Source organism: Mytilus californianus, unplaced genomic scaffold (genome assembly GCF_021869535.1).
Source record: "Mytilus californianus isolate M0D057914Y unplaced genomic scaffold, xbMytCali1.0.p SCAF_6, whole genome shotgun sequence".
NCBI lineage: Eukaryota > Metazoa > Mollusca > Bivalvia > Mytilida > Mytilidae > Mytilus > Mytilus californianus.
In genome coordinates this window covers 60,350,040-60,494,218 of record NW_026262712.1, presented here as the reverse complement: position 1 = coordinate 60,494,218, position 144,179 = coordinate 60,350,040, and the positions used below count along the sequence as shown (strand labels likewise).

The 144,179-nt window shown below is 32.7% G+C and overlaps 1 protein-coding gene across 1 annotated transcript; it reads right to left on the bottom strand.

The window, feature by feature from the left end:
• Nucleotides 1-84,122: 84,122 nt before the first annotated feature.
• LOC127705969 (fibrinogen-like protein A) lies at nucleotides 84,123-143,066 on the bottom strand. Its single transcript, XM_052210351.1, has 6 exons — nucleotides 142,829-143,066; nucleotides 110,692-110,788; nucleotides 104,493-104,623; nucleotides 99,238-99,334; nucleotides 91,025-91,189; nucleotides 84,123-85,939 (listed from the first exon to the last, which is right to left on the bottom strand). Exons 1-6 carry the CDS (start codon nucleotides 143,060-143,062, stop codon nucleotides 85,716-85,718), a joined length of 948 nt encoding a protein of 315 aa, XP_052066311.1. The 5' UTR covers nucleotides 143,063-143,066; the 3' UTR covers nucleotides 84,123-85,715.
• Nucleotides 143,067-144,179: the final 1,113 nt, after the last annotated feature.

Below are 144,179 nucleotides of genomic sequence, written 5' to 3'. Positions count from 1 at the left end.
TTTATTTCATTCATAATAACAAGTGTAAACACCACCTGTTGGTGCATTAATACTTGACAAGGTCATTTATGTGAAAAACGGAATAATATAAAAGGAAGAAATTCAAATGTGAATACACAATTTATTAACACTCATCTCAAACAAAAAGAATATCATGATTAACAATAACTACCTTTCTAGCATCAGAATCCTCCAAATTTAAAAGGTACGTAAATTTCCTCTTCTAAGTTAAAATTGCCGCCAACTTAGACTACTGTAATACGTATTGCCGACAAACAATATTCATACGATTGTTGCCATTTGGGAAATGTAAACGACTTGTCTTTAGAGATTTTCTGCGATTAAATATTTCATACAATTGTTCTTTGAAATCGTAGCCAAAAGTACAGGGGAAAATAAACTAAATAAGGATTTCTATTGAGCACTACTTCCTATGTGCAACTTCAAAACTTTTGGGTTGTTCGACGATCCTTTAAGGTTTTTCTGGTCATATTTTTTGTATTCCAGAATTGATAGTATGAAAAAAGTGCCCAATTTGTTATTAATAACATATTAGCCAGTTGGATAATAACAACAGCACTTTTTTCACCATTCAGTGGGAAGAACACAAATCTAGGGTGGTAGCATAAAGCAGCTTAACTGCCTAAAAACCCTACTTGCACCACTAGACTTGTTAGTCTAACATATTGTGGAACCCTACGTTAATCTGCCAAGAGGTTTTGGAGAACGGTTGAGGACAAGTTCAAATTTAAAACTCAAAATAATCACCAAACTCCAAAATTTAATTTTTACACCTTTTTTCGGTTTCCATGGTGATGGCAGCCATTTTTTAGTTCCAAAGTTGCACTGCAACTCTAAAGTCAGGGTTCCTTGTTATAGTGAACTATCATTTATTTTGGTTCCTTTGGCTCTGAGAAACTACCGGACAAAATTAGGTGGAAGAAAAATAATAATGATAATAATAATAATAATGATAATAATAATTATAATAATAATAGGGAAAAAGAAACAAAGGAAAAGCAATATGTCACCCAACATTGTCGATCGGGTGACATAATAACTAGAATTGCTATTGCAAGCAATAGCGGATGTCACCCACCCCTATTGCCACGGTTACGGCAGCTATTTTGAAAATTCCAAGGTCGAAAGCTAGATATATGTATGCCAGTTAACATTTCTGTAAAGTTTCAGTAAGTTTGGAGCATTTTGAAATTTTTCACTCTTTTGTAGTTACCATGGCAACGATGACCAATTTGGAAATCCCAAAGTCAAAAGTCTCATTTACACTTGCCAGTTAACATTTATCTCAAGTTTTAAAAGATTGGAGCATTTTGAAATTTTTGACAATTTTATTGGTTTCCATGGTAACAGAGACCATTCTAAAAATTTTAAGAACAGATGCCACATTGGTACATTGGAGAGGAGATACCATCAAAGTTTCTATGGATTTGACCTACCATTTTAAGAGAGGAAATGCAACTTTAAAGTTTTTGCAGCATTTTGACCTTTTTTGCATTGTTTCCATGGTAACAGCAGCCATTTTGGAGATTCCAAAGCCAAATGCCACATCTACACATGCCAGTCAATATTTCTGTAAAGTTTCACCGAGTTTGGAGCATTTTGATATTTTTGAAATTTTTGCTGCAGTATCCATGGCAACATAGTAGTTCCAATGATTGTCAAAATCATCCAAAACCTGTATATAATGGACACCTACATTGTATAAAAATTTAATGATTTTAACTTTAGGCATTCTCAAATAATTCACCAAACTCCAAAATTTTATTTGTTTCACATTTTTTCGGTTTCCATGGTGATGGCAGCCATTTTTTAGTTCCAAAGTTGCACTGCAACTCTAAAGTCAGGGTTTCTTGTTATAGTGAACAATCATTTAGATTGGTTCCTTTGGCTCTGAAAAACTCCCGGACAAAATTAGGTTGAAGAAAAATAATAATGAAAACAATAATAATAATTATAATAATAATAGGGAAAAAGAAACAGAGGAAAAGCAATATGTCACCCGACATTGTCGATCGGGTGACATAATAACTAGAATTGCTATTGTAAGCAATAGCGGATGGCACCCTTCCCCTATTGCCACTAGATTGCAGCCAGTTTAAAAAAAATTAACATTGACTGCACATATATACTGATGTCTATACGTCTTTCTGTTATTTTTTAATACATTTAGCGGATTAACAAATTTTACGCATAATTTTTCCTTTTTTTTGCCTTGTTTCCATGGTAACGGCAGCCATTTTGGAAATTCCAACGCTAATTGCCGTTTTCACACATGACAGTCAACATTATTAAGAAGTTTTATTTTGAAGCATTCTGAAAATTTTGAATTTTTTTCTCCTGTATCCATGGTAACATAGTAGTTCCAATGAATCATTCAAAATCATTCAAAACCTGAATATAATGGACAACTATATTGTATAAAAATTTGATGATTTTAAGTTAAAGCATACCGAAATTATTCACCAAACCCTGAAGTTTTGGAGCATTTTGACCTTTTTGCATGATTTCCATGGTAACAACAGCCATCTTGGAAATTCCAACTCCAAATGCCACATCTTCCAATTTTGCTTATCGTTACTGTGAAGTTTCATTAAGTTTGGAACATTTTGATATTTTTGAAATTTTGGTGTAGTTTCCATGGCAAAATAGTAGTTCCAATGAATGCCAAAATCATACTACACCAGTATATACTTGGCACCTACATTGTATTAAAATATAATGATTCTGAGTGCAAGCATATCCAAACAGTTCACCAAAACCAAAAACTGGATTTTTTCACATTTGTTCCGTTCCCATGGATACGGCGGCCATCTTGAACCATTCCATGCTTCGTGCACAATTTCACATGGGGGTTCTCAATATAATAGAGTTCCATCAACATTGGTCCATTGGATTTCGAAAAATCGCGCGAACAAAATGTGTGGAAGAAAAATAATAATAACAAGTAATCCTGTGAGGAGGATGCTAACACAAAAGTCGCCAAAACGGCCCCCAACCATTGTTCTGCTGTTTCCATGGTAACGGCAGCCATTTTGAAATTTAAAAGTCGGATATCACATCTACACGTGACAGGTCACATTACTTACAAGTTTCATAAAAATTGGACCAATTTTCAAATTTAGGCATTCGTGTTTCCATGGTTACGGTGGCCATTTTGGAAATTCCAAAGTCAAATGCCACATCTACTTAAGACAGTCAACATTTGTGTAAAGTTTCATTAAGTTTGAAGCATTTTGAATTTTTTGACATTTTTGCAGTTTCCATGGTAACGGCAGCCATTTTGAAAATTCCAAAGTCGGATGGCACATCTACACATATGACAGGTCAAATTACTGTCAAGTTTCATAAAGATTGCACCAAATCTAGATTTTTCGCATTTTTGTTGTTTCCATGGCAACGGCGGCCATTTTGGAAATTCCAAAGTCAAATTCCAAATCTACATACACTCGTTAACATCTCTGAAAAATTTCATTAAATTTGAAGCATTTTAAAAAAAATTCACATTTTTTCAGTTTCCATGGTAACGGCGGCCATTTTGAAAATTCCAAAGTCAAATTACAGCTACATATGGTGCTACCTGTAATAATCTATCATTTTATAACATAAAAAGTACATAGGAATAATTCAACACTATCACATGACTAATCACATGACTATTGTTCTAGAATGTTCCATGAAAATTGACCCCCTAAAATAATGCCAAGATGACCCCGGGCTGAAATAAAAAATGTGGAATGGACACCTGGACATTGGTCTCTTGTATTACACAAAACTTAAAGGTTCTACCAGTAGCGAATCAATAGTCGAAAAATGACCCCACCCATGTTCCGGCCCTCAAATAGTGCCAAGTTGACCCCCATTTGAAATAAAAAATAGTGAATGCACCCCTAGGGATACTACCCCATCATCATACCAAATATAAAGTTTCCATCATTTAAGGCTTGGAAGAAAATGGTCGGACAAATTAGGGTTAAGAATAATAATAATAATAATTAAAAACCAATTGTTCAAAGAACAATTGAAGGTCTTTCCACATCAATTTTCTAAATTATTGAATGAAGCTACTTCTGGTTTACTCAAAGTTATTAATAGCGTCAAAGTATAGATTTCTTCATTCTGATTCAATAAATAAATGGTTTCTATATACTTTTGCCTGAAATAAGGGAGGTAATTGCCAACTTCCGGTTTAGAAAATGTCACTTCCAGTCTCATATGATAGCTTTATTCACACTGATTCCAAAAATATATAGTTTGTATATATTTATGCCTGTAATAAGGAAGATAATATGCTACTTCCGGTTTATAAAATGTCACTTCCGGTCTCAAAAGATAGGTTAACCTATGATCATTCCAAAAAATTATGGTTTCTAGGTACTTTTCCACGAAATAAGTGCAAAAAATACTACTTCCGGTTCACTCAAGGTCATTTCAGGTTGACATTTTTCAAGGTCATATGTCAACCAACAGTTTGCAAAAGACCTTATGGCTTTATAATGTACCAAGTTGGAGTAATAATCAATTAACCTTGAATTGAATCATTTCAGGGACAATAACTCCTATAAGATATCATTGGATTGTTCAGACCAAATGTATCATATCTTAATCACAATTAAGCAAACATTTTGCACTAGTTCTTTAATTTGTAATTTTAAAAGTGACAGAGGAGATCAAATAACAAGGAAAAGTCAAAATTTAGAATATGACCTTGACCTTTGACCTTGGCCTCAATTTCATTTAAATGAACCAAGGAACTCAAATCAATATACCTTAGGTCTCTATCACTTACCATTCATGCTATACATTTATATATCCCTTATGTCAAATACATATGGAATTTACGTATCGCTTCGGTCAAAATTGGACAAAACATCCTGAGGATATAACGAGCAATTTTGGTAAAATAAATGTGTCGCTTTCTTTTACGGTTACGGAGGAGATGCATGCACAAGGAAAACAGTGTTCGGGGAGATAACTCCTACAAAGAAAAGTATTCGGTTAAGCAGGGTCAATTTCAAAGGCGCATAAACTGTTCGATATCATTATACGAAACATCTAAGCGACATCTTGCGAAACAAAAATTTATCGCAAGAACAAAATTTGGCGGAAGAAAAAAAAAAAAAATAATCAGAAGAAAACCAATAGGTCTTTCCACAGAAAAGTGGAAAGACCTAATAATAATAATAAGAAGAAGAAGAAGAAGAAGAAGAAACGGGACAAAAACATAAAGTCCCCAAAATTCCGTTTTGGCAACTAATAAGAAACGGGACGAAAACATAAAGTTCCCAAAACTCCGTTTTGGCGACTTAACTAGATTTGTCATTGCAAGCAATAGCGGATGGCACCCTTCCCCCATTGCCAGGCGAGCGGCATCCATTTAGAAAATTCCAAAGTCAAAAAGTGCATCTACACATGCAAATTATCATTTTTGTAAAGTTTCATTAAGTTTGGAGCATTTTGAAATTTTGGATATTTTTGCTGTTTCCATTGTTACAACGGCCATTTTGAAAATGCCAACCTCAAAATGCAACTCTGCCCATGCCAGTTACCATTTCTGTAAAGTGTCATTCAGTTTGCAGCATGATATTTTTTTTGGAAATTTTTGATATTTTTGCTGTTTCCATGGTTACTGTGGATAATTCCAAAATTCTAGAAGCAGACATCTCATTGCCACACGTCGTGTTATAAATCAATAGTTTCATTGACTTTTGTGAAATACTCTTTAAAAAATGCTGATGTTATGCATTTTCCCTTAGGGTCAATGTAAAACTTGCCCCCAGTTTCCATGACAACGGCGGCCATTTTGGACTATCCAAATATTGTCTTGACATCTTAGCATACTGGGTAACATTTTCATAAAGTTTCATCCAGTTGGGTCTTATAAAGAAAGAGTTAGAATTTTTGATATTTTAGCTGATTCCATGGTAACGGCAGCCATTTTGAAAATTCCGAAGTCAAACTGCAAATCAGCACATGCCAGTTACCATTCCTGTGAAGTTTCTACCAGTTTGGAACACTTTGATTTTTTTCGCATTTTTGCTGTTTCCATGGAAACGGCGGCCATTTTTTACCATTCCATAGCAAGGTGCACAACTTTACATGGGGGTCCTCATTATAGTAGAGTTCCATCAACATTGTTTAATTGGATTCCAAGAACTCGCGCGGACAAAATGTGTGGAAGAAAAATAACAAGAGTGCACACGCTGAAATGTCTCGCCTTCTTTACTAACCTTTGAATTTATGTTGAAAGTCCTAAATACAAAGCTTTACTACAAGTAACACACATAAAGTTAACATGGTCCAAGAAAATGAGGTCAAGTTCAGATAAACCAAACGAGAAATACATGTACACCTCACAATCATTCAATAAACCAAACATAGTTGACCTATTGCTTATTATTTCTAAGAAACAGTCTTAAACAAGAAAACTTAACATTGACCAATGAACCATGAAAATGAGGTCAAGGTCAGATGAACCATGCCAGACAGACATGTACACCTTACAATCAATTTAGGCATTAAATATAGTTGACATATTGCTAATAGTATCTAAGAAACGGATTAAACATGAAAACTTAACATTGACCAATGAACCATGAAAATGAGGTCAAGGTCAGATGATACCTGCCAGACAGACATATACACCTTACAATCCTTCCATACATCAAATATAGTTGATCTATTGCTTATAGTTGAAGAAAAACAGACCAAAACACAAAAACATAACACTGAGAAATGAACCGTGAAAATGAGGTCAAATAAAACCTGTGAGACTATGTACATCATAAAATATTTCAATACACCATTTATAGTTGACCAATATATAGTATTAGAAAAAAAGACCAAGACTCAAAATCTTAACTTTGACCACTGAACCATGAAAATGAGGTCAAGGTCAGATGACACCTACCAGTTGGACATGTACACCTTACAATCATTCCATATACCAAATATAGTAGACCTACTGCTTATAGTATCTGATATATGGACTTGACCACGAAAACTTAACCTTGTTCACTGATCCATGAAAGGAGGTCGAGGTCAAATAAAAATTATCTGACGGGCATGAGGACCTTGCAAGGTACGCACATACTAAATATAGTTATCCAATTACTCAAAATAAGAAAGAAATTAACATTACAAAAAATGTTGACTTTTTTCAAGTAGTCACCAAACCATGAAAATGAGGTCAAGGACAATGGACATATGACAGACGGAAACTTCGTAACATAAGGCATCTATATACAAAGTATGAAGCATCCAGGTCTTCTAGCTTTTAAAATATAAAGCTTTTAAGAAGTTAGTTAACGCCGCCGCCGCCGGATCACTATCCCTATGTCGAGCTTTCTGCGACAAAAGTCGAAGGCTCGACAATAAAAACTAGATTTGCCATTGCAAGCAATAGCGGATGGCACCCTTACCACATTGACACTAAACTGCAGCCATTTTTAAATTTAAAACAGTCAATTGACATAAATATATCACAACACATTTCTCTGTTAATTTCTGCATTTTTGCAGTTTCCATGGCAACGGCGGCCATTTTGGATATTCCAAAGTCAAAAGTCTTATCTTAACGTACCAGTCAACATTGATATAAAGTTTCTTTAAGTTTGGAGCATTTTGAAATTGTTGAACATTTCTGCTGTTTCCATTGTAACGGTGGCCATTTTCAAAATTCCAATGACACCTGCAACATTAGCACATGATATGGATATTACCATTAAATATCCACTGAGTTTGACCTACTATAGTAAGCATGTTAAAGCTACTTTAAGGTTTTCCCATAGGGATTAACGCTAAACATATTCAGTTGCCATGTCAATATAGAAGTTCCAAAGATTCTCAAAATCATCCAAAACCTGTATATAGTGGACAGCATTAATGTATAAAAATTTGATGATTCTAAGTTCAGGCATACTCAAATTATTGACAAAAAAACAAAAATTTAATTATTCTCATTTATTCTGTTTCCATGGTAACGGTGGCCATTTTGAAAATGCCAAACCCCGATTGCACAACTTCACATAGTGGTCCACATTATGGGAAAGTTCCATCAACATTGGTCTACTCAATTCCGAGAAATAGCATGGACAAAAAGTGTGGAAGAATAAATATAACTAGATTTGCCATTGCAAGCAATATCGGATGTCACCCTTCCCCCCTTGCCACTAAGCGGCAGCCATTTCAAAAATTTCAAACAGTGAATGCACATATATGCTTGACTATAAATCTTTCTGTAAATTTTCAGAACATTTGGAGCATTTTGAAATTTTACACATATTTGCTGTTTCCATGGCAACGGCGGCCATTTTGGAAATTCCAAAGTCAAAAGTCTCATCTACACTTGCCAGTCAACATACATAATAAATTTCGGTAACTTTGGAGTATTTTGAAATTTTGGACATTTTTCCTGTTTCCATGGTAACGGTGACCAATTCCAAAATTTTTATGACAGGTACCCCATTGGTACATGAGAGGGAACATACCATTTAAGTTTCACTGGGTTTGACCTACCATATTAAGAGAGGAAATGCTACTTAAAGGTTATTAGGTTTTTAGAGCATGTTGACCTTTTTGCATTGTTTCCATGGTAACGGCAGCCATTTTTAAAATTCCAACGTCAAATACAACATCGACAAATGTTGCTCATCATTACTGTGAAGTTTCATCAAGTTTGAAGCAATTTGTAATTTTTGAAATTTTTGCTGCAGTTTCCATGGCAACATAGTAGTTCTGATCATTGTCAAAATCATTCAAAACCTGTATATAGTGCACAACTACATTGTATTAAAATTTGATGATTTTAAGTTTAAGCATACCCAAATAATTCACTAAATCCTAAAATTTTATTTTTTCTCCTTTTTTCGGTTTCCATGGTAACGACAGCCATCTTTTAGTTCCAAAGTTGCACTGCAACTCTAAAGTTGGTGTTCCTTGTTATAGTGAACAATCATTTAGATTGGTTCCATTGACTCTGAGAAAACTACCCGGACAAAAAAGGTGGAAGAATAATAATAATAACTAGATTTGCAATTGCAAGCAATAGCGGATGGCACCCTTCCCCCGTTGCCAGGTGAGTGGCAGCCATTTAGAAAATTCCAAAGTCAAAGAGTGCAGTTACACATGCAAATTATCCTTTTTGTAAAGTTACATTAAGTTTGGAGCATTTTGAAATTTTGGACATTTTTGCTGTTTCCATGGTTACGGCGGCCATTTTGAAAATTCCAACTTCAAAATGCAACTCTGCCTATGCCAGTTACCATTTCTGTAAAGTTTCATCCAGTTTGCAGCAATTTGATTTTTTTTGTAATTTTTGACATTTATGCTGCAGCCATGGTTACAGTGGATAATTCCAAAATTCTAAAAGCAGACATCTCATTGCCACATGTCATGTTATATATCAATACAGTTTCATTGACTTTGGTGAAATACTCTTTAAGAAAATGCTGATTTTATGCATTTTCCCATGGGGTCAATGTTAAACTTGCCCCCAGTTTCCATGACAACAGCAGCCATATTGGAGTATCCAAATATTGTCTTGGCATCTTGGCACACTGGGTAACATTTTCATTAAGTTTCATCCAGTTGGGTCTTATAACGGAAGAGTTAGAATTTTTGATATTTTAGCTGTTTCCTTGGTAACGGCAGCCATATTGAAAATTCCGAAGTCAAACTGCAAATCAGCACATGCCAGTTACCATTCCTGTGAAGTACTTCCAGTTTGGAACACTTTGATTTTTTGGCACTTTTGCCGTTTCCATGGAAACGGCGGCCATTTTTTACCATTCCATAGCAAGGTGCACAACTTCACATTGGGGTCCTCATTATAGTAGAGTTCCATCAACATTGGTCCATTGGATTCCAAGAACTCGCGCGGACAAAATTTGTGCAAGAAAAATAATAAGAAAACTAGAGGCTCTCAAGAGCCTGTGTCGCTCACCTGTATTTACTGATGCTTTGGAAATCATGTAAAATAAGGTTAAAATCATAATTAATAGTATTTTATATTAGATATTATAATGATATCTAAGATAATAACAAAAAACTGCAAAATTTTTGTAAAATTACTAACTCAGGGGCAGCAACCCAACAACGGGCTGTCGGATTTGTCTGAAAATTTCAGGGCAGATAAATCTAAATCTGATGAATATTTTTGCCACCTGTCAGATTTGCTCTAAATGCTTAAGTTTCAGAGATATAAACCAAAAACTGCATTTTACCCCTATGTTCTATTTTTAACCAAGTCGGCCATGATGGTTGGAAGGCGGGGTCATCGGACAAATTTTTTAAACTAGATACCCTAATAATGATTATGGCCAAGTATGGTTAAATTAATTTGTCTCAGTAGTTTCAGAGAAGAAGATTTTTGTAAAAGATTACAAAAATTTACAAAAAATTGTTAAAAATTGACTATTAAGGGCAATAACTCCTAAAGGGGTTGACTGACAATTTTGGTCATGACAACTTATTTGTAGATCTTACTTTGCTGAACATTATTGCTGTTTACAGTTTATCTCTATCTATAATAATATTCAAGATAATAACCAAAAACGGCAAAATTTCCTTAAAATTACCAATTCAGGGGCAGCAACCCAACAACAGGTTGTCAGATTTGTCTGAATATTTCAGGGCAGATAGATCTTGACCTGATAATCAGTTTTACCCTTTGTCAGATTTACTCTAAATGCTTTGGTTTCAGAGATATAAGCCAAAATCTACATTTTACCCCTATGTTCTATTTTAATGCCATGGCGGCCATCTTGCTTGGTTGGCGGGGTCATCGGACAGATTTTTTAAACTAGATACCCTAATGATGATTGTGGCCAAGTTTGGTTAAATTTGGCCCAGTGGTTTCAGAGGAGAAGATTTTTGTAAAAAGCTAACGACGACGGACGACGACGACGACGACGACGACGCCGAAGACGACGACGGACGACGGACGCCAAGTGATGAGAAAAGCTCACTTGGCCCTTATATGCAAATTATTTGTTTTGTAAAGTTTTATTAAGTTTTGAGGATTTTGAAATATTTGAAATTTTTGCTGTTTCCATGGTAATGGCGGCCATTTTGGAAATTCCCAAGTGGAACATCTTATCTACATATGCCCGTTATCGTTACTCTAAATTTTCAGAAAGTTTGGAGCATTTCAATATGCATTTTGATATTTCCATAGTAACGATAGATATTTCCAAAATTCCAAAAGCAGACGCCACATTGGCACATGTCATGTTACATATCAATACAGTTTCATTGATCTCTATGTAATATTCTTTAAGAAAATGCAGCTTCTATGTATTTTTCCATAGGCTCAATGTTAAACTTTCGCCCTGTTTCCATGACAATGGCGGCCATTTTGGAACTTCTTAATATTGCATGCACATCTAGGCATATCAGGTAACACTTCCATAAAGTTTCATCCACTTGGGTCTTATAATGAAGGATTTATAATTTTGAAAATTTTTCACATTTTTGCAGTTTCCATAGAAACGGTCGCCATCTTGAACCATTCCATGCTTCGTGCACAACTTCACATGGGGGTCCTCAATATAGTAGAGTTCCATCAACATTGGTCCATTGGATTTCGAGAAATCGCGCGGATAAAATGTGTGGAAGAAAAAAAATAAGAAAAAAAAGAAACGTAGAATAACAATACGTCACCCCAACTCCGTTGAGGGTGCCATAATAAAAAAAAAAAGAAACGGAGGAAAAGCAATATGTCACCCGACATTGTCGATCGAGTGACATAATAATAAAAAGAAAAAGAAACGTAGAATAACAATATGTTACCCCAACTCCGTAGAGGGTGCCATAATAATAAGAAAAAAAAAGAAACGTAGAATAACAATACGTCACCCCAACTCCGTTGAGGGTGCCATAATAATAACAGGGAAAAAGAAACAGAGGAAAAGCAATATGTCACCCGACATTGTCGATCGGGTGACATAATAATAGGGAAAAAGATACAGAGGAAAAGCAATATGTCACCCGACATTGTCGAAATAAAAAGAGAAAAAAAAAGAAACGTAGAATAACAAGATGACACCCAAACTCCGTTGAGGGTGCCATAATAATAATAATAACTGAGCAAAAACAATAAGTCTTCACAAACTTTGTTTGGGAGACTTAATTATACCCTATAAGACAAGTCGTATTTTTAGGGTACCAAATTGTACCATTAGACAAGTTTGTTCCTGACTAAGTGCAAATTGGTATTTCTACAAATGTGATTCAGTTGTATATATTCTCAAGTGAAAGGATTGTATAGATAAATTTTACTGTTAAAAGGGCAGTTGTACATATTTCAGTTCGATTAAAATTCATGTAAAATGCACGCGCTCTATGACTTCAGATGCAATGCATGAAATGATGTAGTCTGATTAGTTTTAAATGTGTCCTGTATTTTTTGTTTTAATTTTAACGACTGTAAACAACTGGATAACCTTTCGAAATCTGTTTTTAGCTGATAAATGTCCTTTGTATGATTTAATGGAAATAGATGCATATAATGATTTAAAATTTTCGCCTGCCATCTGAATATATGAGAAGAGGGTCATCATATATAAACAAAACTCATCATAATATGAGATGTATGTCACACACACACGCTACCCAATCTCGTGGTATATAAAGGAAGTACACCACTAATTCATGGCCCCATTGCTTTCTATGTTAAATTCCTCAATTTCAAGCAGGCACAGCTCTTTTGTTTTAAGTTCAAATAAAGTTTTAATCATTGCATATCAAAGCAACACTTTATGGTGCCTTGTACTGAAAATATCAACATACCTTTAATGGCATATAAGAAAGAACTGGTTCCCGGAACTTCGGATGTACCAAAACAGGTACTCCAGATCTGACAAACAGGCAAAATGTACCCTCTTTTTAAAATTTCATGCAATTTTTTTATTATTCAAAGTTATATGTCAAAAAGTGTTCTACAATGATCACCAATTATTCAGCTTTCATTTGATACCAAAATTACCTAAATATTCTACATATTTTGAAAGTTACACCCATGCGTAGGAACTATTTTGTGTTAAATATGTACTACTTTCTGGTATGTGCTTTTTGGCCGGGCCCGAATAAGTGGTGCTACACCAATAACAGAACCAAACTTGCTATATTGACTTCAGCATTACTTTATTTCATTCTATGATCTATTTCAAGCAATAAAAACATATGAAGCTTTAGTTCAAACACTATTTTACTGATTGTAAGCTCAAATTGGACTAGTAGTAACATATATGGGTTATGCAAAGGAAACTGCATATGGATATTACCAATGGCCAATATGATTTTTTTATTCTCAATGTCATGGTTCTATTTGTTAATTTCTACTAGGAAAGCAATGTGCTTACCAATAATCATGTTTTATCAGAGTTTGTTCATTAAATAAAAATATATTAATCCAAACCTAAAACATAATTGAGAATACTGTCCCCCCTTTTTTCTTCAAATTGGTAAAGGGACATTTTTGTTATAAACCATACTTCTGTGGTACAACATAGATTATTAAGAGCAATTTATATATCCCTCAGCTGGATAACTTGCTAGACTGGTTCAAAATTGCATGTACAATGAGATTTTTGAATTCTTTATATGAGTATATACCAATTGCCTAGATTGTAAAAGGCTACCATAAGAAAACCAATAAAACTTGAAAAATTATAGGATTATTTGACCAAGAAATATTGTTTTACCATAAACAAGTCATATTATACATGTTTTATTGATTTCAATCCAAAATAATGCAAAAATAAGAACTTGGAGTCAAGTCTTAACTGCATGCATGTTGTATGACCATAAAAGGCTAAAGTACCTTATTGTGTCAATTTAAGAGCTGAACTTTCCCATAAACAGAATTGTTCATCCAAAAAAGTTGATTAAACATGATTACTTACATCGAATATGACCAATTTTCATTAGAATAGGTACAACTTCTGAAAATTGAATTCCTGGTGATTCTCTGTAATAGGAAGTACACCACTAATTCATGGCCCCATTGCTTTCTATGTTAAATTCCTCAATTTCAAGCAGGCACAGCTGTTTTGTTTTAAGTTCAAATAAAGTTATAATCATTGCATATCAAAGCAACACTTTATGGTGCCTTGTACTGAAAATATCAACATACCTTTAATGGCATATAAGAAAGAACTGGTTCCCGGAACTTCGGATGTACCAAAACAGGTACTCCAGATCTGACAAACAGGCAAAATGTACCCTCTTTTTAAAATTTCATGCAATTTTTTTATTATTCAAAGTTATATGTCAAAAAGTGTTCTACAATGATCACCAGTCATTCAGCTTTCATTTGATACCAAAATTACCTAAATATTCTACATATTTTGAAAGTTACACCCATGCGTAGGAACTATTTTGTGTTAAATATGTACTACTTTCTGGTATGTGCTTTTTGGCCGGGCCCGAATTAGTGGTGTTACACCTATAACAGTACCAAACTTGCTATATTGACTTCAGCATTACTTTATTTCATTCTATGATCTATTTCAAGCAATAAAAACATATGAAGCTTTAGTTCAAACACTATTTTACTGATTTTAAGCTCAAATTGGACTAGTAGTAACATATATGGGTTATGCAAAGGAAACTGCATATGGATATTACCAATGGCCAATATGATTTTTTTATTCTCAATGTCATGGTTCTATTTGTTAATTTCTACTAGGAAAGCAATGTGCTTACCAATAATCATGTTTTTATCAGAGTTTGTTCATTAAATAAAAATATATTAATCCAAACCTAAAACATAATTGAGAATACTGTCCCCCCTTTTTTCTTCAAATTGGTAAAGGGACATTTTTGTTATAAACCATACTTCTGTGGTACAACATAGATTATTAAGAGCAATTTATATATCCCTCAGCTGGATAACTTACTAGACTGGTTCAAAATTGCATGTACAATGAAATTTTTGAATTCTTATATGAGTATATACCAATTGCCTAGATTGTAAAAGGCTACCATAAGAAAACCAATAAAACTTGAAAAATTATAGGATTATTTGACCAAGAGCTATTGTTTTACCATAAACAAGTCATATTATACATGTTTTATTGATTTCAATCCAAAATAATGCAAAAATAAGAACTTGGAGTCAAGTCTTAACTGCATGCATGTTGTATGACCATAAAAGGCTAAAGTACCTTATTGTGTCAATTTAAGAGCTGAACTTTCCCATAAACAGAATTGTTCATCCAAAAAAGTTGATTAAACATGATTACTTACATCAAATATGACCAATTTTCATTAGAATAGGTACAACTTCTGAAAATTGAATTCCTGGTGATTCTCTGTTATAGGAAGTACACCACTAATTCATGGCCCCATTGCTTTCTATGTTAAGTTCCTCAATTTCAAGCAGGCACAGCTGTTTTGTTTTAAGTTCAAATAAAGTTATAATCATTGCATATCAAAGCAACACTTTATGGTGCCTTGTACTGAAAATATCAACATACCTAAACCTGTGAGACTATGTACATCATAAAATATTTCAATACACCATTTATAGTTGACCAATATATGGTATTAGAAAAAAAGACCAAAACTCAAAATCTTAACTTTGACCACTGAACCATGAAAATGAGGTCAAGTTCAGATGACACCTACCAGTTGGACATGTACACCTTACAATCATTCCATATACCAAATATAGTAGACCTACTGCTTATAGTATCTGATATATGGACTTGACCACGAAAACTTAACCTTGTTCACTGATCCATGAAAGGAGGTCGAGGTCAAATAAAAATTATCTGACGGACATGAGGACCTTGCAAGGTACGCACATACTAAATATAGTTATCCAATTACTCAAAATAAGAAAGAAATTAACATTACAAAAAATGTTGACTTTTTTCAAGTAGTCACCAAACCATGAAAATGAGGTCAAGGACAATGGACATATGACAGACGGAAACTTCGTAACATAAGGCATCTATATACAAAGTATGAAGCATCCAGGTCTTCTAGCTTCTAAAATATAAAGCTTTTAAGAAGTTAGTTAACGCCGCCGCCGCCGGATCACTATCCCTATGTCGAGCTTTCTGCGACAAAAGTCGCAGGCTCGACAATAAAAACTAGATTTGCCATTGCAAGCAATAGCGGATGGCACCCTTACCACATTGACACTAAACTGCAGCCATTTTTGAATTTAAAACAGTCAATTGACATAAATATATCACAACACATTTCTCTGTTAATTTCTGCATTTTTGCAGTTTCCATGGCAACGGCGGCCATTTTGGATATTCCAAAGTCAAAAGTCTTATCTTAACGTACCAGTCAACATTGATATAAAGTTTCTTTAAGTTTGGAGCATTTTGAAATTGTTGAACATTTCTGCTGTTTCCATTGTAACGGTGGCCATTTTCAAAATTCCAATGACACCTGCAACATTAGCACATGATATGGATATTACCATTAAATATCCACTGAGTTTGACCTACTATAGTAAGCATGTAAATGCTACTTTAAGGTTTTCCCATAGGGATTACCGCTAAACATATTCAGTTGCCATGTCAATATAGAAGTTCCAAAGATTCTCAAAATCATCCAAAACCTGTATATAGTGGACAGCATTAATGTATAAAAATTTGATGATTCTAAGTTCAGGCATACTCAAATTATTGACAAAAAAACAAAAATTTAATTATTCTCATTTATTCTGTTTCCATGGTAACGGTGGCCATTTTGAAAATGCCATACCCCGATTGCACAACTTCACATAGTGGTCCACATTATGGGAAAGTTCCATCAACATTGGTCTACTCAATTCCGAGAAATAGCATGGACAAAAAGTGTAGAAGAATAAATATAACTAGATTTGCCATTGCAAGCAATATCGGATGTCACCCTTCCCCCCTTGCCACTAAGCGGCAGCCATTTCAAAAATTTCAAACAGTGAATGCACATATATGCTTTGACTATAAATCTTTCTGTAAATTTTCAGAACATTTGGAGCATTTCGAAATTTTACACATATTTGCTGTTTCCATGGCAACGGCGGCCATTTTAGAAATTCCAAAGTCAAAAGTCTCATCTACACTTGCCAGTCAACATACATAATAAATTTCGGTAACTTTGGAGCATTTTGAAATTTTGGACATTTTTCCTGTTTCCATGGTAACGGTGACCAATTCCAAAATTTTTATGACAGGTACCCCATTGGTACATGAGAGGGAACATACCATTTAAGTTTCACTTGGTTTGACCTACCATATTAAGAGAGGAAATGCTACTTAAAGGTTATTAGGTTTTTAGAGCATGTTGACCTTTTTGCATTGTTTCCATGGTAACGGCAGCCGTTTTTGAAATTCCAACGTCAAATACAACATCGACAAATGTTGCTCATCATTACTGTGAAGTTTCATCAAGTTTGAAGCAATTTGTAATTTTTAAAATTTTTGCTGCAGTTTCCATGGCAACATAGTAGTTCCGATCATTGTCAAAATCATCCAAAACCTGTATATAGTGCACAACTACATTGTATTAAAATTTGATGATTTTAAGTTTAAGCATACCCAAATAATTCACTAAACCCTAAAATTTTATTTTTTCTCCTTTTTTCGGTTTCCATGGTACGACAGCCATCTTTTAGTTCCAAAGTTGCACTGCAACTCTAAAGTTGGTGTTCCTTGTTATAGTGAACAATCATTTAGATTGGTTCCATTGACTCTGAGAAAACTACCCGGACAAAAAAGGTGGAAGAATAATAATAATAACTAGATTTGCAATTGCAAGCAATAGCGGATGGCACCCTTCCCCCGTTGCCAGGTGAGTGGCAGCCATTTAGAAAATTCCAAAGTCAAAGAGTGCAGTTACACATGCAAATTATCCTTTTTGTAAAGTTACATTAAGTTTGGAGCATTTTGAAATTTTGGACATTTTTGCTGTTTCCATGGTTACGGCGGCCATTTTGAAAATTCCAACTTCAAAATGCAATTCTGCCTATGCCAGTTACCATTTCTGTAAAGTTTCATCCAGTTTGCAGCAATTTGATTTTTTTGGTAATTTTTGACATTTATGCTGCAGCCATGGTTACAGTGGATAATTCCAAAATTCTAAAAGCAGACATCTCATTGCCACATGTCATGTTATATATCAATACAGTTTCATTGACTTTTGTGAAATACTCTTTAAGAAAATGCTGATTTTATGCATTTTCCCATGGGGTCAATGTGAAACTTGCCCCCAGTTTCCATGACAACAGCGGCCATATTGGAGTATCCAAATATTGTCTTGGCATCTTGGCACACTGGGTAACATTTTCATTAAGTTTCATCCAGTTGGGTCTTATAACGGAAGAGTTAGAATTTTTAATATTTTAGCTGTTTCCTTGGTAACGGCAGCCATATTGAAAATTCCGAAGTCAAACTGCAAATCAGCACATGCCAGTTACCATTCCTGTGAAGTTTCTTCCAGTTTGGAACACTTTGATTTTTTTGCACTTTTCATGGAAACGGCGGCCATTTTTTACCATTCCATAGCAAGGTGCACAACTTCACATTGGGGTCCTCATTATAGTAGAGTTCCATCAACATTGGTCCATTTGATTCCAAGAACTCGTGCGGACAAAATTTGTGCAAGAAAAATAATAAGAAAACTAGAGGCTCTCAAGAGCCTGTGTCGCTCACCTGTATTTACTGATGCTTTGGAAATCATGTAAAATAAGGTTAAAATCATAATTAATAGTATTTTATATTAGATATTATAATGATATCTAAGATAATAACAAAAAACTGCAAAATTTTTGTAAAATTACTAACTCAGGGGCAGCAACCCAACAACGGGCTGTCGGATTTGTCTGAAAATTTCAGGGCAGATAAATCTAAATCTGATGAATATTTTTGCCACCTGTCAGATTTGCTCTAAATGCTTAAGTTTCAGAGATATAAACCAAAAACTGCATTTTACCCCTATGTTCTATTTTTAACCAAGTCGGCCATGATGGTTGGAAGGCGGGGTCATCGGACAAATTTTTTAAACTAGATACCCTAATAATGATTATGGCCAAGTATGGTTAAATTAATTTGTCTCAGTAGTTTCAGAGAAGAAGATTTTTGTAAAAGATTACAAAAATTTACAAAAAATTGTTAAAAATTGACTATTAAGGGCAATAACTCCTAAAGGGGTCGACTGACAATTTTGGTCATAACCACTTATTTGTAGATCTTATTTTGCTGAACATTATTGCTGTTTACAGTTTATCTCTATCTATAATAATATTCAAGATAATAACAAAAAACGGCAAAATTTCCTTAAAATTACCAATTCAGGGGCAGCAACCCAACAACAGGTGGTCAGATTTGTCTGAATATTTCAGGGCAGATAGATCTTGACCTGATAATCAGTTTTACCCTTTGTCAGATTTACTCTAAATGCTTTGGTTTCAGAGATATAAGCCAAAATCTACATTTTACCCCTATGTTCTATTTTAATGCCATGGCGGCCATCTTGCTTGGTTGGCGGGGTCATCGGACACATTTTTTAAACTAGATACCCTTATGATGATTGTGGCCAAGTTTGGTTAAATTTGGCCCAGTGGTTTCAGAGGAGAAGATTTTTGTAAAAAGCTAACGACGACGGACGACGACGACGACGACGACGACGACGCCGAAGACGACGACGGACGACGGACGCCAAGTGATGAGAAAAGCTCACTTGGCCCTTATATGCAAATTATTTGTTTTGTAAAGTTTTATTAAGTTTTGAGGATTTTGAAATATTTGAAATTTTTGCTGTTTCCATGGTAATGGCGGCCATTTTGGAAATTCCCAAGTGGAACATCTTATCTACATATGCCAGTTATCGTTACTCTAAATTTTCAGAAAGTTTGGAGCATTTCAAATTTTTTGAATTTTGATATTTCCATAGTAACGATAGATATTTCCAAAATTCCAAAAGCAGACGCCACATTGGCACATGTCATGTTACATATCAATACAGTTTCATTGATCTCTATGTAATATTCTATAAGAAAATGCAGCTTCTATGTATTTTTCCATAGGCTCAATGTTAAACTTTCGCCCTGTTTCCATGACAATGGCGGCCATTTTGGAACTTCTTAATATTGCATGCACATCTAGGCATATCAGGTAACACTTCCATAAAGTTTCATCCACTTGGGTCTTATAATGAAGGATTTATAATTTTGAAAATTTTTCACATTTTTGCAGTTTCCATGGAAACGGTCGCCATCTTGAACCATTCCATGCTTCGTGCACAACTTCACATGGGGGTCCTCAATATAGTAGAGTTCCATCAACATTGGTTCATTGGATTTCGAGAAATCGCGCGGATAAAATGTGTGGAAGAAAAAAAATAAGAAAAAAAAGAAACGTAGAATAACAATACGTCACCCCAACTCCGTTGAGGGTGCCATAATAAAAAAAAGAAACGGAGGAAAAGCAATATGTCAACCGACATTGTCGATCGAGTGACATAATAATAAAAAGAAAAAGAAACGTAGAATAACAATATGTTACCCCAACTCCGTTGAGGGTGCCATAATAATAAGAAAAAAAAAAGAAACGTAGAATAACAATACGTCACCCCAACTCCGTTGAGGGTGCCATAATAATAACAGGGAAAAAGAAACAGAGGAAAAGCAATATGTCACCCGACATTGTCGATCGGGTGACATAATAATAGGGAAAAAGATACAGAGGAAAAGCAATATGTCACCCGACATTGTCGAAATAAAAAGAAAAAAGAAAAGAAACGTAGAATAACAAGATGACACCCAAACTCCGTTGAGGGTGCCATAATAATAATAATAACTGAGCAAAAACAATAAGTCTTCACAAACTTTGTTTGGGAGACTTAATTATACCCTATAAGACAAGTCGTATTTTTAGGGTACCAAATTGTACCATTAGACAAGTTTGTTCCTGACTAAGTGCAAATTGGTATTTCTACAAATGTGATTCAGTTGTATATATTTCTCAAGTGAAAGGATTGTATAGATAAATTTTACTGTTAAAAGGGCAGTTGTACATATTTCAGTTCGATTAAAATTCATGTAAAATGCACGCGCTCTATGACTTCAGATGCAATGCATGAAATGATGTAGTCTGATTAGTTTTAAATGTGTCCTGTATTTTTTGTTTTAATTTTAACGACTGTTAACAACTGGATAACCTTTCGAAATCTGTTTTTAGCTGATAAATGTCCTTTGTATGATTTAATGGAAATAGATGCATATAATGATTTAAAATTTTCGCATGCCATCTGAATATATGAGAAGAGGGTCATCATATATAAATAAAACTCATCATAATATGAGATGTATGTCACACACACACGCTAACCAATCTCGTGGTATATAAAGGAAGTACACCACTAATTCATGGCCCCATTGCTTTCTATGTTAAATTCCTCAATTTCAAGCAGGCACAGCTCTTTTGTTTTAAGTTCAAATAAAGTTTTAATCATTGCATATCAAAGCAACACTTTATGGTGCCTTGTACTGAAAATATCAACATACCTTTAATGGCATATAAGAAAGAACTGGTTCCCGGAACTTCGGATGTACCAAAACAGGTACTCCAGATCTGACAAACAGGCAAAATGTACCCTCTTTTTAAAATTTCATGCAATTTTTTTATTATTCAAAGTTATATGTCAAAAAGTGTTCTACAATGATCACCAGTCATTCAACTTTCATTTGATACCAAAATTACCTAAATATTCTACATATTTTGAAAGTTACACCCATGCGTAGGAACTATTTTGTGTTAAATATGTACTACTTTCTGGTATGTGCTTTTTGGCCGGGCCCGAATTAGTGGTGTTACACCTATAACAGAACCAAACTTGCTATATTGACTTCAGCATTACTTTATTTCATTCTATGATCTATTTCAAGCAATAAAAAACATATGAAGCTTTAGTTCAAACACTATTTTACTGATTTTAAGCTCAAATTGGACTAGTAGTAACATATATGGGTTATGCAAAGGAAACTGCATATGGATATTACCAATGGCCAATATGATTTTTTTATTCTCAATGTCATGGTTCTATTTGTTAATTTCTACTAGGAAAGCAATGTGCTTACCAATAATCATGTTTTTATCAGAGTTTGTTCATTAAATAAAAATATATTAATCCAAACCTAAAACATAATTGAGAATACTGTCCCCCCTTTTTTCTTCAAATTGGTAAAGGGACATTTTTGTTATAAACCATACTTCTGTGGTACAACATAGATTATTAAGAGCAATTTATATATCCCTCAGCTGGATAACTTGCTAGACTGGTTCAAAATTGCATGTACAATGAGATTTTTGAATTCTTATATGAGTATATACCAATTGCCTAGATTGTAAAAGGCTACCATAAGAAAACCAATAAAACTTGAAAAATTATAGGATTATTTGACCAAGAGCTATTGTTTTACCATAAACAAGTCATATTATACATGTTTTATTGATTTCAATCCAAAATAATGCAAAAATAAGAACTTGGAGTCAAGTCTTAACTGCATGCATGTTGTATGACCATAAAAGGCTAAAGTACCTTATTGTGTCAATTTAAGAGCTGAACTTTCCCATAAACAGAATTGTTCATCCAAAAAAGTTGATTAAACATGATTACTTACATCAAATATGACCAATTTTCATTAGAATAGGTACAACTTCTGAAAATTGAATTCCTGGTGATTCTCTGTAATAGGAAGTACACCACTAAGTCATGGCCCCATTGCTTTCTATGTTAAATTCCTCAATTTCAAGCAGGCAAAGCTCTTTTGTTTAAAGTTCAAATAAAATATAATCATTGCATATCAAAGCAACACTTTATGGTGCCTTGTACTGAAAATATCAACATACCTTTAATGGCATATAAGAAAGAACTGGTTCCCGGAACTTCGGATGTACCAAAACAGGTACTCCAGATCTGACAAACAGGCAAAATGTACCCTCTTTTTAAAATTTCATGCAATTTTTTTATTATTCAAAGTAATATGTCAAAAAGTGTTCTACAATGATCACCAGTCATTCATCTTTCATTTGATACCAAAATTACCTAAATATTCTACATATTTTGAAAGTTACACCCATGCGTAGGAACTATTTTGTGTTAAATATGTACTACTTTCTGGTATGTGCTTTTTGGCCGGGCCCGAATTAGTGGTGTTACACCTATAACAGAACCAAACTTGCTATATTGACTTCAGCATTACTTTATTTCATTCTATGATCTATTTCAAGCAATAAAAAACATATGAAGCTTTAGTTCAAACACTATTTTACTGATTTTAAGCTCAAATTGGACTAGTAGTAACATATATGGGTTATGCAAAGGAAACTGCATATGGATATTACCAATGGCCAATATGATTTTTTTATTCTCAATGTCATGGTTCTATTTGTTAATTTCTACTAGGAAAGCAATGTGCTTACCAATAATCATGTTTTTATCAGAGTTTGTTCATTAAATAAAAATATATTAATCCAAACCTAAAACATAATTGAGAATACTGTCCCCCATTTTTTCTTCAAATTGGTAAAGGGACATTTTTGTTATAAACCATACTTCTGTGGTACAACATAGATTATTAAGAGCAATTTATATATCCCTCAGCTGGATAACTTGCTAGACTGGTTCAAAATTGCATGTACAATGAGATTTTTGAATTCTTATATGAGTATATACCAATTGCCTAGATTGTAAAAGGCTACCATAAGAAAACCAATAAAACTTGAAAAATTATAGGATTATTTGACCTAGAGCTATTGTTTTACCATAAACAAGTCATATTATACATGTTTTATTGATTTCAATCCAAAATAATGCAAAAATAAGAACTTGGAGTCAAGTCTTAACTGCATGCATGTTGTATGACCATAAAAGGCTAAAGTACCTTATTGTGTCAATTTAAGAGCTGAACTTTCCCATAAACAGAATTGTTCATCCAAAAAAAATGATTAAACATGATTACTTACATCAAATATGACCAATTTTCATTAGAATAGGTACAACTTCTGAAAATTGAATTCCTGGTGATTCTCTGTTATAACAGAACCAAACTTGTTATATTGACTTCAGCATTACTTTATTTCATTCTATGATCTATTTCAAGCAATAAAAAACATATAAAGCTTTAGTTCAAACACTATTTTACTGATTTTAAGCTCAAATTGGACTAGTAGTAACATATATGGGTTATGCAAAGGAAACTGCATATGGATATTACCAATGGCCAATATGATTTTTTTATTCTCAATGTCATGGTTCTATTTGTTAATTTCTACTAGGAAAGCAATGTGCTTACCAATAATCATGTTTTTATCAGAGTTTGTTCATTAAATAAAAATATATTAATCCAAACCTAAAACATAATTGAGAATACTGTCCCCCATTTTTTCTTCAAATTGGTAAAGGGACATTTTTGTTATAAACCATACTTCTGTGGTACAACATAGATTATTAAGAGCAATTTATATATCCCTCAGCTGGATAACTTGCTAGACTGGTTCAAAATTGCATGTACAATGAGATTTTTGAATTCTTATATGAGTATATACCAATTGCCTAGATTGTAAAAGGCTACCATAAGAAAACCAATAAAACTTGAAAAATTATAGGATTATTTGACCAAGAGCTATTGTTTTACCATAAACAAGTCATATTATACATGTTTTATTGATTTCAATCCAAAATAATGTAAAAATAAGAACTTGGAGTCAAGTCTTAACTGCATGCATGTTGTATGTCCATAAAAGGCTAAAGTACCTTATTGTGTCAATTTAAGAGCTGAACTTTCCCATAAACAGAATTGTTCATCCAAAAAAAATGATTAAACATGATTACTTACATCAAATATGACCAATTTTCATTAGAATAGGTACAACTTCTGAAAATTGAATTCCTGGTGATTCTCTGTTATAACAGAACCAAACTTGCTATATTGACTTCAGCATTACTTTATTTCATTCTATGATCTATTTCAAGCAATAAAAAACATATAAAGCTTTAGTTCAAACACTATTTTACTGATTTTAAGCTCAAATTGGACTAGTAGTAACATATATGGGTTATGCAAAGGAAACTGCATATGGATATTACCAATGGCCAATATGATTTTTTTATTCTCAATGTCATGGTTCTATTTGTTAATTTCTACTAGGAAAGCAATATGCTTACCAATAATCATGTTTTTATCAGAGTTTGTTCATTAAATAAAAATATATTAATCCAAACCTAAGACATAATTGAGAATACTGTCCCCCCTTTTTTCTTCAAATTGGTAAAGTGACATTTTTGTTATAAACCATACTTCTGTGGTACAACATAGATTATTAAGAGCAATTTATATATCCCTCAGCTGGATAACTTGCTAGACTGGTTCAAAATTGCATGTACAATGGGATTTTTGAATTCTTATATGAGTATATACCAATTGCCTAGATTGTAAAAGGCTACCATAAGAAAACCAATAAAACTTGAAAAATTCGTAAGGGTTCCGCGGAACCCAGTGTCTCGCCTACTTTTACTGTTAATCGCAGGCTCAACAACAATGAGGAAGTAAATCAATAAAAATATTCCTCTTGATACTATCTTTTGATTGTAAGAAGCTTCTGTCCAAGTTTGGTGAAAATCCGGGATAGTTTATGAATCTATTAAATGTTTAAAAACTTTAACTGCAGACTGAATGTAATGTTAACTGGAAGAAAACAAAATTTCCTTCTAGATACTAGCATTTGATCATAAACAAGCTTCTGTCCACGTTTGGTACAAATCCAAAATAGTATAAGAAGGTTATTAAAATTTTAAAAACTTTAACCACAGAGTGAATATGTTGTTTCCTGGCAGAAAATCTACGTCCATTTACAAGTAAAATACGGAAAAAATGGATTTATTTTTTTACAAAATTTCCTTCTAGATACTATCTTTTGATCATAAACAAGCTTCTGTCCAAGTTTGGTACAAATCGGAAATAGTATAAGAAAGTTATTAAAATTTTAAAAGCTTTAACCACAGAGTGAATGTGTTGTTTCCTGGCAGAAAATCTAAGTCCATTTAAAAGAAAAATAAGGAAAAATGGATTTATTTTTTACAAAATTTCCTTCTAGATACTATCTTATGATCATAAACAAGCTTCTGTCTAAGTTTGGTACAAATCCAGGATAGTTTAAGAAAGTTATTAAAATTTTAAAAACTTTAATCACAGAGTGAATGTAATATTTCCCGGCAGAAAAACTAAGTCCATTTATAAGTAAAATACGGAAAAAATAGAATTTTATTTTTACAAAATTTACTTCTGGATACTATCTTATGATCATAAATAAGCTTCTGTCCAAGTTTGGTAGAAATCCAGGATAGTTTAAGAAAGTTATTAAAATTTCAAAAACTTTAACCACAGAGTGAATATTTGTGGACGCCGCGGACGACGACGACGACGCCGACGCCAACGGAATGTAGGATCGCTATGTCTCGCTTTTTCGACTAAAGTCGAAGGCTCGACAAAAATTATAGGATTATTTTACCAAGAGCTATTGTTTTACCATAAACAAGTCATACTATACATGTTTTATTGATTTCAATCCAAAATAATGCAAAAATAAATACTTGGAGTCAAGTCTTAACTGCATGCATGTTGTATGACCATAAAAGGCTAAAGTACCTTATTGTGTCAATTTACGAGCTGAACTTTCCCATAAACAGAATTGTTCATCCAAAAAAGTTGATTAAACATGATTACTTACATCAAATATGACCAATTTTCATTAGAATAGGTACAACTTCTGAAAATTGAATTCCTGGTGATTCTCTGTAATAGGAAGTACACCACTAATTCATGGCCCCATTGCTTTCTATGTTAAATTCCTCAATTTCAAGCAGGCACAGCTCTTTTGTTTTAAGTTCAAATAAAATATAATCATTGCATATCAAAGCAACACTTTATGGTGTCTTGTACTGAAAATATCAACATACCTTTAATGGCATATAAGAAAGAACTGGTTCCCGGAACTTCGGATGTACCAAAACAGGTACTCCAGATCTGACAAACAGGCAAAATGTACCCTCTTTTTAAAATTTCATGCAATTTTTTTATTATTCAAAGTTATATGTCAAAAAGTGTTCTACAATGATCACCAGTCATTCAGCTTTCATTTGATACCAAAATTACCTAAATATTCTACATATTTTGAAAGTTACACCCATGCGTAGGAACTATTTTGTGTTAAATATGTACTACTTTCTGGTATGTGCTTTTTGGCCAGGCCCGAATTAGTGGTGTTACACCTATAACAGAACCAAACTTGCTATATTGACTTCAGCATTACTTTATTTCATTCTATGATCTATTTCAAGCAATAAAAAACATATGAAGCTTTAGTTCAAACACTATTTTACTGATTTTAAGCTCAAATTGGACTAGTAGTAACATATATGGGTTATGCAAAGGAAACTGCATATGGATATTACCAATGGCCAATATGATTTTTTTATTCTCAATGTCATGGTTCTATTTGTTAATTTCTACTAGGAAAGCAATGTGCTTACCAATAATCATGTTTTTATCAGAGTTTGTTCATTAAATAAAAATATATTAATCCAAACCTAAAACATAATTGAGAATACTGTCCCCCCTTTTTTCTTCAAATTGGTAAAGGGACATTTTTGTTATAAACCATTCTTCTGTGGTACAACATAGATTATTATGAGCAATTTATATATCCCTCAGCTGGATAACTTGCTAGACTGGTTCAAAATTGCATGTACAATGAGATTTTTGAATTCTTATATGAGTATATACCAATTGCCTAGATTGTAAAAGGCTACCATAAGAAAACCAATAAAACTTGAAAAATTATAGGATTATTTGACCAAGAGCTATTGTTTTACCATAAACAAGTCATATTATACATGTTTTATTGATTTCAATCCAAAATAATGCAAAAATAAGAACTTGGAGTCAAGTCTTAACTGCATGCATGTTGTATGACCATAAAAGGCTAAAGTACCTTATTGTGTCAATTTAAGAGCTGAACTTTCCCATAAACAGAATTGTTCATCCAAAAAAGTTGATTAAACATGATTACTTACATCAAATATGACCAATTTTCATTCGAATAGGTACAACTTCTGAAAATTGAATTCCTGGTGATTCTCTGTAATAGGAAGTACACCACTAAGTCATGGCTCCATTGCTTTCTATGTTAAATTCCTCAATTTCAAGCAGGTAAAGCACTTTTGTTTTAAGTTCAAATAAAATATAATCATTGCATATCAAAGCAACACTTTATGGTGTCTTGTACTGAAAATATCAACATACCTTTAATGGCATATAAGAAAGAACTGGTTCCCGGAACTTCGGATGTACCAAAACAGGTACTCCAGATCTGACAAACAGGCAAAATGTACCGTCTTTTTAAAATTTCATGCAATTTTTTTATTATTCAAAGCTATATGTCAAAAAGTGTTCTACAATGATCACCAGTCATTCAGCTTTCATTTGATACCAAAATTACCTAAATATTCTACATATTTTGAAAGTTACACCCATGCGTAGGAACTATTTTGTGTTAAATATGTACTACTTTCTGGTATGTGCTTTTTGGCTGGGCCCTAATTAGTGGTGTTACACCTATAACAGAACCAAACTTGCTATATTGACTTCAGCATTACTTTATTTCATTCTATGATCTATTTCAAGCAATAAAAAACATATAAAGCTTTAGTTCAAACACTATTTTACTGATTTTAAGCTCAAATTGGACTAGTAGTACCATATATGGGTTATGCAAAGGAAACTGCATATGGATATTACTAATGGCCAATATGATTTTTTTATTCTCAATGTCATGGTTCTATTTGTTAATTTCTACTAGGAAAGCAATGTGCTTACCAATAATCATGTTTTTATCAGAGTTTGTTCATTAAATAAAAAATATATTAATCCAAACCTAAGACATAATTGAGAATACTGTCCCCCCTTTTTTCTTCAAATTGGTAAAGGGACATTTTTGTTATAAACCATACTTCTGTGGTACAACACAGATTATTAAGAGCAATTTATATATCCCTCAGCTGGATAACTTGCTAGACTGGTTCAAAATTGCATGTACAATGGGATTTTTGAATTCTTATATGAGTATATACCAATTGCCTAGATTGTAAAAGGCTACCATAAGAAAACCAATAAAACTTGAAAAATTCGTAAGGGTTCCGCGGAACCCAGTGTCTCGCCTACTTTTACTGTTAATCGCAGGCTCAACAAAAATGAGGAAGTAAATCAATAAAAATATTCCTCTTGATACTATCTTTTGATTGTAAGAAGCTTCTGTACAAGTTTGGTGAAAATCCAGGATAGTTTATGAATCTAATAAATGTTTAAAAACTTTAACTGCAGACTGAATGTAATGTTAACTTGAAGAAAACAAAATTTCCTTCTAGATACTAGCATTTGATCATAAACAAGCTTCTGTCCAAGTTTGGTACAAATCCAAAATAGTATAAGAAGGTTATTAAAATTTTAAAAACTTTAACCACAGAGTGAATATGTTGTTTCCTGGCAGAAAATCTACGTCCATTTACAAGTAAAATACGGAAAAAATGGATTTATTTTTTTACAAAATTTCCTCCTAGATACTATCTTTTGATCATAAACAAGCTTCTGTCCAAGTTTGGTACAAATCGGAAATAGTATAAGAAAGTTATTAAAATTTTAAAAGCTTTAACCACAGAGTGAATGTGTTGTTTCCTGGCAGAAAATCTAAGTCCATTTAAAAGAAAAATAAGGAAAAAATGGATTTATTTTTTTACAAAATTTCCTTCTAGATACTATCTTATGATCATAAACAAGCTTCTGTCCAAGTTTGGTACAAATCCAGGATAGTTTAAGAAAGTTATTTAAATTTTAAAAACTTTAACCACAGAGTGAATGTAATATTTCCCGGCAGAAAAAAATAAGTCCATTTATAAGTAAAATACGGAAAAAATAGAATTTTATTTTTACAAAATTTACTTCTGGATACTATCTTATGATCATAAACAAGCTTCTGTCCAAGTTTGGTAGAAATCCAGGATAGTTTAAGAAAGTTATTAAAATTTCAAAAACTTTAACCACAGAGTGAATATTTGTGGACGCCGCCGACGACGACGACGACGACGACACCGACGCCGACGGAATGTAGGATCGCTATGTCTCGCTTTTTCGACTAAAGTCGAAGGCTCGACAAAAATTATAGGATTATTTGACCAAGAGCTATTGTTTTACCATAAACAAGTCATACTATACATGTTTTATTGATTTCAATCCAAAATAATGCAAACATAAGAACTTGGAGTCAAGTCTTAACTGCATGCATGTTGTATGACCATAAAAGGCTAAAGTACCTTATTGTGTCAATTTAAGAGCTGAACTTTCCCATAAACAGAATTGTTCATCCAAAAAAGTTGATTAAACATGATTACTTACATCAAATATGACCAATTTTCATTAGAATAGGTACAACTTCTGAAAATTGAATTCCTGGTGATTCTCTGTAATAGGAAGTACACCACTAATTCATGGCCCCATTGCTTTCTATGTTAAATTCCTCAATTTCAAGCAGGCACAGCTCTTTTGTTTTAAGTTCAAATAAAGTTATAATCATTGCATATCAAAGCAACACTTTATGGTGCCTTGTACTGAAAATATCAACATACCTTTAATGGCATATAAGAAAGAACTGGTACCCGGAACTTCGGATGTACCAAAACAGGTACTCCAGATCTGACAAACAGGCAAAATGTACCCTCTTTTTAAAATTTCATGCAATTTTTTTATTATTCAAAGTTATATGTCAAAAAGTGTTCTACAATGATCACCAGTCATTCAGCTTTCATTTGATACCAAAATTACCTAAATATTCTACATATTTTGAAAGTTACACCCATGCGTAGGAACTATTTTGTGTTAAATATGTACTACTTTCTGGTATGTGCTTTTTGGCCGGGCCCTAATTAGTGGTATTACACCTATAACAGAACCAAACTTGCTATATTGACTTCAGCATTACTTTATTTCATTCTATGATCTATTTCAAGCAATAAAAAACATATAAAGCTTTAGTTCAAACACTATTTTACTGATTTTAAGCTCAAATTGGACTAGTAGTAACATATATGGGTTATGCAAAGGAAACTGCATATGGATATTACCAATGGCCAATATGATTTTTTTATTCTCAATGTCATGGTTCTATTTGTTAATTTCTACTAGGAAATCAATGTGCTTACCAATAATCATGTTTTTATCAGAGTTTGTTCATTAAATAAAAATATATTAATCCAAACCTAAGACATAATTGAGAATACTGTCCCCTCTTTTTTCTTCAAATTGGTAAAGGGACATTTTTGTTATAAACCATACTTCTGTGGTACAACATAGATTATTAAAAGCAATTTATATATCCCTCAGCTGGATAACATGCTAGACTGGTTCAAAATTGCATGTACAATGGGATTTTTGAATTCTTATATGAGTATATACCAATTGCCTAGATTGTAAAAGGCTGCCATAAGAAAACCAATAAAACTTGAAAAGTTATAGGATTATTTGACCAAGAGCTATTGTTTTACTATAAACAAGTCATATTATACATGTTTTATTGATTTCGATCCAAAATAATGCAAAAAATAAGAACTTGGAGTCAAGTCTTAACTGCATGCATGTTGTATGACCATAAAAGGCTAAAGTACCTTATTGTGTCAATTTAAGAGCTGAACTTTCCCATAAACAGAATTGTTCATCCAAAAAAGTTGATTAAACATGATTACTTACATCAAATATGACCAATTTTCATTAGAATAGGTACAACTTCTGAAAATTGAATTCCTGGTGATTCTCTGTAATAGGAAATACACCACTAATTCATGGCCCCATTGCTTTCTATGTTAAATTCCTCAATTTCAAGCAGGCACAGCTCTTTTGTTTTAAGTTCAAATAAAGTTATAATCATTGCATATCAAAGCAACACTTTATGGTGCCTTGTACTGAAAATATCAACATACCTTTAATGGCATATAAGAAAGAACTGGTTCCCGGAACTTCGGATGTACCAAAACAGGTACCCCAGATCTGACAAACAGGCAAAATGTACCCTCTTTTTAAAATTTCATGCAATTTTTTTATTATTCAAAGTAATATGTCAAAAAGTGTTCTACAATGATCACCAGTCATTCAGCTTTCATTTGATACCAAAATTACCTAAATATTCTACATATTTTGAAATTACACCCATGCGTAGGAACTATTTTGTGTTAAATATGTACTACTTTCTGGTATGTGCTTTTTGGCCGGGCCCGAATTCCCTTCCCTAGATCTTCCATCAATTTCTTCATTTTCCATCAACACTTGATGGACAATTGATGGAAAGTTGATGGTACTTGATGGAATTTCATCCTAAACCAAAAAAATCCATCAAAGGATGATGGAAATTAGGAATTTTATTTCCATCCGCATTCTTTTGATGGAAAATTTGATGGCATCTTTAACCCCTGATGGAAATTGGATGGCATTTTTACCCTCTGATGGAAAATATGATGGCATTTATTCCATCTGATGGAAAATAGGATGAAAATGAAGGAAGTTTGATGGAAATTGGACTGTAAACATTTTCTTTGATGGAAAGTGAGATGGAATTTGGACTTAGAATATTTTGTTGATGGAAAGTGTGATGGTATTTAAACTCTGTCATTTTGCTTGATGGAAAAAAACTTAGAAAATTTCAGCAAAATTGTGTCTGAAAATTTAACATCCCTTACTGAAGTAAAAAGTTTTCTATTTTATTGGAGCAAACAAATTTGTTTACAAGAAGTACTAGCAAGAAAGTTACATGTTGTTGCAGCTGTAACCTGTAACATAATCTCTCAATGTTACTGCAATAATATTTGTTCGTGAGAAGGTTGCAGTATTTTGCTGCAATATTGCAAGAAAGAGTTTGTTTCCTAGAAAGATGCAACAAACAATTTCCTAAACTGTGCAATACACTTATGATATCTTGTAACAGGAAAGGATTTCAATAATACTTTGGTTTTTATTTCAACCAGTGTAAACTTATTAAATGTGACATATTATTTTTTGTTAAAATTACTTTTTGTCACTATTTATATGACTGTTCTGTAACCAATACTTTTATTTTTAGCTCACCTGGCCCGAAGGGCCAAGTGAGCTTTTCTCATCACTTGGCGTCCGTCGTCCGTCGTCGTCGTCGTTAGCTTTTTACAAAAATCTTCTCCTCTGAAACCACTGGGCCAAATTTAACCAAACTTAGCCACAATCATCATAAGGGTATCTAGTTTAAAAAATGTGTCTGATGACCCTGCCAACCAACCAAGATGGCCGCCATGGCTAAAAATAGAACATAGGGGTAAAATGTAGATTTTGGCTTATATCTCTGAAACCAAAGCATTTAGAGTAAATCTGACAGGTTAAAACTGATAATCAGGTCAAGATCTAGCTGCCCTGAAATTTTCAGACAAATCTGACAACCTGTTGTTGGGTTGCTGACCCTGAACTGGTAATTTTAAGGAAATTTTGCAGTTTTTGGTTATTATCTTGAATATTATTATAGATAGAGATAAACTATAAACAGCAATAATGTTCAGCAAAGTAAGATCTACAAATAAGTTGGATGACCAAAATTGTCAGTCGTCCCCTTTAGGAGTTATTGCCCTTTATAGTCAATTTTTAACAATTTTTTGTAAATTTTTGTAATCTTTTACAAAAATCTTCTTCTCTGAAACTACTGAGACAAATTTAACCATACTTGGCCATAATCATTATTAGGGTATCTAGTTTAAACAATTTGTCTGATGACCCCGCTTTCCAACCATCATGGCCGACTTGGTTAAAAATAGAACATAGGGGTAAAATGTAGTTTTTGGTTTAATATCTCTGAAACTAAAGCATTTAGAGCAAATCTGACAGGTGGCAAAAATGTTCATCAGATTTAGATTTATCTGCCCTGAAATTTTCAGACAAATCCGACAACCCGTTGTTGGGTTGCTGCCCCTGAGTTAGTAATTTTACAAAAATTTTGCAGTTTTTTGTTATTATCTTAGATATCATTATAATATCTAATATCTAATACTATTAATTATGATTTTAACCATATTTTACATGATTTCCAAAGCATCAGTAAATACAGGTGAGCGACACAGGCTCTTGAGAGCCTCTAGTTACATTTTCCATCAAATGATGTATACACCCCTTGCAGAAATAAATCCTGACAACTTTTACAATAAGGATATCTCAAGATTATCCTGGGATATCCTGAAAATATCCTGTTAGGCTATAAGTCCTTTTTTAGGAAAAAACTTAATGGGAAATTTCCAGAAAATGTCAGGACTTTCAAATCAAGCAGCTTAAAACTGGGGGAATTCTCAGGATATCTCAAGACTTTCAAAAATCATATTATATAAACCAAAATATATCAGGACTTTTCAATCATCATTCATCCAACTTTCAGGACATTTACAAATTCTATCTGAATGGAAAAAAAAAACAAAAGTCCTGGATGATTCCTGGTATTGGGACTTAAGAAAAAATATAATCTGTATTCCAAATTCAACCAAATAAAAAAGAAAATCTTTGGGACTGAAATTAACTATTGTTTGTTAAATATATATATATTCACATTCACATTTACAGTGTTCTAGCCAGGATTTAAAAGGGCAGGGTGCTCTAGTCAGAAATATGACAATTTTATTCGTAAAATGTCATTGAAAAAAGGGCAATTAAACTAAAATAAAACTCAGGCACTAAGGTAAAATCAAGTTTCAGTTGAAGGGGAGTAATAAAATTCAATACTTTTGGCACAATTTTTTATGTTTAGCTTTGGAAATCTGAGGTCATTAATAGTGACTAATAACATGTTCACACTGCAGCTGAATTTAAATATTTAGTGGCTTATGAGTTTCATATAAGTTAACCTGTTAGTTACTTTTTTTTATCTTTATTACTCATCTTTAATATCTTATGCAAACTTACAATAAAACAATTTGAATTATTATTTTAATGCACTTGATAGATCAATGAATGGAGGTGAAGATGAAAAAAACAATTTTCAAAATATTTATATTTTAAGTGTTTTCAGGTTAAAAATAATAAAAAGAAATATTCTAATATGCATTTGCATTCAATTTGTTTTATATTTATTTAATTACGAAAAAAAACCACATAAATTAACGGAATATATTGTGAAAAGGTGATAAAAAAGGGGAAGTAACTCATTTTTTTTTGGCAAACATTTTTTGAAATAGACAAATTGTTTTTGACATAAAGCAAAGATCATTGGTGTTTAATTAACAATGTGTGTGACACCAAAGCTGTCAGGTGAAGCCATGCACTTAATGGGTCACTTAATTTTACAGTTTACACAGCCAGCTGAACTTCCTGTTCATGGAAGAATTACGAATTTCAGTTTGACCGTATTTCAAAGTAAGAAAAATGCCGAGATTTTCGCGATATAAACGGCAGGGAACTCGAGAAACGCCAACGACTGTTTTGCCAGACAAGCTGGGCGTTTCTGATTTTCTCTCAAGTTCACATAAGTGCGTTTCTATTAATTATTTGATCAATGATCGACATCGTGAAACAAATTCAAACATTGGTTTCTCAACTTGTGTAAAATGTAAACAAATCATGACCACGTGTTTTTTGTAATTGTACTGAACAGTTCGACCCTAGAAAATACCGTTCTAGATAATGCGGCCAATAGTTCATACGTATGCACCCTGTGCCGATTAAATTAACGTTGTTTTTTTCTTTTATTTAAAACTGGCCAGTTGTAATATTTTTATGCGACACCCTTGATCTATTTTCATAATACCGGTACGGGAACGGACCAACTTCTGGTCGATTTAATATGGGGCGAGATTGTCACTTCGACGTTAGCGCACTTGAGAAATACGTCATCAAAATGTGATTACGCTGATATGGAGATCAAACTTGAAAATCCGATGCTGGAAAGTCCGATGCAGTTGTTTTCAGATAAGTGCATTACAAATTTAATTCAACATGTGTATATTATGATTATAAATTATAATTTATTGAGGAACTATGATTTTTTTATTGTTTTTATTTGAGCAAATCAACATCAGAAAGTCTGAAATCATAAACTGAAAATTATATTTATTTTTAACATGAGTTTTTGACAACGAATAATCTTGTTGTCACATAACAGGCATAACTGGTAGACATGTAAAAAAATATTGAGTTGTGTGAATGGTTATTTGGTGAAAATAATAAGTCGCCGGTTTTTAATCTTCAGGGGATAAAAAAAGGGGGAGGGTAATTAATTTGATTCCAAATGCCTTCCAATGTACTGTATAAACATGCAATAATATTTCTATTGAATTTATTGCTTCAAAACATCTTGAACAATTGATTCCTTGTGGATTTTTTTTTTACTTTTAGGGGATTTAATGATTTAAAAATGGAGCTGCCAATTTTGATAGTAAACAGATTGCATGCAGATTCCAGTTACCTTTATTCAGCAATACTAGTTGGAAGTACAGAGACAGCAAATTTAATTACAGAAAGGAGAAGAACTTAACATGTATCCTTTATATCTGATTTTTATTTATATCATATTTGAAACTGAACAGCGAGCATCATTAAGCCATGGTGAACAATGTGTATCTAAATACAATTATTGAATTAAGACAATGAAATGTTTAAGGGTACTAGTGAACATGAGGAGGAGGGGGTGGGGGTGGGAACCATTTTGATTGGTAATTTAACAATTTAAGCAGCCATTATCAATGGCCAACAAGTTTGCTAGTAGTAAGTACTACTAGTATCTAATTTTGATGGGAGTTTAAGGATCTGACAATAAAATAAATACAAGTCAGTTTTTTTTAATGGGAACTTGACAGCCATTTAAATAAGCTATTAAACACAGTGATCGGGAAGGACGTCCGCTTTGCGCCGATTAACCTTTTGACCAGAAATGGCGCATAGAGTGACAAATGTAAGCGCCCACGTGGCACACGATATTTTTTACTCCGTTTTGAAACATTTGATATCGTAAAATGGATTTCCGATTGTGTTTCGTGTCGCCATGTGTATGTACATGATGTACAAAACTGTGTAGTGTTACCGCCAATGATAGGAGCACCACCTATATATATATTTTTGGGACGTCTCAGGTGTTTTCCTATGGTAATAACAGCAACATGCGGTATAACTGATTACCCAAAAAACGTAATTAACCATCATTCATGATATAACTTTTATAAACAACTTTAGATTTGTGAAATTTGGCAAGTACTGACGAGAATTTTGCCCTTATTATAATCGTTAAAGTAAGCTTGCTATTATTTCAATTGAAATACACAAAAGCCTTTGTATGAATGTAGTATTTGTCTCCATAAAAGGCGCTTAACTGTCCTTGTCAATTTTTTGGTCTTTGGCTCGTTTGAACATTTTGTAAACATGCCTTCTTCTGATGACATATGTCTCTTGGATTTAGGAAGATTAGTGTGTACACATTTTTGGGATTATATCTTTTGGTAAGTACAATGTATTAGAATTTCCACAATTTTGAATATATGTGCATGCTCTTTTAGTTCAAAGTAGTGACATTTTAAGTATTTAATTAACTTTTAAGAGTCAAGAAAAAAAGAAGGTCATAGATTTATAAAAAGTATTAATAAAGAAGATGTGGTATGCTTGCCAATGAGACAACTCTCCACAAGAGACCAAATGACACAAAAAATATGCATATACATATCATAAAATTGTGTAGGACATGAGTCATATTTGTATCATTTTAAAACATTATTTGTTTTATAAAAAGTAATTTTGCTATAAAATTAGAGATCTGTGGTGTGACTGACAATATGACATTTATATATCCACAAATGGTAAAACAATATATCTTTATATATACATGTATAGTATATACACTACCCACCAAAAGTATGATATAAAACATGGGCAAAACCCATTATGTTATAGTACAATGATTATGAAAAACAAATATAAAACAAAAAAGAAAGGACAACCTCTTTATTTCTAGGGACAGTCACTTATTATAATGATGATAATTTAGTACTGACATGAGGTTTAATGTATTGTACAGTTATATATCAGCTGCTGAACCAGGGTGGTGGTGGTGGCAATTAAGTCAACATTAGGAGTAAGACTTATAAAACTTCTATGCAATAAGTTATGTAGCTCTAAAGCTCAGAAAGGGGGAGCCCCTTTCCTAAATCCACCTCTGAATATTAAATTTCTAGAAGGATTTGACACTCTTAGAAATTGACCCTGCAAGTGACACATTAATACAAATCTTTTCACAAAGTGTTATTTTCATTTGATAATTTCAGAATTGACAACAAATGTAACTAACTAACTTTATATCTGTACAATGTTAACTTATTCTTTTATATGCTAGATTCTTTTACTTTTATTTTGCAGAATTTGCCATCAACAAATTCAACTTTAAGGACAGCGAGTTCAATGGGACACTGAACGAAAAGATACACACATGTAACAGGACTACCTATAGACGACAGAGAACAAATATTGTTTTATTAAATCACAGAAAATGCCATCAATGGAAAGATTTTCTAAAGACATTCTCCTTACTCATCCATCAAATTCCATCTGATGGTCAATTCTCCATCAAGTTTCCATGCATTTTATATGTAATGGAAATATTTCATTGGTTTTCCATAACATGGAAAATGTTCCATCAGTTTTCCATCTGATAGCAAATTTACCATCAGTTTTCCATGAGATGGCAAAAATACCATCAATTATCCATCAGATGGCAAAAATACCATCAATTATCCATCAGATGGAAATTATGCCATCAATTTTCCATCACCATGAACAAAAATTCCATCAAACCTTTTCCATCAACCATTTTCCACCATTGATGGAAAGTTGATGGAAAGTTGTTCCAATACTCCATCAACATGATGGAATGTGATGGCATTTTTTCCATCACAAAATTCCATCATGTTTGATGGAAAATCTAGGGAAGGGTAATAGTGGTGTTACACCTATAACAGAACCAAACTTGCTATATTGACTTCAGCATTACTTTATTTCATTCTATGATCTATTTCAAGCAATAAAAAACATATAAAGCTTTAGTTCAAACACTATTTTACTGATTTTAAGCTCAAATTGGACTAGTAGTAACATATATGGGTTATGCAAAGGAAACTGCATATGGATATTACCAATGGCCAATATGATTTTTTTATTCTCAATGTCATGGTTCTATTTGTTAATTTCTACTAGGAAAGCAATGTGCTTACCAATAATCATGTTTTTATCAGAGTTTGTTCATTAAATAAAAATATATTAATCCAAACCTAAGACATAATTGAGAATACTGTCCCCCCTTTTTTCTTCAAATTGGTAAAGGGACATTTTTGTTATAAACCATACTTCTGTGGTACAACATAGATTATTAAGAGCAATTTATATATCCCTCAGCTGGATAACTTGCTAGACTGGTTCAAAATTGCATGTACAATGGGATTTTTGAATTCTTATATGAGTATATACCAATTGCCTAGATTGTAAAAGGCTACCATAAGAAAACCAATAAAACTTGAAAAATTATAGGATTATTTGACCAAGAGCTATTGTTTTACCATAAACAAGTCATATTATATTGCGAAAATAAGAACTTGGAGTCAAGTCTTAACTGCATGCATGTTGTATGACCATAAAAGGCTAAAGTACCTTATTGTGTCAATTTAAGAGCTGAACTTTCCCATAAACAGAATTGTTCATCCAAAAAATTTGATTAAACATAATGACTTACATCAAATATGACCAATTTTCATTAGAATAGGTACAACTTCTGAAAATTGAATTCCTGGTGATTCTCTGTAATAGGAAGTACACCACTAATTCATGGCCCCATTGCTTTCTATGTTAAATTCCTCAATTTCAAGCAGGCACAGCTCTTCTGTTTTAAGTTCAAATAAAGTTATAATCATTGCATATCAAAGCAACACTTTATGGTGCCTTGTACTGAAAATATCAACATACCTTTAATGGCATATAAGAAAGAACTGGTTCCCGGAACTTCGGATGTACCAAAACAGGTACTCCAGATCTTTAGACCATGCTGAAATTTGTTCTAAATCGCTAGTAAAGACATCCTCTATTGTGTAAGGACTATAATACTTCAATCAGAAAGGGATGTTTCATCAGCACACAATTGAGTTAGACTTGTCAAATTACCAGCTATCTCATATACATAAATAAGGAATAGTAGGAACCTAATACAGAGCCTTGTGGAACTCCTGCATTAGTATTCTAAAAAGGCGAATATGAACTTGAAACAAAAACGCTTTCTTGTATATTTGAAATATAACGAATTAAGTGATTAAATACATTTTAAATACAATTTTTTCAAATACTTTTCCCACTGTTGATAATAATGAGATTGGTCTATAATTTGAAATCAGTGATTTGAAGCACAAATAAATTTACATACATTGTCAGATCAAAATGTCTTAAAAACCCCAGTCCAGAGATACCGTATATATTCGACTGAATATACCAAATCGATAATTTTACCTTCGTACTTGTTACGTAATAAGATCTGTGTCCAGGTAAAAAGAACCAGCAGGTGGTATATATTCTTAAGTGTTTATCACCTTCCATTATACATCTGACGATGACATTTAGCTTTAGGGCCATTTTGTTTTCGCAACGAAAAACAAAAAAAATAATATTTTATATAGATAACATTCTGTTGAAAAATCATTTTAAAGGTAAACTGATAAGCATAACGTCCTCGCAATTTCTTGTTCAGATCCAGGGACACAGATGTCAGAATGAATACGAAAACATTAAATTCTTAAATAATATATTGTAAAATGGACAGCAAGCACATTTTGATAGACAAGTGTACTAATAGATTTTCTTGTGTATTTTCTATGTTCTGGAAACTTCAAAATCCCATCAAAAATACTTAAATTAAAGTCTTAAGTTTTATAAATTAAATGTTTTTTTTTTTTAAATATTATTTGCAAGGCTGCATGAACATTGCACCTATCGTTTTCGTATATTTATTTTCCGCCAGGCATAAGTTTAATGTTTACTGTGACTTCTATAATGCTTAAAAAATGATGCAATTATATTTTCAATCTAAAAATATTAATCGTGAACAACAACAAAAATAAATTATATATTAAATGACTGAAGCAATTTAAAATTCTAAAGGATATTGTTACAATATTACCGAAAACTGAGACTACTATAACTGTTATAGTAGTCTCAGCCGAAAACAATACGAAATTGATAAGCAAGTATGACAAACCAACCAAAAAATTTGTTGTTTGGGATTATTCATGGTTGACTAGTTCTATATTAACCAGTGGCACGTGTCCTAATTATTAAGAAAAGGGACAGAAAAGTATTAAACAGAAATAACTGGTTTTTCAAAACCATATTTTCAAAATTCACTGCATGATTTAAACAGCTTAAAAGTGTTTCATTTATTTTATCTTTGTGAGTATATGAAAAATTGTTAGCAAGTTAAACTTCAATGTACATGACTTACGAGTATTAGATTTCTTGTGAAATTGATCGATGAGCGGCTTTTTACAAATACCGAAAAAAAAGAATACTGCGTAAACGTCAATTAATGGACAAGCAACCCAACGAGAAAAATAAAATTTAAGAGGTATCTATAACTAGTTTTGAGTTGGAGAAATCATTCAATGCCATATGATTCTATTTAGGTTTCTGCGTTTTTCGATTTACGAATAAGTCAATTAGAAAAAAAAATAAGTAATTGAAGCCAAAAAAGAAGACAAAAAAGATACATGAAATAAAGTAATAACATAAGTTTACAAATACGTACCTAGGTGCATTTAATAAAGCAACATTTGAACATATTATAGAAAAAGGAGAAATTAAATGGAAACATAATGCGCGCTGTTAAATCATACTTTGCAAGGCTGTTTACAGATGACTCGTGCACAATCATTTTGAATGGTGAATAAGATCACATACATGCATTAAGCACTCAGAAACTAGCCCGTAAATAGCAAGGAGGAGGGAATTCAGTTATTAATTAAATATCAAAACGGTGTGTAGAAATACCGCAAAGGACTTCTTAGTGTACTAAGTCCAACGTGTTTGCACTAAGGACACTAAAACGATGTTTTAAGACCACAAAGAACATGGATAAAAGAAGATATGAGTATATAACTCATAAATATAATGTTTGGTGTGAATAGATTTTATTATTTTGAAGTTAAATGACTTTGTAATCAGCGCGTGCCACTGGTACAAATCCAAATACATTTAGATATAAAACGTGTATCTCATATAAAGCCTCATTTATAGAACATTATATATAATTTATTGTTTCAAGGAAATATTTGGTGGAGGAGAGAGAGAGAAAGAGAGAGACTTATTTCGCGGCATTTCAAATTGGTCTCATGTTATTCATGTCAAAATGTGATGTAAGGAAATGTTTCCCCTTCGTTTTATATAGCAGGGTATTCTATAATGATATTAGTTGCAGATTTTTTTTTCTATCGGTAAGAAATGGTTTACAGTTCGAAATCTACGTTAAGTTATAGTACATTTAAAGTAAGTTTATTGCATAGCTAAACGTTTCTTGATCAAGATAAAACGTTTACAACCAATACTATTTTTACGACTAAATATGTTTTATGTAAATAAATAGTTCACGTTTCAATTAACTAAGGGTATTGTTTATGTTAGTTTTTTTTTTTAACATTTTATAAGATCGAATTTGAAATGATTCAAAATTACAAAAAGACATCAAGAACTACGCAATTAGTATGAAACAAAATACATAATAAATAAGATAAATTATTTGCTTTAATTAACAAGTGAAATGTTTCCAATCCAATCTTTCCAATCTAATATAGTCCAAAGGGTGACAAAAGGATATAAATATGGTCACTAAAGATTTTCTTACGGCTGGCAGTAAAAAAAACTTGCCAAAGTGGGGGCATCCGTTTGGTTGTTTGGGATATACAAGTACGCAACCAACTTTCAATCAATCCAAACTAATAATTGTTTTTTTTTTTATCCCGCATCTTTTTATTAATTTATTTTAACTCAAAATAATAATTGAAATAACTTTCTGAAATTAAAGCCTAACATATATCAGACGCTTAACAAAACGATATACCATACGATAGATGAAACGCTTAACGATATCATATACCATACGATAAACGAAACGCTAAACGCTAAACCATACCATGTACCATACGACTAATAAAACGCTTAACGATACCATGAACCATACGATACACAAAACCCTAAACGATGACATTTACCATACGATGAACGAACGCTGACCGAACGTTGTACGGACGCTATACGAATGATGTACGAACGATGACCGAACTCTATACGAACGATTCCCGAACGCTGTACGTACGATTCCCGAATGAAAAAAGTGTTAACTTTTACGTTACAGGGACTGTAATATAATTAGCCATAATAACGTCTAGGTGCAATTATAAATTACACTATCTGATTTTTGCCAGATAATTTGATACAAGTTCGGCATATAAATATTTTCATAAATGTCATCGGAAGTTCGGCAGTGTCATTAAAAGCACCGTTCAAAAGGAAACAAAATAAGCTACAGTCGATATGATTGGTCCATATAATGTATGCAGTGTTATTTACCAGGAGACAAATCAACACATTTGTTTATAACAAATAAAGATTTTTTTTCTAAATGAAATGAATGAGGTTTTTGTTATGCAATGTGCATGACTAATCACACCTGACGGAACTTGAACACGTAGTTGCAATTAAGCTATGTTTGCAAACAGGTCGATTTATTGAAAATGATTCAACTGTCGTTCATGATGAGTTCCTCAAATTTGGCGGTTTCGTTAGCATTTGTTTGTAGGAAATAAATGTTGGTCACTGAACACTGGCTAAAGACAATAATGCAGCAAAACGCAGTTGTCTTTTTGTTTTGTTGCTTGTTTTCTGTCTCGATACAATCATAATGAAGTCAGTTTAAAGTGCATTCACACATACATTCTTTTTTTAGAATTTTATTATCTTCAAAATAATCCTAAATAGACCAGGTAGCAATTTTTGTAAATTCTTCAAACTCAAATGAACAATAATTCGAACTATATGAGTAGAAGGTATCAAGATATAATTTTCATCTGGCGGTTTTAAGGTTTCCAAAGCAAATTTTGTTAGTGTAGTGACTGCAGTTTATTGTTTTTTAAATTGTCTTCACTGAGTCTTATATATATTTGATAAATTGTCTTCACTAAGTCTTATATATATTTGATTAATTGTCTTCACTAAGTCTTATATATATGTGATTAATTGTCTTCCCTAAGTCTTATATATTTGATTAATTGTCTTCACTTAGTCTTATATATATATATTTGATTAATTGTCTTCACTAAGTCTTATATATATTTGATTAATTGTATTCACTAAGTCTTATATATATTTGATTAATTGTCTTCACTAAGTCGTATATATATTTGATTAATTGTCTTCACTGAGTCTTATATATATTTGATTAATTGTCTTCACTAAGTCTTATATATATTTGATTAATTGTCTTCCCTTAGTCTTATATATATTTGATTAATTGTCTTCACTGAGTCTTATATATATTTGATTAATTGTCTTCACTAAGTCTTATATATATTTGATTAATTGTCTTCACTAAGTCTTATATATATTTGATTTTTAAAACTTTTGTTTTCGAGATTAATTTTGAGTAATATTACTATGGTAATTGTTCTCAGTCGCCAATACCCACTGTAATTAAAAGTGTTCAGAATCAGAACACTTCTTGAACGTCCTTTTTTAAATCTTCTGGAACGCGTAACAGTGTTCTAAATGTTAACATTGGTGTTCCAATTTTTAACATCATGTGTGCTTCTTTCGAACACTATGTGTGTACTTCTTGAACATATACATTATTTTTCGTTGGATACCAATTTTCGTGGTTTTCGTTGGGACAAGTTAACCACGAATTTAAATGTTCAACGAATTGCATATTTGCCATTGGTTTGTATGCAGACTTTGGAAAAACCACGAAGTTAAATATCCACGAAAGTGTAAGTTTTCCGCAATCCACGAAAATTAGTACCCACGAAAATTAATGCATGCACAGTAGTGTATACTCTTGAACGCCTAGTGTTTGATTCTTGAATATGTCCTTGTGAGCAAAATTGTACGCCGTTACGTGTTCCAAGCCTTGTAACACTTCTGAAACGCTCGGAATGTGTTCCAGAAATATGTGTTGATATCCTGAATGCATAGTGTGTACTAATGGAACACATTTTCACATGATCCAGAAAAAAAGTGTTCCTTTCTCTGAAACATTTTTTGTGGACAAGTAAACATAAGATTTGAATAATTAAAAAAATCTGTAATGGACTTAAAGAGGCAAAAAATGACAATACAATGAAAAACGTTTCAAAATTACAAGTTAGACAAGTTAGAAAGATAACATTAGAAATAATATTATAATTAAATTGTCAAAATGTGTCCAAATTTAAAATGCAGATATCTCTTCCTCACCTCGTCCATCTCTGTTGTTTTAATAATGCAAAAGTTTCGTCACATTAAAATTATGAGTATTTGCAAGAAATTCTACTGGTATAGGAAACAATAATTGGCTTTTCTTCTGTGTATACATGCATGAATTTTATCAACACAGTTTAACTCATCAAGGTGAAGTTGTTGTTATTTAGAACCAGCGTGGGTATTTTGACCAGGCATTCAGTAGGTGGATATTTTACTGTTAAAATGCTCACGCTGGTACTAAAGAACAACAACTTTACCTTTGGTGGAGATCATTATCTACAAGTTAATGGAACTGCTATGGGTACCAAAATGGCTCCATCATATGCCAACATATTTATGGGCAAATTAGAAAAACAACTCCTTGAATCTTCAATCGAAAAATCGCTTTCCTGGTTTAGATTTATAGATGATGTGGATATGAAATGGAATAAAAGTGACAAGGACTTAGATATATTCATCACGCATGCCAACAACATACATCATGTATCAAATTTACTCATGAGATCTAAATCCAAAATCACCTTCCTCGATACTTCCAGCTCCCTAACAGATGGCATTATATCCAAAGATCGATATTCTGAGCCTACTAATACTCATCAATACCTGTCCCCTAAAAGTTGCCATCCTGCTCATTGAACTAAGAGCATCCCGTACAGTCAGGCACTCACAATAACTAAACAACGACTGAGTCAACTCGAAACTCGCTTGAAGAGAAGGGGCTATAAACACAGAACTATTCAAAAAAGTTTTCAGAAAGCGGAAACTATCCCAAGGAGTAAAACGTTAGAATACAAAGATAAAAAGAAAAATGAAAGGACTCCATGTGTTCTTACTTACCACCCATCTCTTAAAAACAGATTCGGTGTCGTTCGTGAAAATTGGAAAACAGTTGAAAAGAATTCCAAACTATCAAAGATATTTCCCGAGCATCCCATGATAGCTTTTAGGCAACCCAATAGTCTGCGGAACCTGCTGGTGCGGCCTAAAGTGTCTGATCCGAGAAGTACTTCTGGAGAAGTTCGTGTGATGAAAAACTCTGCAAATGCTGCCTACAGATGCATCACTCATCAACTTTTCACAGTAAGGCAACCGAAAATAACTTTAGGATATTTTGCAATGTGACCTGCAAAAGTATTAATGTTATTTACATTCTAGAATGTTCGGTTTGTGGCCTCCAATATGTTGATGAGTCAAAGCAGCCTTTCCACAAACGCCTCAATGGCCATAGGAGTGATATCTCTAAGAAGCCACTTCTCTTAGTTTTTCAGCATTTCAGACAGTCGTGTCACACACTTGATGACCTTAACCGCATGAAAATCCTAGTGATTGAACAGAACATTCACTGGAGTGATGCCCAGCGACAGGTTCGGGAAAGCTTTTGGATAAAGGACCTAAATGTACATTACCCAAACGGCATCAATAAGAAATACTAGCAGTTTTATTTAACACTCATTTTTGAATGTATATATATTCTGTTTAGTATTAAATTTAAGAAATTAAGATCCATTAATTTCATCGCGGTGATCTGTTTATTTGGCAATCGCCAATGGCAGTCAGCAGGGTTTAAGAACATTTGTTGTTCGACCTGTTAGTCAAATGCGTTTTGTTAAAATATACTTTTTCACTTTTTTGGTCTTTTGGAAAATGTTTATTCTGCTGTATTTAGACCCCTCTAACAAGAAATTTGTTTTGCATGCACACGTATAAAAATTGCGGTTTTTATCCAACGCAATCATAGGATTGAACGTTGTTTTCAATTAAGACTTTATTATATTTTTTCGTTTGGGCTTGTATTATATTTGCCTTAGGGTTTATATGATCCGTTCATCCTATTTTGACTCCTCAAAATTCAAGAGTCTATCCTAAATTGAGGTAAATTGTTGGCTTTCCAAATACCGTTTCGATTCCTAACATCACTGAAGAGACATTATTTGTCGAAATCCGGATATGGTGTACAAAAACCTTTGCACCTTTTGGTTGCGGTATATCATCTTTTCCGAAAGTTTATTGTTTTCTGTTTAGTATTAAATTTAAGAAATTAAGATCCATTTATTACATCGGTGATCCGTTTATTTGGAAATCGCCAATGGCAGTCAGCAGGGTTGAAGAACATTTGTTGTTCGACCTGTTAGTCAAATGCGTTTTGTTAAAATATACTTTTTCACTTTTTTGGTCTTTTGGAAAATGTTGTTTGTGCTGTATTTAGACCCCTCTAACATTATGATGTTCAAAGCGGAAACTATCCCAAGGAGTAAAACGTTAGAATACAAAGATAAAAAGAAAAATGAAAGGACTCCATGTGTTCTTACTTACCACCCATCTCTTAAAAACAGATTCGGTGTCGTTCGTGAAAATTGGAAAACAGTTGAAAAGAATTCCAAACTATCAAAGATATTTCCCGAGCATCCCATGATAGCTTTTAGGCAACCCAATAGTCTGCGGAACCTGCTGGTGCGGCCTAAAGTGTCTGATCCGAGAAGTACTTCTGGAGAAGTTCGTGTGATGAAAAACTCTGCAAATGCTGCCTACAGATGCATCACTCATCAACTTTTCACAGTAAGGCAAAAAAGGTGTACAAAAACCTTTGCACCTTTTGGTTGCGGTATATCATCTTTTCCGAAAGTTTATTGTTTTCTGTTTAGTATTAAATTTAAGAAATTAAGATCCATTTATTACATCGGTGATCCGTTTATTTGGAAATCGCCAATGGCAGTCAGCAGGGTTGAAGAACATTTGTTGTTCGACCTGTTAGTCAAATGCGTTTTGTTAAAATATACTTTTTCACTTTTTTGGTCTTTTGGAAAATGTTGTTTGTGCTGTATTTAGACCCCTCTAACAAGAAATTTGTTTTGCATGCACACGTATAAAAATTGTGGGTTTTATCCAACGCAATCATAGGTTTGAATGTTGTTTTCAATTTAGACTTGTATATATATATATATATATATATATACACAGTCACGTCTATTGAGTATTGGGTTTTGTTTTATTTTATGATGTTCAAGATTTAGGATTAAATCATTAGACCAAAACTTACCTGTATTATTGAGCTATTTTACACATTGAACATGTTGAAACAATTAGTATTGTTAAAATTATTGACACTGACGAAGGCTATTTGTTAAGCCGAAATATCTGTCAATACGATTTCATAACATCATGTTCGTATATTACCATCTTGTATTAGTAGCGTTGTGCAAATTTTTAGACTTATATAATTTTTTCCTTATCTGCGCAGTATCGTCTATTCTACACATATTAAATTTGCTGGTTGGTCCTTTTTATAGACTTCTATATAAATATTTATATATATATATCGTGAAAAATGTGATTAAGAAATGCAAACAAAGGAATACGCCCTCTACATCCTCGGGATCCACCACTGTGGAACAGATAAACCAAACAAATATAACTATTCATGTCAAAGATTATACATGTATGCATCTATATCCATTACAGGTAAAAAGATGTTCAACCTTTTTTCAATTTATTGTATCTTCTGAATACATTTAAAACATACTGCATGTACAATATTTTTTTATGTTGTAGTAGCCATTATGTTGTATATATTTTGCAGATTGCAGATAGTGTCATCAAATCCAGTAGGAATAGCCATACTATTGAAAGTCAATGATATGGAAAGAGCTATTATCATGATTATATATTATGATTGGGAGCAATATCTTCAACAGTATTTAAAAAACACATTTGTATTAGCACATATCAACGTTTCATTATTGATTCAACAAAAAAGTATGTGTTATATGTTAACAATCATGTGATCCAGAGCCCATCGTCATCAATATGTGTAAAAAGAAGAACACTATTATTTCACCATCAAACATGCCAAACATCTTAACACCCAAATGATTAAATGCAGTAAGACTTGTATATCTATGAACACATCAGGGAATATTGATATAATGAAACTTATAAAGATGTTGTCTGTCTAAAGTATACCATTGCCAAAACTGAGGTTGACTTCACCAATGAAGGAATATCCAATAAAGTTAAAATATTAATGACCATTAAGAATGCAGAATCTTCTGAATTAAAATAAAAAAGTTCGTTTTTCCTTTATTCTAATTTTATAAACAATATCAAATGTTCAAGGTTATTGTCATCAACAAAGTCATTAACTTCATCAGTTGTTAAAAAATTGACCACATGGCAGACAACTGGCATATCCTGCACTTGGTACAAACATTTTCAATAACAATGCCACTAAGTTTAAGTTTTTATTTCATTAGACTTGAAACAAAAATCAGATGGAAGTTTGTGAAACAATTTTTTTTAAATTGCATATAAAAACAAAACACACGTTCGAAACATACGATAACAAAAAGCAACTCATAGAAGATCAACCAAAAAAAAATGGAGCAATCTAGAAACCACAGATTTTACATATATATATTACAAAGGAAAAAAAAAGATTTTGTCAAAAAAATAGATATTTAGATCTGGATTATTTAGAGAAAATGCAATTTGGAGGTGGAACTAATTTAAAACATTCAAATTGCCATAGAATGTAATTCGTCAGAAAGTTGTCTGAATTTCCAGATTTTTCTGTTGAAATATTTTGTACGCAAATGCATGCAGATTTAGAACATGCTTCATTTTCGACACCAGTTGAGATATCATCATAAGATTTTGTATATATGGTAAGTGCTTCAGTAGCTTTAAAAAAAAAAGGCAAACCAATGAAAAAATGTATATAGTTCATCGTTATCTATTTTTTCGGTCACGGTCACAATTTATATGCCATACTGAACGTAATCATTGTTAAAGATTATATCGAATCAAAATGATATGTGAAGTGCGGTCATCACAAAATAAGATTGTCAATGACCTTAAATAAGAAATTGTTATTTACGATTCCATTTTTCCCCCTGCATAAATATTCATATTTGGCATAGGTTTTTATGTAACCTTTTATGAATAATAATGGAAAATAGCATACATATATCAAATTGACAAATGTAACAACAAAATATTGAAATTTCAATATTTCCATACAAAAGCATATGAATTATGTATAATGTACAATTATATCACATTTTATATTATACATATCTAATCACATTTCTATATGAAATATGGCTTATTAGATTATACCTTTATACGCTTTTTTGTATAATTTTCTTATTCAAAATTGCTATTGCAGGGCAACATATTTAGAAGTGTGTTCTAACGGTTATTTTTTTAGCTCCTATAGATGCTAACATTTAATTTCAATCTGCTATTCTATTTTTAAATTCATGCATAATTTTAAAGGTTATAAACGGCACGTCGGATACCGTTGTTTTTGTGTTGAAAGTTTGACTTGGGATAACATTTTAGTCTTTGTGTAATGTCTTAACACCAAGTCAATAACTGTATTACACATGTAATAAACAATTTTAATAGTTGATGCATTATGATGTGTCTGAAATAATGAGATAATTTGCATTAAAATGCAAGGAAAGACGAATATCTCGATCAATTAACAATTTGCGATCAATATTCCTAGTTTATTCACCGGTAAATTATCCATTAAGTGTCTTCATTTGTACACGAGTTGTTTCCCATCTAAAAGACGCCAATGCCGAATGTAAACAGAACGGCAACTGCAAATTATTAGATTTTATTTAGTGTCGATGATAACCTTCAGTCACGAACTTTCCTTTTTCAGGGACATTAATATTTTGCTAAAAGATTTTACCTTGATTCGTTTTGTCGTTAAGGTTATGTAACATTGAGGTATATGAGACATGTCTTAAGCGCACTGCTACCTTGTGAACTCGCGCGTAATATAAATCTGACTCAGCGTATCTATCTAAGTACAAAGCTGATTTCATAACAATAAAACATTCTTGTCCCGATATATGTATGTGATATTTGCCACTTGACATTAAAACTTAAACCGTCATAATTTCTATGTCGAATGAATTGTATATCGATCTTTTATTCAGAATTGAAATTAGCTTAAGCAGTTGGTAAGTTTCAAGTAACTATAAAAATCCATTAAACTGTTTATTGATGTACACAATGTATTCGGCAAAAAAGTGTAAGCAGAACTATATAGGAAAATGTTAAAGGTCTAACTTTTATTTTTCAACTTCCTAAGTGAATTTCTAGTTTTGTTCCAAAGAAAGCTGACAAAAAAAAGAAGTCAATAATCCTTACACGTTAAATAAAATTGACTTTACATTTGTGTTCTTTTGGGTTGTTACTAATATGTCGAACGGTACTAAGTTCAGTAAAATACATAGACATGAATATACTTAATACAGGAACACCTGTCACTTATACTGATTTAAAAAGAATCTCAGCCCCATATAACTAAAGCTTGGTGATTAACTGTGAAAGTTTACAATGGTCCATATCTACAGAACTAGGTTACGATGAGTATTATTGAGTGTACAAATCAGTGTAATGGACAAATGGGCTGTTGTGTTGGAATATATATAACTAGGTGACAAAAGAAATAATGCACCTTAAGCTTGCAGCGCAAATCTAACAATAACGAAGAAACGACCAACTTATTTCATGCAGATAACTACTCTTCATTTCTTGTTTGACATGTTGTCAATGGCAAGAAACTTTTCAGATACGTTTCTAATCATGATATGCAGTTCAGCCAAATCCATGTACATTTGTTTCTGTTATTAAACATTCATCGTAATAGTAATTTGTTGGTGATAAACCATGTTGTTCAATATAAAAATGAGAAGATGCGGTATGATTGGCAATGAGACAACTCTCCACAAGAGACCAAATGATACAGAAATTAACAACTATAGGTCACCGTACTACGGGCTTCAACAATGAGCAAACCCCATACCGCATAGTCAGCTATAGAAGGCCCCGAAATAACAAATGTAAAACAATTCAAACGAGAAAACTAACGGCCAAATTTATGTACAAAATAATGAACGAGAAACAAATATGTTACACGCAGCAAACAATACTATATCCTGTTAAATGTTCATGTTGATATTACTGGCGCCACATGTTGACATGGAGGAGATCAACTAGGGTTTTCAGTGGGGTTTGTAGTTTTTAGTTTTCAATGTAATTCTTTATAGATTGTTGATTTTCCTTTTGTTGTTTTCGTTTTTTGCCATGATTTTATCGGTCTTTCTTTGCCTTTGAGTTTTGATTGTCCCTTCGGTATATCCGTCTCTTTTTAATCAACTAAAGCAACATTTTGCTTTTATAGAAAATAACAAACTAAGCCGAAGTGCATAAGATATGAAATAGACTCTTAGGATATTTAATGATAATATTATCTTCCAAAACAAATGCCATCGGAATTTAAAAACTTTTTTGTGCGACTAACCATGACCTCAAGATAATAATTTATCACAAAAAGTATAGTATCTTTATTTAAAAAAAATAAGATCATCGATAATTTATGTTATGGTAATGCTTTGGTAATTCTTCTCAAGCTATTACAACACCAATGGATCTTTACTCATATCGGGACCTTTATAGTGAGGGATTAGCTCATTGTTGAAGGCCGTAAGGTGACCTACAGTTCCTTACATCAAATGTCATTTGGACTCATGTTGCATGTAGTCTCATTGGCAAACATATAACATGTACAACATGTCCTTTGTTAAGATATAATATATACTAGTCAATAAAAGAAACGATACAAGGCTATGTATTTTCCACATATAATGAAATTGGATACACTGTACCAAGATAAATAATTGCCAAATTGGTCTAATATTTACAGAGTGTTATTTTCTTATCAAAACTATGATTTAAGGCAAATACGCGAATTTTTAGGTAGGGAAAAGGTGCCGCGACATCATGTTCCCTACCATTTTCATATATTTTGAATATTTAAAAAAAATACCCTATCAATTTTGTTGGCCTCAAAATATAGCTATCATGAATATGCTATTTCCTAGAGAGGTAGATTTATTTAACATACATGTATATCTGATCATGATGCATTCACACAGTGGTTTTATTCTCATCTTTGAAAAAAAAAGAAATCTGATTAGTTTCAGATAATTATAATAATATCAACAACGTAATCAAACATTTGAAATATTTACAAATTCCAGACTCCTCCGTACAAATCATTACAAATAAGACACATCCCCTCCCCAACCCCATAGAGCCTTCCACAAAGCATATGTTATAAAGTTTTCATAGTTTGCATGGTAAAGCATAGACAAAACCATTTCTACAATTGTAATTTGTCATAATTCACATATCTCCTATATGCAGCTTCCATAGAACTTCACTTATTTTTTTAATTATTAATCCTAGTGATTCCACCATTGATTACCATAATCTGTGGAGGCAGTCTCCATACATTTCGTTTCTCTTTTGTGCATATTAACAAACAAAGCTAGTCTTGCATGGATAAATGGTTGCATCTGGGTTGACAATTGTAAAGATTGCTATCATACCTCCAAAATGGTATGGGGATGTAAATAAAAATGAAAGATTTTTCTTAAACTTTGCACAGATGATCCCAACAATACGTTCATCGAAAAAATATAGAAAACAAGTTGGGGGTTACCCGTTACCGACCATTTAAAAAAATTATTAACTCAAGACAAAATCATTTTATAGCTTCTTTTGTAAAGATATAGATGGACAATTACTCCTTTTTCTCTACCAGTCATATATTTAGGAAGAGGTGAATGATAGATATTTCTCATTTATAGATATGAAGTGACACAATTTTTAGTCTTAATAAAATGCTCTGCTGAACGCAGCTTGATACGACCGCAGAGGTCGAACCCTGAACAGTTAGGGCAAGTATAAAAACTACATTCAAGCTTGATACAGCTCTGGATTTGGATTGTGATTAAATAATTGACATAGCATAGGTTTCTGACACACAATGAATTCTGTCGAAAAAAATGAAAAATTTACATTGGACTTTAAAATTTTGGAAATTGGGCCATGATAGGTAAAATTTCCTACCATTTGGCCCCTTATTATTAAACAGTTTGGACCATGACCCCCAAAAAATCAATCAAAACTTTCCTTATGAAGTATAGAACCTTGTGGTAAAATTTCATAGAGATCCATACTCTTATACACAAATCACTGTCCTTAAACATGAAAATGCCTGCTTTCGGCCTCTAATTACTAAACAGCTACAATAACCCCAAAATAAACCCCAACCTTCCTATTGTGGTATGGAACCTTGTGCTAAAATTTTATAGATATCCATGCGCTTATAGGTTGCATTTCTGTAAATATTGACAATGCAATTTCCCATAGGAACTCCTTTTACGGCTAAAACTGTACCACTTTTACTATGAATATGAAGTTTTGAAAAAAATCATATCCTAGAATGGAAAGTTCATATGCACTACAATTTTTTTCAAAGGTCAAAATATAGGGCTGTATATGCACCGAACTTCTAAGAGTTTAAACTAACACTAAATTTCTTAACTATCCCTACCTTGACTGTAGGATTACCACAGATTTCAATATAGACAATATGCATATGTATATTTACTGGTAACATTCCCAAGTTATGTCTCTATGAGATGAAACCTAGAGATCATAACTGGGAACCAGTATGTAAACAAAATTAACTATCTATGAATATTCTATATCTCCCCAAAAGAGGCGTGGTTTGAGAAACAGCTGTATTTACAAAGTGCAACCTAAACAAACATTTATTCCAATAGAAAACTCTCTAAAACACTTTTTCTCACATTAATACTTATTTATCAGAATTATAGCCTTAAAGAAATCACTGCATAAACTCTAAGTTTTCTTTTACTGCTCATTTGATACCCCCTCTCCTGTTTCAATTTTTTAAAGAATTTGAAAACAAGACTTTAATTTTTGCCAGCTTACCCTATTTGCATGTTTTCTGACATGAAATGCCTAGAACCTGTTTAAAACTGTTCTGATAACATAGTGAAAGCATTTCAGAACACTGTAAATGTTATGTTTAGCAGTCAATCATTCCAACATTCAAGATTATATAAAGTATCAAATCCTGCCTGTGTCTCCAGTCCACATTTTACTGTATGCCTATTTGTCAATGAAAGTTCACAATTTCTGGCTTAAATGGTCAGTTTAGAATTCTTGTCACAACAGTATCATCTCTAACCATATATCAGACATAATTTAGCTAATATATGAGCTAGAAGTGTTAAAACAAAGCCATATGTGCAATAGTTGTATGTATGCAGATACTAGACTGATGTATAAATTCACTTAAAATGATATAGAAATGACTGCTAACATCTAATATTTGCATAACTTCCAAGCACAGTTATTGTTTTCTATATAAAGACCTTTAAAATCATAAAATCATAGCATTTACAAGTTAAATTATTTGTTTTATGACCCAGGTGGTAGGCATTTTCTCTGTTTTTTGCCCCTGGGGCCTCAAATTTCCTTAATTCTTCTGCTGTTTCTAGCAATATGGAATATTTAGTACATATTCAGGATAGAACACACTATTGTAAGTTTTGTTGAGATATTTTTGTATTTCTAGCTTGTATTTTTTATGCCGCTGTGACAAAAAAGCAGATTTAGGCGTTACGGCTTACTTTTGGGTTATCGACAGGACAAAAACACCCCACCAATAATATTCAGGAAGGATCTATGAGTTTCAATGACTGCGAAGAGTAAATATAAGCACTTCTAAACAATTAATTTTACAAATATGCATATATTATGAATTTATTTTGCATTCAGGGCTTTAAGTAAACTATGCATACTGTAAACTGTGAATGTATGTTGAGTCATCACAGCATAAGCCCAGGATTTTCTCAATCTTCATGAAATATTAATAAAACTTCATATTTGAGTTAATTTCTTTAAAATCTGTGAGATAAACCAAATTTGGTTAAATTCTGTATGTTCTCTTTTTCCACCCAATATAGGTTGCATTTCTATAATAATTGACAATGCAATTTCCCATAGGAACTCTTTTTACGGCTACAACTGTACCACTTTTACTATGAAGTTTTGAAAAAATTCTTATCCTAGAATAGAAAGTTCATATGCACTTCAATTTTTTTCAAAGGTCAAAATATAGGGCTGTGCGGCATATTTTCAACGTTTATATGCCCCGAACTTCTATTTATTTCTATTCCGTTATATTTGGAATTTCCCTATTCTATTTCTATCTTTAGACTTGTGGTACAAGTTTGGCTAGTATGTAAATCAGAAGTGGTCTGATGTTACTGTTGTTTTCTGCACGAATATTTCGAGGGCGGTAGTACGGGTGGGGTTTTATAGGCATATATAAGTCCTGATTACGTTTGATTATTATCGATGTGCTCCAGTAACTTTGATAGACGAAGTTAACGTTAAGCTCTGCATAATATATTACAGTTATGTTTGTATTGATATGTATTTAGAGGACATTGTGAATGTATATAGATGGAATTGTGGTATATTTTTGTAATTTGTAAAATGTTTACAAGATATTAAATGTTGTTTCGCTGAGAAAATAAGAAAGTTACTGCGAGCAAACAAACCTAAATTATGACTTGTCTCTTATTTAGCCATGTATTTAGTATAGAAATGTTTTAAATTCGGACGAATTCATGAGGGAGAATTTAAAAGAGTTTAAACTAACACTAAATTTCTTAACTATCCCTACTATGACTGTAGGATTACCACAGATTTCAATATAGACAATATGCATATGTATATTTACTGGTAACATTCCCAAGTTATGTCTCTATGAGATGAAACCTAGAGATCATAACTGGGAACCAGTATGTTAACAAGAACAATTATCTATGAATATTCTATATCTCCCCAAAAGAGGCGTGGTTTGAGAAACAGCTGTACTTACAAAGTGCAACCTATACTCAAGTTATTGTCTGTGAACCAGATACATAATTGTTTTTGTTAGGCCCTTTTGGCCCCTAATTCCTAATCAGGTATGACAATAGTCCCCAAAATAATCCCAACGTTCCTATTGTGGTGTGGAACCTTGTGCTAAAATTTAATAGAGATATATACACTTATACTCAAGTTATTGTCTTAAAACCAGATAAAATATATATAGATATATATTTACGTCTTCGTAACAGACGTAACTACAATGTACTTATTCATATACATTGTAGCTGGCAGAATCTCTGAATTTCCTACAATGCTTTTTCACAACATAAACAATGTAGTACCTGGATTTTCCTAAAATTCCACAGTGAAGCTTCGCAATGAGATTTCAGGCCATTTGTTTAAAATTCCTTAAATGCCTTACATTGTGTCATACACAGGCCTCGTTTAACTGACTTTACAGTATGGACATTGCTAACTGATGAAGGCCTTAGAGTAACTTGTAGTGTATAACATCATTGTTCTTTGGTCTCTGGTGGATATATAAAGTAAAAAATAAGAAACTTTTTAACACTTTTTATATTTAAGAGGACATTGTAGATATTTAGGTCCACTCAATGAGATATTTAAGTCCAATTGTCAGATATTTCAGTCGACATGTCATATTAAGCTTTAAAACAAATGGTATCAGATACTATCTTATTTCTTTAATTGGGAGATTTGAGATACCAGTTTTTCTATTGTTTGAAATACTTTAAACATCAATCTATCAAAATAGAATGATACGTGTATGTTGTGTTCCATACTGTTTGTTTTAGCTAAATTAGTGACATAAGGATCCTACATTATGCAGATTCATAATACAAATGAGAAAAGGCCACCAATGGGTCTTCAACACAGCGATAAATTCCGCACCCGGAAGCCGGCTTCAGCTGGCCCCGTAACAAAAATGCCTGCAGATAGTATATGCATCTAAATGTAAAAATAGCACAAACTTTCACTTTTCATGAATAGGCCATGATGTATGTTTTCGATATCACAAACTAGTCAAAACATTTACTAAATGTTATCATCGGTATAAGGACATCATTCGTAAATATAGCTCAACATGCAGACTTCTTATACGTTCAGGTATTTCACATCCATTTTTTTTATGGAAATATTCTTTATAAAGCACAAAAATGTCAGTATTCACCTCTGAAGCTAACAAAACCTTTAAATAGACTTATTAAGAAGGGATATAGTTACGATACTGTTGTCAGGTCATTAAAGATTGCATATTTTGGCGTTAATATTGATTCACTTATAGGGTCTTTGCATCGGCACTAAACACATGTATTTAAAAATAAGTTGTTGGCATGACACGGGTTATGTTCTTCTCATATATGTTATGATGGTATGATACTAAACCCCTAACGGAAAGGATTGTGCCTGATATTCATATGATGAAGACATAATCTTTCAATCAGTTTAATTGAAGTCTGGAGCTGGCATGTCAGTTAACTGCTAGTAGTCTGTTGTTATTTATGTATTATTGTCATTTTGTTTATTTTCTTTGGTAACATCTTCTGACATCAGACTCGAACTTCTCTTGAACTGAATTTTAATGTGCGTATTGTTATGCGTTTACTTTTCTACATTGGCTAGAGGTATAGGGGGAGGGTTGAGATCTCATAAACATGTTTAACCCCGCCGCATTTTTGCGCCTGTCCCAAGTCAGGAGCCTCTAGCCTTTGTTAGTCTTGTATATTTTTTAATTTTATTTTCTTGTGTACAATTTGGAGTTTAGTATGGCGTTCATTATCACTGAACTAGTATATATATTTGTTTAGGGGCCAGCTGAAGGACGCCTCCGGGTGAGGGAATTTCTCGCTGCATTGAAGACCTGTTGGTGACCTTCTGCTGTTGTCTGTTCTATGGTCGGGTTGTTGTCTCTTTGACACATTCCCCATTTCCATTCTCAATTTTATTGTATATATTTTCAACATTTTTATGAATCCGGTTTAATGGCCTTTATTGACTGGTTTATCACATAATTTCTCTGTTGCTACATGCTCAAATTGGCTATTTTTTATGTTAAAAGTACAATCATTGTGTGAAGAAGAAATTTTTGTACCAAATAACATTTAGCCATTTAGCTTAAAAATAGAACTTCTATTGTATAAGAACTATTTGTCAATCTGAATTGTTTTAGCATAGCCTGATTTGAATAAATCTTCATTGTAGAGTTTTTAATTCTGTCCATGAAAAGTAAACTGTGCTAGTAAAAAAACACACTGGTACATGTATAACTTTATCAATTATAATTAATTCTGCAAAGTGAATACAATTTCAATCAAATAGAAAATTGTCTAAAATTTATTGTTTAATATGAAACGTCAATCTACATTATAATATTCTACACCGCTTGATATGTGTCTAGTTTTAACCGACTAATTATAATTAACAATTCTATACTTGTTTCCAAGGATTATAACCAAATGCTGCCAGTCAACAGCAATATCATGAAAAGAGGCCTAATAAGCTATAAAAATTAAAAAAAAAAAAACCATTATGACAAGATAGATTTTCCTGCTTGGAAGTAAAACAGTTTTGTTTTTTCCTCATGAAAATTCTGCAGGATTAAATAGGAGGGTCTGGATAGAGATTAATGCATGTAATGTGCACAATAAATAAAGAAGATAGAAAAATAGACAAAACTATAAAGAATAATGGGGTATTAAATTATAAGATATGCAGAAAAATGGGAAAAAGAAAATAAAAAATAGAGAAAAATGGTAAACAAATTAGAGAAGAAAAAAAATGAAGGACCCTCTATCTAGATCATCAGATAGGAAAGGTAGTTTGTGAAATGATTCATTTAAAAAAAAATATTATACAGCCTACATGTATATAGGGAAATATTCTAAACTTTAACAGTGTGCATGCTTAATCAAAAATGGCTGGACTAAATGGTGCTTCCATAAAATGTATTTTAACAAGTTCATGTTTTTGGCCAAATAACATATATTTTTAATTTCATTATATAAAACCTCAGTGAAATGATCCTGTAAACAGGAATTGGTGCAAAAAAACAACATTATTTGCGAAACAAATCCATGTGACGACTGGAATCTGGTGAAAATCACCTGCATTCGAATATTCCAGGTATGCAACAAGAACAAACGAAATTCTGTTTGCAAAACCTCCAACATTTCCCTATCAATAACTTATTGAAGTGCACCTCAACCCCACCCCCCCCCCCCCCCCCCTAGCTTTTCTACCATAAACCCAAATTGTTCTCCCCCTATGGAGATGTAAACACACATGAACTCTAAGGTCCACAAATTATCAAATAAATTACAAGGAGTGAAGTACCATGAGCTATAAGTTATATTATTTCCTGATATGATGGTGGAAAATGGAATTACAGATATCACATCATTTCAACTTAATGAAATTGGAACATGACTGGTTAAGTTGAATAATTTCCGGAGAATGTTCACAACGTTGAGTAACGCAAGGTTAACACTGAACAAATACAAGTTAAAGACAATCAAGTAATTAATTCCAATGATTGCACTGAAGGTTTCCAACACTAAATGCTTTCTTCATATCAACCTCTTTTAAAAAAAATACAGTTGGAAACATTTTTTTAATTTTGATGGATGGAGATAGAATTTACCTCTTTGAAAAAGTTGATGAAGTCGAAAACTATGATTGTGTATTAGAGAAAAATTCAGATGTGAATAATCTGATTTGCTACGCCCTATAAATTTGATCTGTCCTCAAAAAGCTATGATTTAAGGCTGATTCTGCTAACAAAAGGTAATTTCAGTCAATCTGACGGAACAGTTTTAAATGTGGAAATCCTAGAAAGGGTCACAATTTTGTCTATTAATTTACCATCAATTTTCTTACTTTTGATTTAAAAGAAAGAAGTCATTGAAGGAAATGAAATCATTTTTGTAAAAGATTGTTAATGCGCTTGAATTCAAATTTCTGGGGAAAAAATGACAAAAAATGGTTCAAATGTGTTCAAAAGAAATTTGGTGAAGTGATGTAAATATTACAATTATTTCTTTCAAATGGATCTAATCCTTAAATTATTTTGGCAGTATATATTTTTAGGACCTCAACTATGCCATTAGCTTTTTCCACGATAGTCCACAGAAGGTTTGGAATGGCTTATTCCACTTCCAACTAATGTGAATACATGAATTCATTTAATTCCAGTCCATTTTTAAAAAATTGCTCCACGGGATGCAGCTTGATACGACCGCAGAGGTCAAACTCAGAGATGGACAAAACTTTCAAGCTTGATACAGCTCTGAATTTGGATTGTGATTAAATATTTGACACAGCATTATGCAAAATATCATTATTTAGCACATGTTTATCTTTGTAACATTTATTTTTGTGGAACGTTGAATTGCTTGTTTTTAATTTCACAGTTAGATATATTGATGATGTTTTTCCTAAAACAAGCCAAACTTTTCTGATTGGGTTCCATTAATATATCTTCCAGAACTAGAAACTAAAGGAAAAACAGACACGGCTTCCTATGCCTCAATTTTAGACGTATATTTCGAATTAGCTATAACAAGACCACGTGCTCTATTTGCAGAAGCTGCAACTGTTTTATCAGTTACATTATAATCTAAAACTTCACTTGAAACTAGATCTAAATGAGTATAAGTAGTAGAGTATTCAAGGATAGTATTTCCATATTTAAATACAACATTTGACTTATTAAAAGAAGGTGTTCTAAAGTGCACAATACTACATTTCTTGGAATTAATAGTCATACAATTAATTCTACAACATGTATCTAATGCGTTAAACAGAGTTTGTAATTCTTTTTCATCATTTACTAGAATAACCAGATCATCAGCATAAAGTAAAATACAACCTTTTTCATCATTAATATCAATACCACACTCATATAATTTCACGGGTACTGATTTTCGTGGATAGTTGTCGACCTAAATCCTGGAAACATATTAGCTTTAGTGAAGTCTTATGAAAACCATAAAATCAAATATTTACAAAAATACTACTTTTCCACCAAAGTATGTTGCCAAGAAAATATAAGAATCCACTGTACACATAATGTCTTGAAAAAATTAAAGTTTGATGCTCCCAATGGTGGAATATGGTGCTGGTATTGGGGGGTGCAAAAACTTTCTTTTATTGATGTCATACATAATAGAGCTTGCAGATTTTTTTGAATTTTTTTTGAGTTGGTAAATGTACTCCAAATGCTGCACTCTTAGGGGATTTGGGGTGGATACCTATCTTTCAAAAACAATGGCAATGTTTAATTCGATCATGGTACCGATTGAAAAATATGAGTTCTAATCGGTTAAACAGAAAGGTTTTCATATGAGCAGATATTATGATTAGAAAACACAAGTGTATAAACAATTCGAATTTTTATGTAAGGAAAACATTTTCTGAGTACAATGTAGAATATTTGTGTAACATTACAGAATATATTGATAGTACCTCAGTTATTAATATCATTATGGTTATAATGTAAAGTAAATATGTTGATCAGTAGCAATGCAATTTACAGTCAGAGAAAGCTTTATCTGTTAAAGGTGGCAACTAACTTAAAACATATAATTTATTTAAGAACAGTTTTGAAACTGAAACATATTGTACAATTACAATGTTATTTATACAAAGGAGTTCTTTTGCTAAATTTCGATTTGGAGTGGCACCATGAAGAATCGAAACGGGGATATTTGAAAAATTACTTTCATAGGAGCGAGTATGTGATAATTGTAAAGATATTTTAGAAGATGAAGATCATGTTATTTTATCGTGTCCATTAAATGTTTATGACGATTTTTGAAAAAAAATATTTGATGAAGCAATACATTTTAATTGTGATTTTTTTGTCTTTTGATGATAAACAGAAATTAGTGTTTTTATTTACAGATATTAATATGATACGTAGCTGTGCCAAAGCCTGTTTTCTTATTTTAAATAGACGTAGAAATGTTTATACTGTAAATAATGTTCTCATAAATATGTAATAATAGAATTTTCTATAACGTTTTAATGTTATAGTCTATTATAATTCTGTACAAAACAGCTCTCGTTTTTATACCTATATATTTTTACACTCAATGTAATGTTGTATTATATATCATTGAGTGACGAGATTATGATGACATATTAAATTGAATTGAATTGGATTGAATAATAAATAATTTACCTAACTACTTTCTTCAAACCAAAGTGACTTTGTCCGTCGTTTGTTACTTATCCGAGGGTCTGGATGGGGTTTAGAGAAAAGAGAATAATGGGCTAAAGGTGCAGAATATATAAAGGGCTAAAAATCTCAAATATAAATGAAATAGGTAAAAAAAATAGAGAATAATGGGGCGTTTAAATATAAAGAATAGAGAATAATGAACAAAAAAGATAAATAAGAGAAAAATGGTCTAACAATTAAAGTATAAAGAAATAAAGGACCGCCATTCTGACCTTCGTATCAAACAATTTTTTTATTAAATTTTTAGAGAAGAGGTGTGAGTATTCTTCAGAGAAAAGTAGTTATTTTACTTACACGCGTTCAAAACGTAAATCACATTAATAATTGAGGTTTGCTATTGTTACAACATCAACTCGAACAAATTATAATTCGACAGATATGCTTCTAACGCTCTACATATAAACTTTTTTAAAGTTAAGTGAATGGAATATATGTGTGTGTCTTAATATCTGTTGACTTAATTTACGTATACGTCTATTGATTACTTTTTGAAAAAAACGACCTCACATAAAATAAAACTGAGTAAAAAGTATCTTAAAGGAGTCAAGATTTGGACTATTTATATACATGTAACTTGTCATCAAACCTCATAGTGTGTTAGGAAGCTTATTGTTAGCAAAATAACATTATTTAGCAAATTGTTATTTTTGTAAGATTTATTTTTGTGGACGTTTCGCCCCGAGGGTATCACCAGCCCAGTAGTCAGCACTTCGGTGTTGACATGAATATCAATTATATGGTCATTTTTATAAATTTCCTGTTACAAAACTTTGAAAAACTAAGGATTTTCTTATCCTAGGAATAGATTACCTAAGACGTATTTGGCACAATTTTTTGAAATTTTGGGTCCTCAATGCTCTTCAACTTTGTACTTGTTTGGCTTTATAACTATTTTGATCTGAGCGTCACTGATGAGTCTTATGTAGACGAAACGCGCGTCTGGCGTATTAAATTATAATCCTCGTACCTTTGATAACTATTTACACCACTGGGTCGATGCCACTGCTGGTGGACGTTTCGTCCCCGAGGGTATCACCAGCCAAGTAGTCAGCACTTCGGTGTTGACATGAATATCAATTATATGGTCATTTTTATAAATTTCCTGTTACAAAACTTTGAATTTTTCGAAAAACTAAGGATTTTCTTATCCCAAGAATAGATTACCTTAGACGTATTTGGCACAACTTTTTGGAATTTTGGGTCCTCAATGCTCTTCAACTTTGTACTTGTTTGGCTTTATAACTATTTTGATCAGAGCGTCACTGATGAGTCTTATGAAGACGAAACGCGCGTCTGGCGTATTAAATCATAATCTTGGTACCTATGATAACTATTTACACTACTGGGTCGATGCCACTGCTGGTGGACGTTTCGTCCCCGAGGGTATCACCAGCCCAGTAGTCAGCACTTCGGTGTTGATATGAATATCAATTATATGGTCATTTTTATAAATTTCCAGTTACAAAACTTTGAAAAACTAAGGATTTTCTTATCCCAGGAATAGATTACCTTAGACGTATTTGGCACAACTTTTTGGAATTTTGGGTCCTCAATGCTCTTCAACTTTGTACTTGGTTGGCTTTATAACTATTTTGATCAGAGCGTCACTGATGAGTCTTATGTAGACGAAACGCGCGTCTGGCGTATTAAATTATAATCCTGGTACCTTTGATAACTATTTGTGGAACGTTGAATTACTTGTCATGTGTATACCTTCGCATTTTATAAGTATACTTTTGTAGATTAAAATTGTACTTTTGCAAATTATAAGTATACTTTTGCAAATTATAAGTATACTTTTGAAAATTATAAGTATACTTTTGCAAATTATAAGTATACTTTTGCAAATTATAAGTATACTTTTGCATAGTATAAGTATAAATATAATTTTGCTCGTAATAATTATACTAAATATGCATATAATAACTAGTTCTTTGCATATGCATATCATACTTTTTTGTTTTCTGAGCAGAGTTAGAAATGTGGTTAAGCATATCGGATGACATAACATCTTATATGTTTAATAACTTATTTTAAAACGTCCACAGAGTAATTCGAATTGATATTGCAAAAGAACCGCAAACCTATAGCATAGCTATTTGTTCAAATTTATATACTAGTAAGTTGACTATTTAGAACAATCGAAAAGAATCGCACGAGTTCGACTAACAAATTGACAAAAAACTTCCTTATTCAAAAAATTTGTAAATACTACATACAACCAACACACAGTTGACGCTATGTTATTTGAATATACGTTTATCTTTAAAAACAAACTTATGTATCTCAATTATACCTATTTACGTCTAGATGAAGTTATATATTAAACTATTTTATTTTCTCGGAATAATCTGATACAAGTTTGGCAAATGAAAATTTTCATAAACGTCATCGGAAGTTCGGCAGTATCCTTGAAAGCACCGTTCAAAAGTAAACAAATAAGCTACAGTCGATATGATTGTTCCATATAATGTGCGCAGTTTTTTTTTATACCAGGAAACCATTCAATGCATTTGTTTAAAAAAAGATTTTTTTTCTGAATGAAGTCAACGAAGTTTTTGTTATGAAATACAATATACATTAATAATCACACATAAGGGACATTGAACACGTAGTTGCCATTCATCAATGTTTGCAAACAAATCAATTTATTGAAAATGATTCAAATGTCGTTCATGATGAATTGCTCAAATTAAAATTCATAAACAAAGCTTGTTATTGATAAATAATGATACAAAGAAATTCTATGGAATGAATGTTACAGTTTCCGTTTGAATTTAGCTGTTTCATGAGCATTCACAACATTTACTTGAAGGGAATGAATGTTTGTCATTGAACACTGGTTACAGACAATAATGCAGCAATTACAATTGTTTTGTTTTTGCTGTTTTGTTTTTTGTTTTTGTTTTTTTTTTTAAACTGCATTAAATAAAGGCAACAGCAGTATACCACGGTCTAGTAGTCATACATCGATTAAGCGAAAACAAATCCGGGTCACAAACTAAAACTGAGGGAAACGCATCAAATATAAGAGGAAAACAACGGAACAACAAAAACACTGAAATGCAACAAAAATAAACGCCAACATTCATAGAAATTGACTATTTGATAACAACTGCCATATTCCTGACTTAGTATAGAAGATTTTAAGAAAAAAACAAATATATCCTACTTTTTTCATTTTTTTTTTTTATCTTCAATATAATCCTAATCAGGTAGCAATTTTTGTAAAATCTTCAAATTCAATTTAAATAATAGGAGCTAAGTCAGTAGAAAATATCAAGACATACTTTTCATCAGGCAGTTTAAAGGTTTCCAAAGCGAATTTTGCTAGTGTAGTGACTACAGTTTTTTCTGCGTTTTATATATATTTGATTTTCCGAACTTCTGTTTTTGAGGTTAATTTTGAGTAATGTTAATATCATAATGGTATTTTGTTCTCAGTCGCCTATAGGTGAAACATTATTCGAACAATTTCAAATTGCTAAACTGATAGAAATTTGGTGTTCAATCAGTTAGCATTTGCCTGTCCCTGATTAATCCATTGTTTCCAGCATATTTCCTAGTAGTAATCACTTAGGTCGTATAGTAGTAATAATTATAGCTGTCTGAGCATTATCTGAATTTTCGAAGCATTTCTGTTGTTGTATGATAATAATCAACACATTATATAACTGCAGATTCTTATATTTTCTTGGGAATTTATTTTGGTGGAAAAGTAGTATTTTCGTGAATACTTGATTTTGTGGTTTTCATAAGTTTTTAATAAAAGCTTATATGTTTTCTGGATTTAGTCTGACCTCTAACCACGAAAATCAGTACCCGTAATTGATAAATAGTTTACCTTACTACTTACTTCGAACCAATGTGCTAAGTGATTGAGTGATATGCATCCATTTTTTAGATTTATTTTGCATACCACATTTCAATAAACGCCGAACAATCTACACAAAGTCATATGAAACAATAACTTACAAACTGGAACAAAAAAATAAAAACAACAGTTTAGAATATGAATCAAAGATACGTGAAGTGCGGTCATCACAAATAAGATTGTCAATGACCTTAAACAAGAAATTGTTATTAACGATTCTAATTTCCCCCCACACATAAATATTTAAATTTAGTATAGGTTTTGAATGTAACCTTTTATTAATGTTAATGAAATGTAGCATACATATACCAAATTGTACATATGTAACAGCAAAATATTGAAATTTCAATATTTCTTTCAAAAGTATGTGAATTATGTTACAATGTACAATCATGTCACATTTTACTTTACACATATCTAATCACATTTTTATTTTTTCAATATGGCTTATTAGGTTACCTTTATACGATTTCTTTGTATAACTTTATAATATAAAATTTTCAAAATTGCTGTTGCAGGGCAACATTTTTAGAAGCATGAGCTAGCAGTTATCTATTTAGCTCCTATAGATGCGAACAATAATTTTCAATCTGCTATTCTATTTAATTCATCCTTTATTTTTAAAGGTTATCAACGGCACATCGGATACCTTTGATTTTGTTTAGAAGGTTTGACTTTGACTTGGGATAACATTTTAGTCCTCAGTTAAATGTCTAAACAACAAGACAATAACTGAAATATTACACATGTAATAAACAGTTTTAATGGTTGATGCGTTATCAGTTGTCTGAAATAATTAGATAATTTGCATTAAAATACAAGGTATAACGATCAAATCTACCAATTAACATTTTGCGATCAATATTCTTATTAGATATAAGAAGATGTGGTATGAGTGCCAATGAGACTACTCTCCATCCAAGTCAAAATTCATAAAAGTAAACCATTATAGGTCACAGTACGGTCTTCAACACGGAGCCATGGCTCACACCGAACAGTAAGCTATAACATTTATATGTGAATAAATCATTTATCGTCTTCATTTGTACAAGAGTTTTCTCCCATCTTAAAGACGTCATTTAAGAAATAATTCCTTCATGTCATGCTCTATGCTCATTTTAACATGGGTAGGCATTATATTTGTCGATATTTTACACTGAGCGTTAGCGAGGTGTAAAATATCGACAAATATAATGCCTACCCATGTTAAAATGAGCATAGAGCATGACATGAAGGAATTATTTCGATTCTAATAGGACAAATACGGTATTTTTATAGGTCGAAGCGTACAAGTATACCTTAGTTATGTTTGGCTGTTCCTATTTCCTCCCAAATAAACGTGTACAAAATATACCGAAAAAACGGTTCTGCAATGGAATTATGAAATAAACAGATTTAAAAAAATTTTGATAAATAATTCTAACATTTATTATTCTAAAATAGAACAATAAATATCAAACAAGTTTTTGTTTCTGTTCAGAGATTTCTTTACGTCACAGCTCATAACGATTGTGGAAATGGCGGGTGACAGTTGCACATGAAGGTAAGACACATTTATTCCTTATTTACCATGTTAAAAGTGATTGTTCCCCCAGTGATTATAGCGTTGGTGAAAATGTTTAAATCGGACAGTGGATTTCTCGCTAAAGAGGATGAAACAGCGATCTAACATGAATTATTCTGTGCAGATGTGGCACTAGCATTTGACTCTGTTTTGTTTTCATTCAAAGCAGAATCTGAATTGGCGGTTGCAACTCGCTGAAGTGTATTGGAAAGCTCTCTACGTTGCTTGTCAGTTAGACCTTCAATGTAGCTGTCCAAAGATTTAACATTCCGGTGTCCCGTTACAGACATAATAGCCCGGTCATCGACTCCCGCTCTTATCAATCCTGTTGCCACAGTGGCTCTCAAGCAGTGGTTTGTGTATCTGATAGATAGACCAGCTTCTTCAGATATTCTTGACATCATACTTGCCAATTTGTTTTTGCCAATTGGTTGTGCAGCATACCATATAGTTGGTTTAGGATACTGGAGTGCTTGCTGACAAAATGCTGTACACCTTGGACTAAGCTTTCCTAGATAAAAGTCCAAGCTAAACACTGGACAGTGAATGTCCCCAGGTTTAGCGTACATTCTTACGTCCCTTGAATTTTCTTTTGAGTCTACACCATGATGTGTTTTGTCACACTCATTGTAAGTCATTTTGTAGTACTCTTGTCCTTTGTCATCTTTACATTTTGCATAAGTTGTTTTCTTCAAATCAGTAAGCCCCTCCTGTCCCCTCCTTCCAAAATTCAGCATAATGTCCCAGAAAACTTTATTTTGGAGAGTTACTGGGTGATCAGTACTGAAGATTCCACTGGAATACAGCTTTTGGATATCACCTTCAGCTACAGCCTTTTTATGTACAGTTATATCTTTCCCTTCCCTTTTCAATTTTTTCATCATACCCGTGATTACATGATTTGATGGCATAAATAATTTGTCAGTAATTATGTTAATTTCCCGATTATAAGGAGGACCAGTTATATTCCTAGAAATAGCAGATCGAATTCCGACGAGTGCTGACTTTGAATAATCAGTGCCTTGTTTGGTCTGCAAACTTGCATAAAAGTAGCACAATCTGTCATTTAGGATAGTTTCATCCAGTTCCTCAAAACTGCTGCCGTACTTATTTTCAGTTAGCCAACCTGAAATTATTTGTACCATTTTTTTACGTATTCAAGTAATTCTTATAAATATTTTTTTTAATTGTGATGAATTTTATATGCATATAATTTATTTCAAAGACTTGATTCATATAAATAAATAATAGAGGACTGTATATTGCTTTATGTATGTTTTAATTTAGCGTTTTATGCCAAAAGCATGTTGGTGTTCGTGCATATTTTGTACATGTAGACTAGAGCGACCTACGTATACAGTATTCTATCAATCTTTTTATTTAGACTAAAACATGATATTCAGCTTGTCTTCTTTTCATGTACCAACATGTTCATGTCATTCAAAATTTTGTAGTGAAAATAAGTTATGCTTTTGCTGCTGTAATACTTAACGAAAAGGTAAACCCTGGTAGTATTTTGGAAGTACACCTATCTATAGGAGGATGGGGTTCGATTCCCCACTGGGGTGTTTTGTTTACTACTTCAGCATGCTCATAACTGTTATAATAATTTATTTAATATATTTTTTCAAGTATGCTTGCATATATGATAAATAACACTACGTCAAGTACAATAAAAAAAAAACAAATATCAAGGAATATTTTTATTTTAATTCTACATCTTGACAATCGAAAGTACATCTCATTTAAGAATACAACATTTGTAATTTGCATCATTTGATTTTTTTAATTTTTTTGTTATTTAAGTTATATTCCATAACACTGAAGAGTAAATTTAATGTTTGAAAACGGTAAAAAAAATATTGCTAGGTTGCTGACTCATTGCCGAATACCATTCGTACAGCATTACCTCACGATTTTCTATATTTATCATTAAAATGTTTTATTGAAACCAATTTACCATCAATTTATGATTATATTTTCTTTCCAATGTAATATTTTTGCATTTTATGGTTTTTACCTCTTAGAAGTTTTACACCCCATACTGTCTGCTGGTTGGTTCTTGGCTCAGTTCTTGTCAACGCTAACTTTTCAATTTCTTCTTTGCTAGGCAGCTCCTTAAATCTTGGCTTTTTGGCAGGTGGTTCTTGGTTTATACATTTAGCAGTTGAGTCTTCATCAATCTGAGATAGTTCCTCATCTGACTGTGACTGTTCATTATTTTCAAAATTGAATATGGTGTCCTCTGTCAATTTTGAGAATGAGGAACTAACTCTGGCATCACATATCTCGTGTCTGAAAACCCTTTATGTTCCTCCATCAGCCATTGATTGTATTATGTACTGCCTGACAGCATTGTGTTCCATAAAGTGGTCTGTTATATTATAAGATGCCCCCCTTTATAATCTACTTTAAGTCCAATTTTCAACGGCGATACTGTGTATCTATACATTTTGACAGCAGACGATGAGTCATCGGCGCGCGGACATGTGCATTTACATGGGAGGTTTGCTAAATGGACGGAACAGCCGTAACAAACGCTGCCGGTTGCAGCCATTTTCAGCCATTTTCATATTAAATAAGCTTTTAAACACTAATAGAGGGAAATTATATGATGTTTTACATCAATAACTGATAAATTTTATCTAAGCAGTTAAAATATATGAATTTTATGAAGATAAAAATGAAAACAACGAGAATGCAAATAGTAAGTTTATGCGCATGTGTCAAGCATATTTTATGTGCTAATTAGAACACAGCTTTGTTTACAAAGCGTAATAGGGACGTCATATTAGAATGACGTATATAAACAAAACGGCAACGGCAATGTATGGAATTTCATTTAGTCGATGAAAGCCTTCACAAACGTTCATTTTCAGGGACATCAATATTTAGCAAAACGAGTTTACCTTGGTTTTTTTTTTGTCGTTTAGGTGATGTAGCATTGAGGTGTACTAGATATGTCTTTAGAGCACTGATTCCTTGTGGACTATCACGTAATATAAATCCGGCTCAGCGTGTCTGTCTAGTACAAAGCTGTTTTCATAATTATAATACATTCCGGTAAACATTCCGGTAAACATGTTCTTATAAAAATTAGGAGAAGAGGTATGATTGCCAATGAGACAACTATCTACCAAATTTCAAATAAAGTGGATGTAAGCAATTAAAGGCAACCGTACGGCCTTCAACAATGAGAAAAACCCATACCATATAGTCGGCTATAAAAGGTCCCGACATGAAAAATATGAAACAATTCAATTGAGAAAACTAACGGCCTAATTTATAACAAAACAATTAACGAAGAACAAATATGACAGACATGAACCAACGACAACCACTGATTAACATGCTCCTGTTTTGAGACAGGCACATAAAAATGTGGCGGGGTTAGACATGTTTGTTAGCACTCAACCTCTCCTAACCTTGGACAGTGGTGTAACAGCACAACATAAGAACAAACTATAAAATCAGTTGAAGAAGGCTTTATCTCATCAGATCGTTACAAAGCAGAAAAACATCAAACATAAACACAAACCGGACGTGGCAGGGTATTTATCCATCCATCATCCCAACAACAAATAGTACAAATAAGTATAGATCTGAGAGTACTTGCAGTTACTGAGAGCTAGTTCAAAGCCAATAACATCTAATAAAAGAAATCATGTATCTAAGACTAAAATTTAAATCAGTACACATACAGCATCTATTGGATTATGTTTAAAGACGTCATTAACAGTCAGAGGAAAACATGACCTTGTGCAATGCCAAAATGAAAGAATCGACAGATTGTAGTACCGTTAAAGTGCATATGTATATAACACAAATATTTAGTATGATTTTAATTTAATGATAACAAAATCAATATTTATACAAATAAAAACAATCTAATTAAAGTGTTGAATTGGTAACCTTTTAGAATAAGTTTATTTAAAGGATTGATTAGTAAAACCCGGAACGTATATAAACTTCCGGGCTCGGTAAATAACATCACCGTAAAATTTAGGATGTGCTATTCCGTCTGAAATAAGTTTTTTACAAGTACAGCCTAACTTGCAAACCAAATCCTAGTATCTATGGAAGAATTTAGTACTCTTGTCTTGATATATATATGCAATATTTGCCACTGGACGTTTAACATTGAACCGTCATAATTTATACGTCAAATGAATTGTATATCGATCTTTTATCCAGAATTAGAATTAGCTTAGCGAGTTGATAAGTTTCAAGTTACTATAAAAATCCATCAAAACGTTTATTAATGTACACAATGTATTCGGCCAAAGAGTGTTTTTTTTCAGCAGACCTATATCGGAAAACGTTCAAGGTCTAACTTTTAATTTTCCACTTCTTCAGTGAAACTCTAGTTTTTTTATAAGTTCCAAAGAAAGCTAACAAAAAAAGGTCAATATTCCTTACACGTGAAATAAAATTGGCTTTACATTTGTGTTCTTTTGGGTTGTTACTAATTTTTCGAACGGTAGCAAGTTCAGTAAAATACATACACATGAATAAACTTATTACAGGAACACCTGTCACTTATACTGATTTAAGAAGAATCTCAACCTCATATAACTAAAGCTTGTTGATTAACTGTGAAAGTTTACAATGGTCCATATCTACAGAACTAGCTTTTACAATGAGTTTTTTTTAGTGTACAAATCAGTCCAATGGACAAATGGGCTGTTGTTCTGGAATATATAATCAGGTGACAAAAGAATTAATGCACCTTGCAGCGCAAATCTGACAATAACAAAGAAACGACCAATTTACTTCATGCGGATAACTACTCTTCATTTCTTGTTTGAAATGTTGTCAAAGGTAGGAAACTTTTCAAATAGTTACTAATCATGATGCGCAGTACTAGTCCAGTCAAATCCATGTACATTTGTTTATGGTTTTAAAATTTCATCGAAATAGTAATTTGTTGGTGAAAAACCATGTTATTCAAGACTATATCCGGCTCATGTTGATATTACTGGCGCCACATGTTAACATGGAGGAGATCAACTCAGGTTTTTAGTGGGTTTCGTGTTGCTCAGTTTTTAGTTTTCGATGTAGTATTTCATAGATTGTTGATTTTCCTTTTGTTGTTATCGGGGATTGTTTTTGCCATGATTTTATCGCTCTTTCCTCAACATTTGAGTTTTGATTGTCCCTTCGGTATTTGCCGCCTCTTTGCTATCTACTAAAGCAACAAATTGCTTTTATAAAAAAAACAAAATAAGTCGAAATGCTTAAGATATGTGATAGACTCTTGGAATATCTATTGATAATATTATCTTCCAAAACAAATGCCATCGAATTTTAAAAAAAAATTGTGCAGCTAACCATGACTTGAAGATAATAATTAATTTTAAAAAGTATCATGTCTTTGTCTAAAAAAATAAGATCATCGAATTTATGTTATAGTAATGCTTGGGTAACTCCTCTCAAGCTATTACTGCACAAATTGATATTTACTCATGTCAGGACCTTTATAGTGAGGATTTTGCTCATTGTTTAAGGCCGTAAGGTGACCTATAGTTCCTTAATCAAATGTCATTTGGACTCATGTGGACTGTAGTTTCATTGGCAATCATATAACATGTACAGCATGTCCTTTTTTAGATATAAAAATATTTATATATATATAAACAAGTCTTAATTGAAAACAACCTTCAAACCTATAATTTTTTATCCAAAACAAATTTCTTGGTAGAGGGGTCTAAATACAGCACAAACAACATTTTCCAAAGACCAAAAAAGTGAAAAAGTATATTTTAACAAAACGCATTTGACTAGCAAGTCGAACAACGGATGTTCTTAAACCCTGCTGACTGCCATGGCGTTTGCCAAATAAACGGATCACCAGATGTAACAAAATGGATCTTAATTATTAATTTAATACCAAACAGAAAACAATAAACTTGCGGAAAAGATGGTATACCGCAAACATGAGGTGCACAAATTAGTACACCATATCCGGATTTCGACAATTAATGTCTCTTCAGTGATGTTAGGAATCGAACCGATATTTGGAAGGTCATATAATTTACCTCAATTTAGGATAGACTCTTGAATTGTGAAGAGTCGAAATAGGATGAACGGATTATATAAACCCGAAGGCAATATAATACAAGCCCAAACGAAAAAATATAAACAAGTCTAAATTAAAAACAACTTTCAAACCTATGATTGCGTTGGATAAAAACCGAAATTTTTATACGTGTGCATGCAAAACAAGTTTCTTGGTAAAGGGGTCTAAATACAGCACAAACAACATTTTCTAAAAGAACAAAAAAGTAAAAAAGTATATTTTAACAAAACGCATTTGACTAGCAGGTCGAACAACGGATGTTCTTAAACTATGCTGACTGCCATGGCGATTGCCAAATAAACGGATCACAGATGTAACAAAATGAATCTTAATTATTAATTTAATACCAAACAGAAAACAATACCGCAAACATGAGGTGCAAAAATTAGTACACCATATCCGGATTTCGACAATTATTGTCTCTACAGTGATGTTAGGAATCTGTATTTACATAAAAAACAAAATTTAGCATTGACCCCAGTTTTTATTCGAACATTACCATGCAGCTATTTCGTTGTATCGGATGGTATAGGTACAATGTTAAGTAAGTACTCAAGGTCATTTATTTTTTGAGATTTTACTTCTATTCTTGAATGCAAACAAATGCTTGAATTGGACTTTTGGTTTTGAGCGTATTCCGGACACAAATGTCGTTCGCACTGGAATGTTATTCTTTTATCTATGATAACTTGATGCACGAAATATGATTGACAAATCAAACCGACACATATATATAAGGAGATGTGGAGTAAACGTTAATCAATTAGGCAACCGTACAATGAAAACCAAAGACACTAGGAACTCGACATACGGTCTTCACAAATGAACAGAAGTCTCTTCAATTAAGCTCTAAATCGCCCTCAATCTAAAAGCTCATATAAAAAACAGACCTGCTTACAAATCATGCAAATCTTGATTTACATCTGGTTCTGAATTTGGCTAATTTTCTTTTGGCGATTCGTTTTCCTGGTTTGACTTTTGCGGTTGATTCTCCTTTTTTTTAATTTCTTAACTATTTTTTTCTAGTTGTTGTGTTGTTATCTGATTTTTCTATTTGATACATTTTTTTCTTATTTTCCTTCGAAAAGTTCGACGAATTGTCATTCTTCTCGCTTCTTTCTTGAATGATCCATAGTTTTGTGTGTTTCAAGTCGTGGTAAACTCATAGCTTGTAACATGTGTAAGTTACATTTTGTATCTTGAATTGACTATCGCTAAAGAGTTTCTCCCTCAATTGAAACCTTCTTTTATTAGAAAATATATATTCCCAGGATCAGAAAGACAAAACAATTTGTTTGACATCTAAAAGGTATAACCAAAGCCGTATAACGACAACTTTACTTGATAGAGTTTCAGCTTTAAATAGTTTAATTACACTTGCATTTTTTATAAACTGGACCTAACGGAAAATGTTGCGCTGTTACATTACTGTCCTAGGTTAGGGGTGGGCGCCCGTACACATGTTTAACTCCGCCACATTCAGTATGTGCCTGTCCCAAGTCAGGAGCCTGTAATTCAATTGCTCTGTATCATGTATGCAGATATGTATACGAAAGTTTCCGCCATTGTCCTTGACCTCATGTTCATGGTTCAGCCGCTGCTTGAAAAATAATTATAGTGGTTTTTTATTGTCATGGTAATCTCTTACTTATTATGAGTAAAACGAAAACTATATTTTAAACGAAAACTATATTTGGTATATGGGTTCCTTGCAACGTCTAGATGTCCTTCATACAGAGTCCACCTGACCTCGAACTCATTTAATGGGTAAGTGATCAAGGTTAAAGTTACGTGATTATGTCCTTTTCTGAGATACTTTAAGCAGTAAGTCAACTTAATGTGGTGTATGGAATGATTATAAGGGGTACATGTCAGTCAGGCAGGTTTCTTCTGACTTTGACCTCATTTTCATGATACATTGGTCAATGTTGAGTTTTTATGTTTTGGTCTGTTTTTCAAATACTATAAGCAATAGGTCAACTATAGTTGGTGTATAGAATGATTGTGAGGTGTACATGTCTGTCTGGCAGTTATCATTTGACTGTGACCTCATTTTCATGGTTTATTGGTAAATATTAAGTTTTCACAGTTTGGTTTGTTTCTTAGATACTATAAGCAAAAGGTCAACTACATTTGGTGTATGGAATGATTGTAAGATGCACATGTGTGTCTGCCAGGGTTTATCTGACCTGGACCTTATTGTTATTGATAATTGATAATGTTAAGTTTATGTGATACTTGTAGTAAAACCTTTATTTTTAAGACTTTCAACATCAAATCAATGACGATCATTAATGCAGGCGAGACATTTCAGCGTGTGCACTCTTGTTCTCTTCGTTGAAGGCCGTATGGTGACTAAAAGATGCAAACAACTAAGTCGTATGGTTTTTGGTGGAGAGTTGTCGCATTGGTAATTATGTCACATCTCCTTATTTTGTATTCATAAACATTTTTCTAGATTCCCACATCGAGCTCGTTTATTACCGATCGACCAATTGAACAGAAACTAACTACCAGTATTTGCTTTATTATTTAATTTGTTCACGCCATCTGTATTCATAAAGTTTTTTCTTGAGAACTTTGAAATACAGCAATTATTCGACCAAATGGTGCCAGAAATAGAGATTGTTTGCGATACCAAACCAAACACACAGTTATGTTTAGAAGTTATGGACAAAATGAATTGACTCCAGAACGCTTTGGTTTTTTTTTTGTTTTTTTATTTTACAATTTAGGATACAAAATTCCGTCTGCCGCGAGGGACGTTAGCAGTTGTATGGAATGTATAAAATGACAGTTGGTGTTTAATGTGCTGTAGTGAACATGTATGAAAATTGCAATTAGACTTTAGCACATTCATAATAGACATAGTATGTTGTTGACGACCGTATGTACACCTCAAAATGTGCTTAGATTGTTTGTTTAGATGGGTTGTTGTCTCGCTGGCGTTAATCCAAAATCTCCTTTTAGGAATTTGCTATCGATATACATTAAGAACAAAAGTATATCGTAATATGTTTTGATATGGTTTGGATTTTTATTTCAGCAAGACCTTGAAGGGGTACAATTTAAAGAAAATAACGATGTTATGTTGCATTATTTTTTATTTAAGCGACACAGGTGATTGTTACATCAATACACATGTAAAAGAATCTAACTAAAACCATTGAAGGATATAATGGAGAAGTTATGATTGCTACACACTGGCGACATTATCTAACTTGGGGATCTTCCATTTGATATTTTAAAAAGAGCAGCCTTAGCCAAGAAGATGTTTTGCTAAAAGGCGTCCAAAACAAATTTTAAGATGTAAATTTAATTTACTATCTGTGCGATAAGGTTTTTTTATGTATAGTTGTGTCAAACAAATATTATGTAAACTGGTTTACCGCATTAAAATTAAATTTTCAATAGCATTTTCGCATTAAAGTGACAAGAGAATAAACAAAACAAAAAAAGTTCTCAATTTTTTTTAAAAATTACATACATCATCTGACAAAATTAAAGAATTACATGTTCTATATAATGGCAGTTACCTCCTTTTTACCCTTGTTATGAAAACGACTATAAACAAAGGACTAGTCAATATAGTATAAAATTTCAATACACATTTCACATCTTAAAAATTTAAATCATACTAAACTCATGGTACACATATAAAAATACATTGAACAATTCAGATAATTATATACAAACTATTGAATAGAAAAATCCGACCTTTTGCAAATAAATATATTATATTATTAAAACAACACAGGTTAGTATTACATCAATACAAATGTAAAATAATTTAAATATTTTCGCAATAAATCAAAAGACAATGAATATTCTTTTTCTAAAAACTTTAAAAAATATATATACAATCCTGAAAAAAATATAAGGAATTACAATTTCCAAATAATGGCTGTTCTTTCTTTGTACTCTTGTTATAAAAACGACTTAAAACAAAGGACTAGTGTTAATAAGTATAACATTTCAATACATTTAAAATACATATTTGAAAATGAGCAGCCTTGCCCGAAAAGATATATTGCTAAAAGACGTCTCATTCATATTTATAGATAAAAATATAATTTAATATATGTGCGATCAAGTTAATTTCAAATATAGTTGTATCGAAAACAATTATTATGTAAAATTGGGTTTTTTTGTTTTTTGTTTTTGTTTTTGTTTTTAATGAAATCTTCAATGACATTTTTGCAGTAAAAAAAACAAAAAGACTGGTCTGAATAAGTATAAAATTTCAATACACATTTCACATTTTAAAAGTTTTCAATAAACTGAACTCGTTGCACACAAATAAAATTACAAAAGTTTGAAATAAACTGAACTCGTTGCATACAAATCAAAATGCATTGAACACTTATGTACAAACTAACCAATAGAAAATTCCATAACTAAAACTTTACTTAAGTATCGGAAAGACTATTTTCGTAGTACCGTCTTTTGACTCCGGAGTATATAGTCTTTCGACAGGTTACCTATTCTGTTGTAGGACGGTCATTCTGGTACTTGTTCAAGAAAGAGCAACTACGAGAAGTAAAATCAAGCTTAATGTCGGTGCAATTTGGCGGAAAAAAAATAACTGTTTTATGCTATCAATACCACAAAATCATCAGAAAAAAGTAAAATAACAAAAATACCGTTCTCTAAGGAAAATTCAAAACGGAAAGTCCCTTATCAAATGGCAAAATCAAAAGCTCAAATACATCAAACGAATCGAAAACTAATGTCATGTTCCGGACTTGGTACATGCAGTTCCTTATATTAAACCTAGTTTTATAGCTTGCTAAACCTCTCACTTGTATGAGTTAATAGAGTTAATTGTTTCCCCAAATTGTGCCGATTTTAAGCTTAATTTTACTTCTATGAGTTGCTCTTACTTGACTGAACACCATAATGTCCTACATCAGAGTATATAACCTGTCAAAAAATTATATACCCCTAAGTCAAAAGTCGGTAGTATGAAAGTGGCTTTTCAAATAACCTTTGGTAAACGTTAGATAATCCATTATGAATCATTTTCTATCGCCACATACAAATGCAAATACGTCTGATACTAATGTTAAGTATAAAATATGTATACGATTTTCTGTAAAATATTAATACAAGCAAGCAAACAAATTGCAATAAGTATTTAAACGATACAACATTTAGACTAATCGGGTGGTAACTTTCCTTTCTATGTTAAACGTGACCAAATTTTAGCATGCAAAAATAACATTATGAACAATACCACCCTGCTCAGCTCGTTATTATATTGCATGTGATGGATGGCTTGGAGGCGTCAATATGCTTCATATGACGTCATACTTTGTGATACGATGTTGATAAGTGTGACGCGAAAGTTTATTTTCTTAGTTTGCTGATAAAACAAACAAAAGTAATGTTTTATAATGTAAAACACACAAATACAATCTGATAAATCAATTATTAGATTTTCAACATATTGATGTAACTGACTCTTTCAAATATCATTATGCAAAACACAAATGATATATATTGTTTATTTTTGACGACCATAGGTACATCTCTTTATGTGCTAAGATTGTGTGTGTAGATGGGTTGTTGTGCGTATATCCAAAATATCTTGTGTTTCTTTTACCCCATTGTAGAAATTTCCTACCGAAATATACACTACCCAATTACAATAAAGGTTTGTCAGAACATGTTAAGTACTATTTTATTTCAGCCAAAGTTTAAAACATTGCAAGTAAAGCAAATATTTATGTACAAGCACACAGATGACTGTTTGTGATAGCAACAACATCAATTAACATGTGCACTTAACTTATAAAAAATATTGAAGGGAGAATACAGAAAACCACATTGGCAACGTTGCCTCATTTTGGGATCTTCTATTTAATATCCAAAAATTAGGTCGCCTAATTCGAAAAGGTATTTTGTAACAAAATGTTCGATACAAATATGTTAAAAGTCAGTAAAATTTTTAAAAAATATTTTGGTTTTTAGTTGTTCTTTGTGTATAATTTTACAAAAAAAAGTATGTAAAGTGTCTCGTTTGAAAATTATGCAAATTATATCACATTTTTGCATTAGTTTTCAATTACAAGGGTTAAATGGTGGCTTGTATATACATTCTTCTTTATCTTGTTAACAAAGTGACTATAAACAATGGACGAGTCTTAAGTATAAAATTGGAGTAAAAATTATACAGTATAAAAGTTTGAATCATACAAAATATATATTGTACACAAATAATAACATCTACCAAAATTTAGACACTTTTGTACAAACTAAATGAAAGGCCATTCCGGATTTGCGATATAACGTATATAAAACTTTCAATGGCTGACGTATTTCAATTGCATATAAAATTAAAAACCAATTGTTCAGAGAACAATTGAAGGTCTTTCCAAATGCACATATTTTGTTATGAAGATATCAAATAGGGTTTAAAATGTCATTTCTGGTATCAGACGTTAGCTTACTGAAAGCTGATTCCAAAGATATATGGTTTCTATAAACGTTTGCTTAAAAAAGGTTGATAATTGCTACTTCCGGTTTGAAAAATGTCACTTCCGGTATTATACGATAGGTTACTTGACACTGATTCCAAAACTATATGGTTCCATATACTTTTACATTGAATTAATTAAAAAATACTACTTCCGGTTTACTTAAGGTCAATTCCGTTTGAAATTTTCAAGGTCATGTGTTATCCTACCAAATTCAAAAGTCCCTAAGGCTTTATCATGTATCAATATGAAGTTATAGCATAGGTCAAAATCTACAACGTAAAATTAACCTTTGACCTTGACCTAAATTTTGTGGTCGTATAGCAAGGACCTCAAATCAAAAGACCCTAATTCTTTACTATATATGGTTGATGAGTTATCTCACAATACAGCTTATTTCAAACATTACAGGGGACGAAACTTCAATTAAATGTCAAAGCAACCTTTAAACCAAAATATATATGTTACAACATGTCGCAACTGGCAGTTTAGTAAAAATATTATGTCGATATCGTATACGATTTGTGAGGGAAGCAATAATAAGCAAAAATCGAAATTTAGAACATCACCTTGACCTTTGACCCTGACCTTATTTTCTTTTTGCTGGATCAAGGAACTCAAATCAAACGACCCTAGGTCTCTATAACTTATGGTGTACCAGTTACAACTACATTTCACTTATTTCAAATAAAGAAGAGAAATAACTCTCATATGGAGTCTTCGGAAAGCTTTGGTCAAAATTAAAAGTACATTTGTAACTTTCTGAGGATATAACGAGCAATTTGGAAAAATTAAATTTGTCGGTTTCTTTTACGATTGCGAAGGAGTAGTCATAAGAAGAAAAACAGTGTTCGGGGAGATAACTCTTACAAAGAAAAGTGTTCGGTAAAGCGGTGTCAGTTTCAAAAGCGCATTAACTGTTCGATAACATATATCAAATATCTAAGCGACATAATTTGAAACACCAAAACAGCAAAAGAAAAAAATTAGGCGGAAGAAAAAAAAATAATCAATACAAAGGCAAAAGGTCTTTCCAAGAAAAGTGGAAAGACCTAATAATACATATGTGATGTAAAGTTATTTTTAAATTGAGATTTATTCCGGTAAAAGGGAGATAATCAAATTTGAATCATGTTTGTTCGCCTTTTACAAAAAAATGATACGTCCGATACTTTAAACGTTAAGTATCAGTTATGAATAATTTCATCGCAAGTCCGGAATTTCCGATTTTGTATTAGTTTAAGTGCCAGTCTTTATAAGAATCAGGCAATTTAGAAGAATTTTAAAACATTGCCGATAAAAAAACGCCGACCGTACAATCCTCTGTTGAAGTTACTCTCATCCTGGGTAAGAAATGGTAGGTCTTTTGTTTCTGCGTGTCTGGTAATTCGTGAAATCTCTAGATAACTTTTGGTTAGAATGATAGCAAATTACGGAGTAAGCTCCCTTAATTATAAATTTTCTTGTGCATTTCAACCGAATTATATCTTGAAATACCAGAACAGGAAAACGAATGTTATATTCGTGCACTATTATACATTTTGAACTTAAATTAATGTAAACTTTAGCGGGTTTTTGTTTGTCATGTGTTCACCAATGTCTGATTCTTAAGCAGATTGGCACTTAAGCTGCAAATATTTGTGCAATAATTGTTTGACAATGCAATATTCAGTTTGAATAAGTGGCAACTTAATCTTCCATGTAAAAAGAAACCAACATTTAGTATGCAATGTTCGCTGTAAACTACGCATGTCGCATGAAAATGGTGACGTTTATTTAGATCAACATGATATTCTTGTCATTTTATAAGTTCACAATCAACAGTTTATCATAAACTATCAATAAAAAGAAGTTGAGGACGATTGTTTTTAATGTACCTGAAACACAAAATCGGGGAAAAGTCACCATGTAGGCATTCCAGTAGAAGATTGTATTTAACTTTCTTTTTCATTAAGTAAAATATTTACAGTATAAATTTTTAATACGCCAAATTCACCTTTGTGATCAGATGAAATTACCTTAAAAACCAAAAAAAAAATTAATTCAAAAGTTGTAGAGCTTATATAACTGAAAAGGAACAAAAGGTATTAACAGATCTGGACATGAAATAACAGCTATGCGTGAGGGAGATACATTCCTTAATCAAAAATTATATATTAGAAGAGCAAATTTCAATAAAACAGTCTCCTTATTTCAAATGAGAATCGTGAATATTTTGTGCTCTCCAGTTTGTTTTGTTTTTTATTTTTATTTCAAGAAAGTTATCTCAAACTTTTAAATAGATCCATTAAAGACAAATCTATTTTAGACAGGTATTTAATTTTTTCTTCACATGTTTCTTTTTTTTAAATCCAATCTCAGATCCTTTGGTTTACTGTACCAATTACCTTTCTTTTATTTCTATCAAAATTTTCAACATTTATATAAAATAAAAATTGGTAAATAAATAAACAATATATGTACATTGTCGTAAAATATAAAATTTATTTGTATGAGCTTTAGAAACAGGATGAAAAACGAGGCTCGCCGAGCTTTTCTCCTGTTTCGTAGCGAGTACAAATAAATTTTATATTTTCCGAAAATGTACATATATTGTTTTTATCCTGAAATTTACACCCAACACTTGAAACTTTAATTGTTAAAATCTAAATCATTGTCTCTTATTTTTCAAAGTTTAAACGCGGACCGCGAAGAGGACCCCAAAATGAACTGGTACGCAAAAAGAAATATCCACATTACCGCTTGCTCAACATGGAAGCGGGGTAACAGGAGACTTTATTTGTACAAGTACAAATAAAGCAAAAATTTATTTGTGTACCTGTTATTTGTACAATAGTTAGCTGATTGCAGGATAAATATAAAAAAAACAATGACATCTTTATGAAAACGATTTTTTTTCAAATTTCATTTTTATAAATCATAAACATTCCATGCACAAAATGTTAAACAAAGATATGAAACATAATGGTTTAAAGTGTATTTAACAGTCTGCTAAGATAAAACCTACTGTTCACATTTTAAACTGACAATCTTATGTCTAGAGCTTGTCCGTCTCTACAGCAAGACGAACTTATGATTACATAACAGTCCTCATATAACAGGTGAAATATTTGGCATTAAATGCCTTTTCACGTGTCAATTTAAAAAGTTGTGCATTTCATTTTAAATGTTTAGAAGCTATAAAGAACTTACATGATAAAAGAGTTATTGTCAATTTCGTTTTTAAGTGCCAGTCTTTGTAAAATTGGGCAATTTTGAAAAAAAATCAAAACATGGCCGAAAAAACCCACCGACTTAACTATCCTATTTTGAAGTTACCATCATCTAGAATGAATTAGAAATGGTAGTGCTTTCATTTCTGCGTGTCTGGTAGTTCGAGAAATCTCTAGATAACTTTGGTTAGAATGATAGCAAACTACGGAGTTAGCTCCCCTTAATTGTTAATTGCTGTTAATAACCAAATTATATCTTGAATTACCAGAACAGGAAAAGGAAACGAATGTGATATTCGTGCACCGTTATACATTTTTAACATAAGTTAATGTCAACTTGAGTGGGTTTTTGTTTGTCATGTTTTTTCCACTGCCTGAATCTTATGCAGATTGGCACTTAATTGCTCTTTACACACAAAATGACAATGCTTCCATTGAAATCTGTTTTCTTTAAAAGCCGATTTGTCCACAAAAAAATACTGATAATAATAATTTCATTTTATCCGAATATGTGTGTCAGTATTGCTACAACTGCTAAAAGGAGCACAAATCGAACATTTGCTTTTTTTTGAAAATATCAAAGTATTATAAGATATATTTGTGTTTATAACAAAATAACAGGACAACTTATAACGAAACTGCTAGAAATCCCTTACATGTATATCGTAGAATAGATGATAATTTGTGCTGGTTTCGATTAATAACATATTGCTATCCTTGATACCAGTTTTTGACCTGCCTATTAACAATATTGTAGCAAAACAAAAATAAGACGTATAAATTTGAAATTACCCTATTATAATTGAATCATGTATACGGAACATGTTTGTAATAATCATTAAACAACGGGTTATCGTGGGAGCATGTTGGTTCACAGAATTTACTTCCTTTGAATCATCATGTCTGATATCGATTTGATATTATATCCGGAATCCCATCGCACTATGGTGATGTTTTTGTTGTTCAAATCAGGATATCCATTACAATGCCCGATCCACCAAGCCCCGTAACCATAATCATTCATACAACTACCTTCATATGCGTCATTATCACTGTCATAGGTAGAAAAATATCGCCTATCGTTGTTAGCATGCATATAATATCCTGCAATTATTTTCAATATATCTATTAATAAATAAATTTGGCTTCTGGCATTTCAAAGGGTTTTTAACAATACATTTTTCTTCTACATATATGTTTCGTTCTTTTCGTAGATGGTCTTGTAATGCATATTATTTTACCTAGCAATCTAGTTTTACATTACTTTGTGTCGTTGGATTTCTGATGTGAATTGTTTCACATTTTTGCATGAAGGGTTTTGTAGCTTTTTATCGTGTTTTAATTTTTGCTCATTATTGAAGGCCGTACTGTGTCTGTATTTAGCTACATCTATATTCGTTGGTTTCTAGTGTATAGTTGTCTCATTGGTTATCATATCATATTTTCTTATTGCTATAACTTATATAAAACCAAAAACAAATGGTAAAGTTATGTATGGGTATCAAATGCCAGATTTAATCAATAACCAATTACATGTATATGTTACAGTAAATTTGTATAATTAGGGATTTTGTACAATAACTGGTAACTTTACTGATTATATATTATCACTAAAGTTTTCAGTAATCATGCATTATCACTAGGAAAAAATGCCAGTTATTATACATAATAACTGGAAAGAATAATTGATCCTATAAAATCAAATTTAACATCTTAAGAAACATGAATATTAAACTCTTAAGCATTATATACTAATACAAATCATTTATGTTTACAAACTGCATTCTAAATTTGGATGACATTTACTATTAAAAATTCGCTATGTTTTTCTTTTGTTTTAACAGCAACATCTACTTTAAAAAAAAAAACTTGTTCTTCACATGCATATTCAATCTGATTTTACCGCACATTGAAGAATAATAAAGTTTACATCTGAAAGTTCTAAAAAAAATGAATCAGGCACTTTCAATTAATTTCTTGTATAGGATCTGAGAATAATTTCATGTTTCGTATCCAGGCATTATTCTATTCAGTCCTTTCATGAACGATTGCCATAATATTTTTGGGGTCTTTCTTTCCGCGATCAACATGCTGAACGGTCTCAAAGCATAACAGCCAATGTTGGCCTCCTCCAAAACTGTGTTCAATTTGTCAAGCATGTGTTCTTTCTTTTTTCTGTACGTTCTGTTCCATTAGTTTGCTAAGTTTTAATTGCCTGTTCATTGGAACAAAGACAACATAAAAAAGATGTTCAATAACCTTTATGGCCATTTGCTTTACAGTAACTTGAACTGCGCATGTACAGTAAGAACATGAATGTGTATTTGACACCGTTTTCGCCGACAATACAATCCATGGCATACAAATACAATTATTACTATCATTGAGAATATTGGTATTATTAATTTCAATTTTAAATACTTTTTGTTAATGAGTTAATGTGGTTCAACAAAGTTCAATATCTTATCACTGGAAAAACTAGTCACTTTATATTTGATAATGGACAGGGAATGAAAACTGTCCACTTAAACCTTAATGGGCTAAGAAATACAAATGATTTATTTGTCTTTATTTGATTTATGTTTATAAAATAACGGATCTTTGTATTATTGATAATTCCTGAAATCATATCAGGGAATTTGAAAAAAAACCCTTAAAACTTTCAATGATTATCTAAAGTCACTGGTCATTTTCAACATATTTCCTGATAGTAAAAATTCACTGTACCATATATTTATATATATGTATATATATATATACGTAAGAGTCAAATCTATGTCCAGCCTAAAATATGTGTCCTTTCCTCAGATATCTGTCCCGTGACGTCATAACAGTTTTTGTTTTTCAAATCTGTGCCCTTTTTATTAAGTAGACTTTCAATTTTGTGGCGTAAATTGGAACAGGCACATATAGAATGCGACGGGGCCAAAATGTTCAACCCTACCCTAATTTCGGACCGTTGTGTAACATCACAACATAATAACAAACTGTAAAATTCAATTGAAAGGGTTTGTGTGGCTCATCAGATCCGCACAAAGCTCACAATTCAACAATCAAAAACTGAAAAAAAGACAAAAAGCACAAATAAATTTTTACCGTTTAATTGGCCTTCAAGACTTCTCTTCTTATTTGATAACCGAAAGATAAAAGTGTACGTTATTTAGCACTTTGTTAATATGCAAGAAACTGTAAGCTCCTCTACTCCCCGTTTTCATCCCCTCTTCCAATGATTATCGACTCCTGACTACTGCTCCCCGCCCCTTATTCCCTGGTTCCCTTATCCCTTTTAAACCCCTTTATGTGCATAGTTCAACACGCATTTACTTTTCAATGGCTGGTCTTAACTGATGGTGATTTAATTCTAATATGAAAGTCGTGTTGATGTCTTTGATAACAAAAATATTAACTCGAAGACGTTTTGATAATTATGACGTCAACACATAGGACAGTGCATACCTTGATGAAAAGGACACAAATTTGAGAGAAAAAAAAAACACAGATTTGTGAAGTTTATGACGTTATATAGAATCGGACACCGATCTGAGGAAAGGACACAGATTTGACGCTGGACATAGATTTTAGGCTAACATATAGATTAAGTTTTAGTATTTACTTATTATAGTTGCAATAAAGATAGTTTAAAACAAGCCATATGATACTTTGCCGATTTTCAATTAATTCTCGTAAGTCAAGAATCGGTTTCTTGAAATGCGTGTAAATTTTAAGTCTAACCGGAGCTAACTAGACCGGAAAAGCATTATATGAATAACCCGTCATCAGTCCACAGTTTTGTCAAGTAATAAATTTTCAAGCCACTTTTGACTGACTTTTTATTCCTGAGGCTATCATCCGCACTATATATCATTCTTTGGTATGACATGATGTTCATTTACAATATTTTATGGTTATTTTTCAGTGCAAGATGAGAATCATTCAAGAAACGGATGTCAGGAGCCGATATCAAGTTTATACTTTTTATAGATTATTTAATGCATTCAGCTTGGTATGTTTCTTACAAATGTTATCTGATACCAACTGCATTCTAGAAAAAAACGTCGTAGCAGAAAGAAAAAACAAATATCCACAAAGTATACTGCAAATAACTATTATAATAATAAACTCAAGCCTTTGTTAAACAAGGGATAACTTTAGGTATTTAGTAAGAGTAAGCCATTACTATAGTTTATTCTTCATAATGGAATGTGTAGTTTATACAATAGTTCAATCCTCAACATTCATAAAAAAAATGTCATTATCATTTAAATTATATTTAGAATAAAAGAGAGACGAAATATATCAAAGGGATATTCAAACTCATAAGTCAAAAATAAACTGACAACGCCATAACTTAAAACGAAAAAGACAACAATCAACAGTTCACAACACACAACATAGAAAACTTAAGACTAAGCAACACGAACCCCACTGAAAACTAGGGGTGATCTCAGGTGCTCTTGAAGGGTCAGCAGATTCTAATCCATATGTGGCACTTGTCGTGTTGATTATGTTAGTATAAACCCGATAATAAGTTTAATTCTGTAGGTCACATTCAGAGAAAAGGGGACGGGATTGAAGTTAAGACAATTGGAACATATCCGCTATCATCTGTGAAACGGATATTCCATAACGGTCAAACAACTCGTGATGGCGTCCGTAAACTTTACGAAAGGACGATTGCAACTTCACCACTTGGAACTCTTGGTTTAATAGCTTCCTTGTGAGCAGTAACCCTCTATCAAGGAAAACATGATAGGAAATACAAGCCCTGAAATATTGTATCAACTGGGAAATATATACTCCGTATACAGGCGCTGCTGGAATATAACTTTCACAGTTTTAAAATAAGTACTTGCTGCAAAAAATCCCCACCTACAGATCGAACATCATAACCTCTTTCTTTTAATCACTACTTAATTAAATGAAATAGGAGATATTTTAATATAAGAACTAGCCACTAAAGACAATTAAACAGGAGAGCGAATAACTGCAGATCATCGTACGACCTTCAACAGTGAGTAAAACCCCATTCCGTTTAGTAAGCTTCAAAAAGCTCGGGGAGGACAAGCAGTGAAACAATTCGAAAGAGATTACTGATGGCCTGATTTGAACTACAACAAAAAACCGAAAAACAATTATTGCAGAAAGTAACAAACAACTACCATATGACTACAGGCTTCCGGTTTCAGATAGGCACATAAAGATAAAGGCAACAGTAGTATACCGCTGTTCAAAAGCCATAAATCGATTAAGAGAAAACAAATCCGGGTTACATACTAAACCGAGGGAAACACACCAACTATAAGAGGAAAACAACGATACAATAGAAACACTAAACTGTAACAAAAACAAACGCCAACATACATAGAAACGGACTATTAAATAACAATTGCCATATTCCTGACTTGGTACAGGACATTTTAAGAAAAAATGGCGGATTGAACCTGGTTTTATGGCTAGGTAAACCTCCCGCTTATATGGCAATGTTAAAAAATATCGCTAAAATGATAATGAGGCGAAGTTAAACATATTTGTGAGCGCTCAACTTTCATCCTTAATCTGAGACAGTTGTATAAACGCATATTATATGAAGAAATTGTAAAAAGTTGTTGGAAAAGTCTTGACTTCTTATGTCGTTGTCAAACACTATAGGAAAACTACTAACAAAAAGACAAATGACATAAAGTACCGGTCTACGAGAACTAGCAGTTACTGAAAGCTAGGTCAAAGCGCAGTTGCAACAAATGAATTTACCATGCTTCCCAAGGACACCAATGGAAGTGATAGAAAAGTATATTCGATGTTTAAGTTTAAGATATTAAAGCATGTTTAGTAATTTAATAAGGCTGCTGAATAATATCATTCATATGAAAATAAAGATATGTGATTTGATTGCCAATGATACAATAATCCAACAGATACCAAAATGAAGAGAAATAAGCAACTATAGGTCACCGTCCGACTTCCTGCAATGATAAAAACTAATACAGTGTAGTCGGTTATAAAAGACAACGACATGATAAAATGTAAAACAATTCAAACGAGAAAACCTACGGCCTGATTTATGAGAACAAATATGACTCACAGCAACAAATAACTAAAGATCATTTAAATTGGGTCTTCTGAAGAAAATTTAGCGTATACAATTTTGTATCTTATTATCGATGTTTACAAGGGAATCATATGACCGACCTGCATATCCACTGTATCCATTTACTACAATTCGATACTTTGATGCTGCATCTTCTACTAGAAAGTTCTGGTACTCAGCAAAAACGTTTGTGCCGTTGTTGTGAACTAGTTCCACCCGTAGTTTATATTTTCCACTGGTGGTTAGAAGATGTAGGTATTTGTTACCTTGATTAAGAATGTAAACATATATAGGTGGCAAAGATATTTAGTATCATCTTGAGAGTTAGTCATTATGTAATAGGACTAGATAAAATTGCATTTAACTAGATTGCTGTTAGTAAAACATATGACATAAATCATGGAATTTGTGTGAATATATCCCCGTCTTTAGTGATCTGTTCACTTATGGACGAAATATTGTAAACGATTTATTTAAATCAAAAATCAAATATTATTTATCGGGTTTTTTTTTTTGGTTTTTTTTTTTTTGGCAAAATAGTCGCTTGTTCACTCGGTTTTATTTTCGCTTTTCGGGAAATACACTCGAAAAATCACTGTAGTGTACTTAGATGTACGCAAAATAAGCTTGAATAATAGAGAGAATCGATGACAAATAAATACGAGTATCAGAAATTAGAACACACATAATTCGGACAATATTCAAGGAAAGTAAATCATGCACAATGCGGCATACTAAAATTGAATGTTATGATCTTTTTTGTAATGGTATGAAAGAGTATTTCTAATGCATATTTATGCAAATATCTGTGTAACTGTGATTTAACGTCACTGTTTTTTTGTTTTTACATTGTTCGAAAATGTTGGGTTTGGACAACAATCAATTGAAAGTCTTTAACTAACAAATATGAACAGTCCCTGATTTATGTGTTATTAAAAGGTATGACATGTTTGATTAACCAATTTAATTATTATGAACATAGATATCTTAGTATATGTAAGAGAATGATATTCCCTTTTTATATGATTCAGTACAAGCGTTTGCGAGTACTTATCATGAAGAAAGGGATTATTATTCTCTTACAAACGTAAAAATATTTTAAATTGCTAACGGCTCAAATGACCTCTTAATAAATTTGAATCAAGAATTAAATTCATGGTCAGGTCAGCTCATATATGCATTTCATATTATTAACTAGTCTGGGTGATGCACGGAATGTACCATTTTGGGAAAATATAATAAGTTATGTTTTAGACACTTGATGATTTAACAGTACAGATGAGTAGAGAGTGTATATGTTTCCTAATAGTGAGTATGAATGTTAATCGTCTATTCCTTTAACAAAGACTTAACTTTTGTGTATTCATAGTTCAAATCAATAAATTCAAATTTGAGCTGCAGCTATATTTTATTCCACATCCAATGTCCCTCTGTACATCAAATACTTTTCCGTTTTGTGAGGTTGTCTGAGGTAAGTGACTGTTGTTGAAACATTCAATTTTAAATGAAAATCAAAGAAATAATCTATATCTCGGGAAATTTTTACTTTCAGCTATCAATGTATTGGAAAATTTGAAACAGGTATTCTTACCAAGTGCGGATTTAGTAAGTTTAGTTTTGGTAACTTATTATCTAGATGTTTAGGTTTTATGAGATTTATTTCTGTTTTTGAATTTTGAGTCAGAGTGTTGCAGTTTCTTTATTTTCACTTAAACCTCAATCTATTTTTTTTAGTTTCAAAAATCTTTTAATAGATTTCAATCAGAATTCCTGTCACTCTAATAAATTTGCTTCTGCAATTTTTTTTATTTTGTTGTTTTATAATTCAACTTTTTGTCAGTTTCAATCACTAATACTTCCAAGCTGATAAATGTGCTTCGGGGCATTTGTAACTCATTTATATAAAATCTTTGCCAGTAAATAGGCCTAAACAGTAGGATAAATCCTTACTAAAAACATAATTTACATTCATTTTTCACAATTAAGAAACACCAAATCCTACAATTTGATTGGTCGAGAACACTTTGCTATATTCTGAATTAATATGCACATTCTTGTGAATTGTCGATCAACATAGAAGTCTTTTTTTTTTAATAGTATGTTAAACCACCTTTAAAATGAAAAGAGTTTAAATATTAATGTTGTGAAAACTCGATAATTAATTGTATATATAATGTATGAAACTTTGAAACAACGATGAATCTTGGATTATGCAGATCAATTTACTCTGCGTCAAATTTTCGCGGGTTTTTATCTGCCGCAAACATAGCGAACAAAAAACGTTGTACGGTATATTTACACTTTGACGTAATACGCAACTATTTTAATTTTATTCTATGACTCCAGGGACTTAGGTATATGACAGGAGGGCTGAAATCCATGACTTAACAGTAGTAACTATGACATTGACGATACGACGGATACAGCAAGTAATGACTTTATTTATTGTTAAGTCTGTATTCTATTTTCTGTGGTTTATCGATAACGATTCATGTACCTTGTTTAGTTAGTTGATTCTTGTTTAGGTGTTCCTTATGATTAAGTAAACTGTGACTTTGTTAGAACTCCTCTTTTTGAAAGGTGTTCTTGGTGATTCTTTTATACCCTGTATTTGTAGCTCTCTTGTTTAGATGTTCTCTGGTATTCTTTTATACCCTGTATTTGTAGCTCTCTTGTTTAGGTGTTCTCTGGTATTCTTTTATACCCTGTATTTGTAACTTATTTCTTAACATACTCCTGCAGTGTTGACAACCTTGACAATAAACATGACCTTCAGACTTGGACATTCCTATAAGATTGAAATAGACAATCCAGTATAACCAAATAGTATATCAATGAGTTTGCTGCTGACAACAAGATTATTTAATTTCTATTTTTTATTAATAAAATATATAAATAATTTGGCCCTTGGGAGTCAAGTACTCAACAAAGGGAAATTTAGCTCCAGGCCCTGTCGACGACACTTGGTATAGATGGACCAAGCTCCATGGACATGGACACTCCGTCAACCAACCGGAACCAGATGAGTTCCTATAAGGGGATGAAGCGTTGCTCCATCTCATAGCAGGTGGCTACGATAAAAGGGGGTTAGATTGACGGTGGAGAGAGAAATAAATGTAGATGTATTACATTTAATGACTTGGGGGAAATGAGAAATTAGACCAGTGGTCAATTTCGAAAGGGTCCAAAAAGTCAGGTGTGAAACAGCTGAGTGACCCCCAAGGTAATAAATGGGAAAATTGGGTTTTAAGGAATGAAACCTTCAACTACACACTGTGGAATTCTATTAAACACAATTTAAGCTGTACATATTTTAATGAAACACACAACTGACTAATTCATGAAAATAAAATGTGTAAGAGTTAACATGTAATCTTAGTGCTACATAGATTTATATATATATATATACATACATAATATACATATAACTGTAAAAAAAAAATGTAACTGTTACAAATTTGTTGCTGTGCGTTCTTAATAGAAGATTTATTTGTTCTAACATAACGACAATAACTATCAGATCTCCATCTACCCATTTTTTTAATTAAGTGATCTTCAATATAAGCTTTACCAGCACTGGTTGCTGCACCTATACGAAAAGAATGTCCATTATATAGGGCGGCTTGGTATCCACAGGCTTCTAATAAAATTTTTAAATTTGTAATAAAATATTTTCTTTCTAAAGCTGAAAAATTTTCATCAATGAACAATGGATCTGAAAGTGCACATTTTCCTTTAACTGATCTTAATTGTAAGTAGTTCTTTAAAGTTGTATAAGGGCATAGGATATTATTTAGCCTATGCAATTGTATGTCAATGCCTTTCCTAAAAGGGTCTGTTTTTGACTGCTTTAGGTGAAGAATTACAAAATCTTCATAAAATGTAACATCAGAAACACATAAATTAGATTCTGAATCAAAGTTAGATGCATTATCTACAGTAAATTCACCACAACGTAAAAAACCATGAAATGCTACAATACAAACAGTTTCAAACATTAAGTCTATAAATTCTGAAAAAAAACTCTCTTCAGTTTAACACACATTTGCTTTAGTATGTCAGAAGTAATTGGATTTCTTGGCCTGACTGACTGTTTTTGTGAACGTTTAACCGACTTTAGAAATAAAGAGAGTCAAACCATTGATTTGTGGTCTCTGTTTGATGATTGAAAGGGTGAGGGAATATCGTCCTTGAGGCACATGTATCTAATACCACAAATATACAGCTTAATAGTAGAATATTGTAATTTCAGAATTTGAAAACAATGACCAACGAAATAAAATAAAATTTCTTCAGATATGGGAGGTAATTTGTTCCCATTCAGGTTGACCCCATTTAAAAGTAAAAATGTTTTGAAATGGTTATATCCTGTCTCATAAACAGCTCTTATCCTCATAGCTACTGCATTATACCATAGTTTTTTTTACTGTGTTTGTTAAGACCACATTACTTCTGACACACTTGGGCATATATGAGAGTGCTGCTTTGCCTGTGGAGCCAGTTTTCGGAAGCGAGTCATCTGAAAACGAGACAAAGCATCAGAAATTTGGTTTATATGACCAGGTACATGTTTAGCACTAAAATGAAAATTAAACTTAGCTGCACACCATGTTAGTTGACGCATAAGTTTTATGATTTCTAAACATTTAGAGCGTCCCTTTCTGACAATAGCAACAGTAGCTTCATTATCACACCAAAATAATATCTTTTTACAGGGCCAGAGGTGGCCCTATAACAATGCTGCTACTACAATAGGGTATAACTCAAGGAAAGCCATTGACAAATTTTCAGTTAAAGTAGGTAAATTAACTGGCCAATATGAAGAGAACCATTTGCCTTGAAAATATCCCCCAAAGCCTATTGTAGAAGCAGCATCTGTATATAATTCAAAGTCATAACTGGAAGAGAAATAACAATCATGAAACATAGTGATATCATTCCAGTTTGACAAAAATCTCAACCAAAATTCTAAATCTACCTTACATTCTTTAGTTAAATGTACAAATTCATTTAAATGTTTAACAGTAGTTGACAAATAAATTAGGTACGACAGAAATGATCTGCCAGGTAACATAACTCTTGTGGCAAAATTAAAATGTCCTAACAACTGTAATAACTGTCTCTTTGTACAAGATGATTATGACAACAATTTAGAAATAAACTCACATATTCTCTGTACTTTAATATTTGGAAGTATTGCTTCCATTTTGTTTGAATCTAAAATAATATCTAAATACTCTAGACAAGTAACTGGTCCTTCAGTCTTGTGTTTGGCTATTGGAATATTTAAATATTTAAAAATGGTCATCATTATAGCCATGCTTCTTTCACCATCTTCACTTGGGTGATCAATAGTAAGAAAATCATCAAGTAGATGTAAAATGTTCTTAATCTTATAATTTTTCTCTGTGATATGGCAAATTGCCTGTGACACTGTGTCAAAAGTTTTAGGACTAGACCGGCAGCCAAAAGATAATCTTACATAATAATAATAAAAAGACTGCCATTTGAAACAAAATAAAGGCCACTGGGATGGCAAGTAAGGACAAATTTTGAACGCGTCGGATATGTCATATTTACAAAGTGTACTGTTCCTTTCTAATTTTAGAATAATTCTTATAGCATCATCAATTTTAACATAAGACATGGAACACTCTTTTTTATCAATCATGTCATTAATACTTAGAAAACTGTCATTGTCATGTGTAGATGAAAGATCTTAATTCAAACGTTTCTTCCCATAGTATTTTCCTTTAGTAATTAACTCTGATACAACTAAAACCTGAGATCTTGCAGAAAAATCATTTTTACACTCTTTAGATTCTGAAATTTCCCCTTGAACTAAAAAATCAAAACCTTGTCTCAGACCATTACACAGATATAATGCAAAATTTTTTATCAGGATGTGATGATAACTCTTCCTCCAATTTATCAACATTTATTGGTGTTGAAGCTTCACAAAAGAAGTTTTCCTTGGATAGTCATCCTGAATTTGGTTTCTCCAATTTATTTCCCTTGGAGGACACTGAAGATGTTGAAGAATGAACAGGCACATTGCTATTCGATTTCCTACAGGTTGCGGCACCATGGCCTGTTGCACGACATTTTGTACACTGGTGGAGGAGATAACACACTTTCCTATAACAACCTTTAGGATTATTGAAATTATTGCACATTTCCCGACCTTCATGAAATACTCTTGAACGACCTTCCTTGTCTACGGATTGCAGGTTGCTAGCTAGATGAATATGATCTTGAAGAGGAATTTTAAACCTGGACTGATGATTGCAATGGGCAGTATTGTGTAGCATGATCAATTAAATTACAGATTTTACACACATTTACTGAGGATCCTGCTGTTATCAAAGAAAGGATGTCACGATCACGAAGGCTCCAATCGACCTTAACATGCCTTTCCCGCAGAAGTGCTGCTGCCTTTGCTGTAAAAATTTTATGATAGTCATAAAATTTTGGGCCATAGAAATTATTAATGTTAATAATGTCAGCTTCATAGGCATCTAATTCATCCCGACGGTCTGGGTAGGCACCATACATAATTCTTTTGAATTTTCCAAAAGCTTGAATAAATTCTTGGATTGATAGATGCCTGTTTAATCTTGGGTCTGCTTTATTTGCTAAATTGACATGGAATGGTTTACAGGAGACTCAAAATTGGGAATAAGGAGAGCGCCTAAGTTTACATCCTTACCCTCAATAATGCTCCTTTGTAATGATGGAGACACAATATCCACATTTGAGAATGCATCAGATCGGACTCCAGCTGTAGGACACAGAGTTGTGGACAAGTATCAAAGAGATGGTGTTGTTGATAGTGGCAGTGGTGGGCGGTGCACGGCTAGTGGTACGTCCTCCATATTTCTATTCTGGTAACACTGCGCTAGATCAAATTTCTTTGCAGGACCGCTTTCTGTACTTTTTTGGTTGGCGATAAGGCTGACTGTCTGTTGGAGACCTGAGGCTCATTGTGCTACAGACTGCGACACTGGATAATGGCAGCCATGTCGTTGCCACCGACGCTGTCGAACTGCGCACTTCCGGTTGAATCGTTGACATCGCTCCGCGAACTACTTTCATCAGCTGTTGGATTACGCAATCCGTCGGTCACATTCGCGATACTGTCTGAGGCACACGCTGAGGATGAGGCACTCTCGGAGTTTTGTGCTATAGGATTCAGCACGACATGTTCCTCGTTCTGGGCGACATTACCGTTGCTATTTTGGCGATCTTTATTTTATAAATAAAATTGTTTAAGAACGGTTTTAGCAACATTTTTGGGTACAACAATCCCCAACTGCTGCAGTTTTATCTAAGTTGCTGTGACGTCCAATTGTCTGGATTATTTAAGTCCAAATGTCTATTTGAATACGGTTGATTTCTTGAATTTCGTCTGGAAGCCATAATTATTAAAAGTTCAATATCTTTGTAACAGTTACGAAAATGTTCTTTGAAATTGCTAAGTGAAAGTGAATGTTAAATATAGCAATTTTACAACACAAATTTTCTTTTAGTAAGATAATCGCAAATGTCCAATATCGAAAGTTTCTTTTAGTTCGTACTCACATATATGAAGATAAACGCAAATGTCCAAAAACTGAATATTGCAATAACATATGGATATTAACACCTAGTTAATATTATACTTGAAAACAATATTTTGTAACTTTAGGATAACTAATGTATGACTTTCCCTGTCAGCAGCAAAACTCAAAATGAACAACAACCTAGCATCCTGGGGACATTTGAGAAGGGTATGTATCACTCCTTTGCCTTATAACCAAATAAGGAGTGATCATGCAGCCAGAGGCATGTCAGTACCAAACATGTGCTACACACATGCAAACTATGATGTGTAATCCATTAACAATGCTTATACATTATATAAGCTTCTAGTTAGAAGCTTATCCTGTCTAACTATGATTGGAGTTCATGCGATTTCTTCTGATTTTATTTATTTTCAACAGTTTTATGAGTTTTGAAAAAGTTGATAATTAACTGTTGTTTTAACTAAATGAGGGAAATTCCTGCTGTAGAAAGCATTCTTCTTTCTTGTGTTGGGCCTCGGTTGCAGATAAGTGGACTAAGCATTTTATCTACAGTATAACTAAACTGTCAACCATGAGGATGTGAGCTTAAACCCCGCACGTAACAGGTGCGTTCTACTCTATCTTTGATCAGCTAGTTGTCCTACCAAAGGTCGATAATTCTCTCCGAAAGAAAAAAAAAATGATCTACAACAGTTTTGTAGAATTTGAAAAACGTACATAAACATATATTTGAAGCAAAGAATACTCACCAAGCCAAAACTCATGCTGAAGTTCACCAAAGCCATTTTCATACTCAACCCAGTTCCTATGAAAGTTTTCTTCTCCATCTATTCTTCTTTGGATAACCTATAAGTATTTATCTTTATAACTAAACATTAGATTAATATATTTTATGTAATTAAGAAATAATTAAAAGCTTGAAATTGAAATATTAATTTCGTGTTATGTAAAGACAAAAAATTGATAGAGGGGTCACCATTTGTTTAACTGTACCGGTATTGTTATAGCATGTTTATGTTGGAACCCTATAAAACATGTAAAACTACCTTCACATTCCACATTCATTAAAATTCTTGAAAAGAACTAACATTCTTTGAGTTAATACCATAAAAACTCATAAGGGATTCCGCGGAACTCTGTTTTTCGTCTGTGATTGCTGCTGTCAGTGTAAAAGTGTAATGCTGACTTAAAAAGTGAGTCCATTTATCAGTAAAATACAGAATTTAAAAAAAATCAAACATTTTCTTTTGATCCTCTTTCTTGGTCTTGAAGATTAACTCCTGTCCAAGTTTCATAACAATCCATACAAATTTATCATGTCACAAATATTTAATCCCAGACTGTCTGTAAATGATAACTGTAAAAAACGAAGTCCGTCTATCAGGCAAATACTAAAAATGAAAAAAAATATATATTCAAAGTTTTGCTTCAGACATTATCTATTAATCATTAAAAAGCTTCTGCCATAGTTTCATAAACTCTACGAAGTTTTGACAAAGTAATTGATGTGTAACAAACTTTAACCCCAGACTATATCTCAATGTTAACTGCAAAAAAAAACTAAGTCCATTTATCAGAAAAATACGGAAAAATAAAACCAATGTTTTTAAAACTAAGCTCTGGATACTGTCTTTTGTCATAAACAAGCTCCTGTCCAAATTTTATAAAATTCCGTGATAGTTTGAAAAAGTAATTGATGACTGAAAAACTTTAACCTCAGACTTAATATGGATGTAAACTGTAAAAAAAAACTAAGTAAAAGATGGAAAAATAAAATAAATATTTTCAAAATTTTGCTTTGGATACAATATTGTAGTCATAAACAAGCTTCTGTCCAAATTTCATAAAATTCCATGTAGCTTTGACAAAGTTATTGATGACTAAAAAAACTTTAACCACAGACTGAAACTAATTGTTGACGACGCCGAAGCCGACGCTGACGACGGAATCTAGGATCGCTATGTCTCGCTTTCGCGAATAAATTTTGCAGGCTCGACAAAAATGAATTATGAAATGAAACATGATGAAGTAGAATTATGATACATAGAGAATATCATATGGCTTTTTCGATATCACCTTCGTATCAACCCGAGACACCAATATGATCCCAAGAGTTCTTCAAGAGTACATGTATATACCCGAAGTAGATGTTTTTCGCTTGAGTTGTGATCCGACGTTAAGCAGATTATGGGTTTGATAAAGCCTTTCCAAACGTGAATGATATCAATGACGTGACGTCATACAGATTAGGGGTGTGATAAAGCCTTTGCAACTGTGACTGCTATCGATATCATCACGGATGGCTGATACAGCACGATTGTCAATGATTGTATTATACATATAATTTCTTTGTTTTTTTTTCGCTAAAAATATCTTTATTGCACTTTTCTTTGCTGTAATGACAATTTACTCGACCTACAGCAGTTGGCCGAGTTTTCCTGTGAATTAGTCACCGAATAACCAGGGAAATTATCTAGTGAATTCATATATTTAAGTAGTTATTTAGTTTTACAACTCATAGTTAATACAAACATTTTTGGAAAATATGTAGTCACATGATTACGGAAAATGTACAGTTTCTAAAGATAAGAACTTTATGATCATTGACCTTAACCTTTTGCAAAGAACCGTTAATGCCGGTTGATCAGTTGTCCTGATGAATTTATGCATCTTATTGACTGTTCTCGCGAACAGCTTAAACTTTAATTAAATATTGTAAGTTGTAAGTCTCGACAAACTGGCTTTTTGAGCCCTCCGTAAATATAGATAATAAAAGTGTTCCCAAATTCATTTTGGTGGCATTTGTATCTATATGTTAACTACCTATCTGCATAATTTTATGAAGATTGAGAGATCAGGGAGTCTAGCCATCGCCCTCTGCCCTTTGACCTGAGTTTTCAACGTTTTTGAGCTGAAAAGTGACATATTAAGCCCTCCGTAGATATCGGAGATGACATTATTCTGGGAAATCCTTTTGATACTATCTGTTTATAAACATATAGTCTAAAAGATCATTCACTTTTATTGACATTGAAAGACCAGGAGGGTCTCACGGTCATTTAAGCTGTCTCTGGTAGGTTTTCACTATATATTTTGAATATCAAACTGGCACTTTGAGCCCTCTGTAAACATAGAAGACAAGAAGTTTACCCAAATTCCTTTTGTTGTCATTTGTATCTTTATATTTACTAACTATCTGCATAATTTTATGAAAATTGAAGATCAAGGGGTAAGTGTCTAGCCATCGGTCTGTGCTCTTTGACCTAAATTTGTGACGATTTTTAGCTGAAAAGTGACAATTTAAGCCCTCCGTAGATATCGGAGATGACATTATTCTGGGAAATCCTTTTTTGATACTATCTGTATATATACAGACGTACTTAAAATTTAGAATGATTTTATTTAATTTACTTTCGAGCAATACGAACACAAATGTCTATTTTAATTGCGGCGTTGTTCAATTTCTATTATGATGTCAATCTATATGACCCAGTCATATATTCTGTTGACGTTGCAATTTCTATTGTGATGTCAATCACGTGCAGCCCATGTTTTATTGGAATCAGAACATGGCTTTGTTTCCAAAGTGAAAGAAAAACGTCATATTAGAATTGATCTGTGTTTATAATATCTGTCTCGTTTTGTCAAAGACAAAGATAATCGAAAGACATCTAGAAGACGACATACAGACTCAAACAATAAAAAGAATTAATACGTACAGCCAATTGTTGAAAAGTATTATTTTTTGGACTTATCTTTTTCAACATCTTTTTGAGTTTTAGGTTCAACCCACCCTTTAATAAAGTTGTGATTTCACTGCGACAAATCCATTAAACGGACGTCGATTTGAGAACAACAAAAAAAGACGTCGATTAGAGGGGCATAAAATTGGCCGTCGATTTGGAACGTTATTCTATTGTGACGTCAGATTTGGACGTCGATTTGAGGAACGGACGTCGATTAGAGACCGGACGTCGATCTGAGTCTTACATATTTACTAACTTTCTGCATAATTTTATGAAGATTGAGAGATCAGGGGGGTCTAGCCATCGCCCTGTGCCCTTTTATCTGAATTTTCAACGATTTTTAACTGAAAAGTGACAATTTCTTTTATATTGGTTTTCCGTTATTATTTCTTTTTATATTTTTAAATGTTACTAAAGTGATCGTTTGTTTTTGTTTCTAGAAATAACATGTAGAAAAGTACTACTTTGATTGCATTTTATTGATAAAAAATCTATATTTCATAACCATAAATGTGCGATTTACAAAAGGGTTTATATTTCAGGACAATGGGAATTTGCGACAGCTTGAAGGGGTCATAAAACGATTTCCTACATATCTTTTTACTCCTTTTATCTATGAATATCATGTTTTAAATGTTATCGAATATTTCGATTTTTATTATTTTCAACTAAGAAATTTGAATATCGAACCGACTGCTAGCAGCCGGTTGGATATTGAATATCGAATAACGAATAATGAACCGGCTGCTTACTTCACATGCATGAAACCGACATCATCATAAAGTAGTTTTTTTTATTGACAACATTATTTCACAATTGGAAGACGTCTTTTCAAGAAACAGTCGCTATTCCTATCATACAGGAGCTTCCAGAAATACTGAAAAGAATAATCCTTTACCATCACGTTCCGCTATGTAGCGTATCCCTTTTCACTATATAATTCTAGATTTGGTTACTATGTTGAACGCGTGTAAACCATATACATTGGCATGAAGGATACAACAAACGGTCTTATATCTAGAATCGTATCTAGAAATTTACATAAAGGTTAGTTGAGAACTAAATTTTACGACAGAATGATTTTTATCCTCTTTCATTTTCATTGCTATGTAGCAACATTCCAGCAGCGCCTGCATATGGAGTATATATCTCTCACTGTTGATACCATATTCCAGATCTAGTGTTTCCTATCACAAAGTTCGTGGTACACGGCTGATTCTTGCAAGGAAGCAATTGCACCGAAGGTTTCATATGGTAAAACTTGAAGTAATTCCTTCGAAGATTTTACGGATGCCATCTTGACATGGTAGACATTTATAAAATATCTGTGTCAGATATGTCCAAACTGTCGTAACCACAATTCGGTTTTCTTGTTCTTGATTTTGACATCACCAAATGACACTGATTCCCTAAATTTTACTTACAAAGAGAAACATGGCATTTGCCGATCGGCTTACTATTCCATATCATCTTAGATCACCTCCAGTTTTGTAGGTTCGTGTTGCTCAGTCATTATGTTCTATCTAGTGTTTGTGGACTTATTTGTCTTTTCGCTATCTATCGTTTTCTCATCGTGTGGTCAGTTTCTCTTTGACTTATCTTCTCTATGATCTTTTTTTATCTTTCGTCTCTTTTATGGAGTTTTCTAGGCATATAAAAGACTTATCGTCGTGTCTTGGCTTGACAGTGGATTTATCATTATACAATATCATACATGTTATTACAGAATTATAAACTCAATAGTTTAGTTGTTGTCGTTGGTTCATGTTTGTTTCATTCTATTTTTTTTTTTTTTTTTGTAAATTGTTTTGTTATAAATTAAGCCGTTAGCTTTCTTGATTGAATTATTTTCATATTTTTCATGTCGGGGCCTTTTATAGCCAACTATACGGAATAGGTTTTTCTCATTGTTGAAGGCCGTACGGTTGCTTATAATTGCTTACATCAATTTCATTTGAACTTTGGCGGATAGTTGTCTCGTTGGCATTCATACCACATCTCCTTATTTTCATATTCATGGTTAATTGGGTTCATATAATTTTCCTGCTTCTATTTACTTTCGTAAAGAAAGAAACACAAATTTCACAGCAAATCATGGCCACTTGAAAAAAAATATCATTGTAACTGTTTTTGCTTTATCAACTTATAAAAATGAACGATATTGGGAAGAATACTGATAAGAATCTGACTGTTTGACTTTCAGAAAAATGATACTGATTTCATGGGGGTTTTCTACCACATTTTGTTGTATATAATACCGTCCAGCCGCCGTTTGTCATGTTGCAAAACACCTTTACCCCCTCGTCGGCCTTGGAAGGATATATTGTATATATTCCACTTTTGCGTCTGTATTCAAACAATTCCGTACAATCTCCTACTGGCATATTTTCTAAAATGTAGAAATTACATAATAAGTATAATTTTATGAAACATTCAGTATAGTATTCATTTTTGCTTCGCATGGTTACATACACTATACACGTCATCGTGAAATTATCACATAAATAAAGTTAGTTCTGACTGGTTTCAAAATTCTTTTGGTTTAAATGAAATATAAAAAAAAACAGAATCTCTCACCGAAATGGCAGAAAAACTATACATGGAAATGTAACAGTATTGGCATTCGAAACCCTATCCATGAATTATAATAGGGGTCGCTTCCTATATAACATGTATAATGGTATTCGCAGATGTGCCGCTGGTATAGGTAACTGTTTGAAATGTTAATTAGATCAATTGGGTCCAATTTTACGGAGATAATTAAACAATGGATAGACATATATACGTCAATGGATCATACATATCCATCTCATGTTTAGTTGTCTGTGAAAACTACGTACTTATATTTTATCTTATTGGTCGTCCCTCTGTCTGTTTCACTCTGCTCAACTCTTAATAAAATTGCATATCACGGCTTTGCGACGCCAAATACGTTAACCCGGCCGTAATAACTTTGACCCAGACATATCGCATAATATATGATACGACGTTGATAAGTTTGACCCGAACTTATAAAGTTATCTTCCGGTTTGCTGGTGAAACAAAGAAAACACTTGTTTCTATCATGCAAAATACGCAAATATAACCCGATAAATCGATTGTCTGGTTGTATGCATATTGATACTGTAAAATATCAGCTGCTCGACACAATATGGAGCCTTTTTTATCTCGTTCGCTGCGCTCACTCGACAAAAAGCTTCATATTGTGACTCGCAGCTGATATTTTACGATATCAATATGCAGACAACCTGATAATCGGTACTAAATATTATGAATGATTTATATCGCTTACATCTAATTCAGCATGTTCAGATGTCAATTGTTTTACTGTTAGATGGGAAATGTTTAATGCGTCCTGTTTTTCATTTGAAATATATTTATGATTAAATCATTATATAAATTGGAATTGATTTAAATTCACGACCTGACGCCTGCACCAATTCTCCCCCCTCCCTCCCCCTACAGAAATATCCCCATACATAGATACTGACGTAACTTTGATACTAGGAAGCACTCCGTACCTTTTTCGAAAATTTAAACTTTTAATTAATAACTTTAATGAAAACAATCTATATAAGGTTCGTCGTAAAAACCAAGAAATGGAATAATCAAATTTAGAAAGGAGGAACTATTTCAGGGACAGATATGTAAAAACATTGAATCTTAACAGACCTATGGTAAATGATTGTGTATATAGTCCACATTATCGCCGAGTTTCGAATTAATACAAATGCAGATTATCACTTAGGCTGGAGTAAACAGAACACAACGCCATGAAAATGCAAAACGAACACACAGACTTCTACTTCACATATAGGATTCTTTTAAAGGATAAAAGTACTTTGCTCTTGAACTTGATTTGTCTATACAAATGAGACTACAACACCTCCTTCAACACCGATTAATCTCATGTTGATGACAAAATCCCTTATACCACACTCAATAATGTATTTTACATCTAATTGATATAAAGGGCTCACTAACATAGACTGGGCCGTGTCTATAACAGAGATGCAACAATTGTAGTTTATCTGATGTTTAAACTCGTGAATCTATATTGAATAGAGAAAAACAAGATGTCTTATCAACACTAAGCATTGACATGCTATGCATTCTATACCCGCCGTGCTTAACGATGTACGCAGGTGAGGTTCATGAATTTTTGTCAGATGTTCTGACTACTTGGTTTTTTTCCTATGAAACAAGGTAAAATATTTTGCCCCATATCACCCACTTTTCTTTTCATAGAAGACTTCAATATGTCATAAAAATGTTATAACCAAAATTTGAGCAGATTCTAGATTTTTTTCGTACGATTTGAGACCCAAATAATGCCAATGCTAAATATAAGTTAAAGGTCCGAGTCAGTCTTTTCCCGCCATTTTTAAAAATCAAATATCGCAAAAAAGAGTTCCGTAACCTATCAATATTTTTAGCTTATTTTGTTCCTTTACCAATGCTCTTCTGACTTGTAGTATCAATTTTAGATTCTATATTTTTTAAATTTCACCTAACTACATCCTTAAACAGACTTATTTTATAAAAACAATTCAATATGGAATAAGGCATAATCGGTGAATTTACAGATCAGACTAATGTGCTACTTTTTACAATCTGCGATCCACGACAACATGTCTTTTTTTAATTAATATAAAGGCAGATGGTATCAGTCAACTAGTTTGTGTCGTACTACTGGTATAGTGTTGACCTCATAACCCTGCCAGATAATTTTACAATTTGAAAGGAATTTAACCGGTATGAGAAGCTTGGTAATCATACAACTCATGGGCATTCGATTCTGAAGAGTTCTTGCATTGAGTATTCATTTGCAATTTTATCACAAACTGATGTTGATAAGCACTTTCGAAATATACAGAGAAAACATGCTTTCATAGCTTATTTTTCAAAATATTCTGGTTGGATTTTTGCATGTTTTATTCGAAACCGAAAGTCACGTTTCTATTAATTTTCCACAAAAACGACTTTCAAACAGTAAAGGATATTTTTGTTTACAAAGAGTTCCTTAGCATAAAGGCCCGTTAGTGAGTGGCAAAAATGAAGGCTGCAATCGATCTTTGTTATGTGAAATCAACTTATCATTGATCATCTTTGGTTAAAGAAACCCGAAGGCAACTATTCCGTTACTACAAGCGCAAAAAGACAATAAAAGCTGCCAATGTGATTTTTTCTTGCAATTTCGATTTATAGTTCTTAAAGCAGTATATATGTACGCAGATGATTGAAAAAGAAAAAAAGGGTACTGCAATTATTTTTTAGCTAAAAATAGAAGAAAAAAAGTTTTTTTAAATGCTGGAGACGTTATTTCCTTTTCAGCGCTGTATCACATCGTAGTGATCTTCAAAAAGCAACATCGCAATACAGTTATCACGTCGTACATGCCTTCGTCGTAGACTTGCTTAAAATACAACAGTTTCATTGTCCCTTTCAAATGTTTTTTAATTCACATAACTGATTAAATGACTTTCTTCCCGAGGTAGAAAGGCAAACACATTTTCCCCTGCTTGTCAGACACGCGCGTTCCGCCTATGAACATGCATTAAAAATGGTACAAGTTCTATGCGTAGCATCTTCACATCTTATGCGTAACAATTCACAAGACCCGAACACGTTTAACCGTTTTAATAAAATTTCTTCGATTTTTTTATGCTTCTCATATAGCGCATTGGCAACGTTAATAAAATAACGGTTCACATTTGGATTCATTAACACGTGCTTCTGTGACCTATAAGTTTCTATTATAATACAACGCGTGAATTCGGAATATTGAAGTCCAACAAACAACAAAGACAACAATTATGTTTTAGAAAAAAAACACAAACAAAAACTTATAGAATCATACATATGTCGCACCAGAAACTTGTACTTAATTTTGGGAAAATCTGCCGAATTATTCGCCTCCTGCATTTTTTTTAAGTTTCTTTTAATCTATTCTATGTAATATTGTTTCAAGAAAAACATTTTCTTCATTGTTGATCAATTGTACTTTTAACGAAAAAGGACTGATTAATTGCTGCTTGCTTGCCGTCCAATTGTCAAGTATTTCATGCATTTTAAATACAACAATCTGTAAAGAGGTAATGCTATATGTAGGTTCTGTAAAGTGGCTCGACAGGGATGAAGATTTGAAAACAATAGTATTTTGGATAGGGGCATAAATTGTACCCTGCAACAGATTACCTACGGGACCCGTAAAGAGTTGTTGCAAGAGGTCTTAAATGTGCAGACAACGTAGCAATGTCTCTAAAAGAGGCATCGGATTTAACATTCCTATTTTTCAAAGCGTTTTGTATTCATACCAGCCAACAGTGTGGCGCTGGTACGACATAAATACTACACGGAAGTCCGTAAGGATGAAATTATATATTCAACTATATTCAAGGCCGTACGCTCCACAGAGAGTCAAAAAATAAATAAGCATGTCACTACCACAGCTCAGATTAAGGACTCTGAACATTTGAAGGTCCTCATTATGCATTGGTTACCTAAACTACACACACAAAAAACGTAAAATATCGTTTCATCTCGGCCTCTAGTACTAGTGTTTTACTACTAATCTTGTAATGCGTTCAACTAGTTCCTTACCTACTATCAAAGAACTCATCATTAAATTTTTTAATAAAACATATGAAAATAGTGGAATTAAATTTTTTTAGTGTAAATTTCTTGCTTTAGATAGTCCTTTTGATTGACAGTTTTGACTTTTCCACTCTTTATACTACACTTCCACACATTTTCAAACAAAAGTTTTCCTCTTTGATAAAATGGTTGTTTAAAAGAATTGATGGCAAATGTATTTGCTTAAACTCATAAAAAGTCTTTTTCTCCCAAAGAGAAAGATAGATATGCTAGATATACATACTGAAGGTATGGTGAGATAATTAAAGCTCTAATTATTTTCCTTGACAACATTTATGTACGTTTCGGCAATAATGTTTATTATTAGGTTATAGGTATTCCTATGGGCACCAATTGGGCCTCTTTGATAGTATATTTGTTCCTGTACTGTTATGAAACTCAGTAAAGACCCGTCAGATTTCCATTTATTTGATAAATTCAACAACATTCACCTCTATCTTGGTGATATGTTTTCGTTAAATATTCCAAAATTTTATTGATATACTGGAAATTACTTTTAAAAACTCAAATATTAACAGCAATAACTGACTTTTCCTAAATTCCTTAACTCGTTCGCTATGCCCGTGTCCGTTTTGGATTTCAATTAGCGTAAACTGTGTATTACTGGTATTTTTTTAAGTCAGGGATTTCGTTACCACAAATTACCTAAAACCTTCTTCCATGGATACAAACATTTGATTTGCAATTTAGGCTGTACCAGACGTATTTCAAACGGAATAGCACATCCTAGTTTTACGGTGATGTTGTTTACCAACCCCGCAAATTAGATACGATCCAAGTAAACTAATCAATCCTTTAAATAAACTTTTTCTAAAAAGTTACCAATTCAACACTGTAATTAGATCTTTGAATATTGTTTTAGTGGTATTTATATTGATTTCGTTTTTAGAAAATTAAAACCATACTAAATATTATTGTTATACGCATTTGCACATTCACGGTACTAGTATTACAATCTGTCGATACCTATATTTTGACATTCCACAAGGTCATGTTTTCTCTGACTGCCAGTGTTAATGACATCTTTACTAAATCCATTGTATGTTGGATATGTACTAATTAGTATTTTAGTCTTAGATACATGATTTGTTTTATTGGTTGTTATTGGCTTTGAACTAGCTATCAGTAACTGCGAATACTCTCAGATCTTTACTTTGTGTCTTTTTTTTTTCAGGGATGAATAAATGCCCTGCCACGTCTGGTCTGTGATTGTTTTATCCTTTGTATCGATCTGATAAGTTCAGCCTTTTCAAACGAGTTTAAATAGTTTTTCTTATGTTGTACTTTTTCACCATTGTCCCAAGTTAAAGGTAGGGTTGGTGCCTTCAAGCATGTTTAACCCAGCCATATTTTGTGACTGTCCAGAGTCAGGAGACTGAAGTTCAGTGGTTGTCGTTGGTTCATGTCTGTCATATTTGTTTTTCGTAAATTGTTTTGAAATTAGGAAGTTAGTTTTCTAAATCAAATTCTTTATTATTTTTACATGTCGGAACCTTTCATATCCGACTATACGGTATGGGGTTTTCTCATTGTTGAAGGCCGTACGATTGCCTATAATTGAACTTTGGTGAATAGTTGTCTCATTGGCAGTCATTACACATCTCCTTATTTTATACTAACCAAAAACTTGATACTGGAAAGAAGAACTAACGGACGAACGAAGGACGGGCGGACAAATGAACGATATTACGGACGAATGAAGGACAGACAAACAGACAGCCAAAAATGCCCGATACTATCGTAGGCAGAGTCTACAAATATTAAGTTTATTTCAATCGAATATATAAATATTCGTTTAACCTTGATCCTTGACGCAAAACACACTTCTGTCCTTTTTGGTTTCACAAACTTCTCCAGATTTACAGGGATTTCCAAGGCACGTGTCATACATAGGATCCTGATATTGAAAAGAATAGAACATCAGTAAAGAAGAAAAACTGAATATTGTATTAATTATCAGCAGCATTTCATACATTTTTTTTTAATCGAACAATAAAAAAAGAAATAACATAAATAGTATATTATAATTACCCACATGTATCGTATTCGGAAAAGTGATAGCCGACTTAACCTATCGATCAAAATAAAAGAATCAAGACCAAGTGATGATCTCCGCAAAAGAGAATTAATCAACACCGACGAAATGCAAGGGTTTCCTAATTTAAAAAAAAAAGAATCACGCTATAAAAGATAAAAAAAAAGAAGGTCGAATATTTCAAGTTCTAAGATTGAATTATCAAGACAATACAAAGTTGTAGCTAATTAAGAAGCAAATATAGATATACATCAAAAGGAAATATTACAATTATTTTGAAAAACATCACCTATTTTAGTGTCAAAATATTCAAATAATTTCCATATAAAGATAATGATATGTGGTATTATTGCCAATGAGACAAATATCCACCAAAGTTCAAATGAGGTGGATGTAAGCAATTATAGGCAACCGTACGGCCTTCAACAATGAGAAAACCCCATACCGTACAGTCGGCTATAAAAGGCCCCGACATGAAAAATATGAAACAATTCAATTGAGAAAAATAACGGCCTAATTTATGACAAAACAATTTACGGAAAACAAATATGATAGACATAAACCAACGACAACCACTGAACTACAGGCTTGGGAAAGGCACATAAAGAATGTGGCGGGGTTAAACATGTTTGTGAGCGCTCAACCCTCCCCTAAACTGCACAGCATAAAACAAACTATAAAATTCAGTTGAAAAAGGCTTTACTCATCAGATCGATACAAACAAAAACATCAAACAAAAACACAGACAGGACGTGGCAGGGTATATATCCATTCTTCATCCTTAACAACAAAACGACACTAAGTACAGATCTGAGAGTACTCGCAGTTACTGACAGCTAGTTCAAAGCCAAAAACAACTTATAAAAAAATATCATGTATCTCAGACTAAAATATCAATCAGTACACATCCAATGGATTTAGTGTAAAGATGTCATTAAAAGTCAGAGAAAAAACATGACATGTGCAATGCTAAAATATAGGTATCGTTTAATTTGACAAATTTGATAAATTTCGGACATATCTTCGATTTTGCAATGAAACGTGTAGTAATAAATTTCACGTAAAATTGGATTTTACTATATTTAAGAAATTATTGAAAAGAATCAAGGTTCCAACTGCCTCAGGCAAAGTCGAATTTGCTATTTTTAGGTCCCTTTTTTGTCATATAGCTCTACAATGGTTTTGATCTTATACATCCATTGAGTTTGAGCGTTCTTGTTGATAAATCCAAAAAGGCGCTTCGGACGCGCGAAATGAGTAAAGTGTTTGTTTTGTAGATATTTATTACTTATATTATTATATTTTGGTAAACGAATATGCATTGCTATTTCATGTTAAAGGGGGACCTCGGTGGACGAGTGGTCTAAGTAGTCCAATTACTGTATCACTAGCCAGTCAACACTGATGTTGTGAGTTCGAATCCCAAACGGGGCAGGTGCACTCGACTCCAATCTTAATTGACTAGTGCCTCGTTCACACGTACATTTAATTCGAATTGAATTCGAATCGAATGCGAATCGAATTCTCTAATCGCGTTCACACACTCTTCTTTTTTAATTCGAATTGATTCGAATTGGCTAATTCGAATTATCCAATTCGCATTAGAAATGCGTTTTTGTTAATACGAATTAAAAGTTAACGTCGTTCGGACAGTAAAACGAATTTAACGCGCATTGCAATTCGAATTAGAATTTACGTTCGGACGTAAAACGTTTCGAATGCGAATTAAACTAATTCGAATTAGTTAATGCGAATCGAATTCGAATTACGTGTGAACGCAGCATTAGATTGTCAGTTTTCCTACCGAAGGTCGGTAGTTCTCTCCGGGCACTCCGGCTTCCTCCACCAATAAAAACTGACCGCCTCGAAATAGCACAATAGTGTTGAAAGTGGCGCTAAACACCAATCAATCAATTCATGTTAAGTAAAGAACTTTCAAATGATTTACATCAAATATTAACGTGCAGTACAACATATTTCATTTGTTTCAGAGCAAAATTAAAATAATAGTATATCAACAAATGATCTGAAAAGTAATGTATCTCTGACTTGCTTTCTTAGTATTACTACCTTGTCTGTTAATTTCGGTCTAATTGTTGCAAATGCTAACTGAAACGTTAGTATTATGAAAACTTATATAGCTTATTTTGTATGTAATAGTTCTTTGAATCTAGATATTCCAGAATAATCTAGCAAAAACATACTAAGTAATCTATTGTTGGATCAATCGGATTTATCTTTATACAGATAAAATAGTTTTACAATAATGTCTGCTGTGGTTGGTTCTTTCTTTTTGTTTGAATTTTGGATTAAACCTCATTCGAAGACAAAATTAGTAGGTGAACGGCAACAATGGTTTGATATAAAACCCATTTATATAACGAATTAATTGCATAACAGTTATAATTAGGTACAGACACTTAACCATCTTATTTCATCAAGTCTCTGAGACATGAGGAGACCGTAGATACATCCGAAGGTAAATCCTTTAAATTGTACTTTCTGCAATTCGTTTGAGTCGTATTCATTGTTTGTAGACTATCATTTACTCGAATAGCCTTCAGTGGTTTTGTGTAAACTAGGTGTGCACGAATATTTGATATTCATTTCCCAACGGCCATTCAGACGAGAAGAAATGCATATCCTTACACGGAATGACAGTCATGGTCGGGTAGGTCACACAAGCGGCCAGGTCCGCCAAAATGCACATAAATACTGGGTAGGTCACACAAGCGGCTAGGTCCGCCAAAATGCACATAAATACTGCACAATTAACAGCCACAATATAAACAGAAAGAACGGCAAGGTCCGAAAAAACAAATATCTATTTAATATTTGAGCAATATGTTTGCAGTAAATCAGAAATCAATCTGTTTTCATTTAAAAAAAAGTAGATTTCTCTGCAGAACCCTCTTGAAAAAATTAATGTAACTTTATATATACATGTATATAAGAACTTTGCATTATACTTTGGAAAAGAGAGTCGAAATATACCAAAGGGACATGGAAGTTTGGCATTGTTACTGTTTGCAAATCGGTCTCTGCTTAAAGGTCCACATCAGGTATTAAAATAAAATCACATTCAGTCCGACACCGACCAATCATCAAAATAAAAACATTTACTATACGGATCCTTCGTAGCATTCAAAGTTTTTGGTGTCAATTCTTATAAAAAAAAATTAAAAACTCTACAGTTAACCTATTCAACTCCTGAAACATACTACCAACTTAAGATATGTGAGCCATGTATTGGTTGTCAGTGAAAAGTTAAACAATTTCTCCGTAAAATGATCCAAAAAATCACTGTCTTACACTTCCTGTACGTGGACTTTTTGAGCTTCTTTTCATGTGTCGTCACCTAATGCGCTATTTAAACAGGAAAATACACATTGAAGCCAGCACCCGCACATGAACTGTATCAACATTGTTAACCTCTCTGATAGTCTCTGAATTGGTGTAAGTACACAAATAAGCAACGTTTTAAGGGAAGAATACTAAAACTTCGTTGACTATATAATGTAAATGTCTTATTTACATATATTGCAAAGTGCTGGTGAAAGTGCAAAGATTTTACCAATTATCGCTGCAACTTTCCTCTCGGTCATATTACTAGTGTTTTAACACTAAGGAAATAAAATGAAAATATTCTATATTTTCTTTTCGGGTACGCGTTAAATACCCTGGTCTAAATTGCATACAAGGCGAATCTACTCTTAACTGTTATGTGACTCTTAAAATTGTTTTCCGTAATTTGACAAAACCTGACAGACAATACATCGGTCATTACTTCTTGAGACACTTTCAGGCACACTTCTTTGGTACTTTCAAACTCGAGTCCATCATCTTAATATTCTGAAATATAATTGAATCCTTTACAAAGCCAAAATGTTACTACAGGGCGTATCATTTATGTAAAAATATATCAATCTGAGCTCAGCCTTGATGCCTCCTTCAAATTCACTGATTTTTCATACGAGTCCTTACGGATCGCCAATTCGTAGTCACCCGCAAGCAATCGTAAATAACTCGCTGGTATCCGTAAATAATTCATCACGACTCGCAACATGTCGCAGACACTGTTACGGATCCGTGAAAGGACAAGCAAATTTTTTGATACGGAAACGGAATAAGAATGGAAGGAAACGAAATGAAATTTACCAAAAACAAATCAAAACGAAAACAATATTTTCTGAAAAAACTAAATATCATAAAAATTATAAAACAAGAGGCTAACTTGTGACCTACCGAATTACTCATTACCGGGTTTGTAATAACATGAGCAACTCGACGGGTGCCACATTTGGAGCAGGATCTGCTTACCCTTCCGGAGCACCTGAGATCACCCCCAGTTTTTTGGTGGTCTTCGTGTTGCTCAGTCTTTAGTTTTATATGTTGTGTTTTGTGTACTACTGTTTGTCTATTGGTCTTTTTCTTTTTTAGTCATGGCATTGTCTGCTTATTTTCAACATATGAGTTTGAATGTCCCTCTGTTATCTTTCGCCCTTTTTTTTTTTTGTTTTTGATCTATAGGGTGAAAAAGAGAAATATGTTTCTTTAAGTCTATAAAAATAATTAATAAGACCTGATTTTGACACACTCTGATTCTCTAACTTAAAGGACAATATGCAAAAATTACTTGTCGACTTTGTGATTACTGCTATTTTTAAATAGTGAATAAAAGAAAACGGGATATTTGATTTATGAAATAAGAGATAGTTCCGTATTTGTTATTTGCACTTTTTTTAAGTTATCGTGCGACAATCAAAAATATAAGCAAAAAAATGAGCAAAATATAAGTATGCAGCCACGTCCAGTCAGAATGGGGCGTGTAGAGAGAGTGCCTTCTTTCGTATGCACCTTTTTTCATTAAAAAAGACCCGGCCCATTTGTATAAAAAAAACTAGTACGTTTTAAAATTTGCTCTCGAAAATGGGCCGGTTTTTTAAAAGAAAACATGTGAATACGAAAGAAGGCATTCTTTGCATTAAAAACTTTTTTTTCTAGATTTCAACTGTTATCTATAGTGAAGAACAATAACATAGGTTGCATTTCTGTAAATATAGACAATGCAATTTCCCATAGGAACTCCTTTTACGGCTAAAACTGTACCACTTTTACTATGAAGTTTCGAAAAAAATTATATCCTAGAATGGAAAGCTCATATGCACTACTATTTTTTTCAAAGGTCAAAATATAGGGCTGTGCGGCATATTTTCAACATGTATATGCCCCGAACTTATAAGAGTTTAAACTTGTACTTAAATTCTGTACTACCCCTACCTTCACTATTGGTCTCACTTAGAATTCAAAGCTGCCGCTATATTTTTTTATTTATACTGGTAACATTCCCAACTTATGTCTCTATGAGATGAAACATAAAGATCATATCTGGGAACCAGTACATAAACAAAACAATTTATCTATGAATATTAAATATCTCCCCAAAAGAGGCGTGGTTTGTGAAACAGCTGTATTTACAAAGTGCAACCTTATATATTCCCATGAAGTCATAAAATATATTTCAATATCGATCAAATTTAACCTTTTTCGATTTAATGTTAATTTCCTGTACTGAAAACATTTTATAATAACCTTGCAGTATTACGATATATAAGAAATCTCTGGGTGCCTTTTAAAACGGTCTTTAGCACCGAGTACAGGGTATTCATGATAGTCTTTTCAATTCAATCTCATGCTAACTTTGTATTTACAATCAATAATAAAATGATTGGTACATACTGCAGAGGCGAACTCATGAGTTTTGAAAATAGGGATAAGAAAATTTAGGAATAGCAGTAAAAAATATAATATAAAAACAAATTTTCTACTAAAAGAGAACTCCCCGTAATAAATTAGATTACAGTAACAAAAACCTTAATCCGCCCATGTACTATTTCCCGTTGACAATAACATTTTAAGTGATTGGAATATCCAATAAAAATTCAAACAACACTTGACTACATACGTCCGAAGCGCTTTTCTGTATTTACCTACATCCGGAACGCTCAAAGCTGAATATTTGAAAGCCAAGTAAATATAAGAACCGAAACAATTGAAGAGGTGTATGGCCAAAAGTGACATTAAAAATAGCAAAATCCATCTAAGGGAGCTACCATTTGATTTTTATGGGGGGGGGGGGGGGGGGGGGGGGGGGCTAGGATGAAAAATTTTGTCCTGCCATGTTATTTTTCCCTCTATTCAGTCCTGCCTTTTTATTTTTCACTCTATTCGGGTCTGCCTTTTTATTTAGTTTATCCTGACTTTTTTTTTTTACATAAATTGTCATCCTGCCTTTTTTTGTTTTGGCAAATAATCTCATCCTGCCTTTTCTTTTACTCAAAACTCCTGTCCTGCCTATTTTTTCAAATTTCATCCTAGCCCCCCCCCCCCCCCCCCCCCCCCCCCCCCCCCCCCCCCCCCCCCCCCCCCCCCCCCCCCCACCCCCCCCCCCCCCCCCCCCCCCCGCCCCCCCCCCCCCATAAAAATCAAATGGTAGCTCCCTAAGAGAAACTTTGCCCGATGGAGTTGAAACCTGAGTTTCTTTATACTTTATACATAAACGGACTATTTTAAATGATTGATGGTTGGTTGCCAGTGGCAAATATATCATGCATGTTCAGGACTATAACAAATTAACAATAAATACAATAGGTAGGTCATGTAATAGAGTCCGTTCAGGATGAAGGTCGGCAAATTTAGATTGCTACTGGAAAACTAGGGTATATTGAATAGGGACAAATTTGGCAATCAACAACCCACTCAAAGAATAGATGTAACGGTGGCACTCTCTCTACACGACCAATTCTGACTGGACGTGGCTGCGTACTTGTATTTTGCTCAAAGTTGATTGTCGCATGATAACTTACAAGAGTGCAAATAACAAATACGGAACTATCCCTTATTTCAAAAATCGAATATCCCGTTTTCTTTTATTCGCTATTTAAAAATAGCAGTAATCACAAAGCCGACAAGTGAATTCTGCATATTATTCATTTAGTTAGGGAATCAAAGTGTGTCAAAATCAGGTCTTACTAATTATTTTTTAGGCCCTAAAGAACCATAAATTTCTCTTTTTCACCCTGTAGATCAAACAAAAAAGGGGCGAAAGATAACAGATGGACATTCAAACTCATATGTCGAAAATAATCAGACAACGACATGGCTGAAAAAGAAAAAATACAAATAGACAAACAATAGTACACAAAACACAACATAGAAAACTAAAGACTGAGCAACACGAACCCCACAAAAAACTGGGGGTAATCTCAGGTGCTCCGGAAGGGTAAGCAGATCCTGCTCCACATGTGGCACCCGTCGAGTTGCTCATGTTATTACAAACCCGGTAATGAGTAATTCGGTAGGTCACAAGTTAGCCTCTTGTGTTATAATTTTTATTATATTTAGTTTTTCAGAAAATATTGTTTTCGTTTTGATTTGTTTTGGTAAATTTCATTTCGTTTCCTTCCATTCTTATTCCGTTTCGCACTTTTAACAGGTATCCACTTTTTAGTCCTTTCCCTCTTTCTTATATTTTAATCAAAAATAAAAAAAATTGAAATTTTCAATAAGCGAAATGATCAAAACTGTACGTTCAATTTAGTATTTTTAAAGTTTGCTTAAATATCTAAACAATTAAGTTTTAAAACGAAGTTTATAATTTAAAAATTTTAATTATTTGGTGAAATTTTCAAAATTAAAAAAAATATAAAAAATTTGGAATTTTGATATTTTAAAACTTTGATCAAAAATCCAAAAAAATAAAATTTGAAAACTTCTAATTTTAAATTGTTACATGGACTCATTATAAACTCGTAAAAAGCTCGTAAAATGTCTGTAATTTGCTCGTAGGTCAGTGTAACACTTATTAATTCAAAATTTTTAAAAAAGTTTTAAAATTTTAGATTTTTGGAATTTTGATCAAAGTTTAGAAATATCAAAATTCCAAATTTTTGAAAATTTTTGAAATTTTGAAATTTTCAACAAATAATTTAAACTTTCAAATTCTAAATATCGTTTTTAAATTTGATAGTTTAGATATTTGATTAAACTTTAAAAGTACTAAACTTAACGTGCAATTTTGATTATTTCGCTTTTTGAAAGTTTGATTTTTTAAATTTTTGATTAAGATATCAAAAATTGAAAACGGGCGAAAAGAGGGGTACCTGTAAACTGCAAAACGGAATAAAAGCGGAACGAAGCGAAACAAAGTGAAATGAACAGTTACTGTTACTAAAAAGTTAATGTTTAAAATAAAACCACAGGCAGACAGTTGTAAGCGGTGAAAAATTGGATAACAAAATAAATATTTCTCAAAAGCGGAGAATTCAGTTTAAATCAAGAAACACGGCTCTGATTATGATCATTATTAGTTAGGAATAAAAAGTACGAAATATATCAAATCATTTTTAATTTCAAAATAAATAATTTTAAGAATAAGACGATTTTTTTTAAACAAATTGGACATCACATGAGATAACAGTATCCTGAAATTTTAAAGGTTTTGCATCTATTGAAAAAAAAATTAAACCTATTTTAACCTGCATCAAACAAGTTGATTTACGTTTAACGAAATCTCTTACATAAGCTTAGCGTTTCAGATAAATAATTTAGCACTATTTGGTTTTCCCAGCGCCCAACATTTAGGAGTAACAGTGAAAGCTGACCAACTCGCAGTAGGCCAAATAGTATGATAGGGTTGAGTATGTATATATCTTTTCTACTGAACTTTAAGGAAAAAAATGGCTCAATACACGTGCATTATCTCAAATTTGATTTCAATTTTTTTTGTTTTGCTTTACGACTTCTTACTTTCTGCATTCATGTCGGCAGATAAAATCTTTGAATGTACATTTTGAACGATTATCTTTAACCTTTAATCAACTATTTCGGTTCTTTATAAATTGTTGGCCTTCAAATATTCGGCTTTGAGCGTTCCTGATGAAGGTAGATCCAGAAAAGCGCTTCGGTCGCATGCAATTTTTAGCGTTTTGTTTTCATTCTTTATCGATTGCATGACGATCATATATTGCTTTTTATTTTTGATTTCAGTTCAAAGTATTGATACGGAAGGAGTACTGAATTTATGGTGTCGCAATGAACGTTGTGCTAGCCACGAATATGGGAGGTTGTTGATATCTATTTTACACTGCTACCCGCTATTCACGCTGAATTTAAGAGTAAGATTAAGTATTAGTAGCTTAGAGCCAGGATACTGTTATAAGGTATCTAAATAAACTTATCATAGATAGATACCAGGATGGAAATTTTGTATTTGCGCCAGACGCGCTTTTCGTCTACAAAAGACTCATCAGTGACGCTCGAATCAAATAAAGTTAAAAAGGCCAAATATAGTAAACGTTAACATCCAACTCATCGTTCTGGTTTTGTAAAAGCTGAATACATTCATATCATATAAACGTATACCATAAACATCATTTTCAGCCTGCATATTTATGTAATAGTTGCCGCTGTACATTTAGCGCCCATCTATCCATTTGCATACGGAGTATATATCTCCCAATTGATACGATATTCCCGGGCTTGTATTTCGTATCATGATTTCCTTGATAGAGGATTGCTGCTCACAAGGAAGCTATTAAACCAAGAGTTCCAAATGGTGAAGTTGAAATCATCCCTTCGTAATATTTTCGGGCGCCATCACGAGTTGGTTGACCGTTATGGAATAACCGTTTCACAGATGATATCGGATATGTTCCTTATGTCGTAACTACAATACCCTTCCCTTTTCACGAATGTGACCTACCGAATTAGACTATTTACCGGATTTGTAATAACATCAGCAACATGACGGGTGCCACATGTGGAGCAGGATCTGCTTACCATTCTGGAGCACCTGAGATCACCCCCAGTTTTTGGTGGGGTTCGTGTTGCTTAGTCTTTAGTTTTCTATGTTGTGTCATCTGTACTATTATTTGTCTGTTTGTCTTTTTATTTTTGGCCATGGCGTTGTCAGTTTGTTTTCGATCTATGAGTTTGACTGTCCCTCTGTTATCTTTCGTCCCTCTTTTGTAGGTGTCGGCATTTTGAAAATTGAAATTTTTAAAAGTTTATATCATCGATAAATGGTAATCTATTTGGGAATCGGAAATATAAATATTGTCACTAAGGTGACACTAGATTTGACTTGGATACTTCCACGAGGGGCTTCAATAATGGTACATTTTTCAGGTGCGGATCAATGAATTTGAAAAGGTGGGGGCCTAGTCAGGGAACAACAATTTAACTTCAAAGGGGGGGGGGGGTATGTTTTTTTCCTTAAAAAAATATTCTGATCCCTAATTTGATGATAAAAAATATTCTGTTCAAGCAGAGGACAAAAAATAATATTCTGAATCCATATTTTCCCCATACCTTATAGTGTTAAATTTAGAACCAAATAATTTGATTGATAGCGTTGAAAAACTTAATAAAATTTCTCACATCGACAAAAAACCATACCCCCCCATTTTTTGAAGTTGAATGGTTGCTCCTTTAGACAACGTTTGGACTGATGCTTGTAAAAAGTATATGCATTTATCATATATGTAGCTCCTTTATGGGTCCTAAATCCGCCACTGTTTTTAAATAGCAAATTAAAGGAAACGGGATTTTTTATTGTATAAAGGGATAGTTCCGTTTTTGTTATTTGTGCATTTTTAAGTTATCGCACGACAATCAACTTTCAGCAAAGTACAAGTTCGCAGCGACGTTCAGTCAGAATGAGGCGTGTAGAAACAGTGCCAAGCTCTCTACACGTTAAGAACCCCTGCAGTAACTCGTTGGTTTGTTGCGAGGCAACATTTCTGTCCCTATCTAATATACCCTCATTTTTCAGTGGCATCTAAATTTGCCGATCTTCATCCTGAACGGACTCTTACAGGACCTACCTGTTGTATTTATTGTTAATCTGTTATCGTCCTGAACATGCATGAAATATTTGCCAATGGCAACCAACAATCATTCACTTAAAATAGGTCGTTTATATACAAATAATAAAGAAACTTAGGTTTCAACTCCAGCGGGCAAAGTATCCTTATATGGATTTTGATATGTGATATGTTTAACTTTCCTTTTGGCCAATCACCTCTTCAGATGTTTTGGTTCTTATATTTACTTGACTTTCAAATATTCAGTTTTCTGCGTTCCGTAGGTAAATGTTTTACATTGTCCTGGTTTTTTCGAGAGTAACATTGGTGTATGGCCAAAATGGCAAAATCCATCGTGCAGAGAGCGTGACACTCTCTTTACACGCCCCATTCTGACTGGACGTAGCTGCGTACTTGTACTTTGCTCAAAGTTGATTGTCGTACGATAACTTAAAAATGCGCAAATAACAAATACGGAACTATCCCTAGGTACGAAAATATCCCGTTTCCTTTTAAAAACAGAGGCGGATTTAGGGAACCGCCCACCCCTAACGGAGCTACATATATGATAAATGCATATCCTTTTTACAAACATCGGTCCTAATGTTGTCTAACTAGGCCCCCACATTTTCAAATTCATGGATCCGCACCTGAAAAATGTACCATTATTGAAGCCCCTCGTGGAGGTATCCAAGTCAAATATAGTGTCACCTTAGTGACAATATTTATATTTCCGATTCTCAAATAGATTACCATCTCGATTGGTCACTTCAACTTGGTCATATGTTTTTTCGTTGATATGAACTTTTTAAAATTATTTCAAATTACCATTTCAAAATGCCGACACCTACAAATGGATAGATGGGCGCCTATTGTACAGCGGCAAATTACATAAATATGCAGGCTTAAAATAATGTTTATGGTTTACGTTTATATGGTTTGAATGTATTCAGCTTTTACAAGACCAGCACGATCAGTTGGATGTTTACGTTAGACATGTAAGATACATTTAAACAGTATCCTGGCTCTAAGCTACTAATATTTGATCTTTCTCTTAAATTCAGCGTGTATAGCGGGTAGCAGTGTAAAATAGATATCAACAACCTCCCACATTCGTGGCTAGCACAACGTTCATTGCGACACCATAAATACAGTATTCCTTCCGTATCAATACTTTGAACTGAAATCAATGATAAAAGGCAATATATGATCGTCATGCAATCGATAAAAAATGAAAACAAAACGTTAAAAATTGCATGCGACCGAAGCGCTTTAAAACAACCGAAATAATTGATAAAATGTTAACTGAGATGATCGTTCAAAATGTACATTCAATGATTTCATCTGCCGACATGATTGCTGATAGTAAGAAGTCGTAGAGCAAAAAAATACACGTGTATTGAACCATTTTATTACCTAAAGTACAGCAGAAAACAAAACATAATAACCCTACCATACTATTTGGCCTACTGCGAGTTGGTCAGTTTTCACTGTTACTCCTAAATGTGGGCGCTAGGGAAACCAAATAGTTCTGAATTATTTATCTGAAAAGCTAAGTTTATATTAGAGATTTTTTTTAAAAAGTAATCAACTTGTTTGATGCCGGTTTTAATAGGTTTAGATTAGAAAAAATTTCAGTAGATGCAAAACCTTAAAAATTTCAGGATATTGTTATCTCATGTGAAGTCCAATTTGTTTTATAAAAAAAACGACTTATTCTTTAAATTATTTATTTTGAAATTAAAAATGATTTGATATATTTCGTGCTTTTTATTCCTAACTAAGAATGATCATAATCAGAGCCGTGTTTCTTGTTTTAAAATGAATTCTCCGCTTTTGAGAAATATTTATTTTGTTATCCAATTTTTCACCGCTTACAACTGTCTGCCTCTGGTTTTATTTCATACATTAACTTTTAAGTAACAGTAACTGTTCATTTCATTTTGTTTCGTTTCTTTTCGTTTTGTTTCGTTTTTGTTCCGCTTTTATGCCGTTTCGCACTTTATAGGTACCCCTCTTTTCGCCCGTTTTCAATTTTTGATATCTTAATCAAAAATTTAAAAAATCAAACTTTCAAAAAGCGAAATAATCAAAACTGCACGTCAAGTTTAGTACTTTTAAAGTTTGATCAAATATCTAAAGTATCAAATTTAAAAACGATATTTAGAATTTTTAAAATTTTAATTATTTGGTGAAAATTTCAAAATTTCAAAACTTTTCATTCAAAAATTTGGAATTTTGATATTTTAAACTTTGATCAAAATTCCAAAAATCTAAAATTTGAAAACATTTTGAAATTTTTAATTGATAAGTGTTACACGAACCGTCGTAGTTATCCGTGACAAATCGTAGAGTTTTGCCGTAAATAAATCGTTGTAACTCTTAAAAACCCGTGAAAAACCGTAAATAGCTCGTACTAATACGTAATAACTCCTGAATCGGTCGTAAAGGTTACCAAATCGTAAGGATCCGTGAATTTGTGCGATCCGTAAGGACTTGTAAGAAAAATCCTCGTATGTGAAAGGGGTATTAAGAATAAAGATATAAACGATAAATTTCTTACTTTACAGCCATAAATCCACGAAAACCCAAGAATAGTTTGTTTAAGATGCATATTTATATGATATTACCATTCCTTAAACAAACTTGAACGCAAAATTGGTATTATCTGCATACATTTAGCCACATTTTAGAAAACACTGTGTATTGATTGACATGTCTAAGGTCGAAGATAAGTATTTTATTGGAGTGAAATTAACCATAAAATTTAATTTTGATGCATCCACCTTACACACGGCTAATTCATAAATCATTTGAAAGCTTATAATCGAACGGTGCAATTTCCGTCTGATCAAGGTCAAGATCATAGGTCAAAGCCGGACAATTTCATATTTTTCAAGAGGTCAGCATTATTGCATATTATGTCTCCTCTATAATAAAAACAATGAATTTTAATAAAAAAAAAATTTAGGGGAGAGATTAACAGTCACTTACCAGGCGCACTTGTGTTTAAAACGTGTTTTTAAAAGACAGCACCTTTTTTCAGAAATACCAGTAAAAATTATAAAACTAAGTGAAACCAAAATATTTGTTTGTGATTCAACTGTTAATCACCTTACACAAATGAAAATTCTTTATTCAGTGTTAAAGCAGGTTTTGATTAAAAATAATTCAAAATTTTGTGACTATGTTGAACGCATCTATCCCATCGAACTTGCATAAAGGATACAACAGATACAGTCAAGTCTGCCTCAAATCTTGACTGACATTTAGAAATTGACAATAAGGGCAAAAACAAAACTTTACGACAAAAGAAATGATTTCAGCTTCCCAATTGTGAACTTTCCATTTCTATGTAGCAACATTCCAGCAGCGCCTGCATACGGAGTATATGTCTCCCAGTTGATACGATATTCTAGGGCTTGTGTTTTCTATCATGATTTCCTTGATAGACGGTTGCTGCTCACAAGGAAGCTATAAAAACCAGGAGTTCCAAGTGGTGAAGTTGAAATCATCCCTTCGTAAATTTTACGGACGCCATCACGAGTTGGTTGACCGTTATGTAATATGTTTCACAGATGACGACAGATATGTTCCAATTGTCGTAACTTCAATCTCGTCCCCTTCCCCCGAATGTGACCTACCGAATTAGACATATGACGGGGTTGGAATTGCATGAGCAACACGACGGGTGCCATATGTGGAGCAGGATCTGCTTACCCTTACGGAGCACATGAGATCACCCCCAGATTTTGGTAGGGTTCGTGTTGCTCAGTCTTTGGTTTTCTTTGTTGTTTTGTGTACTGTTGTTTGTCTGTTGGTCTTTTTCTTTTTTAGCCATGGCATTGTCAGTTTATTTTCGACTTACGAGATTGAATGTCCCATTGGTATCCTTCGCCTCTTTTTAACATTATAAACTTACTACAAACACGCTTAATGCTAATCAAATAGCCAATCATAACAACTCATACAGTTTCCCAAAATGCTGCCACAGCTTTTTCTTTTGCACACACTTCTTACATTATAACGTGTATTCAGAATTGTAAGGTTGAAAAAACACAATTTTTAAAAAATGTAAAAAAAAACAACAACACGGAAATGATGCACGAGGGCATCATGCTTTTGGTGGTAATTTAGGAAGCGAAACTTTCATATTTTTATATCTGATGTAACTGCATGCCTATGATAATTACTATTTGGACTTTTCATATTATTTGATCTGTAATTTCAAAATGAATCAAATTAAAATGAATTCCCTAAAACTTTACACAAAACATGAGCGAAATTGCTATTTTCACATTATAATGTTTTTCAAACTATACTTTGTTCTCAAGATCTCATTAAAGAATCAATACTGCAATATCTATATTACTTAAATAACGAGTTCCAATTTGTTAGCCGACATGACGTAAAAACAACGAATCAAAGAATTCAACTTGATATATAACTTATATAGGAAAATGGTGTTGATTAAAAATTATACCATTCCAGGCCCTTTTGTTTCCTACATAATTAATGTTACCAATAATTAACAAGTTCCGGGTCGAATTCGATACCGATACCAATAGTATATGTCACCTGTTACCTAATCTGTACGTTCCGTCTCTGTCAGGTGCACCAACAATCGGTGTCTTTGGGGTTTGTATGGAACGCCAAAACTGTCTTGTTATGCACATTTACCTTTATATGATGTGCACTTGTCATTATATGAAGTGCATTTACCTTTATATGATGTGCACTTTTCATTATATGATATGCAAACACCCTTATATGATGTGCAAATATACTTATATGATGTGCAAATGTACTTATATGATGTGCAAATATACTTATATGATGTCCAAACATACTTATATGATGTGCAAATATCCTTATATGATGTGCAAATATACTTATTTAATGTGCAAATGTACTTATATGATGTGTAAAGATCCTTATATGATGTGCATATATACTTATATGATGTGCAAATATACTTATATGATATGCAAATATCCTTATATGATGTGCATTTTCCCTTATGTTATGTGCAAACATCTTTATATGATGTGGTTTTGTCATTATATCATGTGCTTGTAACCTTATATTATGTGGTTCGGTTTACTTCATTATATGATGTCAAAACGTACTTATATGATGTGCTTTCATCGTCGTTATGGTCAATGAACATGATTACGATTAGAATGATTACTGTCTACGTCATAACTGATTCCGATCTGCTTCTCCGAAATTACTATAAACCCGGTTCAAATCTGTAGCTCTCGTTTGGAAAATGTTTGAGGTTTTAAAAGTGATGAAAATTGGCACGTTGGTACCTCGTTTTAAAGATGAAAAAATGACATCTTATTATTGTTGGAAAATTGTCAAAATATGAATTGCAAAGTTTACTTTTAATCGACTGGCCTACAATTATCAACATAGGTTAAAGTTATTAAATTATGGGTCCTCGACTGTCATGTGTATTGACCACATGGAGTTCAAATATATGATCTGCCAGAGGATATTCTGAATTATTTTTTTGAATGCCAGTTTAATGTTTCTGATCTATCAGCTACAGCCTCGTATCAGATTCCGAAAGCGCATTTTAAAGAAAAAATGAGATCAATTTAAAAAGGATCTAGTTGAAGAATTTCCCTGCTACGGCGAAAAATATGATAAAACAACCTTTATTGCAAAAGACAGCTTTACCGGTATTTGTATTCCATCATTGTGAATTTACGCTTTATCTTAATCATTTCCTATGCCAATTAAATCACAGTCATTTTTAAGTATTTCATAACAATTTTCTACTCATGCATAAGTATACCGGTATGGATGATTGATTGGTTAATTTGTGTTTAATGCCACTTTCAGCACTATAGTGCTATTTCGAGGAGGTCAGTTTATATTAGCGGAGGAAGTCGTGGTGCCCGGAGAGAACCACCGACCTTCGGTAGGAAAACTGACAATTCTAGTCAATCAAATTAAGAATCGAGTTTACCTGCCTTCTTGTGCGGAATTCGAACTCACAACCTAAGTGTTGACAGACTAGTGATACAGTAGTTCGACTATTTAGACCACTCGGCCCAGTATGGATGAAAGGAGCTATCATGGTAAGAAATTCAACTCGGTGCATAACATTTGCGCACAGCTTTTTATTAGCCGCTCATATATAGACCTCCAGACTCAAGAACTGTAAATAGGGCTAAGGTAACAACCATTCATCTTTTTTTTTTTTTGGGGGGGGGGGGGGGGGGGGCATTTTTTTAATGTTCTTGAAAAAGACATTATTTGTTTCAGAAGGGGAGCAAACAAAATCGTCGTCCGAAGACATTTGGTTGCCAGACAATAACTTGAATAAAAGTGTATGGATCTCTATCAAATTCTACCACAAGGTTCCATACTACAAAATTGCTTATTTCTTGACCAATTTCAAATGGGGTTTAATTGAAAGTATTGAATTCTTAAATATGCTGAATCTTACCGTGTAAATACATATATTATTGATTTTGGGCCCCGTTGGAACCGAATTAGAGGTCCAAAGGGTTCAAATCAAACTTTGTTTGATTTCATCAAAAATTGAATTATTGTGGTTCTTTGATATGCCGAATCTAACCGTGTATTTAGATTTTTTTATTCTGGGCCTCGTTTTCAAATTGGTCCATTTTAAGGTCCAAAAGATCCAAATTAAACTTTGTTTGATTCCAACAAGAACTGAATTCTTGGGGTTCAACAACTTCCACACTTAAAGTTCTAGATCCACTACTGACGCAATATTTTAAACTTATAATAGCAATAGAAATTTAATGCTTTTTTTTGTTTGTTATTACGAACAAGCGTATTGAGAAATGTGTGTGTGTGTGTGTGTGAAATGTTTATGTCTATGGAAATGGGGGGTCTTGGATTTATTTTCCTTCTTCAAGGTGGGGACTTGAAAAAATAAGACAAATTCCCATGTTTCCTCCCACGTCCACCCTCCTAATGAAAGAAAATGACCCTTAGAAGTTGATTTATAATTTCAGTTACGTTTAATTATTTATTTTTAAATCTGTTATTGTCCACACCATTTTGCAAGGACAGGTTTCTCTATAAATAAGTTATCAAGATAATACATGTATGTAATAAAACAACAAAACTCATAATAGCCAAAATTGCCCAAATGGGACCTTTACTATAGATATAAAAAGAAGATTTGGTATGATTGACAATGAGATAACTTTCCGCAAGAGACCAATTAACACAGAAATTAACAACTATAGGTCACCGTACGACCTTCAACAATGAGCAAGGCTCATACCGTATAGTCAGCTATAAAAGCCCCGAAATAACAAATTTAAACCATTCAAACGAGAAAACTAACGGCCTATTTTATGTACAAAATAATGAACGAAAAACAAAAATGTAACACAGCAACAAACGACAACCACTGAATTACAGGTTCCTGACTAGTTTGAAGGCGCCAATCCTCCCCATAGCCTGCAGATGGGACAGTGGTACAACAGTGAAACATAAGAACAAACTATAAAAATCAGTTGAAAAAGGGTTAACTCATCAGATGGATACAAATAGAAATACATCTAACAATAAGACAGAGTGGACGTGGCCGGGTACTTGTACATCATAACAACAAAAAGACACTAAGTAAAGATCTGAGAGTACTCACAGTTACTGACAGCTAGTTCAAAGCCAATAACAACTTATAAAAAAAATCATGCATCTAAGACTGAATAGAGCATATTCAGACGGTTTTCATTGCACTATTCTTTGCTTTTAAATCTATTGTAGTTTTCAAGATTAATGCAAAATATGAAAAGCCGCCGCCGCAAACTGAATCTTTATCGAAAAAAAAAAATACTCAAGGGTTCACAATTTTAGAATGCTTGGAGGGACAAATATTTCCCAAACATAATTTTTTACTTGAATAAATGTGTTAAAATTAAGAATAAGATACTGGAGTCCATATCTAAAATCGATATGACAGGTAGGGCTAACTATTTGGACATTGCTCTAGATCGTGTATTGCTCAACATTTCAATTGTTTACAGTTTCTACCCAAAAAACTATTATTTATAGCCACTACAAGGGTTCATCGCCGGAATAAATTTAGTGGAAATAGAAAGTACATGTAGGTATAGATCTTGACATTCTGCACAATTTTTTAATGAAAAAGTGGCTTAATAATACTAATTCCCGTTCTTTTTTCAATGGAAACTATGTCCCACTGTGACCAGTATCGCCAACCTATTAATAGTAAACGGTAATCGTTGAAAGAGGTCTACTCATCATTTATCATTTAGAGTTTCCAAACCTATAGCTTTGCAGTTTCAGTGAAGAGGATTTTTAAAAATTGACCCGTCAAATTCAAAGATTGACTCTGGTGGTAATATTTTTTACCAATCGGAACTAAATGTAGGTCTTTTTGTATAGGACTTTTTATACATTATTCTTGCAAAGATTTATTAAAATTGGCTGAGTGGTTTCAGAGAAGAAAGTGAAAATATGAAAGTTTACGGACGACGTATGCATAATGACGAGAATAGCTCATATGGCCTCACACGCCTGTATGACAATAACAGTTACTGTTGGAAAACTCGACTTTAATTTAAAAATAATCTGTTTTAACATCATCAATCCTCAAGCTTTAATATTTACGGAGCCTTGTTGGTCTTGAGATGTAAAGTTCAGTGCTTGAGATGTAAAAGAAATTTACGTCTACAGCGCTTGACTTTAAATCTATAGCGCTTGATTTTACTTCTGCAGTGCTTCACTTAAAAAAAGAGACCAAGAGGCCTCAGTAAACAATAAATTAATGCAGTTTTTTTATGTTCATTTAGACACCAATCTGATTACAATATATATCTTGTGTGCCCAGGCTTTGCTTACAAGGACAAGGATCCGAAAACGCTCCATTATATTTTCTGTTTTAAAGACGAATTGGAATTCTCTGGTTTTGTCAGATTGATACACACCTTCAAAAATTTTAAGGCTGAAATTTCATTGGCTGATGTAATACCATAACAGAAAGTAAAATGGAGAGGGGTCAGATCCTTGTAACCAAAACTTAGACACAGGATATTATCTAAATCGGATTGCTTAGATACCGACTATTTATCTTTTGTGGTCAGGAGCATGTATATTTCATTGTGCTCGGGACGAACTTATTTTCGAATTTAATAAAAAACAAACTTTTTCTTTCAATATCATGGTTAATCTTTTTAATTTCATTATTGTTTTATTTTTTCTCTCATTTCTAATGGAACTATTTGTTCGCTTCCCTTCTGAAATAAATAAAGTCTTTTTTCAAAAAATTTGGAATCAAACATTTAAAAAACAAAAAAACATACCCCCCACCACCACCACCAAAAAAAAAGAAAACCAATGGTCGGTACCTGAACCCTGTGTCTTTAAGTCTGGAGGTGTATATATGAGCGGCTTCCTATGAAACCTTTTATATTGAGGGTTGCTGTCTGTCTAAGCACAGCCTCGGTGATTTCGTTGTAGCGTGTTCGGCTCGAGTGCGGGAGGTCATGGGTTCGAACATCGACCGGGTCAAACCAAAGACTTTAAAAATGATGTTTGCTGCTTCCCAGCTAAGCACGCGGCATTAAGGAGTAAGAGAAAAGACTGGTCGGCTCGGAATCAGAATAATATGTCCGGGTGAAGTAACATGTCTTTCTGTGGACTGTACCTTGTGAACTAGCATGTTAAAAAATCATGCTCAGGTCTAGTACAAAGCAGGGTAAATATTCATATCACATTAACATGTTCTCTTCATCAATATGCATATTAATTCGCCACTGGACGTCAAGCATCTATCCATCATCATTTAGTTAAAGCTGTAGAGTAAATGCACGAAAACATAATGAAAAGCTGCACACAAATGTAATGTACCGAGTTGAAGTTCTTCCCATGTCTCCTTTCATTCATACGGGGGGGGGGGGGGGGGGGGGGGGGGGGGCTCTGTGGCCAAGTGGTCTAAGTCTTCGAACTACTGTATCATTAGCCGTTATCACTTAAGATGTGAGTTCGAATCCCGCTCGTGGCAGGTAAGCTTGACTCCAATTCTTAATTGACAGGAATTGTCAGTTTTCCTACCGAAGTTCGGTGCTTTTCTCCGGGCACTATGGCTTCCTACACCAATATAAACTGACCGCCACGAAATAGCACGATAGTATTGAAAGTGACCTTAAACACCAGTCAATCAATCAATTATTCAAAACATTCAATCAATCATCCATACCGGTATAATTATACATGAGAGAGTACATAATGTTATAGCTTTTGTTATGAAATAAAAATGACTGTGATTTAATTGGTGTCTTTTGCAATAAAAGTTGTTTTATCTTTCTTTTTTTTTTGCCGCAGCCGGGAAATTCTTCAAATAGCGTCTGTATTAATTGATCTAAATCTTCCTTCGAAATGTTTGAAACGTTGATTTTTGTTAAATTGCACTGTCTTATTTTTTCTATAAAATGCACTTTTGCTAGTTGATACGAGGCTGGAGCTGCTACATCAAAAACAGTAAACTGGCATTCAAAAGAAAATGCAGAATATCCTCTGGTAAATTGAATATTAGAACTCCAGGTGCCCAATACACAGTCGAGGACCCATGGTTTAAAAACTTTAGTATGTTGATTATTGTAGACCTATCGATTAAAGCTAAACTTTGCAATTCATATTTTTGACAATTTTCCAACAATAATAAGATGTCATTTTTTCATCTTTAAAAGGTACCACACTTGCCAAGATTTATCCCTTTTAAAATCTCACAGCATTTTTCAAACGAGAGCTACAGATTTGAGCCAGGTTGATAGAAATTCGGCCGGTGAAGCAGATCGGAATCAGTTATGACGTAGACAGTAATCGTTCTAATCGTAATCATGTTCATTGACCATAACGACTATGAAAGCACATCATATAAGTACGTTTTGACATCATATAATGAAGTAAACCGAACTACATAATATAAGGTTACAAGCACATGATATAATGACACAAGAGTGCACACGCTGAAATGTCTCGCCTTCTTTACTAATCATTGATATTATGTTGATAGTCCTAAATATAAAGCTTTATTACAACTGTCACATAAACTTAACATTAACCAATGAACCATGAAAATGAGGTCAAGGTCAGATGAACCATGCTAGGCAGGCATGTACAGCTAACAATTCTTCCATACAACAAATATAGTTGACCTATTGCTTATAGTTCAAGAAAAACAGACCAAAACACAAAAACTTAACACTGAGCAATGAACCTTGAAAATGAGGTCAAGGTCAAATAAAACCTGCGTGACTGACATATAGATCATAAAATATTTCCATACACCAAATATAGTTGAACTATTGCATATAGTATTAGAAAAAAAGACCAAAACTCAAAAACTTAACTTTGACCACTGAACCCTGAAAATGAGGTCAAGGTCAGATGACACCTGCCAGCTAGACATGTACACCTTACAATCATTCCATACACCAAATTCAGTAGACCTATTGCATACAGTATAAGAAAAACAGACCAAAACACAAAAACTTAACTATAACCACTGAACCATGAAAATGAGGTCAAGGTCAGATGACACCTGCCAGTTGGACATGTACACCTTACAGTCCTTCCATACACCGAATATACTAGAACTATTGCTTATAGTATCTGAGATATGGACTTGACCACCAAAACTTAACCTTGTTCACTGATCCATGAAATGAGGTCGAGGTCAAGTGAAAATTGTCTGACGGGCATGAGGACCTTGCAAGGTACGCACATACCAAATATAGTTATCCTATTACTTATAATAAGAGAGAATTAAACATTACAAAAAATCTTAACTTTTTTTTTCAAGTAGTCACTGAACCATGAAAATGAGGTCAAGGACATTGGACATGTGACTGACGGAAACTTCGTAACATGAGGCATCCATATACAAAGTTTGAAGCATCCAGATCTTCTACCTTCTAAAATATAAAGCTTTTAAGAAGTTAGCTAACGCCGCCGCCGCAAAAGTCGCAGGCTCGACAAAAACCACATCATATAAAGATGTATGCACTTAATATAAGGGAAAATGCACATCATATAAGGATATTCGCACATCACATAAGAATATCTGCACATCATATAAGTATATTTGCACATCATATAAGGATCATTGCACATCATATAAGTACATTTGCACAATATACATGTATATTTGCACATCATATAGGGATATTTGCACGTCATATAAGTATATTTGCACATCATATAAGTACATTTGCACATCATAAAAGTATATTTGCACATCATATAAGTACATTTGCACATCATATATGTATATTTGCACATCATATAAGTATATTTGTACATCATATAAGTATATTTGCACATTATTTAAAGGTATTTGCACATCATATAAGGACAAGTGATCATCATATAAAGGTAAATGCACATCATATAATGAATTTTGGCATAACAAGACAGTTTTGGCGTTCCATAGATTTGCTATATACACGGGTCATAATCACACCTGAACTTCGTCATTATACAAAGATTGACACTACTAAATTCAATCATTGTCACATGTAGTTTCCGGTTGAAGTAAGAAAACAAGGACGGGTTCAATAAAGATTTTGAAAGCAGAGAAAACTGTGCACCTTATAAACAGCATGACTTTATCAGATGACAAAACAAATACTAAAAATTCAGGCTAAAAATAATGTGTTGGTACTTTCCAAATTGTGAGCCGGCTTGACTTAAAAACGACGAATGAAAGAATTCAACTTTATATATAACTAATATAGGACAAAGGTGTTGGTTGTAGTAAGAAAACAAGGACGGGTTCAAACAAAGATTTTGAAAGCAGAGAAAACTGTGCACCTTATAATCAGCATGACTTTACATGTACCAGATGACAATACAAATACTAAAAATCCAGGCAAGAATAAGGCGTAGGTACTGTTAGCCGGCTTGACTTTAAAACGACGAATCAAAGAATGCAACTTTATATATAACTAATATAGGACAATGCAGTGATGGTGTTGATTAAAAATTACACCATTCCAGGTCCTTTTGTTTTCCACATAATTGATATTACCAATAATTAACAAGTTCCAGGTCGACGGGTTCAAACAGAAAGATTTTGAAAGTAGAGAAAACTGTGCAACTTATAATCAGCATGACGAATACTAGAAATCCAGGCTAAAAATAAGGCGTAAGTACTTTCATTCAGTCACGGACCCGCGATGTCGCGGGTGTGTTCTAGCATGTCTTTAAATGAAAGAGAGATCAAGGGAACAATCTCAATCCCTAAATCTAAGATAATATCAGGACTAAAACAAAAATGTCAAACAGACAAACAACAGTACACAAAACACTACACCGAAATATAAAAACGAGCACTACCTAAAACCGTAAATGATCTGAAGTGCCCTGGAAGAGTATTCAATCTTTCATATATAAATTTCGTTTCATTAACATATTTAATCTATTAACTTCTTATATCTTCCTTGCATACACATGCAGCATTTGTGTTTTAAAAGCTTATGGTGAAACAGTATTCATTCGAAAATTGATCTTATTCATTCGAATATTTTACGAACTTAATTATGGCATGGTATTGGTTGCAAAAATTTGATATTTTTCATTTAAATGCAATATTTCTTATTCAACTGGTATATTTCTTCATTTAAATGCAATATTTTTTTATTTGAATGGTATATTTTTTCATTTAAATGCAATATTTTTTATTCAAATGGTATAATTTACATTCAAATGCAATAGTTTTTATTCAATTGGTATAAAATGTCATTTGAATGCAATATTTTTTATTCAATTGGTATAGTAGTTTTTTATTTATTTCAATAATTGCATTATGGGAAATTCTTTGACGTCATAAGGTCAAATTTGCAACAACGTTTGTGATTGGTGGGAAATTGTTTGGATTTCTCCCCTTTCTTTCTAAACATGGGTGACCAAGAAATAAAAAACGCGTCAGAATATCGCCCCTCTAACTAAACCTAACGTTCGTGCGAGTCTTGCACTGGCTGTTAATATCTTGTGGTCATAACTAGTATTTCTATTGCAAAATTTCGAGGGTCAAAACGTTCGGTCCACTTTTCAAAAACCGTTTCATTGTATATGGATTTATATGCAAGTATATCGGTTTTTTTTTAAATAGATTAGACACCGTTGGTTTTCCCGTTTGAATGGTTTTACACTACTAATTTTTGGGGCCCCTTTATAGCTTGCTGTTCGGTTTGAGCCAAGGCTCCGTGTTGAAGACCGTACGTTGACCTTTAATGGTTTGCATTTACAAATTATGACTTGGATGGAGAGTTGTCTCATCGGCACTCATACCACATCTTCTTATATCTATATACAACGTAAACCAGACGTTTCTCAGACTGTTTTCTTTTTTTAATAAATCCTTTGCCGCGCGTTGTGTACTGATTGATAACTCAGTCTGGGAGAACAAGATTTATTTCAGTACCAGTTGTAATTAGGTTTGAGCAAACTTCCAGTAATTGCAAATACTCTTTTGTCGGTGCTTTGTGTTTATTGTCTTACTGTTAGTTTTTTTGTGTGTCTTGTACCGATCTTTTGAGTTAATTTGCTGATTTGTGCAGGTTGTTATTTTATTGTGCTGTTACACCACTGTCCCAGCTTCGGGATGGGTTGCTCACAAACATGTTGTTGTACTGTTACACCGCTGTCCCAGATTAGGGGGAGGATTGGGATCCCGCTAACATGTTTAACCCCGCCACATTCTGTATGTATGTGCTTGTCCCAAGTCAGGAGCCTGTAATTCAGTGGTTGCCGTTTGTTGCTTTGTTGTACATATTTGTGTTTCGTTCATTTTTTTGTACATTAATTCGGCCGTTAGTTTTCTCGATTGAATTGTTTTACATTTTTGATTTCGGGGCCTTTTATAGCTGACTATGCGGTGTAGGCTTTGCTTATTGTCGAAGGCCGTACGGTGACTTATAGCTGTTGATTTCTGTGTCATTTGATCTCTTGTGGAGAGTTGTCTCATTTGCAATCATACCACATCTTCGTTTTTATATCCACCCTGCCATATTCTTTATTTGCCTGTCCCAGGGATGGAGCCTGTAGTTTAGTGGTTGTCGTTGGTTCCTGTCTCGACTCATATTTGATATTTTGTAAATTGTTTTGTTATGTATAATTAAGCTATTAGTTTTTTCGTTTGAATTGTTCACACATTTCATGTCGGGCCTTTTATAGACGACTTTACAGTATCAGGTTTTTGTCATTGTTGAAGGCCTTACGATTGTCTACAAAAAGCATTTGTCTACATGACGGCAAAAAGCTCTACAGAGCTTAATATGTTCGTAGTATTTCATGTAACCACTTAAAATAAATTTTTCTTATCTTATCTTATCTTATCTTATCTTATCTATAATTGCTTACATCCATTTCACAACTCCGGTGGATAGTTGCCTTATAAGCAATCATATTCCATCTCTTCATTTTTATATTATATACGTGACTTCTTAACTCGTGTTTTCCTGAACAAGCATGAAATAATTTTCACTGGGCGTTAAAATTAGCAACAAACAATCAATCAATTTAAACCTGTGTTAAATAAGAAGAAAACCATTTGATATTTATTTATTTGTTGGGGTGGGGGACAGAAGGATTTCATATATGAATATGGTTGCCTAGTAAGAGCTGAAAAATAGGCATGATTAGCGACAGATTGAAATGAATAATAATGCCCTCTCTTCCCTTCCCCATCCTTTATCTATAAATTTAAACTGACCACCACGGAATAGCCCAATAGTGTTGAAAGTAGCGTTAAACACCAATCAGTCAAAATCCCTTCCCTAGAATATCAAATAATCGTCCCTTAACTGTTACTGTCCGTGTAGTTCTAATATTTATCCAGCTTATCGTCCTACAGGGATGTCCTACTAAGGCTGTCATACCATAAAAACGTTTATAAAACAGCTCACATTCTAATATATCTGCATTCATAAATTTATTAATTTCATTTAGACTAAACGACGCCATGTTTGTTATGTGTCTCTGCCGTCAACCTATCAAAAAAGAAGAGGTGGAAGAGAGCCAGAAGATCTTCCCAATGCAAAAAAAACAAAACAAAACAGAAATGGACTTCTTCTGGCTCACTTCCGAAGAACAAAAAAAAAAAAAACGCGCCCATTGATATGTTTTAAAAACGCCTTGCCCCTACCCTTTTTTCCAAAAAAATGGCATTATTAAATATATAAACATATATATAATCATCAAAATTAAAATGCTATTGTATTTTTATAAGACCTACTTTATTAAATGACCTGGGACTAATGACATCTATCTATAAGTCCTAGCATACATTCATTATTATAATATGAATATGTTTCTTGTTTTAATAACCACATATGATGCTATGCATGAGTCACCATTTATCAGGACATGAATTGCGTTTAAATAGAGAGGATGAGGGACGACATCAGAAAATCAATGAAGGATAAAAAACTTAATTCAAATAGTTTTTTTTTTTTTTTTTTGGGGGGGGGGGGGGTAACATGATAAAGAAATGATGAAATATAAAGAATACGTTGATTGACTTTTGGTTGCCTTATGTCCAGTGGCAAATATGTCACGCATGTTTAGGACAAATATAACAGAGATCAAAGGATAAAGAATAGAGTGAAATGGTAAAAACTAAAAGATATAGAATTATAGAAGCGATCTTTGATCTGAAACTCCTACCCTCACACACACACCATAACCATTACTGCCAATACTCGCGTATATACATCTCTATACAAATATCTAAATTTGAACCTACTCCCCCCCTCTAGACACCGAGGTTTTGGATCCACCCTTGTTAAATGTGTCTAATTATATACATTTTGTACGGGTCTAGATAATAGCTAAACGTACAATCATATAATTTGTTGGATACCTAATTATATTATATAATGTGTCACAAAATAAACTTGTATACCCCCCTTCCCAATGCAGTATTGAAAAGTAAATCATTTAAAAGTCCTGAAGATAAAATATGTTATGAAATATGCCCTGCATACTTATTTATGCAAAGACATATAGTAATTATTGAACTATTGTGGGGCTTGAAAAAAAATCTATTTAAGGGATTCGGAGACGAGAACAGTAAAAAAAAGCTCAGCAACGAATCCTAAATGTAAAATGATTTGCAGCATAAGACATGAGAGCACATATTATAGATAGTATTAAATATGAAGTTCACTTCTCATATAGTGAAGTCCTATGTCATAGGACTATTGATGTAACATGGGTTAGTAACGGTTCCAATTTATCCTGAATTGTCTTTATTAAAGAATTAGTTCCGGAGTATAACAGCTTATATCTCTACTTGTGGGTTTCTGGTTCTGCTGTCGTAATTAGGTGATTTTTTTTTCTACATGTAGTAAAAATGTAGTAAAAAAGAGGGGTTAGTCCAAATAATTGTAACGTCCTGGATGCTTTTTATTCTTTTTTCATGTGTGCCTTCCTGCAACGTCTCTGAGGATCAAGAAAAGTAAAAAATGATATAGCACTAAAGAACGTCATGATTACATGTATCTGGACTTAGATGGGCGAGGGGGGCTAGCTATGTATTTTATTTTATTTCAATGTGTAGACTGTAGGAGAGTTTCTTCAGAAAAGGTTTTCATTGGATGTGTTTTTGCCAAGCACGCAGGCATCTGTTTCTATCCATGAACAAGTTGTGTGTCAAATTAATTATTATAACTTGTCACTCGCATTTTTTGCTCGTCCTGGCCATTATTGACATTAACAGCCAGTGCACGAACTCACACGAACGCCAAATTTAGTTAGAGGGGCGATATTCTGACGCGTTTTTTAATTCTTGGTCACTCAAGTTTAGGAAGAAAGGGGAGAAATCCAAACAATTACCGACCAATCACAAACGTTGGTGCAAATTTGACCTTATGACGTCAAAGAATTTCCCATAATGCAATTATTGCATTTGAACGAAAATTGTACCATTTGAATGAAAAATTATACCATTTGAATGAAAAATTATACCATTTGAATAAAAAATATTGCATTTAAATGAAAACATATACCATTCAAATAAAAAAATATTGCATTTAAATGAAGAAATATACCAATTAAATAAGAAATATTGCATTTAAATGAAAAATATCAAATTTTTGCAACCAATACCATGCCATACTTAATCTTCTTACCACATTTAACATTTCTAACACTTTATTTAAACAAAAATCCAGGAGCATTATTTCTATTCCGTAAATATCAACCGAAAGACAACTTAGTGCTTCCAAATGCGAGTAACTGATTTTTTTTGCCACCGATTTATGAGAAATGTTATTTCAAAATGATAAACAAGTTCGACTTCGAAAAACATATCTTTTGCTGTATTTAGTTCTTATATTTCTTTAAAAACCTTAAATACCCTTTCTTTAATAATGAAAAATTATTGTCGTCCTGCTATTGACAATAATTCGATGTGCTATATCAACATAGAAAAGCAAAATGATCAATAGAAGGTTGTTTCCAGAACAATATACATTAATTGCATTTTAAAATTATGTTTTAGGCTATATAAATATCCCCAAGAATATCTGCTTTTAGATTATGTTTTTAGTAGCAATTTTCTGTTAATATTGCGCTACTTACCTCGTAATTTTTGTTTGATTTGGAATTATTGTATTTTGTTTTTTAAGATTCATATGATATTTCGAAACAATTTATCATACAAGAACAAGAAAATGGCATTTTGTTTTGATCCCAGCAAACTTTTGTAATGTTATTTTTAACCTTGACCTGATTGAACTTAAATTGCACTTTACGAATGTTTAACAGCCCGGGAAAAACACAAAGTCTTGATAATAAGCTTTCGAATGATATATAATATAGCCGTGTATTAGATGGGTGCACTTAATATTTCCTTTAAGGTGGCTCGGGAGTCTTCCTCCATTTTGGATTTTGAAATAGCAGATAACGTTGGTCTAATTTGATGAAATGTGCAAACTTTGAGAGTAGTATGTAATTTATGTGTAAGACTTTTGATGTAAATATAGAAAATTGTGGGTTTTATCATAATTATTTGTGTTTGATTAATTTTTTGTCAACTTTGCCGAATAAGGGGAGATAACTCAGATAAAGTAATTTTTATAATAGAAAGTGTTGTGAATTTACCTAATTTAATCTGTAGCAAGAAAACAAGTTCGGTGACCCCATTTTGTTCTTTTTCTTATCTGAAAGCATGTTTTAAGAGCTATCTTCTAACATTTTATCTTAAAATTCTATCATGTAGTTTTCTTTTTATCACACACAATTTGATTTTCCATGCATAATCTATACAAAATCTGACGATTTTGCACAACCTGTAGCGTGAAAAAAAGTCCGGTGACCCATACTTTTTATTATATTTTTGAAAAAGGCATGATAAAAACTTCATTATGACAAATTATTAAAAAATTCTATCAGTTTTAATTAAGACGCCCCAGCCACCTTAAGGATGTTAGCTCCTCTGTTTAAAAATAACAAGCTTTTTAAAAGACTGTTATACATTGATAGTATAAAAATAACAGAACTTAAAAAGAAAAATGAAAGGTCCGTGTTCTTGGTTTTTGAGATATAATCAATTGAATATTTGGCGGAAAACGATTCTCTCGAGATTTTTCATACATTTAACAATGGCTCCTTTTTGCTTTCAAAATCTATGAAAAAATAACAAGGATGTTATATGTTTTCAAAAATGAATTTTCAACTAAATGTCTAACATTATGAAAAGTAAAGTAGGGGTTAGCGGGCAAAATTGTTATTGGCGCTACATGGATAAAACTATAGGATTCCGAATAGCTGACAAAAAAAATCATAAACAAGAGTAGCAAACATCTTTATATATGAGTTTCACGACATCGACAAAAAGTTATCAAAATGAATTCCATATCAACAATAGCACATAATGCATGTTAAAAATATTGGCTTCTTTATAAAACAATCATTAGAAGTGAGGGCAGAAGTCTTATAATTTTATTCCATGTGTTCATTTCTTATAGAATTATTATTTCCTTGCTATATTATGTTTGTTTTTATTATTATTTTTTGTCACAAACTAATCATGTTTATATGCCAATAAAGATATTATAAAAAAAAATGTTGTGCTCAAAAGCATATATTTTATGGTTTTATTTCATAACAAAAGAAAGAGGTGTATTAAAAACTTATAGATGATTAACCAGTATAGGTAAAACTAGATTTACTTAAAGTGTAAAAACTAATCAAAGATATCAGGTGTACTTTTTCAATGCTTTAAAAATATCATAAATATGATGCATTTTTTCATTTGCTAAACTTTATAATTTTATGATTTAAAGCTTTGTTAGCAAAATATGTAATCATTATGGCAGCAAGTGTATTATAAGTTAATTATGTTTAATTTAAATTTGTTTCCGAAAGTGTTTGCTTGAATATTTATAAATATTATAAGTTGAACATTGTCAAAATTGATATCACCTGTCAATTGACATACAGCCATACCACAAAACATGACATTTCATGTTTATTATAATTTTCTACTAAACATTGAAATAGTTCAAGATATGTCTGTCGACTAAAATTACAAAAGCAGCCATTTATGTAACATGTTGGTGGTTTCTGCTAGGAACTTTCAATATCCCTCCAAAAATTGATATTTTAATATTTATGTTATAAAATGCAATGGTGTATACAAATAAATCATTGGTAGATTATGTCTTTAATGAACTTGAAAATAAGCACCTGAATGAATGTACCTACTTTATTCTACCAGAATTCCCTCAATCACCACAATTAAACAATAAAATGATACACTGTTAGCAGGAAGGGGTAACATCAAAACTTAAACAAAATTCAAATACAATATAATGAACTTAATTTGAAATTTGATTTTACATTCTTAGCTTTTATAAGAAAAAAAACTTTAAATGTTCCAGCAACTGAGAGTTACACATAACATAGAAAGGCTCTCACAGATTTTCTTTCTCAAGTTTACTAATGCTGTTGCAAGAATAGCATTTAAAAGTAAATGAATTTACTAAAGGTGGATAAAATTAACACTTACCCCTCTGTAATGATCAACATCAACATAAACAAATCCCACCTCGTTGTGAAAGTGTTCGACAAAACCCGGTTTAGGTTTGTAGTTCAATTCACAACGTAATATATGTCTGTTATAATTGTAAGAATGACATCTTGGTCTCCGGATACATTTGTCGAAACAGATCCTCGGGGGAATGTTATCAAATGTACGAATTTTGTATCCTGTGAGCCTAGTGTTCATCCTGTCTGGGTTCATAACCCAAATTCCGGATTTGCATTCAGCAGAAGCTATTACTAACAAATCAGCCAATGGTAGCAACAATTGTCCAAGACTAAATATCATGTTGATAGTAGGTTTTTAGAACAAATAATATATTCAAATGAATTAAATGATGCTTTATTACAATATATGTATTCCCGTATATGTTTATATATATAGTTAATTGTTCGTTATACATTTTTATATATTGGCTGAAATATCAAATGTCGGATTCATAATCATCCAATCGAGAAGCATAGCTCTTTCGCTGTAATTGTAATACAATAAACGTAGATTGCAAATCAGACCCTGATTGGTTACTATGCCGGTGTAGTCATATAATCCGTAACAATATCCGTCTTCAATCTATTGCTGACAGACAATTCATTTAATTTATTTCTTCAATCTTTCCTTTCTTTAATATTAAAGTGTTGAAGGCAAACGAAATATATTTTACTGGTCTGGTTCGTTATTGCAGTTTTATTCTACCAGTATTTTGGAGGAAAATTGCTGTATAAAGTAAGATATCAAAAATATCAAACACCAAGGAAAATTCTAAACAGAAATACCTTATGGAATGGTAAAATCGAACACATCAAACGAATGGAAAACAACTGTCATATTCCTGACTTGGTACAGGATTTCCTTTTGTAGAAAATGGTGAATTAAACCTGTTTTTTTAGCCAACTTAACCTCTCACTTGTATGACAGTCGCATACGTTGTGAAGGAGAAGACTCACTCCCAATGTTTGAAGATATAAAGGTGACTTTTATAAAATGTATATCGAAAAAATACACAAAATGAAATGCATGAAATGGTCAACAGTGAAAATAGTAAAAAATAATCATTATCTAACAACTCCAAAACAAACAAAAGTTAACAATAGCACCTAGGTTGGAAATCAGGTAGTCCAAAACTGTTAGTTTTTGTCTTGTCCTCTAGTGATAAACGTGCTTGACAAGATATAGTCAGCGAAACGGTATCATTTAAAACATTATAATACTGGCTGATTCTTGTCGAAATTCTAGCAAATCTGTTGCTGTAATATTTGGTACTGAGATGTTATTACAACCAATGGGTCAATATCCCCAAGGTTACCAACATTACGTCTGT

Bases quoted from the DNA above. Each gene is read 5' to 3' on its own strand.
- LOC127705969 (XM_052210351.1), bottom strand. From the start codon at position 143,062: ATGAACCCAGACAGGATGAACACTAGGCTCACAGGATACAAAATTCGT. The intron at 91,190-99,237 runs GTGAGTATTCTT...TTCTTAATCAAG, and splicing joins TCAGCATGAGTTTTGGCTTG to GTAACAAATACCTACATCTT. The intron at 85,940-91,024 runs GTCGGTCATATG...AAATAATTGCAG, and splicing joins TGGATACAGTGGATATGCAG to GATATTATATGCATGCTAAC.